General features: G+C 50.2%; 12 protein-coding genes and 1 non-coding gene across 38 annotated transcripts; 7 read left to right on the forward strand and 6 right to left on the reverse strand.

Annotated features, from left to right (window-relative positions):
- Positions 1–1,530: 1,530 nt before the first annotated feature.
- Positions 1,531–11,450, forward strand: LOC145531255 (uncharacterized). Of its 2 annotated transcripts, XM_081553186.1 has the most exons (7): positions 1,531–1,629; positions 1,859–1,894; positions 2,838–2,981; positions 3,233–3,388; positions 8,151–8,560; positions 8,821–8,904; positions 11,298–11,450. In XM_081553186.1, the coding sequence occupies exons 2-5, from the start codon at positions 1,889–1,891 to the stop codon at positions 8,262–8,264; spliced, it is 420 nt and encodes a 139-aa protein (XP_081409312.1). In that variant the 5' UTR covers positions 1,531–1,629; positions 1,859–1,888; the 3' UTR covers positions 8,265–8,560; positions 8,821–8,904; positions 11,298–11,450. The 2 variants fall into 2 exon arrangements, with proteins under 2 accessions (XP_081409312.1, XP_081409313.1); XM_081553187.1 differs by lacking the exons at positions 2,838–2,981; positions 8,821–8,904; positions 11,298–11,450 and having other exon boundaries at positions 8,151–8,532.
- ALDOA (aldolase, fructose-bisphosphate A) lies at positions 8,868–14,765 on the forward strand. 3 transcript variants are annotated; one of them, XM_081553128.1, is made up of 10 exons: positions 8,868–8,904; positions 11,298–11,452; positions 11,651–11,777; positions 11,864–12,075; positions 12,958–13,012; positions 13,143–13,303; positions 13,637–13,720; positions 13,839–14,013; positions 14,177–14,376; positions 14,466–14,765. In XM_081553128.1, exons 2-10 carry the CDS (start codon positions 11,312–11,314, stop codon positions 14,559–14,561), a joined length of 1,251 nt encoding a protein of 416 aa, XP_081409254.1. In that variant the 5' UTR covers positions 8,868–8,904; positions 11,298–11,311; the 3' UTR covers positions 14,562–14,765. The 3 variants fall into 3 exon arrangements, with proteins under 3 accessions (XP_081409254.1, XP_081409257.1, XP_081409256.1); XM_081553131.1 differs by lacking the exons at positions 8,868–8,904; positions 11,298–11,452 and adding an exon at positions 9,148–9,196; XM_081553130.1 differs by lacking the exons at positions 8,868–8,904; positions 11,298–11,452 and adding an exon at positions 10,195–10,300.
- A 2,265-nt stretch (positions 14,766–17,030) lies between these two features.
- PPP4C (protein phosphatase 4 catalytic subunit) lies at positions 17,031–25,195 on the forward strand. Of its 3 annotated transcripts, none has more exons than XM_081553140.1 (9): positions 17,031–17,113; positions 17,344–17,506; positions 21,129–21,387; positions 22,139–22,189; positions 22,408–22,509; positions 23,103–23,276; positions 23,366–23,492; positions 24,468–24,657; positions 24,748–25,195. In XM_081553140.1, exons 5-9 carry the CDS (start codon positions 22,444–22,446, stop codon positions 24,875–24,877), a joined length of 687 nt encoding a protein of 228 aa, XP_081409266.1. In that variant the 5' UTR covers positions 17,031–17,113; positions 17,344–17,506; positions 21,129–21,387; positions 22,139–22,189; positions 22,408–22,443; the 3' UTR covers positions 24,878–25,195. The 3 variants fall into 3 exon arrangements, with proteins under 3 accessions (XP_081409266.1, XP_081409263.1, XP_081409265.1); XM_081553137.1 differs by having other exon boundaries at positions 21,129–21,180; XM_081553139.1 differs by lacking the exon at positions 17,031–17,113 and having other exon boundaries at positions 17,343–17,506; positions 21,129–21,180.
- Positions 25,196–25,618: 423 nt separating this feature from the next.
- TBX6 (T-box transcription factor 6) lies at positions 25,619–30,147 on the reverse strand. Its single transcript, XM_081553127.1, has 9 exons — positions 29,939–30,147; positions 29,562–29,728; positions 29,238–29,475; positions 28,068–28,335; positions 27,839–27,985; positions 27,681–27,751; positions 26,587–26,660; positions 26,321–26,504; positions 25,619–26,230 (listed from the first exon to the last, which is right to left on the reverse strand). The coding sequence occupies exons 2-9, from the start codon at positions 29,677–29,679 to the stop codon at positions 26,017–26,019; spliced, it is 1,314 nt and encodes a 437-aa protein (XP_081409253.1). The 5' UTR covers positions 29,680–29,728; positions 29,939–30,147; the 3' UTR covers positions 25,619–26,016.
- A 672-nt stretch (positions 30,148–30,819) lies between these two features.
- YPEL3 (yippee like 3) lies at positions 30,820–34,188 on the reverse strand. Of its 4 annotated transcripts, XM_081553192.1 has the most exons (6): positions 33,927–34,188; positions 33,628–33,804; positions 33,199–33,381; positions 33,050–33,093; positions 32,727–32,835; positions 30,820–31,310 (listed from the first exon to the last, which is right to left on the reverse strand). In XM_081553192.1, the coding sequence occupies exons 3-6, from the start codon at positions 33,313–33,315 to the stop codon at positions 31,221–31,223; spliced, it is 360 nt and encodes a 119-aa protein (XP_081409318.1). In that variant the 5' UTR covers positions 33,316–33,381; positions 33,628–33,804; positions 33,927–34,188; the 3' UTR covers positions 30,820–31,220. The 4 variants fall into 4 exon arrangements, with proteins under 4 accessions (XP_081409318.1, XP_081409314.1, XP_081409317.1 ...); XM_081553188.1 differs by lacking the exon at positions 33,628–33,804 and having other exon boundaries at positions 34,048–34,188; XM_081553191.1 differs by lacking the exon at positions 33,628–33,804 and having other exon boundaries at positions 33,946–34,188.
- Positions 34,189–35,464: 1,276 nt separating this feature from the next.
- On the reverse strand, positions 35,465–41,893 carry GDPD3 (glycerophosphodiester phosphodiesterase domain containing 3). Of its 2 annotated transcripts, XM_081553135.1 has the most exons (10): positions 40,981–41,893; positions 40,661–40,703; positions 40,291–40,426; positions 40,173–40,218; positions 39,895–40,013; positions 39,723–39,812; positions 39,290–39,423; positions 37,577–37,636; positions 37,419–37,470; positions 35,465–35,660 (listed from the first exon to the last, which is right to left on the reverse strand). In XM_081553135.1, the coding sequence occupies exons 1-10, from the start codon at positions 41,117–41,119 to the stop codon at positions 35,523–35,525; spliced, it is 957 nt and encodes a 318-aa protein (XP_081409261.1). In that variant the 5' UTR covers positions 41,120–41,893; the 3' UTR covers positions 35,465–35,522. The 2 variants fall into 2 exon arrangements, with proteins under 2 accessions (XP_081409261.1, XP_081409262.1); XM_081553136.1 differs by lacking the exon at positions 40,981–41,893 and having other exon boundaries at positions 40,631–40,716.
- MAPK3 (mitogen-activated protein kinase 3) lies at positions 41,893–48,656 on the reverse strand. Of its 2 annotated transcripts, XM_081553132.1 has the most exons (9): positions 48,465–48,656; positions 47,261–47,443; positions 45,246–45,435; positions 44,968–45,084; positions 44,593–44,707; positions 43,846–43,977; positions 43,554–43,663; positions 43,309–43,462; positions 41,893–42,507 (listed from the first exon to the last, which is right to left on the reverse strand). In XM_081553132.1, exons 1-8 carry the CDS (start codon positions 48,638–48,640, stop codon positions 43,340–43,342), a joined length of 1,146 nt encoding a protein of 381 aa, XP_081409258.1. In that variant the 5' UTR covers positions 48,641–48,656; the 3' UTR covers positions 41,893–42,507; positions 43,309–43,339. The 2 variants fall into 2 exon arrangements, with proteins under 2 accessions (XP_081409258.1, XP_081409259.1); XM_081553133.1 differs by lacking the exon at positions 43,846–43,977.
- Positions 48,657–68,799: 20,143 nt separating this feature from the next.
- TRNAG-CCC (transfer RNA glycine (anticodon CCC)) lies at positions 68,800–68,872 on the forward strand. The gene has a single exon. It is a non-coding gene; the product is annotated as a tRNA-Gly (tRNA).
- Positions 68,873–87,064: 18,192 nt separating this feature from the next.
- CORO1A (coronin 1A) lies at positions 87,065–92,566 on the forward strand. Of its 4 annotated transcripts, none has more exons than XM_081553195.1 (11): positions 87,065–87,212; positions 88,760–88,958; positions 90,119–90,241; positions 90,338–90,467; positions 90,554–90,738; positions 90,896–91,015; positions 91,210–91,314; positions 91,428–91,573; positions 91,684–91,741; positions 91,836–92,051; positions 92,353–92,566. In XM_081553195.1, exons 2-11 carry the CDS (start codon positions 88,761–88,763, stop codon positions 92,455–92,457), a joined length of 1,386 nt encoding a protein of 461 aa, XP_081409321.1. In that variant the 5' UTR covers positions 87,065–87,212; position 88,760; the 3' UTR covers positions 92,458–92,566. The 4 variants fall into 4 exon arrangements, with proteins under 4 accessions (XP_081409321.1, XP_081409320.1, XP_081409323.1 ...); XM_081553194.1 differs by lacking the exon at positions 87,065–87,212 and adding an exon at positions 87,733–88,281; XM_081553197.1 differs by lacking the exon at positions 87,065–87,212 and adding an exon at positions 87,733–87,846.
- Positions 92,567–94,827: 2,261 nt separating this feature from the next.
- Positions 94,828–96,862, reverse strand: BOLA2B (bolA family member 2B). 2 transcript variants are annotated; one of them, XM_081553213.1, is made up of 4 exons: positions 96,634–96,862; positions 95,456–96,144; positions 95,269–95,366; positions 94,828–94,970 (listed from the first exon to the last, which is right to left on the reverse strand). In XM_081553213.1, exons 2-4 carry the CDS (start codon positions 95,516–95,518, stop codon positions 94,871–94,873), a joined length of 261 nt encoding a protein of 86 aa, XP_081409339.1. In that variant the 5' UTR covers positions 95,519–96,144; positions 96,634–96,862; the 3' UTR covers positions 94,828–94,870. The 2 variants fall into 2 exon arrangements, with proteins under 2 accessions (XP_081409339.1, XP_081409340.1); XM_081553214.1 differs by lacking the exon at positions 96,634–96,862 and having other exon boundaries at positions 95,269–95,328; positions 95,456–96,122.
- SLX1A (structure-specific endonuclease subunit SLX1A) lies at positions 95,706–99,084 on the forward strand. Of its 5 annotated transcripts, none has more exons than XR_014072298.1 (6): positions 95,706–96,148; positions 96,652–96,703; positions 96,865–97,203; positions 98,473–98,600; positions 98,713–98,872; positions 98,954–99,084. XR_014072298.1 is itself a non-coding variant. In XM_081553209.1 (6 exons), the coding sequence occupies exons 1-6, from the start codon at positions 95,961–95,963 to the stop codon at positions 98,981–98,983; spliced, it is 834 nt and encodes a 277-aa protein (XP_081409335.1). In that variant the 5' UTR covers positions 95,706–95,960; the 3' UTR covers positions 98,984–99,084. The 5 variants fall into 5 exon arrangements, 4 of the variants coding, with proteins under 4 accessions (XP_081409335.1, XP_081409336.1, XP_081409337.1 ...); XM_081553209.1 differs by having other exon boundaries at positions 98,776–98,872; XM_081553210.1 differs by having other exon boundaries at positions 96,871–97,203; positions 98,776–98,872.
- Positions 99,085–99,843: 759 nt separating this feature from the next.
- LOC145531259 (sulfotransferase 1A1) lies at positions 99,844–103,595 on the forward strand. 5 transcript variants are annotated; one of them, XM_081553202.1, is made up of 9 exons: positions 99,844–99,962; positions 100,183–100,414; positions 101,138–101,358; positions 101,466–101,591; positions 101,680–101,777; positions 102,287–102,413; positions 102,515–102,609; positions 103,106–103,286; positions 103,414–103,595. In XM_081553202.1, the coding sequence occupies exons 3-9, from the start codon at positions 101,211–101,213 to the stop codon at positions 103,524–103,526; spliced, it is 888 nt and encodes a 295-aa protein (XP_081409328.1). In that variant the 5' UTR covers positions 99,844–99,962; positions 100,183–100,414; positions 101,138–101,210; the 3' UTR covers positions 103,527–103,595. The 5 variants fall into 5 exon arrangements, with proteins under 5 accessions (XP_081409328.1, XP_081409325.1, XP_081409327.1 ...); XM_081553199.1 differs by having other exon boundaries at positions 101,174–101,358; XM_081553201.1 differs by having other exon boundaries at positions 101,178–101,358.
- A 153-nt stretch (positions 103,596–103,748) lies between these two features.
- SGF29 (SAGA complex associated factor 29) lies at positions 103,749–128,204 on the reverse strand. Of its 4 annotated transcripts, none has more exons than XM_081553206.1 (11): positions 128,090–128,204; positions 122,210–122,365; positions 114,459–114,548; positions 112,312–112,387; positions 112,015–112,087; positions 106,564–106,628; positions 105,455–105,584; positions 105,234–105,380; positions 104,978–105,013; positions 104,722–104,884; positions 103,749–103,954 (listed from the first exon to the last, which is right to left on the reverse strand). In XM_081553206.1, exons 3-11 carry the CDS (start codon positions 114,531–114,533, stop codon positions 103,838–103,840), a joined length of 882 nt encoding a protein of 293 aa, XP_081409332.1. In that variant the 5' UTR covers positions 114,534–114,548; positions 122,210–122,365; positions 128,090–128,204; the 3' UTR covers positions 103,749–103,837. The 4 variants fall into 4 exon arrangements, with proteins under 4 accessions (XP_081409332.1, XP_081409331.1, XP_081409333.1 ...); XM_081553205.1 differs by having other exon boundaries at positions 121,685–122,365; XM_081553207.1 differs by lacking the exon at positions 122,210–122,365 and having other exon boundaries at positions 105,467–105,584.
- Positions 128,205–132,772: the final 4,568 nt, after the last annotated feature.

Genomic DNA, 132,772 nt, shown 5'->3' on the forward strand with positions numbered 1-132,772 from the left:
TCATAGAATCAGTAAGTACTCAATGGAGGCCCCCCAAAACCAAACTAAACGCTAGGGCTTGGGATATGAAGATGAATCAGACCCAGGCAATTGCAGTCTTAACTAAGGAGCCAGGCAGTAAAATGAAGAATTTCATACCTTGTGATAAGTGCTAGAACAGCTGTCTGTATATGGTACCCAAAGCAGTCACCTTTGCCTAAGGCAGGCAGGAAGACCACCCTGAGGCAAAACTGAGCAGTGGTTCAAAGGATGAGGGTGTTAGTTGGTGGTGGGGGAATGGGGTGAGGGAGACAAGGGAAGGGTGTTCTATGCAGAGGGAATAGCAGCTATGAAACCCTATACACTGGTTCAGGAACCTTGAGCAGATCCTTTGATGGAAACATGAATAAGTTGATGGGACACAAAACAATTTTGTTTACAAATGATCTGATCAGTGGAAATAAGCAACACCAGGGCTGGAAATTTGTCTGCCTTAGTCTCTGCTAGGGTCCCAAAGCCTAGAGGAGTACTTGGGACCCTGTTGGATACATCATGAATGAATAAACCAAGGTGGCTCAGTGGTAAAGAATCTGCCTGCCAAGCAGGAGATGCTGGTTAGATCCCTGAGTCAGGAAGATCCCCTGGAGAAGGAAACAGCAACCCACTCCAGTATTCTTGTCTGGAAAATCCCATGAACAGAGGAGCCTGGTGAGCTACGGTCCATGGGGTGGCAAAAGAGTTGGATACAACTTAGGGACTAAACAATAATGACAACAGGGGACTTCTCTGGTGGTCTGCTGGCTAAGACTCCCGTGCTCCCAATACAGGGGGCCCAGGTTCCATCCCTGGTCAGGAAACTAGATCTCACGTGCAGCTGTCCAACTAAGACCTCGTGGAGCCAAATAAATTAATTATAATTAAGTAAATAAACCAAAGATAGATGGTACCCAGAGTGGATGGTGTGGATAGTCGGCTAAAGCATTTGGGCTTTACCCTGGAGTCAGTGGGGAGCCCTTTAGGGGGTTAAAAACTGAAAAGGCACAAGATCTGACCTGGATAGAAGGAAATCACTCTGATAGTGATATGAAGGATGAAGAGATCAGATGATGAATCTTAAATCTGGGCACTGTCAATTAAGATCGGGGGTCAGGTTGAAAAAATATTGAGGATAATTCTATGCCATTAAGAAGTAGCTCTGATTTTAACAATATCCCTGGGAGGCAGGCGTTTCCTAATTATACAGAGAAGAAAGTGGACTCAGCGAGGCGCGGTGACTCGGCCAAGTCACACAGCCAGTTGGCGGCATAGCCTGGGGGTTCAGTCTGGACTTTGTGGCGCCGCAGGACCCAGCACACGATGTGGATCTGAGCCAGGCGGGTAGCGGCGGGAACTCGCCCCTTTTACTCAGTAAGAGCGGGAAAGTCCAGCGGATCGCTACTAAAAAGAACAGCGGGTGTCCACAGACAGGAAGAGGGAAGCGAGGCGCGGAGAAGGAATGTTGAGTCTGGGCGGCCGCCGTACTAGCGGTGCTCTCATCTCCATGGCAACAGCGAGAAGCGGCGGGAGGCCTCTGGGCGGTGCAGCCGCCGCGGCGGATTGGAGCGGGAAAGGCGCGGAATCCGCGAACTGCCCGTGGCCCAGAGAGCGCAGGTGATGGGGTTAGGTCGGTGGAAGGAGCCCGGGGTTTAGGGAAAAACGGAGGGTCGGGCTGGGGCCTTCGAAGAAGGCGCTGCCCTGTACCCCTGATCCTCACTGCTCGGACTAGGGACCATCGTTGGGCCTCAGTTTCCCCAAACGGGAAATGGGAGGAGGAGAACGGGCACCCGAGCCCAATGGCCCCTCTTAGTCACTGAGGCCCAGGACTTTCTCTCCTCTGCAGCTCCTGGACTGACCGGCGGTGTCCTGCTCCATGGATGTGAGTCTTAGGCCCCGTACCCCTCTCTGGCACGGCCCCCTCGGCACCCCCAACTTACCCTGACTTTGCCTTTCTTGGCGCCTGGACTGGAGCTCTTTACCCAACATAGACCCTTTCAGCTCAGGACAAGAGCTGTGAGACAGAAAGAGAGTGCAGGGGTGGCTTTGCCAAGGCTGGGCACGCTGCACTCTGGCAAGATGAGGAGTTAGTCAGGAAATCAAGGAGGACAAGCATCCCAGGAAGAAGGAACAGCGTGGGCAGAGACGTGGATGTGAAAGAGAGGCCAGGGAACTGCCAGGACTTCAGTATGGCTGGAGTATAATGGGGGACAGAGGGAGAGGCAGGCAGGGCTAGACTAGAGCCTTTGTTGCTGAGATAAGAAGTTTGGACCGAGTCAGTGGGAGCCACTGATGGACTGTCAGGGAGGGAGGGATACTCAAGGACAGCTGGTATGGAAAGGGGCACAACTGCAGACTGCAAGACAGAGGCCAATACTGTGGGCTGAGGAGTGGTAGAGTAGTGCAGTGGAAACAGAGACAAGAGGTCTGTTTGGAGAGGCATTCTGAAAGGAAGAGCGATAAGTCTTGAAAAAGTCTAGAATGACCAACAGGTCTCTGATGGCGCTGAAATGGGGATGACGAGAGAAAAGGCAGGTTTGGGGAGAAGACGAAGATGATGTTAGTTGCTATCGCGTCCGACCCTTTGCGACCCTGTGAACTGTAGCCCGCCAGGCTCCTCTGTCCGTGGGATTTCCCAGGCAAGAATACTGGAGTGGGTATAGGCCTTCTCCAGGGGATCTTCCCAACCCAGACAGTGTAGCCCTATTACTCTCTCCCCACCACATGGTAGCTTTCCCAGCTACTTCCTGTGTCCCTCCTGGTGTTTCTGTGTCCCTGCAGCCCCTCCACATCTCCACATCACCCTTTCTTCCTGTGCTGTCCAGGCCTCCTCTAGCCCGTGGAATCCAACCCCAGCTCCCGTCAGTGGCCCCTCCCTGCTGCTCCCCATCCCAGCCATCGTCGTGCTCTCCGTGGGCATCTATCTGTTGCTGTTGGGCCTTGTGCTGCTAACCAGGCACTGCCTGCTGGTGAGGGGCCTGGTGGGGGCTGGAGGGTGGGCCCTGACAGGGGAAGAGGTCAGCCTGTCCCCGCATTTGCAGGCCCTTACCCTGAGATACGTTTGCCGTTTGTTTCCACATCGGCCCCTCACGTGGGGCCAGGAGACCCTCTTCTCCTCTCCCCTGCTGAACCTTCTCCAGCCCCTCTCCCCAAAACTGAGACTCAGCTGTCCCTCCCAACCTGCCACCCAGCCCGGATCCTGAGCGCTGCCCTCTCCTAGGCCCAGGGCTGCTGCACAGACTGCAGCTCCCCCTGCAGGAAGCAAGGCATCTCCAGGCCCCAAGACTGTTGCCAGACCTGTGCCGAAGCCTGTGACTTCCCCCTGCCCAGCCCAGCCCACTACTTGGATGCCTGCTGCCCCCAGCCTGCCGAAGCTGTGAGTTCTCGTCCTGGCTCCTGGCCCCTGGCCCCTGGTCCCTGAGTCCTGATCCTGGTATTCTCAGTGCATTCATTTTTTTTTCGGTTCAACAACATTTATTACGGAGCACCTATTCTAGGCCAGGCCTAGTTCCAGGTACTGGGTCAAGTGGAGACAGGCGAAAACAACATAAACAACATATCAGATATTTTCTGGTAATGAAAGCTACTTGGAGAAAGAAGAACAGGGCAGTGGCTGGAGACCTATGTAACATGCAGGGCATACTTCTACCTCTGAAAATGGTAAAGAAGACAGAGCTCCTTGTGTTCTTGGAGTGAGTACAATGTTCTAGATACTGTGCAACTTCATTAACAACCTCCAGAGCTGGGTATTTTTAAAACCCTATGTACATATATATTTTTTGATTACAAAGTATACATGTAGAAATACATAGAAAGTACAAGTCACTTCATAAGCCAGCCCACTAACCAAGGTTACTATGTTTGGTGTATGTCCCTTACATACTAATACACATACAGTGTTAGCACTGTTGTATTTCACTGTTGGTAAAAATGTATGCCACAGGGACTTCCTTGGTGGTCCAGTGGCTAAGACTGCACTCCCAATGCAGGGTGCCTGGGTTCAATCCCTGGTCAGAGAACTAGATCTCACATGTCACAACTAAGACCTGGTGCAACCAAATAAATATTTTTTACAAAATGTATACCACACCTACTATTTCCTCCCAACTGCCACTTTCCCTTTTTAACTTGACATCACACCTTGGCTACCCGTCCATGCTTTTATCCTTCTTTTGCAAGGGGCATAACTTGGCTCAGGGACATTTAGTTGCTTCTCCAGTGTTCCACAGGACAGTCTTGCAAAGCAAATTGCTCCATCGTGTGTTGAAACAGAACCTTCAGGGAGAAGCCTGGCTCACAGAGGACAGGCTGTTTTTGCATTTGTGGCTTTAAAGATGTTAAGTGTCATTGACCACCTTCCTAGGCCATGCTTATTTTGGGCTCAGAGATTTAGACAGCAAAGCTCCTGCCCTTGAAATGGGGACCTTCCCTAGGGGGGGAAGAGTGAGGGGAAAAGACCAAGCAAATGCAGAACTTGGGCAGACTGCAGTTGCAAATCCCTGCAAGATGTTTTGAGTTTCAAAATCAATTGCAGGGCAAGGAGTTCTCCTCTTTAAGATATAACCTGCTTCTGATTTCTCAGGAGTAGCGCAGAGATGAGGCCCAGGGTTGGGGCTCCAGGGATCAAGGGGGAAAAGGAGAAGACCCTGGGTCCTCCAACCTCCTATTTTACAGGAAATATTTACTTACAAAATGATTTCTTGTCCCCTACCCTGGGGATCCTACTGCCTCCGCCTTCTGTCTGCAGGAAGAGATTGGTCAGGGGCTTCTCCTCCCTGAGAATGAGGTGTGCTGTCTGGAGGGACTGACTCCTCCCACTGCCCCCTCCAGGGCTACGGGGCATCCAAGCCAGGAGACCTGCAGAGCCTGATCCTACCCAGCTTCTGCCAGAACCAGGACGGGTTCTAGAATGATGAATGGTGGGGCGGGGTCATTCCATCCTTGGGCTGTCTTTCCACAAAGCACAGTAAGGCCTCTGTATTCTTCACTTATAGTAACAAAAGCAACCGCAAATATTCCAAAGCCCTTGCCCCTTTCACAGCTGTAGAAACTGGGGCACACAGAGGCCTCAAGCCTGGGCCGAGACACAAACCCAGGTTTCTCTTTCTCTCTATGGGAGAAACTCACCTGAGCTACATCTTTCACAGGTGTGTCATGAGGACCTAATTGATTCATTCATTTATTTATCCACTTACCAAAGAGTTGAGACTTCTCTAGTGGCTCAGACAATAAAGAATCCACCTGTAATGTAGGAGACCTAGGTTCAATCCCTGGGTCAGGAAGATCCCCTGGAGAAGGGAATAGCTACCCACTTCAGTATTCTTGCCTGGAGAATCCCATAGGCAGAGGAGCCTGGCAGGCTACAGTCCACCGGGCCTCAAAGAGTCGGACATAACTGAGAGACTAACACTTCACACTACCAAAGACTTATGAAGTTACTGTTGAGGAACTGTGCTGGGCCCTGGGGGTGCAGTAGAAACAAGGTAGATGTGGCCCCAACCCTCATGGGGCTTACATTCCTGCAAAGGACAGAGAGAAATAAGTAGGCAGTGACATTCGAATGTGAGAAATGATACAACCCAGGACAGTTCTGGTTCTTAAGCGCCGGGTGTGATCAGAAGCAGGGATGAGGCTTACACAGAAAGCCAGGCATCCAGGCCCCATGCCCAGTAGATTTGGAATGAGATTGGAATTTGCAGATCATTAGCGAGTTCTTACACGGCAGACGTATATATCAGGGTTAGAGCTACTGCTCAGGGGTAAGAGCTGTGACCAGAAGAGCTCCCCTTGGTGAGAACTCACTATGTACCAGGCACCATGCTTCATGCCTTCCACTGATTCCCCAAGTGACCCTGTGAAGGAGGTGTTCTACTTCCTAAATCCATTTCAGAGATGGGAAAAGTGTGTGTGTGTTAACTGCTCAGTTGTGTCCGACTCTTTGCGACCCCATGGACTGTAGCAGGCCAGATTCCTCTGTCCATGGGATTCTCCAGACAAGAGTACTGGAGTGGGTTGCCATTCCCTTCTCCAAGAGATGAGAAAACTGAGGCTCAAATCACGAATCGGCCAAACCTGGGCCTGAATTAGATTCAAACCCCGAGCTCCAAACAGTAATGATGGCTGGCCTTTACCACCTCAGAGTGAAAGAAATCAGAGTGAAAAACTCCAGGGCCTAGAGAAATACGAGGGTTAACGGTCACACGGAGCCCTTGTTTAATGTACTTAAAAAGCAGGTTCCTTCCAGAAGCCACAGGGCTGCCGGCGAGAGTCGAGATATCCATTAGCTAGATCTTAATGACCAGACCCAAACTCTGCCAGGGGGACAGAGCCAAGAAATGCTTTTAATACCCTCTTAGCTGAGGTGAGGGCAGTGTGGCCTCTCTCAGCCCCCAGTTCTGCACACAGAATGACAGTGCAGTCCTCCAAAAACCCACAGAGCTGACTTCAGCCCAGACCAGACTCCCCAGAGACGCCCCCAAACCACACCCCTATCACAAACAAGGAAGTCGCCTCGCTTCTCCCCTCCGCCATGATATACTTCTGCCTCCTCCTAGAGAGACAATTCTTTTGGCAGGGGCCAGTGCACCCTCCTCTCACCAGAGCCCCTAGTGATATCTGATCTCACCAGTCATCTGACACCGCACCCCGAAACCTCAGCTCTTCTAAAGGTCATTCCCCTATTCCTGGCTTGGCCCGGAGTCTGACTGAGCTGTGCAACTGTGACTGTCACTAGCTCTGCCTCAGGCCTCAAGGAGCCAATCTTCTGTCACCCATCCTGGGTGTGACCCACTCCAGCCACTTGGCCTGACTTCAGTCCATGCCTGGAGCAGTGGCAGATCATCCGTGTCCCACGGCAGGAGAGGAGTGGATTGGAGTGGACCGGTTCTCCCTTCCTGTCTCTAAGGACATGCGGTTCCTATTCCATGAGAGGCAGACCTTCTGCCTCCCCTCTTCTTCTTTGCCTGAAAAAGGAAAAATGATGTGCTTTGATTGATTCACTCATTCAACGTTCATTTGTATCTCAGGCACCTGCTGAGCCTGAGTCCCCTGGTAGCTCAGTGGGGACAGGAGGTAAACTGTCCCTGCCTTACCAGAGCTTGAAAGAAGTTGGTGTTCACAGCCCTGGGAAGCAGTGGAATCAAAGGGGGATCTCAGGGCTGGAAGCAGGCAGGCCCAGCCCCATCCCAGCCCCCTTCCCTACTTGTATTTCTTTGCATGATCACTCCCTCTCTGAACCTTCATTTCCTCTTTTGTAAGGAGGCCCTCTACTCAAGGTTCTGATAAAGAAATGTGACACTCTTTGAACAGTAAAAAAATTAAATATGAAAATTATCATTTTTAAAGAAAACTAAAAAGACTTTTTAAAATCATTCATGAACACAGCCTGTGCCTGGCACAGAGTAGGTGCTCAGAAATGGAGGGTGAATGAGATCCAGCTTGGTCTCAGGCCAAGGAAGAAATCCACAAAACCAGCAGGTTGTTTTCATAGTGTGTGTGTGCTTTCCCTGTCTTAATGACTTACAACTGTATGAGGTTGTAAGGATATAGTAGAACCATCTCTGAGCTGAACATTGGCACATAAGTGTGGGGCCAGGGCTAACTGATCTCTGGCCCTCAGTCTCCTCATCTATAAGATGGGAAGAAAGAAAGGATGTGCATGCATGCTAAGTTGTTTTAGTCGTGTCTGACTCTTTGCTACCCCATGGACTATAGCCTGCCAGGCTCCTCTGTCCATGGGATTCTCCAGGCAAGAATACTGGAGTGGGTGGCCATGCCCCCTTCTAGGGTCTCTTCCCAACCCAGGGATCGAACTCAAGTCTCCAGAGTCTCCTGAGTCTCCTGCACTGGCAGGCGGATTCTTTACCACTAGTGCCAACTGGGAAGCCTGGAAGAAATGACCCCCCCAAATGACTTCTTCCAGCTCCTTCCAGTTGTTAGGAACATTGCCTCCTGGCTGATTTCTTAACATCACAAGGAGTTGATTTGTTCCCATGAGTGGTGGATGGTACCCTCTGATCCACTGGGCAAGTGGGACTTTCCAGGCCTCTCTGTTCCCTTCTCCCTTGAAAAGGAAACAGCTTCAACCTCTGGTCCCCTTCCCTCGCTCACCTCCCTTACCCCATCCTCCTCTCCCGCAGGACTGGGCCCCTCGCTGCCTTCGCTGCTGCCCGCTCTGCGACTGTGCCTGTGCGTGCCAACTTCCTGACTGCCAGAGCCTCAACTGCCTCTGCTTTGAGATCAAGCTCCGATGACGATCCAGGGTCCCTGCTCTTTGGGGAGCGGCCAGCCCCCGGGGCCCACAGGCCCTGTTCCCTGAGGGGACTCAGGACACCTTTCTCCAGGCCATTGGAACCACAAATGGCCTGCCCAGCTCACTGGCCTGGGAACCAGCAGTGGAGAGCCTGGCTCCCTGCAGAGCAGGACTCACAGAGCCCTCAGCCAGCAGGACAGCAGCCCCTTTGCAGGGCCAGAAGAGAGAGGGGCTGGTGCTCCAGCAGGTCCCCCTGCCCTTGTCTCCCCCTCCCCAAGTAACTGATCATATTTGAAGGTGAGGTTGGGGGACACTGCTCACCATCCAGAGCATGGGACAAACTTGAGCCTTGACTGTCAGGATGTAGGGTTACCCCAGGCACACCCTGTCCATGGACTCTTGGTTATTTTGAAGCGTGAGTGTAGTGCCTGCCTGTGCTCTGCCTCTGAAGAATCAGGACAGCCTGTGTTAGGCCCAGAGTCAGGGGAGGGGAGATCTGAGGAGAAGGCAGGGAAGGCCACAGGTCTGAGTCCTTACCCCTCCTTCCTTCCTCACAGATCGCTGTCCAGAGATTTATTTCTCTGGACAGCCTGTTGAGGGCCTCAGTCTGGATTTCCAAGGAAGAAATCTCTGAAGTACTGGTGAGTGGGCAGGGGGCCCTCCCCCCACCCCCAAAATAGGCAGGCCCACAAGCTTCTTCCCCATCCTTCACTTTAGGCCCCACGCTGGCGTGAATGTCAGGGGCTTCAGGTTTCCCTAAATATAGGTCCTTGCCAGGGGATCTGTGGCGAGCAAAGGGCAGGGGTCACCGGAGAAGGTCGGGAACATCGGCTGGAGGGAGGGCGGGGAGCTGCCTTATAACCCAGCCCGGGCGGAACCTGGCTCACTCGCTGCTGACCAGGCTCGCCCGCGCCTTTGGCTTCCTCCTCATAGGTGGGCGCCTGTCGGACGGAGCGGGGTTGGGGTTGGGCTGAAGGCTCTGCGATTTAGGAGGGGAGACCCGGCCGGTAGGATGGGGAGGCTCGGAAAGGATCTGGGAGGCCAACAGCCGGGGGACGGATTTGATTTTGGAGAGGGAAGTCGGCGCCAGGGAGAAGTTTTGCAAGGACTCTGGCCCCACATCCCCATACTTGCTTGGGCCGAGTGGCGGCCCGAGCGGGTTCCCGCCGGGTCAGGCTTCCGCGGGCGGGAGGCGGGCGCGTGCGCACTCGCGGGCCACGTTGGCTTTCCCGGTCCCGGGAGCCGGACCTGCCGGGATGGAGCGCGGACGCGGCGGGAATACCCGCCTGGCGGGACACCCGGAACCGCTGCCGGCTCGCGCTCCGGGAGCCTGCCCGCGCCGCCCTCTCCTGCGCCCGGGCGGGCAGTCGCCGGGACCCTGGATTCGGTTACAACGTGACATTCGCTGCCTCAGCGCCGCCGGAAGCTGGGGCTGTCCCAGGCCGCCCGATGGGCCTGCGGGAGGGAAGCTGAGCCTCGCTGTTTTCGGGCTCTGCCACCTGCTTTTCCCCCGACCCCACCCCATTCCCATCTCCTCCGGGGTCCAAAAATCGGCTGAGTCATGGCGCCCCGAAGCACGCCAGGCCGAGGGGAGGGGGGTCGGGGGAGGAGAGGAGAGGAGGGAGGGGAGGGCCCCGGCGACCCGCGGGATGTGGCCCGAGTCACGTCCGAGGGGGAACGAGGGGGAAGGGCTCGGGTTCTAGGCGCACAGTCCCCGCCCAAGCGCCGCCTCCCGGCTTCGCCTTTCGGGGGCGGCCTCTCGCACATTTCCTTGCCTACCATTGGACGCCGGGGCGCCTCCGGCCCCCTGCAAAGGGAAAAACCCGGCGGAGGGCGGAGCGGTGCCTTTATAAGGCCGGGTACCACCTCCTGCCTGCCCGCCCCCGCGCCCCGCCTCGGCAGTAGAATAGGCTGCGTTCCTCTTCGAACGCGCCGCCGAACCAGAGTCCTGGTGACGATTGCCGCGTTCGCTCCCTCAGTCCACTCCGCTAGCCCTCCACCGCTGCGCCCCGCCAGCCCGCCCCTCTCCTGTGCCAGGTGAGCGCCCCTTGCCACGTGCGAAGGTCAGAGAGGGGGTCGTGGAGAAGGATCCCGGGGGCAGAGGCGGGTCCGGCCTCCACACGGAGCCCCCCCACCCGGCCCCAGCATCCTCCTCCTCCGCCACCACCCACACGTTTGCTCCCAGCCCGGACTCCCCACTCTTCCAGCCTGAGCTCCCTGGGTTTGCTGCGCAACGCAGCGACCGCTCCGCGCGCTGAGTCACAGCGAGGAGGAAGGAAGCTGGGCGAGTTGAAGGGCTGTTCCCCGCTCCCCTTTTCTTGTTAGGACTCCAGGTGCAGAGATGATGGCCCCTTTGCCTCTGCAGGGATCCTAGGAGGCATCGAGGGGTGGGAGCCAGCTCATTTACTGCCTCAGGGTTCCCGAAAGCGGGTGGTTGGTCCCTGTCCTCGGAGACAGGTGCCCCTGGCCAGAAGGAGAAACCCCTTGGCAGCGCATGATGCCCCATTAACACTTTCCCTATCTTTCTTTATCGGGTGACCTTGATTCTGAGCCTGGAACAGCTGCAGCCGTGGAGCAGACAGGAGCATTTTCAGGGGAAGGGGTGGGGCGCTTGCCTCTCCTCCACGTTCTCTTACCCTGTATGAGCAGTGAGGACAAACCTCACTCCTTTCCTCCACCCCGGGCTAGGCCTCCGCCGCCGCCCTTTTCTGGGCTTCTGAGGACCCCCCACACCTTTTTCCTAACACCTTCCTCCTACCACCCTCCCCCCACCTTTGGGGGAGCAGCCTGACCTTGGGGTGTCCTTGAGGCAGTGGAGCCTGGGCAAGCCCTGGGATCTCGGGTGGATTGGAAGGAACACTGGTATCGCAGCTAGAGATCTGAGTTCTAATCTCAGATCAGGCCCTTGGGTTGCTGTGTGGCTTGAAACACAGCTTTTTTCCCTTCTCTGGCTTCTTTCAGATGAGGAGGGTGGGCCTTCTGCCTTCTGCACAACTTCTAATTCCAAAATACTCCGGTTTGGTTTTGCTTCTAGGCAAGGTGACCCCCATGGCACAGCGCAAGCCAGAAGGGTCCAGCTTCCACATGACCTGCCTGTCCATGGCTCTGGCCTATTCCTTTAGGCCAGATGCTAATATACAGCCCCACCCACAGCTGGGTAACACCCAGAAACAAACAGAGTTAGGAAAGGTACAGGAGGCAGGCCTAGTATAGGGAAGTTGGGTGTAAGGGAGAGCCTGGGGCAGGAAGTGCCCTGAGACCTGTTGGGAGTGGGGCAGGGGAGGTAGGGAGCCTTTCCCCTGACCTCCAGGCAAGGGGCCCTGCCGGTTGGGAGACCAGGGGAAGACTCCACTAACTAGCCCTCCCCCATGTGTCTCCTCCGCTCAGGAACTGACAGGCACCATGCCCCACCAATACCCAGCACTCACCCCGGAGCAGAAGAAGGAGCTCTGTGACATCGCTCACCGGATTGTGGCTCCGGGCAAGGGCATCCTGGCTGCGGATGAGTCCACCGGTGCGGGCAGGGCACAGGGGGAGGAGGGTCCAGGGGTGGGGTTGAGGGGCTGACCCCCTTAATTCCCATGTGGTGCTTTCCTCCAGGGAGCATTGCCAAACGACTGCAGTCCATTGGCACCGAGAACACCGAGGAGAACCGGCGCTTCTACCGCCAACTGCTGCTGACTGCTGATGACCGCGTGAACCCCTGCATCGGGGGCGTTATCCTCTTCCACGAGACACTCTACCAGAAGGCCGATGATGGGCGTCCCTTCCCCCAAGTTATCAAAGCCAAGGGTGGCGTCGTGGGCATCAAGGTGAGGGGGCTAGGCCTTGGGGTGGGAGATGTGAGAAGGATGTGTGTGTGCTAATTTGCTTCAGTGATGTCCGACTCTTTGCATTCCTGTGGACCATAGCCTACCAGCCTCCTCTGTCCATGGGATTCTCCAGGTGAGAATACTGGAGTGGGTTATCATGTCCTCCTCCAGGCGATCTTTCCGACCCAGGGATCAAACCTGCTGCGTCTCTTATGTCTCCTGCATTGGCAGGCGGGTTCTTTACCACTAGCACCACCTGGGAAGCCCAGTGAGATGGATGAGGGGCAAGGAAATCAAGGATAACAGGCAGGGGTCGGGATGGGGATCAACTGGATGGGGAGACTTGGGTGGAGTCTGCCCCAATCACCTCCAAATTGTGTGTAAGAAGCCAGTAACTTATGGGACTTGCTTGGCATTTTTAATCCTTGTGATTTTAAAAGCCACATGTTATGTTTATACCATTGAAAAACCAGAAGCTCAAGGCCATGAAGTGTTTTGCTCACACTTAGTAAATGGTAGAGTTCAAGCTCTCTGTGTGTATATTGCCTCTTGGGACCAGATACCATGGCTAAGTGAAACACTGGCAAACCAGGAAGGATACTTGAGAGATGAAGTAAAGCTGGGACAGGGTGGGGCTACAGAGGAGAAAAGCTCTAGAGCAAGAGTTTTTGTTGTTGTTTTTTAAATACTATTTATCTGGCTACGCTGGGTCTTAGTTGTGACACACGGAATCTTCGATGCTCGTTGTGGAACATGGGTTCTTTAGTTGCGGCAAGTGAACTCTCAGTTGCAGCATGTGAGATCTAGTTCCCTGATCAAAGATTGAAAGAAGGGCACCAGAGACCACTTCCCATCCTATCTTGTTGCCCCCCACTCCCGCAGGTAGACAAAGGTGTGGTACCCCTGGCAGGAACAAATGGCGAGACGACCACCCAAGGTGAGAACCGCTTAGCTCCTGGCCCTACTGACCAGCCCACCCTGATCGGTACCCCTCTGGGTGCCCAGGCCGTGTGGGAGCCACCTGCCCCCTCCGCTGGCAGGCTTTGACCCCTCCGTCCCCTCTTCAGGGCTGGATGGGCTGTCGGAGCGCTGTGCCCAGTATAAGAAGGACGGAGCTGACTTTGCCAAGTGGCGTTGTGTGCTGAAGATTGGAGAACACACCCCTTCTTCCCTCGCCATCATGGAAAACGCCAACGTCCTGGCCCGTTATGCCAGCATCTGCCAGCAGGTGGGCCTGTAGGTCCCCAGCAGGCCATGTCCCACCTAATTCCATTCCAGTGTCAGCTGGCCTGCCACCCATCTTCCAGCTTTACCCCAAGGCTCCGAATCCTCACCAAGCTCCAGGCTTGGGTCCATGAAGGGCTCTGGGAGCAGAAGGGCAGAATAGGGATTATGTGGGTGGATCTGTGGAGATGGCTAATCTCCTCCAATCTGTTTTGAAGTGGGGAGGGCTGTGTAGCCAGGAGTCATAGAGATAAGATCTTGGCGAATAGCTGTGGAGGGCTGGAGGTGGGGCTGTGGGTTAGGAGGCCTCACTGCCACCCTGTCCCTCACCCCACAGAATGGCATTGTGCCCATCGTGGAGCCCGAGATCCTCCCTGATGGGGACCATGACTTGAAACGCTGTCAGTATGTAACCGAGAAGGTAAGTGGCCCGCCTGCCTGGGCAGTGAGGTGGGCTAAGGAGCAGGGCTGGGGCCCCTGGGGGTGACCCTCGTCCCCCCAACTCCACCTCACCCCACTTTGGTCCCGCCCTGCTGTAGGTGCTGGCTGCTGTCTACAAGGCTCTCAGTGACCACCACATCTACCTGGAAGGCACCTTGCTGAAGCCCAATATGGTAACCCCAGGCCATGCCTGCACCCAGAAATATTCTCATGAGGAGATTGCCATGGCAACTGTCACGGCGCTGCGCCGCACGGTGCCCCCCGCTGTCCCTGGTGAGACCCATTCCTCATCTTGACAGCTGGGAGGTAGATGAACTTACCCGTGATCCTTGTGCCCATGTGGTCTTGATTTCCAGGTCACCTTCTAGGGCCTCCTCCAATCCCCTGGGTTGCTTGACTACAACCCCTCTCCCCATGTCACCCCCTCGTTCTGCAGGGATCACCTTCCTATCTGGAGGCCAGAGTGAGGAGGAGGCATCCATCAACCTCAACGCCATCAACAAGTGCCCCCTGCTGAAGCCGTGGGCCCTGACCTTCTCTTATGGCCGAGCCCTGCAGGCCTCTGCCCTGAAGGCCTGGGGCGGAAAGAAGGAGAACCTGAAGGCTGCCCAGGAAGAATACGTCAAGCGAGCACTGGTAAGGATGGGGCAGGAGGTGGGCAGGGTGCTGGGGTGGACGGGATTCGGAGAAGGGACCTTCTCACTCTGGCTCCTCTCCCCTCTTAGGCCAACAGCCTTGCCTGCCAAGGAAAGTACACCCCAAGTGGTAAGGCAGGGGCTGCAGCCAGCGAGTCCCTCTTCATCTCTAACCACGCCTACTAAGCCGACGTGTTCTAAGGTTGCCCCCTCAACACTCCAGGCCCCGTCCCCTCCCACACTCACTCTTGAAGAGAGGGGGCTTCATCTGGGGCTCCAGGCTGCTCTTTCCCGTCACTCTTGCCTCCTTGTGACATTGGTGCCTGGTGTCTGTGTACGCTAACTCCACCGTTTCCAGCCTACTGCCAATAAACAGCTATTTAAGGGGGAGTCTGGTGTCCGTGTCTGTGGTCTCTAGGGCAGGGGAGGCCTGGGGGAGGTGGCAGAGCCCAGAGAAGAAAGAGCCCTTGCTTTATGTTCTTTCTAGAGCAAAAAAGTAGGTGAAGGAGATGGATTCCTTTAGGACTCTGTCTGATGTTTATGCGGGGCTTCATGAGAAAAGCTTGTGGATTTTCTTCCAACCACCCAATGCTCTGCTCCTTCTACCAGCAGCATCTGATAAGGCCTTTATAGTTAGGAAGTGTGTGTGTAACTGCCAGTCTTAGGAGGCTGTAGCCTCAGCCTCAGTTTTAGGCCCAGAACTCACAGGTATAGAAGGCCTCTGACATACACACAAAAAAACAGCCACTGACAAAAAGTAATCTGTCCTGAATCTGTAAACTGGGCAACATGATTAAGTATTCTATAGGAGTAGGCTATTATTCCCAATTCGTCCTTACAACATCTTGCTGGGAAATTTACTGATTGAAACAAGATTATGAATGCATATCCTTAATCTACACTTGAGCTCATCAGTCTTCCCATCTTTAAAAGGAGAAGGGGTTAGGCTGACTTCTGAGCTGTGGAACCCCTTGAAGAACCTGGGATCCCAACACACACATAAACAACACACACACACAAATGTGTACGAAGAGAACTGGGGAGCTCAGGTTCCAGGTTAAGAACTGAACCTCTGTGGCTTCTGCATTCAATGCAGCCAGAATGAGGGTCCTGCACTTACCCTATGTCATGCCTGGAACCCTTCCCCATTCACCCAGGCTGTGGAGTACAGTAATGACACCAGATCTTTTCAGGTATTAAAGATTATAGTCATAGCCAGGGACTGCATTAGTCCTGCCACTGCCCAAATTTCCTGATGTGAACCCTTTCCTGTCTGAGCTCCACTCTAGAGGAGGAAAAAAAGTTTGCATCTTTCTGATCTCTGGACCTACTGAATCCCTATAGTCATCTGCATAGAAACCTAGCACCTCCTGGGAGTTAAGAACTCTGTCCTTTCCCTTTCTTTGCACATTTGCATCTGTTGCCTACATACAAAACCGAACTGTACCTAGTGTCCCTTCAAATTGGCATGCCTCACTACTGTACCTAGCCTCACTCAGCTCTCTATGAAACAGTCTGAAGTAAAGCAAGTAAAAATTGAGGGTCCATAGAAGATAGCAAAAAGGACATTCCAAAAGGCCTCTGGCACCAACAAGTTTGTTTAAAGACCAGTCACTTCCTCTGCCTGCAGCAAGAAACTAGGGAAGGAGAGGACTTCAAATGCCAGTTTTGGGTGTTTTTATAAAGTTTATATAACGACAACGTGAACGCCAGAAAGAGTAAGTGGCAGAAGGAGAAGAAATTAGAACTCAGGACACAGCTTCCTGGGTTCAAATCAACTTGGATTCAAAGCCAAAGTTCTTAGCTATGCAACTGTGAACAAGTTACTTAACCTCTTTTAGCCAGTTTCCCTCTCAAAAAAACAACACAACTGCAGACAATAAGCAGCTGAGTTCAAGGGACCATTCTGGAATCAGGGAGGTCATGTTGACTGAGGTATATGCTTGGTGTGGGGAAGGTGGAGTCATTCTGGCTTCTAATTTCAGAGGTCCCCAGGGCAGAGATTTTTCTGAGACCCTGGAAAGAGACTGGAATTCCTTCACCTACTGAGAAAACACTTCTGTATGCCAACTGGCTCCAGCCTTGTTCAAAGTAAGCACTGGGCTGGAAGTGTGAACAGGACCAAGTTCCATCTCTCACGGATTGTAATGGGGGAAAGTGAAAGTGTTAGTAGCTCAGTCATGTCCGACTCTGCGACCCCATGCACTGTAGCCCACCAGTCTCCTCCATGAGATTTCCCAGACAAGAATACTGGTGTGGGTTGCCATTCCCTTCCCCAGGGGATCTTCCCAACCCAGGGATCGAACCAGGGTCTCCTGCGTTGCAAGCAGATTCTTTACCACTTAGCCACTAGGGATCAGTACTGGGGGAAGTCCATTAAAACAGGTAAACAAAAACTTGTAACCTAAAGCTACAAGGAGGTGCCCCGGCTCACTGAGTTTGAGGTCCCTACCAGCCTTCCCAGTGCCAATCGGCTTAGCCTACAATCATTTCCGCCCGCTCGTTGCCGACATCCGGTTCCTTGGGCTCATGTCCCTTCTTAGGCTTGAGGGGGTGGGGTAAGGGCGCGGCGCGGGAAGGGGAGTGCGTGTATGACGCCACATCCGGCTCGGGGCGGAACTGGTCTCCCGCTGCTTCCGCGGCGGGGCCGGAAGTAGAAGCGGTGGTGGCGGCGGCCCAAAGCGAAGGGAAGGAGGAAGAGAGGGAGCCCGAGAGCCAGAGCCGGAGTCGCCGCGGCGGTAATCGTCGGAGAACCCTCTAGGCCACCGTCCCCAGCGCGGGCCCTCGGAGTTCGACGGGAGTTAGCGGGGGGCGGCCTGGGCTGCGGGACGCTGGGGGCCCCGGGGCCGATGTGAGGGGAGGCGGGAGTTGGGGGGGGGCCGGGCCAGCTCCAGAATCGAGTTGCCCCCGCTGACCCGGCGCCCCCTAGGGACACTCTGATCCGCGGGTTCATCTTCGTCTTTCCCAGGAGACCCCTGTGCGGTGCGGAGGGGGCGGCGGCCCCGGCTCTGACCCGCGCCGGGGGGGTGGGCCATGGCGGAGATCAGCGACCTGGACCGGCAGATCGAGCAGCTACGGCGCTGCGAGCTCATCAAGGAGAGCGAAGTCAAAGCCCTGTGCGCTAAAGCCAGGTGAGCGCGGTGGCTCCGGGGAAGAGAGACTTGGGGTTTCGGCCTGGGGTAAACCCAGCTGAAAACTTCGGGCCTGGCTCATCCTGGAAGCTTTCCAAAGAGGAGCAGAATAGGGCCTCTTCCCTCGAGGAGCTACCTGCCGGCCTGTTGGGTGAAGACAGACTTGGATAAAGACACTTGAAGTATTAGATGATGTGCTTTCAGTGGAGTTAAGTATAGAAAATACTTAGGAAGCTCAGGGGAACAACCCTGTCTGGGGGGCAATAGAGAATGGCTCTTGGAGAAACTGAACTTTGGGATAGACCTCGAAGAGTAAGATGATAAAAGGAGGTGTCAGCAAGAATAGGAGTTCAAGGCAGGAAAGCTAAAACCTCTGTGGTTTGTAGTATTCTTTTAATTCCAGTAACAACCCTAAAAGGTGGGTGGAATTGATCCCATCTTACTGGTGAGGACTCTCATATTCAACAGTTAAAGGATGGATCCTAAAGCCAGTTTTCCCTGCCCTGTCCCTTTTCAGGCCACAATGCAAGAAGGTGGAATTGGATCACTCATATTGATTGTGGGAGCCTAAGAAATAGGAATAAATAAACCAGAGAAGAAATAAGCGAGGTGTGAAGGGAGGCCCAACTAAGGGTTCTGTGGGAAGTAGGATGAGGTAGTGGTTAAGAGCCAGGCTTTGGAATGTGACGGCACTGGGTTGGAATCAGCTTTACCACTTCCTAGCCATGTTGATGATTTTGAGGTCTCTGAGATTGTTTCTTCCTCTGGAGATAATAAGGCAGGATAATAGTACTTACTAAGATGATTGTAAAGAGTAAGTTGGTGCTTGGAATGTGCTTAGGCTTTGGTTAAATGTGAGTGCTAGACAAGCATTAGGTGTTATTGTTCCTACTTTGTGGGAAAAGGGCAGTGGTGATAAGGACAGAAGTTACTAGAAAAGGTGGCCTTGAAAGCTGAAAATAATTTGAAGGGCTGATGGGGGCAGGCCCACTGAGGAAGGGCATTCACAGCAGGAGAACAGGGATAGAGCTCTGAGGGTTGTGGGCAGCTGTGAGGAGACCAGTTACCTGCCTCCTGAGGAACTGTCTGTGGCTTCTGCACACTGGAGAACTGTGTGGAAAGGGTCAGCAGAATTACGTCACATTTTTTTTTTTGAACAACAGACCCACTGTTCACCTGGCCTTATACTGGCAAAAACCTTATGTCCATTTCCTTCCCATAGCAGTCCTACAAAGTTGGAATAATTTTCCCCATTTACAGAATAGGAAGCTGTGACTCCTTGAAGCCTAGTGACTTGACCGAGGCCACCGATAAAGTGGCCATTGGGCTCTTTGGTTTTGCCCCACAAAGACCTGTCATGGCCAGGCAGGGCCTGTGTGGGTTTGGTGAACACACAGGGCCCCCTCTTAAAAGCTCATCTGTGATCCTTCATGTTTTGCCAGCTCAAGATTTCCCTGATCAGACCAGCCCCAAGATGTTTTCAGATATCCCTGCTCCCTCAGTCTTCATTGGCATTTTTTTAGGAACTTAAACCCATTGCTGCCTGGCACTATTCTTCTTACTGTAAGTTTTATGCCCCTCACAAGGCCTGGATCAGCGTAGCAGTGATGATAGCTAATGCTTGGATAGTGTGGGATTTTCAGAACAACAGAAGTTATGTGTTCAGTCTTCATTGCTCTTTGCAGCCCTGTGCAGTGGGCAGGGCAGAGGTGAGTATTTCACAAAAGAGGAAACTGAGCCTCTTACCCCTGGTCTCACAGCTGATCAGAGGGAAAGCTAATTTTGGATCCAGAGGTCTTTGACTGTCCTCCATGCTCACTGACAGCCCGGCAGACATTTAGGCTCTGTGAGTGGCAGCAGGGGGCTACTGAGGAGTGGGAGGGCCTGTGCAGTTCATGAGATGGAGCTTGGAGGAACTTGGTTCAGGCCTGAGGTGGCCACTGTTATCCCAGGCCCAGTCTGGAAGAGGCCCAACTCAAGCATCTGGCTGTGGCCTCCTGGAGACCCACCAGGGCCCCAGGCTGAGGCTGGTGGTGTCAAGAACTTTCGCTTGCCCAGTGGATACTGAGACTCGAGACCTTGAAACTGTAAAGGCCTGGGAGCTGCATTTGCTCCTATTAAAAACATCAGCAGTTGAGAACAGCAGAGAGTTTTGAATGAGGTGGTCTTCAGGATGAAGTATAGCTTTGTCACCTGTAAATGGTGTGACCCTGGTCCAGTCACTCTTAGGTTTCCAAGTCCTTGAAATTCTTGCAGAGCTCAGATGAGATTCTGCATATTCAGAGACAGCATCTCATTCTTTGGTCGGTGGTCAGCAGTGAAGGTGAGCAAGTGTGAGCCCTGAGTGGGGCCTGGTTCCCACATTGCGCTGAGGCCTTGCTGGCACTGAAGCAGGTTTTGACCGAGTCTGTGGAAGGGGCTGGTGTAAAGGCTCGGGAGATGGGTTCTCTGAGTTCCAGCCACCCTCCAGCTTTGTGACCTGGATCCTGCCCCTTTCTCTCTAAACCTCGGTTTCTTTGTCAGATGAGGATGGAAAGAACCTCTCAAGTCAGTTGGGAAAGTATTGTAAGCAGTGGTGTGAGGATGTTCGGTACAAATGCAGGACGGGTGGGAGAGCCCGGCTGCTCTCTGGCCCCTTGGATCACCACCAGTGGCTCTTCCTATTCCTGGAAACCAGGGCACACCTCCCTGGAGCCGCCTTAGTTAGGCAGCACACCCTGAGCCCAGGGAGCTCCTGCTCTGGTGGGAAGGGACTGGCCGAGAGAGAGAGGGTTGAGCTGGTGCCTCCCACATCAGACTTGATTGATAAGAGCCAGACCCCAGAGCAGGCTGCCGTGGTTCAGTTCCTGTCTGTGTGACCGCAGCCGGTTTCTTCATCTGAGCCGTGGGAATCATCATAGCACCTGCCTTTGAGGGTGGTGGTTGGAGTGCCCACATCATCCATGCAGAACTCTTTAACCACTGACCTGGCACATGGTCCGAACTGAAATGTCCTTGGCTCCTGTGATCGTCAGGGACGAAATCTAGAAGCACAACGCTAGTTAACGTTGGGTGTCCGTAACGGACAGTGATTTCCACGTCAAGCTCGCTCAGGTAGAAGTAGATCACACTGCAAGGAGAGAGGGAACACAGAGCCCTCGCTTCCTCTGAATGACAGAAGAGTGGCAACAGCATGTCGCCTGGAAGGTGGATCTGATGGTGGCCTGCCCAGGGCACCACCCTTGTGCCTGAGAACATTCCAGGGGAAGGAGGCCCCTGGGTGGGGAGAGAGGGGCTATGAGAGCCCAACCAAGGCACTGTATGGACAGGAGGAGGAGCTCTGTCTTCTGGGAGTAAGTGCTGGATGCTTGAAAGGGAGCAGCCAGGAGGGTCAAGGCTGGGAAAGTCCCAGACTCCTTGGAAAGGCCTTGGATGCTGAACAAGAGCTGGGGCTTTGGCCTGTCGACTGCGGGGAACCACAGAAGGGTCTCAAAATGGGCTGTGGTCAGCCTCGCCTGGGGGAATTGTACACCTCTGACCTGCCCCGTGGAGGTTCAAGCCTCATCCTCTCTTCCCCTGCAGAAAAGGTCAGAAATTGGGTTGGGCTGGCCCGGCTCTGGTAACTTTGATCTTCTCTCTCCAGAGAGATCTTGGTGGAGGAGAGCAACGTGCAGAGGGTGGACTCTCCAGTCACAGTGAGTACCCACCGTCCCTCCACAGCCTAGCTTGGTCTTTTAGGCTCGTGGACACTCTCGTTAGTCTTGTGGGCTCCAGGGTCTACCCCTCATTCCTGGGAGCCCCATCTTCAAGAGAGCCTTGCTAGAAGAAATGGCGGTTATGGGCATGGTCTTTGGAGTCACTGGAGGGATGCTCTTGACGTGGGCAGAAGGACTTTTAATTTGGTGAGTGAGTGAACTCCACGTGTTCCTGTGTGTTACTAGTGACTTTATTCTGGGTGCCTGGAGGGGAGTAGGGAAAGGAGGGGGCCAGGTCCTCTGGGAACTACGGGTCTAGCTGGAAAGAATTTGCTCTAGCTCTTGCCCACAGAATAGTTGGCACTTAGAGTGGGATGGGGGGATTGAGGTGGGAGAGTAGATTTTCGCCTCTGGGAAGTAGAGGCTTTCAATCCAGGGAACATCCCCTAGAAGAGGAAATGGCAACCAGCTCCAGTATTCTTACCTGGAAAATTCCACAGACAGAGGAGCCTGGTGGGCTACAGTCCATGGGGTTGCAAAGAGTCGGGCATGACTGAGCACGTGCGCACACACGCATGCACGTGCGCACACACACTTTCTCTCTTGGCTTAGCCGAGACGGATAAGGATCTTCTAAAGCAGGGACTTCCAGGCGGCTCTTGCCCTCTAAGATGGCCCACATTCTGTGTGTGGAGTGTGTTTCTCTAAGTAATCCATTTCTTACCTATAAATAAATGAAGCCAAGACTTCCCTGGTGGTCCAGTAGTTAAGACTCTGTGTTTCCACTGCAGGAGTTGTGGGCTTGTGAGTTTAATCCCTGGTGGGAACCAAGATCCCATGTGCCATGCAGTGAGGCCAAAATTTAAAAAAAAAGTAAAGCAATAGGGTGTTTTTGAAGGATAGCCCCTGGCAGCACAGGCTTTCAGACTGTGAGTTCTGACCTGCCTTTTCACTTCCAGGTATGTGGTGACATCCATGGACAATTCTATGACCTCAAGGAGCTGTTCAGAGTGAGTGTAGGGAAATGCCAGGAAAGGTGGTGACCCAGGGGATGACTGCAAGACTCCTTTAGTTGAGAGTGGAAACTTTGGTGAGTGGGTTGGGGGTCAGAGGCCTCTAGTTAGGTAGGCCCATTGTGAAAGAAGCGCCTCGACTTACTGGAAATGGGCCACTACCGTGGGTTGGGGAGCATTTAGGACCAAGCTGAACTTTCTTCCTCCCTCTCCAGGTGGGTGGTGATGTCCCTGAGACTAACTACCTCTTCATGGGGGACTTTGTGGATCGTGGTTTCTACAGCGTCGAAACGTTTCTCCTGCTGCTGGCACTTAAGGTGGGACCCCCTGGCTTCTGGAGCCAAGACCTGGGTCACCTCTGGCCTGACCTGCCTGCATCCTTTCTGCCCTCATCTCCTGCCCCATCCGCCCCCAAATCTTGAGCTGTGCTGCTGGTGATGGGCCATTTCTGCTTGGGTGGTCAGAGCAGCTTTCCTTGACTTGGGGACATCTGATGAGGTCGAGGTGGGGGAGTCATCGTAGGGAGAGGGAAGAGAGGCTCACGCTGTTCAGAAAGTGGCACGGAGTGGAGTTCAGCTGGATACAGTATCCGTTGGTGGGAGAGAGGTTGTAAGGAGCCAGATGACAAGGTGCTGTAAATGTCTTGCTAAGGGCTTGGTCCATACCTGGTGTATGAAGGAGGGACCCTTAGGTTTGTAGTTGGAAGTGGGGGGATGGGAGGGAGTGTGAGAGGATTCAGTTTTGCATCCTCTGGAGGAGGATCCGGGAGTCTGTGAGGTGAGTGTGACACGATTCGGGCAGAGATGACCGGAATCTGGAGCAGGGTAGTGGTGGTGAGGGTGGAGCGGGGCTGGCAGACATGAGGACATTGAGGAGGGAGGGACAGGCCCTGCATGGTGACTGCCTCCAGGTTCGCTATCCTGACCGCATCACCCTGATCCGGGGCAACCATGAGAGCCGTCAGATCACCCAGGTCTATGGCTTCTATGATGAGTGTCTGCGCAAGTACGGCTCGGTGACCGTGTGGCGCTACTGCACTGAGATCTTTGACTACCTCAGCCTATCGGCCATCATTGATGGCAAGGTAAGCCCGCCGCACAACTCCCTGGGGACGGGAGGGACGGGAGAGCTGGGAGAGGCGCCGGGCCTCAGCCGGTCTTGCTCTCCCCGTAGATCTTCTGTGTGCACGGGGGGCTCTCCCCGTCCATCCAGACGCTGGACCAGATCCGGACAATTGACCGAAAGCAAGAGGTGCCCCACGACGGGCCCATGTGTGACTTGCTCTGGTCTGACCCTGAAGGTGAGGGCAAGAGCTCTGCTCTTAGTTTGGTGAGTGACTGAGGGGGTCTTGTGGTTAGAGCAGGTGCCTGGAAGGGATGGCCCCTGGCAGGTGAGTTTGGGGCAGAGCGGGGCTGGTCTTCACTGGCACTGGTGCTTGATGGCCGGTGGGCTGGCATCCTCTATGAGGAGCGGGAATGGGGGTAGCTGGGTGCTTTGACCTAGCGGGTGGGGGGGCATGTACGTCATACCTCAGGGGCTTGTTGAATGTGAATCATCGGCTTCCTGAATGAAGGGGTTGCTGCAAAGATCAGGCTCCCAGAATGATAGCCCCCAGAACTCGCCTGCCAGTGCAGGAAATGTAAGAGATGCGGGTTCGATCCCTGGGTCGGGAAGATCCCCAGGAGGAGGGCATGGCAACCCACTCCAGTATTCCTGCCTGGAGAATCCCAAGGACAGAGGAGCCTGGTGGACTCAAGTCCATAGGGTCACAAAGTCAGACATAACTGAAGTGACTTAGCATGTACACACAAGGATCCCTCATGTTGTGGGCATCAGCTAGTATGGAGCATCGCCAAAATGAGAGCCAAGCCACCCAGTACCAGTCTGGGGCTCTTGTGCTGTGACACCAGCCTCTGCTCCCTCTCTGCCCTGACCCTACCTCCCCACCGGCTGGGCTGCCCTGAGTCACAGGTGCTGTCCCAGCGTGCTTACTGTCAGCACCTCCTTTCACTCTTGCGTGTACCTGTTTGGACAGCAAATTACATGGTTACTCTGATAATCAGGTGGCTCCAACTATCAGGAAATTCTTTCTTCTTTGGAGCGTATCTGATTCAGCATTTGCTGTCCTGTCCCGAGGCTCCCTCAGAACACCTTTGGCCCCTGTGCTTTTGCCGCACAGGCCTCACCGGGGGAGGGAGGCAGGCTATTCTCCCGCGAAGGGCAGTGGGCAGCCCTGAGGACACCCTCTCACCATCCCTTCCCTTGTTTGCCTCAGACACAACAGGCTGGGGCGTGAGCCCCCGTGGGGCTGGCTACCTGTTTGGCAGTGATGTAGTGGCCCAGTTCAATGCAGCCAATGACATTGACATGATCTGCCGTGCCCACCAACTGGTGATGGAAGGTTACAAGTGGCACTTCAACGAGACTGTACTCACTGTGTGGTCGGCACCCAACTACTGCTACCGGTGAGCTGCCTGGGCTGGGGAAGTTAATGCAGGGATCCAGGCTCAGCCACTCTGTTAACACTGCTGTCCCTGCCTTCCCCCCGCCTTCAGCTGTGGGAATGTGGCAGCCATCTTGGAGCTGGACGAGCATCTCCAGAAAGATTTCATCATCTTCGAGGCCGCTCCCCAAGAGACACGGGGCATCCCCTCCAAAAAGCCCGTGGCTGACTACTTCCTGTGACCCCTTCAGCCCTGCCCCCCTCCGGCCCCCGGACCACTGTGACTCTGCCCTCTTCAGACGGAGGCTGGGCATGGGGGGGGCTGTCCCCGGCTTTGCTCTCCGAGTAAAAGAGGGCACTTCGAGGGTGAGGACTTTTCTGGAGAGGCTGGGAGCCTCAGTTCCATGCTCCGCCTCCCGTCTCCCCACTTGAACCACGAAGTTTCCAATAATTTTGGTTTTCTTTTTTTCCTTTTTTTTTTTTTTGGTTTGTTTTTAGATAAAAATTTTGAGAAAAAGCGAAAAAAAGAAAAAAATTCTAATAAAAGAAGAAAAATGGTCTTTGGGTTTGTGTCAGAACTGACTGGGGATGAGCAGTGGTACCAGCCTAGGACCTGGGATTCATGTCAGGACTTTGAGGCCCCAGAACCCTAGTCCTGCCAGCAAGGTGAGGCTCAGGCCAGTCAGCTTGCCCAGAGCCTCCTGGTCCCCATCCAGTGACAGTGATCACTCCTGGGGGCTTCCTGAGTGCCACGGAGAGGGCTGGGTTCTCAGGCAGCCCCGTTTGATTCTCAGAATGGCATGTCAAGACAGATTCCTCCATCTTCCTGAAGAGGAAGAGGCCCCAAGCATTGACTTAGATGCACAAGGTCAAGCAGCTGGAAATGACAAAGTCTCTACTGGGGCCTGCATCTCCTCACAAAACCTCTGCTCACCCAGCCCCACTCAGGGCCAAAGACCATTAGCCCAATGTTTCCAGAGCACTGATGTTCTTTCAAGTTTTATTAACAAAAATACTCTGGACCTAAGAACAGACCCGTGTGGCTCGCCTTGGGGAGAGGAGTTAGGACTTGCAGAGCCCAAGGGTGAGGCTGGGGGTGGGAGTGCTGGTCCCAGGCCCCATTTGGCCAGGCAGAGGCCCCTCCATTCACACCGAGGTGAGAGCCTGGAAGGGGAAGCTGGCCCCAGCTGGACTCCCAGCAGCTTAGCCAGAGCTTTGAAGCCAGAGGGGGGTGGGAGCGAAATCAAAGTGTGAAGTGGGGTGGGGGAGGACCAAGGCAGCCATTTGGTGTGGGGGAGGGGGTGGTGGAAGTGAGGGGGCAACAGGCCTGGGGGAAGGGAACTGGAAGATGGGGAGAGAGGCAGAGGAGCTTAGCAAAGGCTCAGTACATTGGTTTGGAGCCCACATCCAGGTAAGCCCCAGGCCCAGGGTAGGGCAGGGGGAAGGGCCCCCCTTGGAGGAAGTGCGAGGCAAAGGATGCTGGGGGTGCCGCCGCTGGGTATCCTGAGCCTGCTGGTCCAGGCTGCAGCTCCAAGAAGGCAGCTGAGTAGGGGGCTGGGCGCCCAGAGTCTGGAGCCTCCGGGAAGCTGGGATTCCTGAAGAGCGGAGAGGTATCAGAACAGGGGAGAGGGGACCACCCCCCACCCAGCCTGGAACAGCCCAGCCCGTGCCCTTGACCCACTCACCTGGTTGGAAGGTGACTGGGGGCCCCGTGGAAAGCGGCAGGGTGCAGCAGGTAGGCCTCAGCACTGGTGCCACCGCAGGGAGGAGCTGGGGCAGGGGCAGCTTCCCCAGGCACTGGGGCCTGCTCTGGATCTGACTCCCGAACATCCCCACCCAGTGTGGAATCACAGGGGCCACCTGGAGCATCTGGGGAGACGGAAGGGCCAGGGCGGGTTAAGAAGGGTCAGCATCGCAGGCCTGGTCCCATCACCTCTGGAACAACACTCACCTCCACTCCCATAGGCCGCTGTGGCTGCCGGCTCTGGGCCCCGCAGTTTCCTCTTCACACGGGCGTCTCGCTCCCTGGGGGACAGTGATGATGATGGTGATGATGATAATGGTGATGATGATGGTAATAATAGCACTTACCAGGTGCCAGGCACTTCACCCAGGGACCCTGTCAGGTAGATGCCATTATACCCATTTTACAGAAGAAGGAATGGAAGACCAGAGAATTAAATGACTAGAAAACAGCAGTTGTTTAGTTGCTAAGTCGTGTCAGACTGTTTTGCGACCCCATGGATTGTAGCCCGCCAGGCTCCTCTGTCCATGGGATTGCCCAGGCAAGAATACTGAAGTGTGTTGCCATGTCCTTCTCCAGGGGATCTTCCCGATCCAGGGATCAAATTCACGTCTCCTGCATTGGCAGGCAGGTTCTTTCCACTGGGCTACCCTGATAACTTGTCAAGAGCGATACCGTTATATTCATCATGGTGATCCTTGAGTTAATATCTATCTCTTCGGCCTGATTCTAAGTGTCTTGAGGGCAAGGGCCAGCTCTGAGGGGTTAGGGTTAGTTAGAAGAAGTTAATGTCCTAACCAAACCTTTACAGCCCACCATAACCTGGCTCCCTATTACCTCTCTCACTCTACACCAGCCATACTGTATCATGCTCCTACCCCAGGCCCCTGGCATGTTCCCAGATGTCCACATGGTTCCCTTCCATACTTCCTCCAAGTCTTCTCAAATGTCCTCTTAGTGAGGCCTTTCCAGGACTCATCTCTCCAGTCCTGATCTTCTTTGCTTTCTTTTCTCTATAGAACTTATCCCTAACATATTTATTTCTCTTGTTTACTTGTCTGCTCTGCCCACTAGAGTAACAGTTCCACGAGGGCAGGGGCTTTGGTTTGTTCTGTTCACTGCTGCATCTTCACTGCCTAGAACTGTGCCCGGCACATAAGCAGGTGCTAAATAAGTATTTGTCAGATAAGTGAGGGACAACACTTGTTTACTTACATTGAGTTCCAGGAGTCCAGCACAGTGCCCGGCACATAATCAGTAAACATTTGATGACAACGACTGAATGAATGAATGATGCCCACCTCTTACAGTTTCGGCCGTTCTCCCGGAAGCCCTTGGCAAAGGGGTTGGCTGCAATCTTCAGTTGCGTGATCTGGGTGGGGGGGACGCCGCACACCCAGAGTCAAGACTCCTGCAGCCAGGGCAGGGTGATGCCACCCGCTCCAGCAGGGTCACTCACCCGTGGGTTCTGGTAGGCTGTCACGGAGATGAATGTGGTCTCCGGGAAGCGGAAGGAGGCAACGCCTCCCCAGTGTTGGCTGCAGAGCTGGGCGGCCCGCACCAAGTGTATCCGGGGCTGATACTTATGCATGGAGTGCAAGATCAGCTGGGAGGGAAGAAAGAGGAGTGACTCCCTACCCTGGTCCCACCTCAACCCTCATCGGGGGGGTTCCCAGCCTGGGCCTCACGTGGCCATGGGGGTCCAGTGTGCTGTTGGTGAGCTTGACACGGTGGAAAGACACAGGCTGCCGCATCCAGTGGGCTCCAGTGGCAGGGGAGTCCGGGTGAATGTAAACTCGGTCAGGCAGGCGGGGCTCTGCCTTGCCACTGGGCTCCCAGCGCCGGCCCTGCCAGCGGTAGCGAGCCCCATCCACCGGAACCACGTCCAGAAGAAACAGGTAGCGGGCCTCGGGGTCCAGGCCAGTGACTGATACTCGGCAAGCAGGAAACATGCGCCTGCATGGGGGAAGGGACCAGAGAGTCCTGGAGCTACCCACTAGTCGGGGGTGAGCACAGCACCAGCAAGGTGGCATAGCCACTGGCTCATCCAGTTCTGTCACAGAGACTCAAGGAACATGGAATTAGAACTCAGAAGGCAGGATCTTAGAGCTGTAAGCCTGTCTCATCCCATTTTACAGATGAGAAACAGGACAGACAGGTCAGGTGATGTGACCAGAGTCACACAGCAGGGTAGGAGCAGAGTCTGGACCCCTAACCCCTCAAACTCCACTTGCAGAAGCAGGAGTGACACACTTTCTCCCCAGAAATCTGGCCAGGAGCCTTCTGCTCCCCACCCTGGTCTCCTTGCTTCATCTTCAGCACCAGAATCTACAGCTGCTGGACAAACTTGCTTCAGAGAAAATAAAAAGAGAACTCACGTGCTAGTGCCTGAGCCCCTGGGCTAGAGAAAGACCCACTGACCATACTGATCATATCCCTGCCTCCAAGGTGACCCCAGAACTAGTCACATACTGACCCCTGATCCTGGCCAGATTTCCCTGATTCTGGTCAGTGGCTGACCCTTGACCCCTGTTATAGTCTGAATCCTGAATCTAGGTGCAGACTGACCCCTCATCTAGGCCACATACTGACGTATAGCCCAGCCGGACTTTCTGTCCCTAGCCCACAAAGATCTAGGACCCTTGCCATAGGTTAGTCCCTAAACCAGCCAGACTCCACAGACTGACCCTTGACACTTGCCACAGAATGACCCCTGACCCAGGCCACAGTCACAGTCTGAACTCAGGCAGAGCTCTAGCCCCCTGAAAAATCCCCACACCAGCCCCATCACCAGGAACTCTGCCCTTCCCACACCAGGAACACACTAGGTTTTCTGACCCTGGCTCAGCCCCCCTCACCTCCCAGCTTTGGTGATGATCATCTCTGTTCCCACGGAGTTGAACTCTTTCCACAGCTCCCGATTCTCCAGGCTCAGGCTGACTCCAGGGAGTGAATGAAGGCCCTCTGGGGCTGAAGAGGGCGGCAGCTCAGTGCCCAGGGCTGGGGGCAGCGGGGGTAGAGGTGGGGGAGCAGCCAGAGTTCGGGGAGCAGCCTCAATCCCAGAGAGGAAGCAATCCAGTTTGGGAGTGTCCAGATCTGGAGATGGGAGGAGAATGAGGGGCCAGCTGAGGGCCACAGCCCCCACCCCAATTCCTACACCGAGCTCAATTCTCTCTGCTCACCAGGGTAGCGGTAGCCCTCTGCCAGGGCAGGCGGGAAGCTGGAATCTGCCCCGGGCTGGGGGGGCCCAAGGCGGTAGCCAGTCCCCAGGGAGGGGTACAACTCTCGTGGGTGGTACATGGAGTAATCCTGTCTGGCCTCGGGACACGCTGCCTACAGTGCCCCAGTGCTGAGAGATGCCCCCTTTATAGCTCACAGCTCAGCCCCTTCCAGACCCAGGATCACAGCCCCTCCCCTCTTTGGGGCCCTGGAGTTAGGCTGGGGTGGAGACCCCTGGGGCCTGGAAAGGGTCCAAGAGGGGGCCGGATACCTGGGTACCCTCCCCTCTTCCCCTCCCCCCCCAGGCTTCATTAGCCCCGACCCCCTGCCCCCTCATTACATAATTAACTCCTCGGCCTGATTGATCCCCGGGGCTCGACAGGGACGCAGTTTGGCGCTTCCGGCCAGCTGGTCCCCGTTCCCACGGGGGGAGCCCCGGCTAGGCATAAGCTCCTGAGGGGTGGGGCCCGGACCCTGGGATGGAGCCTGGAGTCCTGGGGAAGACTTTGGTGCCCCAGACTTTTCTGGCAGGTGACCCCCCCTTCACTTGAAGGACGAGACTTGGAGGGAGGAAGCATGACTGGAGGGAAGGAGCAGGGCTGGAGGGACGCGCCCTGAGCTTATTGTTACGCGGAACACTGGGGACCCCCAGGAGTCCGCAGCCGAGGCCTGAACGCTGGAGTCCTTTCCGGCTCCCATTCTCTAAAACCTCCAGCCTCGGCCAAGTCTCAAAAGTTTAGAGACGCTCACAGCTGGACGGTCTCTGACAGCGGACGCGCGGGTTTCCCAGGAGGTCCCGCGTTGGGGAACCCTCGGAACTACACTTCCCAGCAGGCCTAGCGCCGACGTTCGGCGCGAAGGGGACAGGCGGATGCCGCTGGGGCCGCTGGAAGCTGTAGTTGAGACGAGGTGGGCGGTGAAACCCGCGGCGCGGTTGCCTCCCAGGAGAGCTGCCCCTAGGCGGCGTCAAAACGCTGAGGCTGAGAAGATGCCGATCAGCTGAGGTCAAGGCCTAACGAGCTAGAAAGCGTTCGGGAATCTCTGCAGGCAGTGAAATCCGCCGCGGGTGCTATAGAAGACAGCTGAGTCCCAAGAGCGAAGGCTCCCAGCTTTGACTGCCGTGCCTACCCCATGCCTCCGGGACTCAAAAGGGAACAGGTCTATAGAGGCAGGAATCCGCATCTGAGTACCCCCTTCCCGGATTCCACATGAGCCTGGGGCTGTCTCCACTCCATTGTTTTATTATGTACAAACGCTACAGAACAAGGGGAGCAGACACGCGTGGGGTAAGAGGGGCCCGGTGGGAGGAGAACGTCACAGGGCAGATGGTGCACTGGGGCCAAGAGAGCAGCACACAGGCCATATCTAGAGGGCAGGCGGGGTAGGAAGGGGTTTAAAAACGAGATCCAAGCCAGCCAGATCGCAGGGAGGTGCGGGGGTGTCGTCCACTTTGTCCACCTTCTGATCTCCCCCCAAGGTCACAGTGCATGCAATAAAATATATGTACAGGAGCTGGATCCTTCCTCTGACTGAGGGTCCAGAGCGCCGTTCGGGTGAAGGGAAGCCAGTGGCGCCCCCTGGCGGCCAGGCCGGGCTGGCGCCACATGCGTCAGGAGCAGGGGTCAGTCCCAGCCGTTGTCTTTGATCATGTGGTTGAGTTCAATGATGTACTTCCCCTCTTTGTACTTCTGGCTGCTCTCGAAGGCCTGTTCCTGAAAGGAGGGAAGAGGCTGTTATGCTTGGAGGTAGGGCAGGGCCTAACCAAAAGGGCAGGGGTTGGGGAGTGGATATGATGGGCCCCATTTTACATGTGAGGAACCTATCACCCAAGAAACCAAGCCATCTGCCCACAGACACAGAGCTGGTAAATGGCAGGGCCAGGTAGCTCACTAATAGGGGATAGACAGAACTCTCTGAGTGACAAGTACTTTTCAAGTATTAATACTAATGTTGGCTCCAATAGAGAGGATATGGAAGCTTCTCAAAAGATCCAGGGAATACAAACTGGTAGCCTCAGGACCAGTTTTGGCCTATGCATACGTTTTGTTCAGCCAACAGAGAGTTTAATAAAAATAACTTTCAAATACTAAAACATGGGGAAGGCCGTGCCTATTCCATTTGGCCAGAATGTTCCCCTCTGGAGATCTACGTTGCTCCTTTTGCAGATCCACAGAATCTGCTTGGCCCTGCAAGCACTTGAATTTTTGACCTCTGGATTAGGCCACTTCTTTATTTTACAGAGGTCCAGAGGGGGCAAACCACCTGTCCAGGAACACAGAGCAAATCTGTGGCAGGTCCAGGGACTAACTCAGGGCAGGATTCTGTCTCTGCCTGGGGCATTCACTTCCCAGAGGCACTACAGCTCCAAGAGATGCCCAAGGATTCCTGTCCCTTGCAATTTCCCAAGAGCATCTCCTTCTGCTCCATCTAATCTGATCCCCATAACAACCCTGGGTGCCAAGTGGTCCCTTTATCCTCCACTACCAATAAGGAAATGAGAGGATAGTGAAATCAGACCCTGAACAACAGCAGTGGCAATGAGGGTAGTGGAAAAGGAGGCTCATGGACCCAAACTCTATGTTGCTGTGGGGTCTTGGGCAACTTCTCTGATCCTCTGAATGGCAATAGGAAGCTGGGGGTCAAGGGTTTGGAGTTTAAAAAAATAAGAGAGAAAAAATGAGGATTCTGGTCCCTGTTCTGTTACTTACCAGCTGTGTGACCTTGGGGAAGTTACCTAACATCTCTGGGCCTTCCTTTCTTCCTCTGTAAAGTGGAGATAATAACAGACTACCTACAGGACTGCTGTAATGAGTGAATGAGATAAAATATGCCAAGCACATAACAGTGTCTGGCACATAAGTATTCAATAAACAGTCATTCTGATGATATCCTCATCTCGAAAATGGGAATGCTTGTGCCTGCGAGGAGAAGGATGAGTTAAGAGAAAAACCTTAAAAGTCCCTGTAGGATGTGAGAGAAGAGAACATGGTGAAGGGATGAAAAGATAAGTTTGACTTGGGTGACTTGGGCCTGTACACCCTGAAAGATTACCAGATGACTGCTTGTGAGGAGGAGGTGATGTGAGGTCAGGTGAAAGGCTAGCCTGAGGTCAGAGGTCACTGACTCACATATTTCCAGCCCAAAGTGGTCTTGCAGTTTTCGCAATGGATGTCAGCGACAGCATGGAGGCCTGTCAGCAGCACCCGCTCCTCGGCTGGCCCGCAGCCCACGTTCACCCTGTGGGGACATGGGAGCAGTCCCAGGGAGGGTCCTGCCATCACAAAGCCCCCCTCTAGCTTGGATCCAACTTTATCTGTCCTTAGCATTCAAGAGAAGGGGGAGCACAGCTTCCTACCCAAACCAGGGGGCTCTTGAGAGTCTCAGTATGATGGCAGGGGTCACAACTCACAACAGAGGTCAGAGAAAGGAAGACAGGAGAGTGGATACTCACACAGAGTTGAAGAGGTAGGCTCGCCCCTGACTGCCTTGGAAGGACTAAAGGGTGGGAGGGAGAGAGGAAGGGGTGTCAGGGCTACTGGTGGCGAGCTGCCAGGCAGCCCCTCTAGTCTCCCATTCCAGCCCCAGCTGTGACCTGGTTACCTTGGAGATGAGGTCGTCGTGGTTGGCCAGGTGAGCGCGGCAGTGGGCACAGCTATACCTCCGGTGACAATCATCCAGGTAGGCCTGAAACGTCTTGGGCTTTGAAATCCGCACCATGGCGGGGGCCGGGGGCAGTGGCCCCACGCGGGGAGCGGCCCACGGGGAGCAGAGGGAGCCCAGTGCCTGCAGGGGAGGGAATGGGCTGTCAGGACCCCAACCACACACATGCAGGCACGCCCTGGGCCATGGGGACTCTCTCTGTCACACTTGGCTGCCGCCTTCTCTCCCCAGAGCCAGCAGCCTCTCCAGGGGCCAGAGCTCTCAGTTTTGACTCACGGAGGAGGCCTCAAGTTGCATCAACGGGGAAACTGAGGCTAGGAGGAGCCCCAAATGAGTCACCCACCTGCTTTCGGCCTCACCCCTGCTGACCTGGCAATTGAAGCTGGAGGAAGGGGCTCCAGAATAGATGACTGTCAGTTTTCCGTTTAGGGGGAGGTTGCAAGGGGTTGGGGATTGTATGGTCCTTACGACCTCATCTGAACTGCAGGGGGTGGGGGCGACTTCTCCTGAGGTCCAGAGAGTTCACCTGGGGAGAGGATCCCTCACCTGGAGAAGGCAGGAGGCCTCACTGAGGGTGGAGGGTCATCTAGGAGAGGAGGGGCTCTTACCCGGGGGCGCTGAGGCCTTGCCTATGCCGAGGGGATCTTACCTGCATCGCGGAGCCTTACCTGAGACCCCGGGGCTCACCTGGGGAGCGGGGGTGGGGGGCGGGCGCCGAGGGAAGGGGCAGTCCTCGCCGCCGGGGCGGGGGCGCAGGGCGACGCGCAGCCCTGACGATGCGGTCCTCACCTCGCCTGGGCGCGCGGGGTTCCGGTCCGCCGGGGTGGCCTGGCCTGGGAGAGGGGGGCGCTCCTGGTGGGCGCCGTCCCCCCCGGCCCGGGTTCGCAGCCGCCGCGACTTGTTTACACCGAGACCAGCTGCTGCCGCCGCTGCGGCGGGAGGGGGAGGGGGCCGGCCTCTGGTCCCGGCGGTTGCCCGGACCAATCGGCGTGCAGTATGCAAATGAGGGGGCGCGTCACACAGCGGCCAGCGCAGGCCTGGGCTGCCCTTCCCCCTGCTCCCGGCCCAGGCCGGCCCGGAAATGCGGCTGCAGCCCGAAACCCAGCCGGCCTGCCCCACGGCCCGGGCCTGGTCGCCCACCTGGCCTCCCGCGGTCCTCGAAGGGGCGAGGATCTGAGATACCTGACCTGACCTAGGGTTAGGCGGAAGATGGTGTCTGGACTGGACGCACGGCCCCGGGAAACAATAGTCATAATTATCTGCGTTTACCCACCGCTCGTGCCCATTCGCTTAAACCGCACAGCAATCGGAAGAGGTAGCTTCTGCTATTGTTTCCATTTTCCCGGGGAGCTGAGGTCCACAGAGGTCCAGCAGCTCCCCAAAACTAAACCAGCTGATAAAGAGGTGAAGTTGAGATTCTCACTTTGGTCCATGGTTCTTGCCATAGCACTAGGGCCAGACTCTCAGATGGGAAAAGCTAAAGGTATCCATCCGTGTTAGAACCCTGGGAGCCAGAGCCTTAGAACAAGCCCATTCCTACTGTGGTGCATCCCCTCTTCCAGGCAGCCTCCTTGGATGCCCTGCAGGGTTATCAGGCTGGGTTAGCTGTCTTCCCCTTTTTCACCTCTGAACTGGGTTTAAAACAAAAATGTTTAAAAATGTGTCTGCCATATTAGACTTGTCTTGTTTCTTGCATTGGTCCCAGTATCCAGCCTGGCCTATAGTTGATAAACTTTGTGAAATATGTGATTCATTAAATGAATAGGGTAGTAGGGCTCCAGAGGGTGGAGGAATTGGAGAAGCTTCTGGAGTGGGAGACCTGGGAATGGAACACTGGAATGGCTAAGGTAGCAGATGGGCAGCCATGCCCATCCTCTGAAACCAGGTGAGGTGGCTCACTGGGGCAAGTCAAGTCCTTTGCTGTGTGCTTGGGATTCTTAATGTTCTCAGGAGAATGGACCCCATTGTCTGTGGCTCTGAAGGTGCAGGGGGCCTTGCAAGGGACATTCCTGAGTACAGTGGAGGCCAGGTTGGCACAGGGTGTGGCATTACTCTCACACTGGAATGTAGTGGAACCAGTGGCTCAGGGTAGTTGAGGGCCTTAGATTGTGGCCCTTGGCTGGTCTCTTCCGTCACAAGCTGCCATCTTTGTAGTCTTCTAGAATCTACTCCCCCAACCCCGTCCCCCCAAGCACAAAGACATGACTGAGAAGAATGTATTTATTGGGGAAGAGAAACAGAGGAGAGGGTGAGGAACCTCTAGGTTAGGAGGCCAGGGCAGGTGGTCCATGGCTGTCCAGGTAGCACCTCAGGGCTGTTGGGTAATCAGTTATGACACCAGTGGCCCCCAGGTTGAAGGCTGCTTCAAAGTCTGACTCTTCATTAAGGCACCAAAATACCACCTGGGGGAGGGAGGAGCTTGAAGTTTCCCAACAACTTTACCGGGCACTCCCCCTTGTATCCAGATACTGGAGCTGATCCTTACATTTTCAGGAATTTTGCAAACTGGTTATTAAACACAGCCTGGTTTTTTTTTGTGGGGGGTGGGGGCATCTCCAGTTCCTCAACCAGGGATTGAACCCATACCCCCTGCAGTGGAAGTGCCGAGTCTTAACCACTGGACCACCAGGGAAGTCCAAACACAGTCGTTATTAAGTATTATATAAACTTACAATTGAATAAATTATATTCAAAACAAATGTAATAAACACCCAAAACTCATCACTTCCTGATTACTACATTTGATTCCATGTTCTGGAAGTCATCTACCTCTATCAAATGTGTAAGATGGAAATGCTATATAATGTATCATGCTACCACATGATATACCTCTCCCCAACTCCGTTCAGTGAACTCATGTTGGTAGCCTGAAATCCGCCAAGGTGGGAGTGTATACAGCAAGGAAATTACCTAGTGTTCAAATCAAGGCTTCCCTCCCTCCACCCGCCCAAGTTGGTGGTGGAACATTTACCAGCCTGCCCATATCTCCCAACCTGCCCCTATCTGCTGCTGCTCAGATTGCATCTTCCCTGCCTCCTGAGTCCTCTCCTGTGGGCACTGAAGCAGGTGGAGATGGTATTTGTAGCCTGGGCTAAGTCACTGGCTGGACCTCTCAGTTTCTTATTTTGACAAATCAGAGTGACAGTCCAACCGTCCGGAGTTACGGTGAAGATGGCAGAGCAGGCGGCCTAATCTGAAAGAGCTATGTCATCCCCAGGCCTCACTCACCCCCATATCCAATCAGTGGCCAGAGTCTGGGCCTGTCTGTGACTTAACCCTTCCATCCATCCTCGCTGCTGCCACCTAAGCCCCGGTCCCATCAGTGGCAGCATCAGCTACCTAGTGACTGCCTCCACACTGGCCCCCACAATCCCTCCTCCACGTGGTGGCCAGAGTGACCCTCACTCGACAAGGCTCCATTGAATCAGGTCTCTCCCCTGCTTAAGGCCCTCAAAAACGTCCCTTCCCTTTGGGCTGAAGTCTGGGTTCCTCACTGAGGTTCCTGGGCTACCTTCTCCAAGTCCCCTGGTGCCACCTTCTCCAGACTGAAGGCTGATGGGACCCCTCAGCTTCTCTGCTGGCCTCTTGCTTCTCCTGACCTTCCCACACACTGAGCCTCCTGCCAAGACACTCTCCCTTTCCCCTCCCTGCAAGCCGGCTCCTCACTTCTTCCAGAAGGCCTTCTCTGGCCCCACAGACGACAGCACTCTGTTCCCTTTCTGTCCACTAGCTGCCCCTGTAAATGCCTGCTTTTCCTCCCCTGCCCCTGATGGTATGCTCTCTGCTCCTTCCCCGGGACCACAGTGCCAGTGGTCTCAATACAGTCAATTCTCAACCAAGGTTTGCTACTTAAATGACCTGGTCAGAGCTGATGCTCGGGGACAGGAGGGGGTGGGCTGATCTGATCTTTCCCTGGACCCCCTGGTCTCTTCCCAGGCCCCCTCATCAGGGATCGGGACAGTTCCATACACCATGATCACAATGACTGGCCTTTATCAAGCACTTACTAAGTATCGCCTACATACCCACAGGAGTTTAAAACATCATTGTCCCCATTTTACATATGAAGAAACGGAGACTCAGACAGTGACCTGCCAAGTGACCCAGCTAGTCGAGGCAGGGCCATGCTGGGCCCACGCTGTGAACAACCACTTGCTCACCTGCACCCCTCGCTGCTGCAGATGTCGGATCAGACTCTTCCTCATGATGAGCCTGGAGGGGAGCAGGGTCACAAAGGTCATGATGAGAGGGAACTAAGAGGATGGGTGGTGACGGGTCTCTGTGGGGACACCCCACCCAGCCTTCTCGCCCACCTCACCATTTGGCAACTACAGCCGCCAGTTGATTCAGCCCTGAGCAGGAAAACGGGAAGTAGGTCCTGTGGAGAGGAGGTGGGGTGGTCAGCCCCTGGGGTCTCTCTCTGTCACAGGGGTGGGATGGGGTGGGGTGGGGTGGTAGTGACCCCTTGAGCAGTCTCACCCCACTCATTCTGGAAGAACCTCTGGGGTTGCCCAGATGAACAAGTCACCCACCACTCAGTGACCCTGACTCCATGCCTTGAGGGTATGCCTCTCCCCTCACTGTTTTACAGAAGAACAGAGACTTAGAGAACAAAAGTGACTTGCCCAACGGCAGTGTCGATCCATGGTGGGGCTGGGGCCATGACCCAGCAAGATTCCCAAACTGGATAGGCAGTCTGGAGTTCCTCATGGTTAGGCCTGACCAATTTCGAAGCCAGACAGCACTTCTCGGGTCAGCTGTTGGTCCCTAACTGCCCCACTCCAGGGGTGACTTTAGAGGCTGTTACAGTGCTCTGGAGCAGGCTCTGTGTGCTGTGTGACCTTGGGCAAATTACAGAACCTCTCTGAGCCTCAGATTCTCCATGGATCCTGGGGGGGGTCATGATTCCTCTGTCTCCTGGGGGTGGTACGAAGTAAGGCTCAAATAAATAAAGGATGTGAAAACACCTTGCAAACCCTGGATAAAACGTGATATACACCAAGTGCTGCAGTAAAATAATCTCTTTGTGGGATGGGGGCCGGGGGGGTGGGTGGCGGCGATGGCTGGGAGTTTCCCTCATGACAACAGAGGAGAGCAGAAAGCACTGGGACAGCTACAGAGAGGGGCTCAGAAGGCAAAGGAAGGGTCCCAGCCGAGAGCTGGCAAAGTATCCAAATTCCTGCTACTTTGCTCATCTGTTACTTTGTTAATCCTTGTCTCCAGGCAGGAAAATGCCTCTGTTTGAGAATCAGAGAGGGACGCTACAATTAATAACTATCTCCCCAAGCAGACTGTTGGAGAAGGCAATGGCAGCCCACTCCAGTACTCTTGCCTGAAAAATCCCATGGACGGAGGAGCCTGGTAGGCTGCAGTCCATGGGGTCGCGAAGAGTCAGACATGATTGAACGACTTCACTTTCACTTTTCACTTTCATGCATTGGAGAAGGAAATGGCAACCCACTCCAGTGTTCTTGCCTGGAGAATCCCAGGGACAGCGGAGCCTGGCGGGCTGCCGTCTATAGGACCACACAGAGTCGGACACGACTGGAGCGACTTAGCAGCAGCAGCAGCAAGCAGACTGTAAGCTCGTGGAGGGCCCTACCCCACTCACATTGGTCTTATTTACTAGTGCAAGTGCATGTGAAACAGAGTAGGCATTCAAGATATATTTGTTAAATGACTGGATGAATAAATGCACCCTTGTCCTAAAACTCCATCCACATTATCAAACATTCACATAGATAGAAGGTTTTTTGGGGGGGTTGGTATTCATGAATGCTTCGTGAGAACCATCATCTTCAAAAGCCCCTGTGGGTGATGCTTGAGTGTAGTCTGGGAGCTGGGGGCATTGGGATCTCTTGCTCTACATGGGACCCTGCATAATCGGGCTTGAGGTGGGGGGTATTTCTCTTTTTATAAAACTTTTTATTTTATATTGCAGTAGAGCTGATTAGCAATGTGTTAATTTCAGGTTTCTGGGGCCAGAAGCCTGGGGGAGGATTTGGAAGATAGATGGGGACCTAGTAGGTACCTGTTGATGATGGTCGGCAGGAAGCAGATGAGGAACTTCTCGGGGATGGAGATGAACGGCAGTAGCCCCAGGTAATAGAACAGCAGCACCCAGAACCCTCGGCTCAGTGTGAAGGAGGTGGGCATCTCAGGGTTCTAGGAGGCAAGGGAAAGTAAGAAAGGGGATCAATCTGCTCCGAGTGGAGTGGAGAGGAAGCCTGGGCTGCAGGGGAAACAATTTTTGACATTCAGGAGACCCCACCACCTGCAGGAGCAAAGCCACATCTGGGCCCAGCGTTTCCCTGTCCCTCTGGCACGCCTCTGCTCACACACTTCCCCTGCTTCCTCCAGCCCTACCCCTGGAGACCCTGCTCAGGGTTCCTCCAGCACCCCCAGATCCCCCGGCCTAGGCTGCCTGGGGAGGCGCAGAGGTGCAGAGAGGGATGGGGACTCACAGCAGCCTTGCATTTTTTCATGATGGAGCTCTTCTCCGAGGCCCAGATGGTGATTTCGTTGCGGTCATAGTGCCTCACCAGGCCTGCTATCTGGGAGGAGGAGGGGAAGGGGAGGGGGAGTCAGGCCTCCATCCAGCCCTGGACCCTCGCCCACCCCTGCCTGCGGCACCACCTTGTGAATGAGCTCTTCATTTCGCTCTTTGACTTCCACACTCATGGGCGTCCGTGGGAACCTCCGGAACAAGTCCTCCAGACGTACTATGTGCCGGTCAGCCCCGCGTGCAAAGTGGCCTGGAGGTGGTGGGAAGAAGGATGGGAGAAGGATTGCTGGGGTGGGGGCGAGAGCCCAGAGAGAGGCAGTGGGTCCCAGAGGAGAAGAGGGGGCAGGAGGTTGAGGCCATGACCCCACTCCAGTAGGCTCAGCCCAGCACTCGCAGCCCACGCTCTTACCTGGTGAGAAGTAAACCTCTAGCTCTTCCTTTAAGAGGGGCAGATCCTAGGGAGAGCAGGGAGCATGTCATGGGGGGGTGGTTCTCTGGGCACAGTGGGCGGCTGGGGCAAGGCCCACCTCAAAGTTCAAGCTGTCCACGTCCCTGTTCACACCTGTCTGGCGGGACAGGTTTTTGTCGTGTGACACCACCACCACGCCGTCCCGAGTCAGCTGGCAGTCGAGCTCCAGGAGGTCCGCTCGCTGCGCCATGGAGCTATGAGAGCAAAGGTCAGTAAGTGGCTGGGGGCCAGGGATGGGCCAGATGGCAGGGTGGTGGGGAGGTTGAGGGGAATGTCAGGTAGTTCTGGCCGGATGTACAGGGAGTGCACTGCACAATTCCCGGGGGCTCCAGTCACCCAAATCAGGAAGTGGATGGCACCCTTTAGCATCATGCCTCACACAGCTGGCACAACCTTACCCGGCAGCATGGCCAGGCAGGTGAACTCACTTCTCCATGGCCTCCATGGTGCTCTCCAGGCGTTCTCCAGATCCTGTATAGGGCAGCTAGCGTGGGTTCCTGGGGACTGGCCTCCTTCCCCCAACACCCTCTGCCCCTTGCCTCATCACTTCCAGTCAGGACAGGTTGAATGGCTTCTTTTTCCCTATTCCATCTCTTGCCCTGCTATCCTTATCTCCGCCTACCTTGAACTCTGCCCTCCATTTAACATCCTGCCCTTGGGACCTACCCCTCTCTGCTGTCCACCTGCCTTGCAGTCCTCACTCCATCCTCAGGAGTGGCCACCCCATGCCTACGCCAGCCCAGCTCACCTCCGCGGTGGGCCCCCAGGCGGGGACGGAAGGCTGAAACCCACGGTGTGTGCAGCAGGCGAGGTCGGCGCAGGAAGAAGAAGGACAGCATGACATAGCTGCCCAGGGCGGGCAGGGCGTAGTAGAGCAGAGGGCTCATGGCCACACTGCCTCTCCAGGCTCCGGCAGCCACGGAGCTCAGCTTTTCCCGGTGGACTGTGCTGTTTCACTGACTGCCTGGCTGATGTAGGCTGGCTCCACCACCAGCCGCCACCACACCCCTCGGGACCTGCTGAGCCTGCTGCTGGCCAGAGGCCAGACTGCAGGGCTGAGCTGGGGATGGGATAGAGGCAGGGGAAGAGACCAGGCAGCTCTGGGCCTCGTACCCCAGGCCCTTCGCACGGCCAGGCCTCCCTGTCTCCGTGGCCACACTGGGGAAATCAAGTCACCCTCCCCCTAGCAGGTCCATTACCACACACCTCCTTCCCACTGGTGCCTGTCACCAGAGTATATATACACCCCTTGCCGTTTCCAGAGAATCTGGGGGTGTGCAGGGTGACCCTGAGTCATTCTAGGATCACCTCCAGCCAGTTAGACAGGAAGACATTAGAGAGGGGACAGGACAATGACTAAGGGGGAAACTGACCCCGACTCAACAGACATGAATTTGAGCAAACTCCGCGAGAGAGTGGAAGACAGAGGAGCCTGGCAGGCTGCAGTCCATGAGGTCGCAAGGAGCTGGACATGAATTAGCGACCAAACAACAAGACCCCACTCTGTCCAGGAGTCTAGATCCCACTCCCATCCTCAACCCTGGCCAGCAGGGGAGCCGAAGGCCACCATGCCAGGTAAAGCATCGGGCTGGAGAGTCAGCACCCAGGGCAGCAAGGGTGAGGGTCAGGGCGTCGGCGAACACAGACAGAGCCAGGGCCATCCATAGACACATCTCTATATTTATATATTAGATACAGGCACAGGGGTGGGCGGGGGCCCTGGGCACTCCACATGCCCCCACCTCCACTTCTGTTCACCCACACACGGAAGCAGCAGGGATGTTAGATGTGGCAGCTTTGTAGGGGAGGGGTTGAGACCTGGGACCCCGCTCCTCAGGGGTACTAGCCCTTGAGCCTTAGGAATGTTCCTTCAGGGAAAACAGGGTGGGGTTTTAATGAGGCGAGAGGGGCAGGGCTGACCCTGAGTCCCAACTCCTGTCCTCCTCGCCCCTCCCCCACCGCCCCTCAGTCAGTCCGGGGCAACCAGAGCCCTTGGATTCCAGAACTACCAGAGACTGGGAGAGCAGGGCAGACAGAGGCAGAGCAGCTGAGGGGGATTTGCTCTGGGGCCACCTGAGCCCCTCAGGTCCTGGAGGAGGGCAGGAGGAGGAAAGGAAGGGCGTGTTGGCCTGCCTGAGGCAGGACGCCTGAGCGAAGCGAAGGGAGGTGGCCAGGCCCGCCCTCCACCCCGACCTGGGCTGTCAGGGGGTCTGGGCTGGGCACACGGTCCATTTTCTAACAGTCCAGCAGGGGAGGGGCAGGCAGGAGGCAGGGCCTAGACAAAAAGGCAGGCAGGAAAGGAACCATTAGCACCAGCAGGTCGACTTGCCAGAGCCCCGACCCTCACTTCCCTCCTACCACCTTGTGGCTGAGTGGGATGCAGCTGGCTTTCCTTATCTGTCAGTGCGGGTGATATTAATACCCATTTCAAGGTAGTGCTATCGGGACTAAGTGAGTTGATACAGGCAAACATCTTACAGGAGTTTGCTCTCATTATCAGGCTGTCTCCAGGAGACTGAGGCGCAGCAAGGTGAGGTGTCTTGCACAATATCACACAGCCCTTATTAAGTAGCAGAGCTGGGCTTTGAACCTGGGTGTGTCTGCCTTGCTGTTATCAGGCTACAGCTGGCCAAAGACAGACAGGAAACAAGAGGAGGGCCGGACAGCAGTGTGGGTGTAGCCCCAGCCAGGTTCCCACAGGTATGTGAACTGCTGACCTGGACACCAGGTGTGAAAAAGCCTGGCATGTGGGTCAGGCTGGGTGCTGCTGGCTCCTCCCAAAGCAATTACTGCTCCCCCTGCCTCTCTGCCTGCCCTGGGGGAGCCAAACCCTGGCTCCATCCCTCAGGTGGGTGAGGGGGGCCCTTCATGACCTGGGGCTGGAGTCTGCAAGGTGTTGACATGGGGGAGACATGTGGGGCTGGGGACCGCAGGTCTCTGGCCAAGGCAAGCTCTAGCCCTTCTGTTGCCACCAAACATGTGGCTCGTGGATGTGAGCAGGCTTGTGACCACATGGAGGCGTGTTGGGCACTCGGGTCTCAGGGTAAATCTGTGCGGGGGTGGGGAAGGCACTCACCAGGCCCCAGGAGCAGAGGCAGCCAGCCAGGTTAGGAGGCCTCCAGCACCCCAGGCTGGAAGCGGGCTGTCTCCTGGAAGATGAGCTCCTTCAGTCGTTCCTTGGGTAGATCATCCAGCTCCATGTCGAAGGTGAAAGGTTCCTCAGCCACTGGCTAGGGTGGCAAAGAAGTGGGGTAGCTCAGGGCAGGGACTGAGGGAAGACCCCCGTCCACCTGTCAGCCCTGCCACTAGTGGCTGGCCCACCTCATCCGTTGGGTCATAGTACTGCTCCAGGTAGGGGTGAGCCAGTGCTTCTTCCACTGTGATCCGTTTATTGGGGTTAAAGGTCAACATCCGGTCCAGCAGGTCAAGAGCTAGGAAGTGCAGGGGTCAGAGGTCAAAGGGAAGGTCAGAGAAGCTCTTGGAAGCACCGCTTAGCTTCTCTGTGTTCAGAGGCCTGTTGGTCCAGAGGCCTCTGTGTCCCAGACAGCTGCTGGGCTCTTGTACCTTCCTCTATACCAAGGTTTTATCACACAAGTCCCCAAGTCTCTCTCACCTTTGGGGTCTGACTTGGGAAAAAGCTTGGCCCAGGCCACCTTGGTCTTGGAGGGCAGAGACTGTAGGTAGTTTCGGGCCTTCATGTTGATGATACAATTCAGGTCCTCCTGGGATGGGGAGCCCAGAATACCTGTGGGTAAGGCAGGTGACTTGGTGAGCACTCTCTCCCTTCTGAAAACAGAAGGAACCGAGAATAAGAGCCCTCCATCAACCTGCTCCAGGCCAACCATTATCTCCTAGCCAATACCATGGGAGTGAAGAGCAAGGGGTCTGGATCGGGCAGCCCCAGGTACAAATCCTGGCCCGAGCACTTCCTAAGTGTGGGGTGTATGGAGCCTTGCTTTTCCCATCTATCAAATGGGGACAGTATCTGTAACTGAGTGAAACACTGTGAATGCTGTAGGGGCTCCTAGACCACACATGGTGGTCCCCCTGACCTGACTTCCGCAGACTCACTGACCCTGAAATGAAGTGAAGTTGCTCAGTTGTGTCCAACTCTTTGCAACCCTATGGACTATATATAGCCTGCCAGGCTCCTCCGTCATGGGATTTTCCAGGCAAGAATACTAGAGTGGGTTGCCATTTCCTTCTCCAGAGGACCTTCCTGATCCAGGGATGGATCCCGGGTCTCCTGCACTGCAGGCAGACTCTTTACTGTCTGAGCCACCTGGGAACTTTGACCCTAAAGAAATCTCATCTCCTGTAAGCGAGTTTCCCTCCCATTCAGCTGGCCAATCCCCCCTACCCAGAATGTGGTTGAGCTGGTCCAGGTAGTGCTTGCCAGGGAAGATGGGCCGGTTGGAGAGCATCTCAGCCAGAATGCAGCCCACAGACCAGATGTCGATGGACTTGGTGTAGCCCTGGGGAGGAGGAGAAAGTGGTAGGCTCCTGGGCCAAGCCAGCACCCCTGACCCTAGGGTTAACACCAGCCACGGAGGCAGAGGGCAGACGCCTGGGGAGAGAATCCTCAGTTTCTTTCCAGAGCCCAAGGACCAGAATAACGTGACAAGGCCCAGAGGGGAGACTTCCTGCATCATGAAGGTTAGTGCTGGGTTCAGAGGTGGCTCCAGGGCTTTCTGGGATCCGGTCTCTTCCCTTCAGGGGTGGTTGGGCCCCCTACCTTGGAGTTAAGCATGATCTCTGGGGCCCGGTACCAGCGTGTGGCCACGTATTCCGTCAGAAAGCCAGTGTGGTCGTGCTCGGGATCAGCAATCCGGGCAAGACCGAAATCACAGATCTAGAATGCAAACCAGGCTGCTGAGCTCGGTGCTCAAGGCCTCCTGGGCCCAACTAATCATATCGCCATGTCTCTCCTACCCATGGCGGGGAGGGGACTACTGGTCACCCTGAAGGCTGAGACCCCAAGGGCAGAAGGAGACAGGCACACAACCCTCGGACCTTAAGGTCGCAGGTGGTGTTGATGAGCAGGTTGGAGGGCTTTAAATCCCGGTGGAGCACGTTGGCAGAGTGGATATACTTCAGGCCCCTCAGGATCTGGTACAGGAAGTAGCAGACATGGTCGTTGCTCAGCTGCTGGCTTTTGAGCAATTTGTACAGGTCTGTCTCCATCAGGTCCTGCACGATGTAGCTGAGGTAGGTGCCAGAGGCCCCCCAGGTGGGGGCAGTGGGAGGCACTTGGTTAAGAAGAACAGACTCTGTTGACCAGGTTTCACATCCCTCCAACTGATGCCCCTGGGACTCAACAGATCTGCCAGCTCATATCATGAGCTGGGCAAGGCCCACACTTAGCAGGTGAGCTCAAGGTCTCTGCTGGATCTCAGCTGGTGATCCTGAGCAAAGCATTTCAGTTCTGTGGCCTCAGTCTCCCTATTGAGAAAATGGGGATAATAAACTGTGGGAAGCAGGAGAGCATCCCAGCTAAGAGTAGTAACTCTAGAGTTCACCTGCCAGTGTCAATCACCCCTGCACTGCTCATTCATTCGCTTTAGGAACTCAAGCCCTGTCTGTGCCTCTCTTCCTCATCTGTAAAGTAAGGGGGAAAAAAACCCGTTCTTTAGAGAGTGGTGGTAAAGATTAGTTGAGAGATGACCCATGCAGTGCAGCCAGCCTGGTGCCTGGTATGTTGTAAATGCTCGGCAAACGTGAACTAGTACTGCTGTTATAAAAGCCTGAGCCACATGGCTGTTGAGAAGGTTAAATGAGATTATGTATGAACACCATCTGGCAGGCAATAAATGTTTGCTTAAAAATAAATGCCTGCCTTATGGGGATGGTTTGTGCAAGACGAATGAGGAGAAACTTCCCAGCGGCACACTCCTACTCCGGGGGCTTGGCCCTACACCCGAAGACAGAGGAGTAAATGTCCTTTTATACTGAGATAAAAAAAGAATTAAACATAAATAAACAAATAAACGTCATGTGGCTTGTTTCTGGAAGACTCAGTTATGGCTGTCTTTCAGAGTCAGCCTCAAAAGGGCCTTCTGAGAACACCTGGACCAACCCTGCTATTTTAAAGATGAAGAGGCCCAGCATGCTGCAGTGACTTGGTTAAGGTCACACGACAAGCTGGGGGTGAGTGTGGAAGTTTCCTGCCCACAGTTTGTGGTGGGGGCTGTAGACAGTGCAGTACATACAGATCACCACTCTTGGGTGGAGGACTGAGATGGGCTGGGGGTGGGTGGGGCAGGGGAGAGGTGATGGGTGTTATAAGCTCCTAACAGAGCCAGGCAGGAAGTGGACCACAAGCTAGGAAAGCAACAGGGGGGGAGGGCCACAAAGGCAGTTCTGTTCCTCCCTGGGCAAGGTGCGAGTCCACAGGTGACTGGGGTGGGACTCTGAGCAGGAAGTCCCAGAGAAGGGACAGGTTCTCATCTGGGGGAGGGGAAGAGGCAGCTACAAAAGCACTTGATTTTATTTCAGCTTTCTGAGCCTCAGTTTCCTCATCTTTGAAATGGAGCTGTTGAGGCATCTTAGGAGATGGGAGTTAGAATAGGAAATGTCAAAGCACTCGGCTTGTTAAAGACTCATAGTAGGCCCTCAAAACAGGGCAGTGTTCTTCCCGCCTGCCTTCCTGACAGTGTGAGGACCCAGAGAAACAAGAATTACCATCTGTTAAACAAAAGAGCTGACTGTGGGCAGAGGCTGGATCTCCTCACAGAATTGCCGATGTCAGAGGACAAAGCTTCCACAGAGCCCATCTTGCCCAGCCCCCTACGAAGCCAGCATTGAGAACAGACTTGCCCAAGGCCACACTGCCTGGCCGCAGCAGGCCAGGATTCATCTGAGGCCTCCCTGCCCTCTTACATTGTGGCCTCTTGACTGCTGGAAAGTTTCCTTTACTGGGTTTGTTTTGGAGGGAGGTTGGGAAGAAGGGAAGAGAAAACAAGCCCCCATTCTCCCAGCCCGGCTCTGAGGCTGGGCCTGGCCAGCAGTCTGGCCCAGGTGAAGGATACACATCCCTCATGGCTTCCAGGGTGGGTGCCCGCAGAATGTCTCGGATGCCGATGACGTTCTCATGGCGGAAGCGCAGCAGAATTTGAATCTCTCGCAACGTGCGCTGGCAGTAGGTCTGATGCTCAAAGGGGCTGATTTTCTTGATGGCCACTCGAGTCTTGCGCACGTGGTCGTAAGCTGAGCTGAGAGGGCCAGAGAGATGTTGGTGTCCAGGCCCGGCGGCCCCACCCAGGCCTTGGCAGGGGGGGAGGGAGCAGGAGAGGGCTCTGGCCAGTCATAAACAATGCTGGTTCCTTCCTGCTGTGAAGGCCTGGGATCTCCAGGGAGAAAGCTGGGGACCAGCCAGGCAGCCCTTCGGTGACTTCACAAACAGAGGAAGAGACTGACCGCTCACTGACTTCCCCTCTCCTCAACCCTTTCCATTCGAGCTGCCCTGACCCCTCATCCTCCCCTTCCCACGATGGGCTCCCTCAAGCCAAGACAGGTCCAGGGGGCGGGAGATGTGGAGGACTGGACAATGAGGCAAATACAGTGAGAAGGAGGGAGTCGGAGGAGGGACTGGAGAGAAGGGAGAGGCAGGGCCGGGGCGGGTGTCAGGGGGAGGTTCCTGGGCAGCAGAGCTATGTCCAGATGAACAAAGGCCCAGGGCACCCAGTGTGGATAGGAGAACTTGGAGACCCCTCCTAAAAGTTGCAGGAAGGTGTTCTTGGACCCCTCATGGCTCACTGGGTCCCTGGCCCCGGGCCCAAAGCCCCACCCCACCCCGCCCAGCCCTGAGCTTTGCTCTTTTATCCTAAACTCCTTGGCAAGCCTCACTGAGGGGTGATCCAGGGCATCCTCTCCCCAGTGAAGGGACCCTCTCTCTTTACTAAGGATATCACCTCCCCAAGAAGACTAATTCTCTTCTCCTCACCCCGTGTCTATGGGGTCCCCAAGGTCCCCAGAGCTCCCCCACATATACTCTGATGCCCTACCCTTCATTACTGAATAGTCGGTTCAAAGCTCCCAAACCTCCTCTCCTGAGACCTTACGCAGTGACCCCCTCCCCCAGAAAGCACTCAAAGGCCCTCTGCCCGGGACGCTCCCCAGCCTCCTGAAGCCCCAGCTTCTTCAGGATGCTCAGAGTCCGCAAGGCCCAGAGAGCTCTCAGCACCCCTCCCGCCCCCTCCCCAAAGACGCCCCCTCCCCCAGAACGCCCCTCACCTGACCATGCCGTACGCGCCCTCGCCGATGTACTGCAGCTGCGTGTAGCGCGGGCCCACGTCGAACGGCTGCCCCTTTACTATCTCCACTTCCCCCGGGACCCCCGGGCCGACCCCATCAGTTCCCCGGGGCTCCCCGCCCCCGCCCCCCTGAGCCGCCGCCGCCGCCGCCGCCATCTCCACTCCTCCCCTCCCGCCCGCCCGCCTCCCCCCGGCGGCCCCGCCCGAGGCCCCGCCCCTTCCCGCCCGCCCTCTCACCCGCGGAGCCGCGCGCGCCAGGCCCCGCCTCCGCCCGCCCCCGCGGCGTCACGTGACCCTTTCCGCCGCGCGCGCGCGCGCGCCGCTGTCCCGCCGCTGGGGCCGTGGACCCTGGCACCTGTCGGCCTCGTCTGCTCCAGTCAACGTGGAAGCTCACCAGGGCCGTCTCGAGACTGTCCAGACCCTGCTCCCCCCCCCACCGAATGCTGACCTGGTAGGGCGGCCCGGTGACCTCACCCAGAGCCACCTAGCAAATGAGTGCTGGAGCCGGGACCCAGACCGGGCCACGTGGCCTCGCTGCCCCCACTCAGCCCGAGGAGTGGCCCGGGGCTCGAGGTGGGACCTCCTGGAGCCAGGCCCAATGCCGAGTGATACGGTGCTTATTTCATAGTAGCCATGGGAGATGGCTTCCCCACACATGTGGCGTCTTTCACAGATGTGGAAACTTAAGGTGACTGGGCAAGGTGACTTGATTGCTGGAAAGCCCAGGCATCTTGACTCCCTGCCTAATGGTTTTCGGATGGAGACCTGTCAAAGTGGGCTAGGGACAGGGCCTCAGCAACCTGGCAGTGCCTGTATCCTGAGGACAGATAATCCCAGCCTACCTTTGCATGGAGGCGTAGGGAAGAGGTGAGGGCTGCGAGGATTGGGTTTGGTGAAAATACACTCTCAGGCTTTACTCAAAAACAGCAGGATAGCTAACATTTTTGTTGTCCTTGGGTTTGGCAACAATTGGAACCCTGTCGAGATCACCATCTTTTGCTCCTGCGCTAGACTTTATAGTTTAGACAGCATTTGGTCCACTTCAGTTTCTTCATTAGAACAACTACACAGTATAGGTGTCATCTGCTTTTCTGAGCTGGATGAGCAGGGGGCCATGTCTGTCTTGTTCATTGCTGTAGCCCCCACCCATCCCCATCCCTACAGTCAAATGAAGACACTCAAAAATTTTGGAATAGATGAATCAAGTTTTACAGAATGGGAAATCTGCGAGTTGGGAAGCTGAGACTCAACATGTATCTTCTGACACACAGGCAGAGGTTCTTTTTAATTGCATTCTGTCTCCCATATGTTAAAACTGAAGAGAGGGCCCTCAGAGACCACCCAGTCCATCTCCCTCACTTCACAGTGAAGATGTGAGCTGGGAGCTTCACAAAACACGTCTCCTAGGCTTCAGTAAGTAATCACGTTGTTTTTGTCTTCCTTAGAAGCTAGGAGTAGGTTGCGTTGTTTTTGTCATCCTTAGAAGCTGGGAGTAGGTCCTTGTATGCATTAAAAATCAAGAAACAGAATGGAACAGTAATTATGATTCTGAAATTGCTCATAATTAGATCTACAGCCAGGTATTCTAATTCAGATTAATGACACTGACAGTTGCTAGTTCCCAATAACCCACAAGTTGGTGAAGGTTCAAGACGTGCTAATTAGATCATTGGTTTTTTTGTTGGTGGTGTTATTCATTTGATAAGCTATTGAATGGCACTGTGTGCAAAGCTCTGAGTTAGGAACTAGGGCTGATAAAAGATTACTGGATAGTGTGAATTAGTGGTTAAGAGCAAGAGCTCTCTGAAGTCAGGTTGCCTGGATTAGAATCCCATTTAGGCCACTTGTTGTGTTATCCTGGGCACATTACCCCACTGGCCTTTCTACTTATGAAGTTTCTCTTCCACTGAAGATGCACAAACAGAAATCACTGTAATCCAGAATGAATGGATGTAATATGTAGGGTAAGCTCAGGGTTGGGTGAGATCACTCTAGGGATCTCGCCCAACCCCCAGGGATTTTCTGTTAGGAATCAGATCGCACAGCAGGAGTGATTGGCAGGCTAGCGAGGAGCAAAGCTTCATCTGTATTTACAGCCACTCCCCATCGCTCACGTTACTGCCTGAGCTCCACCTCCTGTCACACCAGCGGTAACGCTGGATTCTCATAGGAGCGTGAACCCTACTGTGACCTACCTATGCGAGGGATGTAGGTTGCACCTTCCTTATGAGAATTATCATGAAACCATTCCCTACCGTTGGTCCGTGGAAGAACTGTCTTCCATGGAACTGGTCCCTGGTCCCAAAGAAGCTGGGGACTGCTACTCTAGAGAAGTGAGGAGGGGATAATGGAGCAGGCAGCATTGCATTGCTGAAAAAGATGCAGAGTTTCAGAAGGTCAGGATAGAGCAAAGGCTTCAAGAAGAAGGAGCAGGGTGAACCATGGCACGGAGGCAGGAGCACGAGTTGTCAGTGTGTCTGCAGTGTGAAGAGTTAAGGGGAGTTTAGGCTTGAGAGGTAGGTTGGGGCCACATTGAGGAAGGCCTTTGATTCCATCAAGGAGTTTGGATGTTACTCAGTAAGCAGTAAAAAGCCTTTCAGGGACTTTTGCCAGATCATTTTGCAACTACAGGAGAATATAGTGACTCAGAGAAAACACCATGGAGTTCAGCGTGGAGCCAGGTTTCCTGAGTAGGAGTGAGTTTCCCGGCATGGGAAAGGCTGGTGTATCCGGAGGGGTGCCTGCCACCTCAGCGGTATCTGAGTCTCATTTAGAGACGTGTGACTGAGATTGCCCTCTAGTGGCTGAGGTTGGTACTTCCTTGGAGATTGGATTGGGATTTCTCAGTCTATTCCATAGATTGGTACTCAACTAATGGAGACTGAACAGCTATCCTGTGCCAGACACTTTTTTTTTTATAGTTGGAGACGTCAGTATTGCACTTTTTTTCATTTTTTTTTGGCTGTGCTCTGCAGCTTGCGGGGTGTTAGTGCCCTGACTAGGGGTCAAACCTGGGCTCCTGCAGTGAAAGCACTGAGTCCTAACCATTGGACCATCAGGCAATCCCTGTGCCAGGCAGTTGTTTTTTAATTAATTTTTTTGGCTGTGCTGGGTCTTTGCTGCTACATGAGGGCTTTTCTCTAGTTGTGGTACATGGACTTCTCATTGCAGTGGCTTGTCCTGTTGCAGAGCACAGGCTCTAGAGCATGCGAGCCCAGTACTTGTGTGGCACACAAGCTTAGTTGCTCCACAGCGTGTAGGATCTTCCAGGACCAGGGATTGAACTCCTCTCCCCTGCATTGCAAGGCTATTCTTAACCATTGGACCACCAGGGATGCCTGTGCCAGGCACTTTAATGTACTTTATCTCTGATCATCCTTCTAGAAGTAGATACTATAAACGTTTAACAGGAAAAAAAAGCAGCAGCTCACGGAACCATGGAGTTGGAAGGAACTTTAGAATCATTTCCTCCAGCTCACTGCATTGTTAAAGTTTTTCTAATGGCTGCTCTAGCTCTGGATCTACCCAGACTAAGTCTTATTTTATTTTTTGGTAGCGAGGCACGTGGGATCTTAGTTCCCCAACCAGGGATCAAACCTGTGCCCCTGCATTGGAAGCACGGAGTCTTAACCAATGGACCACCAGTAAAGTCCCTAGACTAAATCTTAAACTGGCTCTTATCTCTTTGTGATGTGAAGGTCACAAGAGAGGCCAGTGGGTAATTTGCCCAGAGTAACACAAGGGAGTAACATTTGAAGAACACAAATGAACAGTCCGATTTCAACTAACTCAGCTCTGCAGCACTAACTGAGAAGGGAGGAAGTGTTCAGAAATAGGCGTCAGAACACAATGAATGAGTTATTAAGATTTAAGTACTGATCTCTTTTTTAAATCCAAAAAACCTCATACTAATTTTCTTGTGACACTTCTTCATGTGTTAGAGATTGCATGCGTGCATGAAGTCACTTCAGTTGTGTCCGACTCTTTGAGACCCTGTGGACTGTAATCTAGCCAAAAAAAAAAAAAAGGTAAAAAAAGGACTACTTTCCATTTCCAGGATTAGTTCAAATACCACCCTTTTATGAAGTGTTTCTTGGTATCCTCCCGCTATACATGCTACATTTGCAGCTCTTATGTCTTAGAGCAAATGTGTATGATATTTGTTTATGGGCTCATCTTGGTCTTCCTACTGGATGGTAAAACTTCTTGAAAGCTGTAAATGCTAGTGTCTTTACTTTTCAACGCTCTCCAGTACCAAGAGGTGTTTTGCATTCAATAAATATTAAAAGAGAGAGTTGAGTATTTCTGGAATGGCCTCCACACCCTTTGTCAGCTGGGATGTGCTTTTCTGTATGATCTCAGGGTTGACTGTGTTCCTGTTAAAAACGCAGCACCCAAAATAGAATACCATTTTCTCTATGTAGCCTCACCAGTGGGAGTACAAAGGAGTATTGCTTCCTTTGTATTGGTCCAATATTTTATTCTCTTCCACACAGAGAGCCTCTCCCTGAACCTCTAACCTAAAATATATGCTGTTCCTATGCCTCCGTCATGCTGTCCTTTTTCTTTCATGAGACTTATCACAGTTTGTCAGAGATTCATTTGTGAAGTGATGGAACACTGTAATTAGAAGTGTGGAGGCTGCAAGTTCCCTTCTCTTTCTGCCTCTGTGCATTCACTTTCCAGAACCGCGGAGAGATGAGATATACTCCTATGAACTGCAGAAGCTTAGGTTATATTATTTCAACACATGTTGAGTATGTTAGGGCCAGGCTTCTTGTTGTTGTTCAGTCGCTAAGTTGTGTCCAGCTCTTTGCCTGCCAGGCTTCTCTGTCCTCCACTGTCTCCCAGAGTTTGCTTAGATTCATTTCCATTGAGTTGGGGTAACCATCTCATCCTCTGTTGCCCCCTTCTCCTCCGGTCCTCAATCGTGCCCAGCATCAGGGTCTTTTCCAATGAATCAGCTCTTTGCATCAGGTGGCCAAAGTAAGTTTTAGCTTCAGCATCGGTCCTTCCAATGAATATTCAGGACTGATTTCCTTTAAGTTTGACTGGTTTGATTTCCTTGCTGCCCAGGGGACTCTCAAAAGTATTCTCCAGCACCACAGTTCAAAAGCATCAGTTCTTCATTTCTCAGCCTTCTTTGTAGTCCAACTCTCACATCCATACGTGACTACTGGAAAAACCATCAGTTCCGCTCAGTTCGGTCGCTCAGTCGTGTCCAACTCTTTGTGACCCCATGGACTGCAGCATGCCAGGCCTCCCTGTCCATCACCAACTCCCGGAGTTTACTCAAACTCATATCCATTGAGTCGGTGATGCCATCCAACCATCTCATCCTCTGTCGTCCCCTGCTCCTCCCACCTTCAATCTTTCCCAGCGTCAGGGTCTTTTCCAGTGAGTCAGCTCTTTGCCTCAGGTGGCCAGAGTATTGGAGTTTCAGCTTCAGCATCAGTCCTTCCAATGAGTATTCAGGACTGATTTCCTTTAGGATGGACTGGTTGGATCTCCTTGCTGTCCAAGGGACTCTCAAGAGTCTTCTCCAACACCACAGTTCAAAAGCATCAATTCTTTGGCATTCAGCTTTCTTTATAGTCCAACTCTCAGATCCATACATGCCCACTGGAAAAACCATAGCTTTGACTAGACGGACCTTTGTCAGCAAAGTGGTGTCTCTGCTTTTTAATACACTGTCTGGGTAGGCAATGGCTAAATTGAAGGGGGAAACTGAGTGCCTCCCAAGTGCTAGATTTTGGAGGCTGGGTGATCTTTTCCAATTTTGACACAAGCCTTGTGAAACCAGTGTCACCAATATCATCTTTTCACACCTGGGAAGCTGGGGCGGAAAGCGTGGGTGAAACCCTTGAGACAACATGTGTGATAAGTGTCAGGCCTAGGACGCCCCTGTCTATCTGATTCTTCACTGGAGGCTGAAAACAGGTGGTCCAAGGTCATATTCAGCCTGCAGATGTATATTACTAGACCTGTGTCATTTTGCTTTCCTTTAATTAAAGAATAAAAGCAGAACAAAAATTCAGGTTGTGGAATCAAACTACTGGAGAGTGAATCCTGTTGTCACTTATCAGTTGCCTAACTTCTTCCTCAGTTTTCTCATCTGCAGAAGAGGGTGTAGTACTTACCATGTAGGGATGTTGAGATTTAAGTGTTTTTTTTATGTGAACTTGGGTGGGTGGCATAACTTTTCTAAACTTTAGTTTCATCAAATGCAAATTTGGGATCATAAATGGATTCTGTTTACTTCACAAAGTGACATATAATAAAGTCTGGAAGGTTTTTTAATCTGCAGGCTTTAAACTGAAGAAAATATATATATGTTACGTCCACACTAAGTTGCTTCAGCTGTACCTGAATCTTTGTGACCCTAGGGACGGTAGGACCCACCAGGCTCCTCTGTCCATGGGCTTCTCCAGGCAGTAATACTGGAGTGGGTTGCTGTTTGCTCCTCTAATACAGATGTTAGATGTCTTTTATTATAAGAGGTAACTCCCTAATCTGACATCAATTTTTTGTTGTTTTAAAATTAATATTACAATTAATATATATTAATACATTATAATTATAAAATTAATTATAATTACATTCAATAAAATCCACCCGTTTTAAGTATACAGAGACTTCCCTGGTGGTTTAGTGGCTAAGATTCCAAGTTCCCAATACAGGGGACCCGGGTTCAATCCCTGTTTGGGGAACTAGATCCCACAGGCTACAACTAAGACCTGGCGCAACCAAATAAATAAGTATTTTAAAAACTTAAAATATATGGCCTTGATGGAGTCTAGTAATTGAATACAATTATGTAGCAGTCACCTCAGTCAAGATATATAACAATTTCTTCAACCTAAAGAGCCCCCTTCTAGTGAGTCTCTCCTCCAGGCAATGTTCTATCTACTTTCTGTCACTATAGTTTGGCTTTTCCTCGGATTTCATATAAATGGAATCACAAAGTAGTGTTTATGTTTGACTTCTTATGCTTAATATATTTTTAGATTAAATTACATTCTTATGCATATTAACACTCAACTTTTTAATTGCGATATAACATCTACCATAAAATTCATCATTTTAAAGTGTACAATTCAGTGATTTTCAGTATATTTACAAGGTTGTGTCACTGCCCGTCCCCCCATCCCTACAGCCCCTGGCAACACTGATATTGTCTGTTTCTATGGATTTGCCTCTTCTGAACATTTCACATGCACAGAACCATATAATATGTGGCCTTTATGCAGCTGGCTTCTTTTCCTTAGCATGTTCTCAAGAGTCACCCAGGCTTTAGCCTATGTCAGACTTCATTCTTGTTTTATGACTTAATGATATATCATTGCATGGGGATATCACATTTACATAACTATAACTGATAGTTGTATAACTGGTTATATATTCATCAGTCAGTGGACATTTGAATTGTTTCCTCTTTAATTTTAAAAATATTTATTTATTTATTTTTGGCTGTGCTGGGTCTTTGTTGCTTTGCATGGGCTTTCTCTAGTTGTGGCAAGCGGGGGCTACTGTGTTGCAGCGCATGGGCTTCTCATTGCAGTGGCTTCTCTTGTTGTGGAGCACAGGCTCAGTAGTTGTGACATGTGGGCTTAGTTGCTTCATGGCATGTGGAATCCTCCTGGACCAGGAATTGAACTCGTGTCCCTGGCATGACAGATGGACTCCTATCCACTGCACCACCAGGGAAGTCCTGTTCCCACTTTAGGTTATTATGCATAATGCTGCTGTGAACTTTTGTGTGCAAGTTTTTATGTGAATGTCTGTCTTCTATTCTCTTGGGTATATACCTGGGTATAGAATTGCTGCATCATATGGTGCCGGTGTGCGTACGTGCTAAGTCGCTTAGTTGTAGCCGACTCTTTGCAACCCCATGGACTGTAGCCCACCAGGCTCCTCTGTCCATGGGATTCCCCAAGCAAGAATACTGGAGTGGGTTGCCATGTCCTCCTCCAAGGGATCTTTCCGACTCAGGGATTGAACTTGCGTCTCCTGAATAGGCAGGAGTTCTTTACCACTAGCACCACCTGGGAAGCCTGCATCATACGGTAACTCTGTTTAACTTTTTGAGGAACTGCCAAGCTCCTTTCCATGGTAGCTGCACCATTTAACATTACCACCAGCTGTGCATGGGGGATTCAGTTTCTTTGCATCCTTGTCAACATTTGTTATTGTCTTTTTTTATTATTATTATACTCTTATACTCATCCTAGTAGGTATGAAATGATATCTCGTAGTTTTTATTTGCATTTTTCTGATGGCTTTGGGCTTACTGTCCATTTGTATATCTTTTTCTGGAGAAATGTCTATTCAAGTCCTTTGTGCATTTTAAATTTGGATGTCTGTCTTCCTGTTGTTGAGTTGTAAAAGTTCTTTATGTCTTCTGAATATTAGACCCTTATCAGAGAAATGATTCACTAATATTTTCTGCCATTCAGTGAATTCTTTTCATTTTCTATAAGCACAAAATGTTTTAATTTTTATGAACTCCAATTTATGTAGTTTTTCTCTTATTGCTTGTACTTAGGTTTCTTATCTAAGAAACTGTTGTATAGTCTAAGGTCATGAAGATTTATGCCCATGTTTTCCTCTAAGGGTTTCATCATTTTAGTTCTTACAATTAGATCTAGCTGTTTATCATATTGTAAACCTCTTGCATGTGATAAATCTTTTTTTTTTCTTTCTTGCTGTTTCCAAGATTTTCTCATTATCTTTCAGCACTTTAACTGTGATATGTCTGGGTATAGATCTCTTTGTGTTTATCCTACTTGGGATTTCTTGAGTTTCGTGGAGATACAGATTTACATTTTCCAGCAAGTTGGGTAAGCCTTTAAGTTTTCCTCAGATGGTTTTTCTTTCTTTTCTCTCTCTCCTCCCCTCTGGTACCCCTATTACATGTATGTGGTGTGTTTAAAAATGTCCCTGTTTCTCTGAGGCTGTGTTCACTTTTCTTCATTTCATTGTCTCTCTGTTCTTTTGATTCCATAAGCTCTATACATTTATCTTCAAGTTTGCTAATTCTTTTTTTCTGCCAGTTCAAATCAACTTTTGAGCCCTTATAATGAACTTTTCCTTTTGGTTAATGTATATTTCAACTCCAGAATTTCAACTGGTTATTTAAAAATTTTTTCCATCCTTTTTTAAAAAATTTTTTAAAATATTTTACCATCCCTTTTTTGATAGTCTCTTTTTGATGAGACATCATTATACCTTCTTGATTTATTTAAGCATACTTCGTTTACTTCTTTGAACATATTTATAATAGCTACCTTGAAGCCTGTTAAATCTGATATTTAGTCCCTCTCACAAGCAGGTTCTGTTGCCTGCTCCTTTTTTTTCTTTTTTTCCTATGTGTAGGTCACACTTTTTCTTTACATGTCTCACAATTTTTGTTGAAAACTGGACATTTTAGGTACTATAGCAATTCTGAATACTGATTCCTTTCCCCCCCCCCTCCATGGGTTGTTTTTGTTGTTGTTTGCTATTTGTTTTGTGACTGGACTTGGCTATTTTAGTTAGTTTTCCCTCAGCGTGAAAGCTTTGGTCCTGCTCCTTGGACGGCATAACCCTGGACTCTGCCTATCTATTTCAACTCTTGTCACCTTGGGATGACAAGGGTTATAGCAAGTTCTCCTTGTCACTTTCTTTATTTCTCTGGTAAGCTATCTGATTCATTTGATAATACACACTGCCAGTTAGCCTCCACTGATTACTGGCTGATTGTTCTATTGTTTTTTGACAATGCCCAGGGCATATCTTGGGCTTCCCTTGTGGCTCAGCTGGTAAAGAATCCACCTGCTATGCGAGAGACCTGGGTTTGATCCCTGGGTTGGGAAGATCCCCTGGAGAAGGGAACGGCTACCCACTCCAGTATTCTGGCCTGGAGAATGGACTGTATAGTCCATGCAGTTGCAAAGAGTCGGACACGACTGAGCAACTTTCACTTCACTTCAGGGCATATATTGCTCAGCAGTCTGATTCTGTTAAATTTGGGCAGGGATAGGTTTTAAGACTGGCCTTTGTGGTCTGTCCTGACCCCAGGAGGGCTCTTTTTAGCTGTCTCTTTCCCTGGTTCTCTCTTGTGAATTAAGTGGCCTTGTGGTTCTTAAGAAGCTTTTTTTTTTTTTTGATAGTGCACTTAGGCTTGAGCTTTCCTGTACTAAGTTTCAAATAAAGTCAGTTCCTTTGGGGAGAATCTCACGTCTCTTTTTTTTCTATGGGCTGTCTCTCCCTGGGCAAAGTCTCTCAGCTACTGCTTTGAGTACTAGCTGCTGTAGCTTCTGGTCTTCTTGGCTTGTTCGTCCCAGCACTGGATCTCTGCCCTGCAGGCAAGTTGGAATAAGGGCAACTCGGGCCCCGGCATCCTTGGACCATCACACCAGGGACAGAGCCTCCATCCTATGAGTAGGGGTTGCATGGGGGAAGGAAACCCCCTACTTCTCTGCCACACTCACCAGAAATTTAGCCTCTTCAACTTGGAGCTGGAGGGGATAAAAAATGCTGGCAGCCTGTCCCTCATGGTGAGATACTGTAAGGTTTGATAAGGAGCTGAAGGGAAAGGGAGCCCTGTCTTCTTGGCCACACCAACCTGGGTCAGAATTTCCTTTAAAATGAGCTGGGGGAAGGTGGGAGGGAGGGAATTCAGTTCAGTTCAGTCTCTCAGTCGTGTCCAACTCTTTGTGACCCCTTGGACTGCAGCACGCCAGGCTTCCCTGTCCATCACCAACTCTTGGAGCTTACTCAAACTCATGTCCGTTGGGTCGGTGATGCCATCCAACCATCTCATCATCCTCTGTTGTCCCCTTCTGCTCCCACCTTCAGTCTTGCCCAGCATCAGGGTCTTTTCCATTGAGTCAGCTCTTCGCATCAGGTGGCCAAAGTACTGGAGTTTCAGCTTCAGCATCAGTCCTTCCAATGAATACTCAGGACTGATTTCCTTTAGGATGGACTGGTTGGATCTCCTTGCTGTCCAAGGGACTCTCAAGAGTCTTCTCCAACACCACAGTTCAAAAGCATCATTCTTCGGTGCTCAGCTTTCTTTATAGTCCAACTCTCACATCCATACGTGACTACTGGAAAAACCATAGCCTTGACTAGACAGACCTTTGTTGGTAAAGTAATGTCTCTGCTTTTTAATATGCTGTCTAGGTTGGTCTTAACTTTTCTCCCAAGGAGCAAGCATCTTTGAATTTCATGACTGCAGTCACCATCTGCTGTGATTTTGGAAAGTGAAAGTGAAAGTGAAGTCGCTCAGTCGTGACCGACTCTTCGACCCCATGAACTGTAGCCTATCAGGCTTCTCCGTCCATGGGATTTTCCAGGCAAGAGTACTGGAGTGGGTTGCCATTTCCTTCTCCAGGGGATCTTCCCAACCCAGGGATCGAACCTGGGTCTCCTGTATTCCAGGCAGATGCTTTTACCCTCTGAGCCACCAGGGAAGCCCTGCCTCCCCCAAAATAGTCTGTCACTGTTTCCATTGTTTCATCTATTTGCCATGAAGGGATGGGACCAGATGCCATGATCTTGGTTTTCTGAATGTTGAGTTTTAAGCCAACTTTTTCACTCTCTTTCACTTTCATCAAGAGGCTCTTTAGTTCTTCTTTGCTTTCTGCCATAAGGGTGGTGTCATCTGCATATCTGAGGTTATTGATATTTCTCCTGGAAATCTTGATTCCAGCTTGTGCTTCATCCAGTGCAACATTTCTCATGGTGTACTCTGCATATAAGTTAAGTAAGCAGGGTGACAGTATACAGCCTTGATATACTCCTTTCCTGATTTGGAACCAGTCTGTTGTTTCATGTCCAGTTCTAACTGTTGCTTTTTGACCTACATACAGATTTCTCAGGAGACAGGTCAGGTGGTCTGATATTCCCATCTCTTTAAGAATTTTCCACGATTTGTAGTGATCCACACAGTCAAAGGCTTTGGCGTAGTCAATAAAGCAGAAGTAGATGTTTTTCTGGAACTCTCCCACTTTTTCGATGATCCAGTGGATGTTGGCAATTTGATCTGTGGTTTCTCTGCCTTTTCTAAATCCACCTTGAACATCTGGAAGTTCATGGTTCATGTACTGTTGAAGCCTGGCTTGGAGAATTTTGAGCATTACTTTGCTAACGTGTGAGATGAGTGTAATTGTGCAATAGTTTGAGGGAATTAGTTAGGCCCAAATGCCGCAGACTCTTCCTAGTTTTATCAACTTTTAGTGGATTTTCTTGAATAAATGTTTCTTCATTGTCTGTGTGCCATTAGGACAATTTCCAGAAAGTAAGTTTTTTAAAAAATAATTTTCATCAATTTTGCTTGTTATTCTGGGGAATGGGCATATAAGAGCTCCTCACAACATCATCTCAGAGGGTTTGATCGCCCCTAGCATTTCCTCTAAAGCTTTTTGGTTAGTCTGTTGTTTGCCCTAACAGCTACCTACTACCTTAGGTGGCTGCAAAGTTAAAACACTTGCCTTTAAGTGTTTTTGACAAATGTCCTCTGAGAAGAGGATTTTTTACACTGAGCAAACTCCGAGTGAGGTCGAATACAGATAGCCGTGTAAGTTGAGTCTCCCAAGGAACCACAAGACGATGCCAATGATGACAATTCTTTGGAAATAAAACTTGGAAAGAACTTTGATAAATCAAATGGAAAAGAATATTAAAAAGAATACATATATATATATATATATATATATAAAACGGAGTCACTCTGCTGTATAGCAGTAAACGACATTGTAATTCAACTGTTACTTCAATTAAAATAAATTAAAAACTTGGCAAGACCTCCAGCTCCATTCTGTTCCTTCCAGTGTCTGCCAGGTTGCACTGGAAATGTGAGTTACTTTACAAGGTAGCAACAGAGCTGGAGGATAGGGGACAGAACTTGAGCGAATTAAAATGTCACAGAGCTCACTGTTTCCACCAAGATTCTGCCATTTTTCTTGAATCAGCATTCTTCAAGTTGCTGTTAACCTTCGGTTCATTTACAGAGTTTTTAAAAAGTTGATTCTGACAATTCTTGCTGGGTTCTTTATTGCTTTTATGTAGGAGTGAATTTTCATAGGTCCTTTTTCTGACATCACCAAAATAAACATTTAATTAGATTAACATTCAAACTACTACAGAGCCACCAAATTCCTGAACTTGTGCCCAGGTTCCTTTCTGTGATCTGCAGGGGTGTCCTGAAACACTGTGCTTCTTCCTTGAAATCAAAGTAGAAAGCAATTCAATTGCTAAAGGGTCCCCCTGTCTCACAGTGTGGTAACCCTATCATAACCCTATGAAAAAGGGAAATGAGCTTTGTTTAACATGAGTAGTTCTCACTATCCCCACTACTTGGTGCTCACAAATTCGCTGAAGAATATAGAATCTAGAACCTGGTCCAGGAGATTAGTACCAAAGTCACTGGTGAATAATTTTGAAAATCACTTTTTAAAACTTCTTGAAAGTGTTTGCCTATCTCCAGTACTTTTCTTATTTCCTAAAATTTTTCAAGGTTTGTCTACAGTGGTTCACAAACCATATCTCCAGTATCTTTAAGCATCCTGAGGATGGCCTGCATGCAAATCTGGGGTCTTGAACATTTTAATTGAGTTAGTGTTCTCTTATCATTATTCTTTACTTTGGGGGCTTCAGTTTCCTCTGAACCACCACCTTAAACCATTTAAAAATCTTAAGCACCATTTTCTTTATAGAAGGCATACCGAATGAAAGTTGAGAGGTTCTGCTTTCTCTTGGTCATCTGTTAATATTACAGCATCTACCCTAGCCAGTGGGCCCATCTCTTCCTTCTTCTTATTCCAGATAAAGCTTTCAAAGCCCTTTTTGTTGTCTGTAGCATGCTTCACAATCTCAGCCATTCTGACAATAATCTTAAAGGTTTATACCAGTCTTGTGTATTTATCCCTGAGTAGGTAGCTCTTCTATCTTCTCTGGTAGAATTTTCTTTACAATTTAGTTCCTTTCAATGTTCTTCCATTGCATCATCATCAGAATCCAAAAGAGATGAAGGAATGACTTTTTTTTTGTTTTTGGTTGGATATTCTTGATAGTTAAAATTATACATATTAGTTTTGTATTGGAAAGTAAAGAGAAAATTATTTAGTACATTCAATGAAATAAGTATTCATTAATTTAGCACTCAATGATTAATGTATGCATCAATTTAGCACCCAATGATTAATTTAGCATTGTAATGGTTGTAGGCAGTCTTCTTCATGTTGAGTATATTAATACATAATTATATGCTGCTATGGTCACTAGCTTTTATTTCATTTATCTATTACTCTGTAACAAACCCATCCAATATTTAGTGGTATAAAACATTTTTTCAAAAAATGCTCATTGATTCTGTGGGTCAGTAATTTGGAAAAGCCATATACTATACTCTGTTTCCGGAGAAGGCAATGGCACCCCACTCCAGTACTCTTGCCTGGGAAACCCCATGGACGGAGGAGCCTGGTAGGCTACAGCCCATGGGGTCGCGAAGAGTCAGACACTACTGAGCGACTTCACTTTCACTTTTCACTTTCATGCACTGGAGAAGGAAATGGCAACCCACTCCAATATTCTTGCCTGGAGAATCCCAGGGACGAAGGAGCCTGGTGGGCTGCCGTCTATGGGGTCGCACAGAGTCGGACACAACTAAAGCGACTTAGCAGCAGCAGCAGCATACTCTGTTTCATGATGTCTGAGTCTCAGCTTGGATGACCTGAATAGCTGGGGATGACTATAATGACTGGGATTGGAACAGCTGGGACTGGGGGATCCACTTCTGTGATGGCTTCTTTTCTTTCTTTCTTTCTTTTTTTTAAAATTTTTTGTCTCACTTCAAGACGTGTGGGGTCTTGATGTCCTGACCAGAGGTGGAACCCACGCTCCCTGAACTGGAAGTTCATTCTTAATGACTGGACTGCTAGGAAGTCCCCAAGATGGCTTCTTTACTCACATGACTGTGGCCTGGGCTGGGCTGGCTGAAGGACAGGCTCTACCACAGTGCCTATGGGTGTCCTTACCAGCATGACTGAAGCAGGGTAACTGGACTTCTTATCTGGAAGCTCCAAACTCCAGAAACAAGTATTCCACTGAGCAAAGTGAAAACTGCGTGACCTTCAATGGCCCATCTTTGGAAGTCACCTAGCATCACTTTCACCACACTATTTGTTGAAGCAGTCACAGCCAGCTCTGATTAAGGAAAGAGAACAAGACCTCCACCTTTTTTTTTTTTTGCCTCGTTGCATGACTTGTGGGATCTCAGTTCCCTGACCAGGGATTGAACCTGGGCCATGGCAGTGAAAGCCTGGAATCCTAACCACCAGGCCACAGGGAACTTCCCTCAAACCCACCTCTTGATGGGAGGAAAGTCAGAGAGTTTATGGCTCAGAAGAACTGTTCCACCACCCACAGAATTGTAAGCTCAAGAGAACAGATATTGCTTTAAGCCATTAAAAAAGCACTTGGGGGCCATATTTTAAAACTGCCTAGGTTTTACAAATAATTATTTATAAAGGTGAAATGTATGTCCCTGGATGGAAGGTTAGCCAATAAGTGACCAGAAATATTTTTCAACTAATTTCTTCTTTTGATTACTTAAAACATCTTTTGGTAAAAAAAAAAAAAAAAAAATATATATATATATATATACACACACACATACACACACACGCATCTTATAAAAATGCAGGCATACAGAAAGTGGGAGAATTCTCTTCCATCTCAATTAGGTTTGTTTGTGTGTTTTCCAAAGTTACATATGCACATGTTTAGGAATTCTATGAGGCTTATTATGAAAAATGGGTTCCCTTGTCGAACATATTATGTTCCCCAGAGGCGCTAGACTCAACCCCTTTAGCTGGTTCTTTTCTCCGTGTATCTAAATAGAATAAATCTAAGTAGCCCCTGTTACTGATGCTTGAGTTTTTGCTTTTAGGCATTATCTACTATTATTTTGGAAGTTGGGGTTTTAATTCTTTCATCTTTCGTATACTTCCCGCCTTCATTCCCCCCATGTTACTGTATCACACACAATTTAGTTACATCAATATTCAGAGTTTACATCACTGTAACTATGTAAGTGCTAGCCACAGTTGAACCCTGTAGTTACTATGACTACTTTGCTTTTCCTGTACTTCTTGCTCCTCCCTCTCCCCCGCAACTGAGTTAATAATTGTGTCCTCTTTTTGTTGTTTTATTTCTGTTATATGTGTGTGCTCAGTCACTTCAGTCGTGTCCGACTCTGTGCGACCGCATGCACTGTAGCCTGCCAGGCTCCTCTGTCCATGGGGATTCTCCAGGCAAGAATACTGGAGTGGATTGCCATGTCCTCCTCCAGAGGATCTTTCCCACCCAGGGATCGAACCCGTGTCTCTTATGTCTCCTGCTTTAACTCTACCTTGAGGTGTAAATATCTCATTACATTCAAACACATTAGCTTTTTTATTTTTTCTTTCTTTTCTGTTAGAAATATATTTGGCCATGCTGGGTCTTAGTTGCGGCATGAAGGATCTTTAGTTGCAGCACTTAAACCCTTAGTTGCAGCATGTGGGATCCAGTTCCCTACCCAGGGATCAAACCTGGGCCCCCTGAATTGGGAGCAGAGAGTCCCTAGCCACTCGACCACCAGGGAAGTCTCTGGTTTTGTTTTCTAAAAGAAAGGCTCTCTATAGCCTTCTGACTGGTTTCAATCTGGAATGGTTGGTTCTTCATGTCTCTCTTGTTTGGGATTCCTAGTGTCCTGGATTCCATATCTCCCTCTTTCTTGCTTTATCTGTTATTTTGGTGGGTATGTTCTCTAGTACCTTGATAACAGAAGGATACATTTTTGAGACTTTGTATGCCTAAAAATGTCTCTATTCTACTTTCATACTCAATAGCATAGGTAGAGAATTCAAGATTGGAAATGATTTGTTCTTAGTATTTTGAACACAGAAGTCCGTCTTCTGGCTTCTATTGTCAGCATTGAGAAATCCAATTCCATCTGGTTCATGATTGTTCATGATTGTTAGAAAACCTATGAAGATTATCCCTGGCTCCAGTGTTCCAAAATTCCTGGTCTGGATCTGTTTCCATTAACTGTGCCGGGCCCTATTAATTCATTCGCTAAGTATTTTCTCCTTTTATTGTAGAAATGTATATATTTTTTAAAATATATCACCTGAGTCAAGAAATAAAAGATTGACACTATTCCCAGAAGTACAATCCAAGGCTGGTCCCTCCTCTGGAATTATAATGACCACTGTGAGTGCTATGAAACCATCTTCTTGCTTGCCTTTATAGTTTTTCCTCCAATGTACAAATCTCTAAGGAATAACGATCCCATACAAAAACCACTAGAACTGATAAATGAATTCAGCAAGGTTAGCAGGATACAAAATTAACATACAGAAATCTGTTGCATTCCTTTACACTAACAATGAAATATTATGCGAATTCCCTTATCATCCAGTGGTTAGAACTCTGTGCTTCCACTGCAGGGTACCCAGGTTTGATCCTTGGTAAGGAAACTAAGACCCCACAAGGTGTGCAATACAGTCAATCAATCAATTTTAAGTTAAAAAAATGAAATATCAGAAAGGCAAAGCAAAAAACAGTCCCTTTTAAAACACATCCAAGGGCTTCCCTGGTGGTCCAGTGGTTAAGAATCCACCTTGCAATGCAGGGACACCAGTTCAGTCCCTGGCATGGGGAGATCCCACCTGCCACGGGGCAGCTAAGCCCGTGCACCGTAACTACTGAAGCCCGAATACCTAGAGCCTGCACTCCACAACAAGAGAAGCCAATGAAATGAGAAGCCTGTGAACTGCAACTAGAGAGTAACCTCCACTCTCTGCAACTAGAGAAAGCCTGCTTGCAGCAACAAAGACTCAGCACAGCCAAAAATAAATGTTAAAAAAAATAAAATGCATCCAAAAACTATAAAGTACTCAGGAATAAACCGGACCAAGAAGGTGAAAGGCTGAGAACTATAAAACACTGAGGGGCTTCCCTGGCAGCTCAGTGGTAAAGAATCTGCCTGCCAGTGCAGGGGACACGGGTTCGATCCCTGATCCAGAAAGATCCCACATGATGTGGGACAGCTGAGCCCGGGTGCCATAACTACTGAGCCAGCACTCGAGAATCCAGGAGGCACAACTACTAAAGCCCACGGGCCTAGAGCCTGCACTCCACAAGAGAAACCACTGCAATGAGAAGCCCGCACAGCGAAACTAGAGAGTAGCCCCGACTCTCTGCAACAGGAGGAAGCCTGCAAGCAGCAATCAAGACCCAGCGCAGCCATAAATTATTTGATTAAATTTTAAAAACATGGATAAAAGAAACTGAAGATGAGTCAAAGAAATGGAAAGACATGCCACGCTTTCGGATTAGAAGAATTAATATTATTAAAATGGCCGTACTACCCAAAGCAATCTACAGATTTAAGGCAGCCCGTATCAAATCACCCATGACATTTTTCACAGCACTAGAACAAATAATCCTAAAATTTATATTGAACCATAAAAGACTCAGAATTGCCAAGGCAATCCTGAGGAAAAGAACAAACCTGCAGGTATAACCCTCCCAAACTTCAGACAATACTACAAACCTACAGTAATCAAAACAGCATTTGATATTGGCACAAAAACAGACATGTGGATCAATGGAACAGAATAGACAGCCAAGAAGTAAACCCATGTGTCTATGATCGATTAATCTTCAACAGAGGAGGCAAGAACATACAATGGAAAAATGACAGTCTCTTTAGCAAGTGGTGTTGGGAAAGCTGGACACCCTCAGCCACATGTGAATCAATGAAATTAGGAAACTGTCAACACACCCTCACACCAGACACAAAAATAAACTCAAAATGGCTTATAGACTTAAATATAAGACATGACATTCTGAGAAGTAAGATAATAAGATTGGATTTTCTGCCAGAAGAAAGCATTTTATCATGTCACTCAGCTTCAGAGTGTTGCAAGAAAACATTTACACATTCAATATTGATGAAGACATTTACAGATATAGATAAAATGTGATAGTTTGTACTGTTTGCTGGGTTGGTGTTAGTGATGTCATTGGATTGCAGCATCAGTGAAAAAATAGAGGTTCAGGATGTCAGGATTATACCTGAAGTTTGAGCATCGTAAGTGGATTTTAAAGAAAAGGAAGATGTCAAGGGCTCAGCAGTGCTGGAAAATTGAATATGAAGCTCATTTACCAACACATGCAGTCATTTTTAGGTTATGTGGTAGATTTAAGACAGAACTCATTTATGAAAGGAGGGGACCAGTGAGAGAAAGTGTAGAAAACTCAATACTTGTCAGTTCAGGGGTCATCATTCTCAACAGTCTGTGGAAATGAATGGTGAACATTTTGAGCATTTGCCTCTGAATATGTGCTGCGATATTACAACATAATTTTAATTTCAAGTCAAAGCACATAATTTTCTCTACTTATTCAACTCATAAACCTTTATAGGAAAAGCCAAGCTGTAACCAAGAAAAAGCACATGCCAACTCCGCCTGAACCAACAGATAGAATTAGTGATCATGTGCACTCATTTTAGCATTACTCAGCATCAGCATTATCTCTTAATCTTTGGTGTGTTCCTGGGTTTGTGCTTGGTTTTGAGGTGTTTTACAAACATTGCTAACCCTGCTATGCCTCATCAGTGTTCAAAGTCCAAGTTAGAAAGTGTGGTTTTCTAAACAGGTCATAAAAAAATGGTGAATGGTCTTGCAAATATGGGATGAATTTTTCCCCAAGAGAAATAAGATTGGATAAATAAATTGGAATTTGGAATAAATAAATAAATAATTTGGAATAAATTATTCCAAAATAATTTCTTTAAAGAACAAAGATCCAATTATGCAACCTGCAAAAATGTGTCATTGACATTAATTATCAAGAGAAGAGGGAGACTGCCCTGGTGGCACAGTGGGTGAGAATCTGCCTGCCAAAGTAGGGGGCACAGGTTCGATCCCTGGTCTGGAAGATTCCACATGCTGCAGAGTAACTAAGCCTGTGTACCATGACTACTGAGTCCGTCCATGCTCTAGAGCCCTCAAGCCGCAACTGCTGAGCCCATATGCTGCAACTGCTGAAGCCCACGTGCCTAGAGCCCATGCCCCACAAGAGAAGCTGCTGCAATAAGTCCATGCACTGCAATGAAGAGTAGGCCCTTCACCCATTTGCTGCAACTAGAGATCATCTGTGCAAAGCAACAAAGACCCAGAACAGCCCTAAATAAATAAATACCATTATTTTTTAAAAAGCGACCCAAGGCAGAGACCATTTTTTAAAAAAGGGAGAGTAAAGGAAAAGTGGGGACTTCCCTGGTGGTCCAGTGGCTAAGACTCTGCACTCCCAAGGCAGAGGGCCTGGGTTCGATTCCTGGTCAGGGAACTAGATCCCACATACCATAACTAAAGATCCAGCACACCACAACTAAAGAGTGAAGATACCATGTGCTGCAACTAAGACCCAGCACAGCCAAATAAATAAAATAGATATTTTTTAAAAAGAGAGGAGGAAAACTGATTGGCAGGTGCCTCTGATACCTATTAGTTTGATATTCACTAGTAAAACTTGGGCAAAGCTTAGTGAAGGTACTGTGTGGAAACTTTAGTCACCTGACTCCGGGTGTTTCATATATCAAGGCCCTTCCAACATAGCCACCATCCAAGTGAGTAACCAGGTGGTTATGGGTAGCTGTGAGGTTTTCCCACTGACACCAAGGTATTTAGGAAGGAGATTTTCTTCTGCTGAGAATGTCAACAGTAGTGCCTATAAAATGTTACCTGCAAGGAAGATTGAGGAGCTTGTTCTAAAGTTTGAGGACTGATACAGTACTGTTTCATAGAAATAATCTAATCTAGGATACACAGCCTAACTCCCACTTGCTTCCTTACAGATGATTGAACATATGAACAGCCCTCATCATCTAACCTACTTGTTGATTAATAAACTTCTTTATTAGTTGCCAAAACTTTTTCTTCCAAATGGGACATGTAAACCGTATTTATGGGGCATCCACTGTGTAGAGGGTACTGGGGAAACAGAGATAAATAAGATTTGATCCTTCCTTTAAAGAAGTTTTAACATTAATGGGGATCCATGAACATAAATGTTTCATTGTAATACTTATAAGTGGAATTATATGCTATATTATTATTATTATGGACTTCCTTGGTGATCCCCCCCTGGAGGGGGATCATGGCAAGGACATGGCAACCCACTCCAGTATTCTTGCCTGGAGAATCCCATGGACAGAGGAGCCTGGCAGGGTGCAGTCCATAGGGTCGCAAAGAGTCGGACACGACTGAAGCGACTTAGCATGCACACATTATTATTATATTGTATTATAATGAAGAAACCATTCAGCAGGTGCTATGGAACCCAGACCAGAGAGTCTTCCTGGAACAGAAATCCATTAAACTAAATCCTCAGTTCAGTCCAAAAGAATGAGAAAGTCATACTAAGGAGAGGAAGGGAGGTGAGAAGTATCAGGGTACCTGTAGATGGGTGAAGAGCCTACAGCCAATGAGCGAGTCCAGGGTCAGGTCATGCGGGCCACATGTGCTACATTAAGGAGTTTAGACTCTATTTAGTTCTAGGCAACAAAAAGTCACTAAAAGGTCTGAAGAGGGCTCTGACATCTGATTTATAATTTTAGTATTGTATTCGTTTTCTATTGCTACTCTAACAAATGACTACAAACATAGAGACTTAAGACAACACATCTATGGTCTCTCAGTTCTGTGGTACACAAGTCCACGTTGGCCCAGTTGGTTTCTCCATTCTGGAATTTTCTGAGCAGAAGTCAGGGTGTTGGCTGGTTACCTGGCTGCTTTACCTGGGGGATGTCCTGCGCTCCTAGAGGCCTCACTCCTGCGCTTGCGCACAGCTGGGTCATCCCAAAGCTAGTACGGGCTGGGAATTTCTGTGTTCTGCCATATCGCTCTTGCTTCCAGATGGAGAAAGTTCTTTGCTTTTAAAGAATCAAGTGATTCGATTGGGCTCACCTGCATAATCCAGGCTAATCTCCCTGTTTTAAGGTCTGTAACCTTAATTATGGATTTCCCCAATGACTCAGCGATAAACAATCCACTTGCAATGCTGGAGACACAGGAGATGCAAGTTCTTTCCTTGGGTTTGAAGATACCCTGGAGGAAGAAATGGCAACACGGTCCAGTATTCTTGCCTGGAAAATCCCATGGACAGAGGAGCCTGGCGGCTACTGTCCAAAAGGGTGTCAAAGGGTCTGAGGTGACTAAGCACAGCACAAACTTAATTACACTAATAAAATCCTTTTATCTGGGTCAGGGAGCATAGATTCCAGGAATTAGGTGTGGACATCCTCAAAGGGCCGTTCTTCTGCCTGTCTGGTTGTCTAGGTAGCTGCTAAGGGCACAGAGCTCTGCTCACAGCCATGCTGTGTCCCCATCTGGTGATTTTCCTCCCATCTTCCTGGCTGCTTAAAACACAAAACAGCAACAAAATGAAAACACACAAATCACCCCAACTATATTGAGGTATAATTTACATTCACCCATTTTATGTGCACAATTGAATGACTTTCGTAAATTTCCAGAATTGTGCAACCATTACCACAATCTGGTTTTAGAATCACCCCCAAAAGCTTTCTCAGGTCCGTTTGCCGCCCATTGGCTGTTTCATCTTATTTTTTTTTTTTCTAGACTCATCTGTCTTTGAATGCTTATGTTGCCCAGGATTTTCTTTGGCTCGCTGAGAAATAGCCACATTTAAGATATTCTTTACCAGGTGTGAAAATTACATTTCCCATTCAACATTTCTCTTTTGAAAACATATCAAATTGTTGACCTTGTTTACCTCAGGGCAATGGGAATGGAGGGTTCGTGGTGAAATGACTTTTTTTTTAATGTATCTTTTGGAATTTAATATACAATTAGCGTGTATTACTCTTGAGATTAAAATTCTGGTGGCTCAGATGGTAAAGAACGTGCAATACAGGAGACCCAGGTTCTATCCCTGGGTCAGGAAGATGCCCTGGAGAAGGGAATGGCAACCCACTCTAGTATTCTTGCCTGGAGAATTCCATGGTCAAAGGAGCCTGGCGGGCCCCTATAGTCCATGGGGTCTGAAAGAGTCAGACACAACTGAGTGACTAACACACTCTTGAGATTAAAATTCTCAATGGTGAAAACATTAAAAATGTAATTATTTACTATTCTGTGGCTGAAGCTTAAAAGAGATGCTTCAAATGCCAACGAGCAGGAGTACCATCTGGATATTTTGTGAAAGACCCTTCAGACTCAGATGCCAAGGCCCTTCTCAGACTCTTTCAGTCATCATCCTGACCCTGAGAGGGAGTTGAACTGATGTTAGCCCACACCTAAGTCATCAGAGGGTCGAGCCCACATCCAAGTCATCAGAGGGTCGAGTCTAGACTCAGGGAACATACTCTGTTTTCTTAGTTGAGTCTTTGAAATAGACACTTCAAGAGAAAACCAGTTTGAGGAATGTTGACAAGGCCAATACAAAATATTGCTATGTAGTATTAATAGTTGTATTAAAAAAGTTCCAAGATATGTTTATGTCTAGAAACTGTCGTACTGTCTTTGTTGTTTTAATTTAAGCTCATGTTTTTACTTCTGCAGAAGGAAGATAGAAAAATGTAGTGATGATCTCAAAAAAAAAAATTCTCTCCCTGATGGCTCAGAGGGTAAGAGTCTGCCTGCAATATGGGAGACTCGAGTTCAATCCCTGGGTCGGGACGATCCCCTGGAGAAGGAAATGGCAACCTTCTCCAGTATTCTTGCCTGGAGAATCCCATGGATGGAGGAGCCTGGTAGGCTATAGTCCATGGGGTCGCAAAGAGTCGGACACAACTGAGTGACTTCACTTTCTTTCACTTTTCTCAAAAATTAAAAGCTGTACCAGCTTTTTACAGTTTGAAGGAATAAAAGAGAAACTTTGGGAAATCTCACAATTTTCATTGTAAATCAGGTTCACCTGGAGTGATGAAGGAGTTAAAATTAATGAAATATTAAACTCCTACACTGATTGCTAATTTCTCATAATTATTAAAATATATTTAATAATTCTGATTTAGAAACTTTTATTTTATTTATTGGCCATGCTCTGTGGCTTCTGGAACCTTAGTTCCCCAACCAGGGATCACACCCAGGGCCTTGGCTGTGAAAGTGCAGAGTCCTAACCACTGGGGTACCAGGGAATTCCCAAAAAAAAGGTTTATATTTTAGATGCATAATAAGATAAGTTGATAGCAAGAGAGCTCTTATCTCTTTTCATTGAATGGTAGAAAAATACGGCATTTAATACCTTAAAATTAGAGTATGGCCACATGTAATCTTTTTTTAAAAAACAGCATATTGAAATATAATATATATTATATAAAGTTTACCTGAGTATACAGTTCACTGGTTTTGGTCCTTAGCATAGTCACAAATTTGTGTATCAGTCATCACTTATCTAATACCAGAATGTTTTCATCTAAAAGAAAAAACCCCGAACTCATTAGCAGCCACTTGCTATCCTCTGCTCCTGACAAACACTAATCCAATTTTTGTCTCTCTGGATTTGCCTTTTCTGGACAGGCCACAGGTTAGGTTTTTGCTTAACCTGATTAGTTAACTTCTGGATTCTGGTTTGATTTTTATATAGATAGCTTTTCTTATCAGCAAAATGAAAGAGATTTAAAACATAGGACCTGACTCTCCAGAAGTTATTTTTGTTGATTTATGTTAGCGTCCATTTAATTAAGAGATTTCCGATTTCTTATGAGATACCTTGGGGACATCAGTACTAACTACATAAATAAAAAGGATTATAAAGGAAAACTGTGAACAATTATATACCAATAAATTAGATAATGTAGATGGAATGGACAAAGTCCTAGAAAGACAAAAGCTACCATCAAGAAAGTGAAAAACAACTCAGAATAAAATATTTGTAGATCATACATCTTACATGGGAATCATATCCAAAATATGTAAAGAACTCTTACAATTCTGTATTAAAAATACAACTCAACCGAAAGTAGATAAAAGATCTGAATGGACATTCCTCCAAGGAAAATATATAAATGGCCAATGAGCATGTGGAAAGATAAAAAATTCGTCATCAGGAAAATGCAAATAAAAAGAACAATGAGATTCCATTTTGCATCCGGTAGGGTGGCTATAATAAAACAGATAATCATCAGAAGTTTTGGAAGGAAGTAATCACAGGTGTGTCTTTTTTTTATGAGCAAGGAAGTCTTTACTTGACACACTCGCTAATGACTTCTGGTCTCATTGGCCAGTTTATGGCAAATCTCCATCTTTGAACCAGTTACTGGCACAGGAATAGCATTTCCCTGATTGAGTTAGGCTAGTCATTTGGAGTCAAATGGAGGTTAGGTAGGCAACAATCATATCATCACTACAGACTTCCAAAGGAAATTCTAGTTCCTATTATAGAGCAGAGAGGATAGACAACAATCAGGCAGAAACAATAGGTATCTCCTGTACCATCAGAAACAGCTGGAATATAGTGAGAAAAATCACCAGCTTGGATACTGGACTCTGTCACTACCTTATTGGGTGATTCTAGAGACTATTTCACTCTTAGGTCCTCAGTTTCTTCAAATAAAATGGTTCCTTCCAGCTTTGAAATACTGTGATTAGTATATATACTGCCTTCTAGCAATGGAAAATGGCTCAAATGCTTTTCAGCAACTCAGAGAAGAACATAAAAACCTTGGTAACTACCATTCAAAATCTTACTACCCTAATATATACTTACCATACGGCTCCTATATCATCAGAAACATAGGTGATTTGGTGAGTATCATTGCAGTTTAGTCTGTATGTTTGTCTGCTAGACACTAGTCTTTCTTCCTCCCTGATTTTACTTGGGAAACTGTAGCGGTCATGATATTTGTCTTCCAATAATCGTTTCTATTTTATTTTTTAAAATATTTATTTATTTTTCTGTGTCAGGTCTTAGCTACAGAATGTAAAATCTTCATTACATCATGCAAGTTCTTCATTACATCATGCAAGATCTTCATTATATCGTGCAAGGTCTTCATTACATCAGGTAAGAACTTCATTACATCATGCAAGATCTTCGTTACATCATGCAAGATCTTCATTACATCACGTGGGATCTTGGTCTTTGTTATGCCATGTGGGAATCTGTTGATCTTTCATTGCAGTAGGCTTAGTTGTCTTACAGCATGTGGGATCTTAGTTCCCCAACTGGGAATCTTGCATTGCAAGGAGGATTCTTAACACCAGACTGCCAAGGAAGTCCCCCCATTCTATTTTAAATGATTGGTCTAAGCCTGTATTTTCAGTCCCAGTGGTTTGGCCTTGATTGACTCCACCCTCCCAGCCTGAAGAGTGGGCACTTGACAGAAGCTTGGCCACTCAGTCTATCCCATCCCTCTGGCCACAGAGATTGGTGCAAAGATGGGCAAGAGACCCAAGTTGGTCCAATGAGAGTCTGTTCATGAGGTTTGCTGGGAGAGATAATCTCTTCTTTTTCTGGGGTTGCTCATCTGGTAGGTTTTAAACCTGAAGATCTGGTGGTCATCTTTGCTGTCAGTGGAGAGAACCTGCCCAAGAATTAAACACACAAGAAAGAAGAAAGAGAATCCTGATCTTTTTTTTTTAAATCCTGATAATTTCGATAGCATCGTTTGATCAGTTGTGTGAACCTAAGTTCCTTTTTTTTTTTGCTTACATTGATTTAAGCTGGGTTTCTGTAACTTATAACCCAAAAGACCTGGATAATAAAGACAGATTATTTGCTTATAGTTTCAATTAGATGTTCTGATGTGATATGAATTTGAGAGTAAAATCTGGACATAGATGAAAGAAAATGGGTTCATAAATAGCCACAGATGAAGTGAAAAAAATTTTTACCCACTAACTAGTGCAGCCCCTTTTCTTTCCCTGTTTGATTTTCTTTACCATAAGAAAGGAAGCAGGATACCTTATGGGTCTTTGAAAATGTCTAAAGACTGAATGATGATTTGTTTTGTGTCTAAGCTGCGACACAAAAAGAGTATGAAAAAGAGACAAGGATCTTGTCTCAAACATGGTATCGTTGTACTGTGGAAATCCATACCCAGGATTTTGTTCAGACTCTATCTAAATTAATGGTGGTCTCTGGATCTTGGTTTCTTTACCCATAAAAAGGAGCAGCTGGACAAAGATCTCTTCTAGTATTAATATCCCAAGATGCAATTGCAGAGCTCGAAAGGTAAGCTATAGGAAGGACTTGTATCACGTGGAGAGATCCTACCTGGGATTGACCAGGCTTTGGGATAAAATTCTCCCTATAGGTCATGTGTGATGAGCTTGGTTTGCCAATTCCAAAATGGAAGTGGATCAGCAGTGGGTGTGGTTCCCTGAGAATGCAGCATGGTTGGAATACTTGGAATATATTGTGTGATACTTCTTTGATGAATCTCCTTGTTTTATGTGCGGATCAATTCTGCTTTTCAGACCAGTCAAACCAGGCCCCCACGTCTTAACTAGAGGGCTTGACTCTCAGAACTGGGAAAGCCTGGGATGTACATAAGGCACAACTAGATCGAGGGGGCTCAACAAGGTCATTCTCTCTCTCCCTGTGTATCTCTCTCTATCTCTCTCTCCCGCACTCCTCATTCCCACATGGTTTCAGCCTGTTGGCTTCATTCGCAGGAAGGCTTGCCCCACTTAGTGACAGAAATGGCAACCAGAGAAAGCCAAGGCAGACCTTAAATGGCCCTGCTTCCACCCCTGAACCAGTTGGGCTAAACAGGCACAAAATCTCCATCCATTAACCCAGTCCATGGAGTTTGGCTTTTATTCAGAAGAATAAAGGAGGAATCTTAAAGCATTCGAGTAGGGGATTGACATGGTCAGATCTGTGCATTAGGGAGGAGTCTGGGTGAAGGGAGGGATTGGGGGCAACAGAGGAGATGGAGTTGGGGAGACTTGTTAGAGACTCTTGGAATCATTCTGGGCAGAAGTGAGAAGGGTTTGAACTGGAGTACAATAAATCCCCTACATACGAATGAATTCCATTCCGAGAGCATGTTCATAAGTCCAGTTTGGTTCATAAGTACCACAAAGTTAACCTAGGTAATTCAGCTATGGGCTTCCCTGGTGGCTCAGTGGTAAAGCATCTGCCTGCCAGTGCAAGAGATGCGGGTCCAGGAAGATCCCCTGGAGAAGGAAATGGCAACCCACTCCAGTATTCTTGCCTGGGAAATCCTAAGAACAGAGGAGCCTGGAGGGCTACAGTCTGTGGGGTTGCAAAGAGTCAACTGATGAGTGAACAACAACAAATAGAGTACTGTACAGTAATAGGTTTATAATACTCTTCACACAAAGCATAAAATACAAACACAAAAAATAAAATATGTCTAATCTTCCAGTGTAGTACCTTGAAAAGTACAGTAGTACAGTACAACAGCTGGCATCCAGGGGGTGGCATTGAGGCAGGAAGAGTTACTGACTGGAGGAGGGGGAGGAGGTGGGAGATGTTAGAGCTGAAGGATCATCAGCAATAGGAGACGGAGGGCAAGCTGCAACTTCATGTGAACTGACTTACGTGACTGGACATGTGACCTCTTGTTTGCATCTTTGAAAGTTTGCAACTTGAAGGTTCATACATAGAGGACTTCCTGTAATGGCAGCTGGGACAGAGGATGAATCAGTCAGAAAGGAAATTGGTGGCAGTGGAGTGGACAAGAGTTGGTGGTTGATTAGCAGTGTTGGCAAAGAAAGAAGGGTTTATGTTTATTGAATGCCCATCACATGTTGGGCCCTGTGCCCAGCAGTCTGATGGAGAAGCTGGACCTATAAATAGTTACTATCTAAAGTACTAATTAACGAGATAGAGGGACTCACCAGGGGCCACTGGCACAGAGGAGAAAAGAGATCATCTGAGGAGTGGCTGTATGGGGGTGGGGAGTGTGAGGGACGGCTCCACAGAGAAGGAAATTTCTTTTTGTTTTTTAAATATGTATATTTTACTGAAGTATAGTTGGCCTATAATGTTTCCATTGCATAGCAAGATGATTCAATTATGCATATACACATGCATTATTTTTCAGATTATTTTCCATTATAGGTTATTACAAGACATTGACTATAGTTCCCACAGAGAAGGAAATTTCAACCTGAGTCTTAAAAGATAAGTAGGGTACAGAAGAATTTGGTAGCAAACAAGGAGTAAGCGATTTCAGGCCTGTGCTGAGGGCAGAGAATAGAGTCCAAAAATATTGTTGGCCAGAAAAAACCACATCCAAACCACAGATATATTTAGTTTTTCTCGTGTAATATTTTTAGAAATTTTTGAATTGGTTGCCAATACTGAGAGATCTGCAGCTTTCACTTAAAAATCCATATTTCTAACAGAAGGTTTGGCTACCCTGGGCATTCCAGGTGACAAAGGGCTAGGGCAGCCACAATTCCTCCATCCATATTAGAAATTACCTGGCCTGCATCAGCGAGGTATGTGACCCCCCCTAGTCTTTGGAGTAGCTTAAAGGTGGCTGAAAATTCTTTGTAACTCTCTGCGTCAAAAGGAGGCATTAATTTTCCCTCCCCTGGGATCTGGGCTGCTTAACTAACAGAATGCAGTGGAAGTAACCCTGTGCCAGTCACAGGCCTATCCTCTCAAGCGGTTTCTCTTGGGACACTGTCTCAAAACTTTAGAATAATGAGAGATAATAAAGCAGTTGTCATTTTAGCATATATTTATTTGGCTGTGCTGGATCTTAGTTGCAGCATGTGGGATCTAGTTCTCTCACCAGGGATTGGACCTGGGCTGCCTGCATTGGGAGCATGGAGTCTTAGCCACTGAGCCACCAGGGAAGTCCTGCAGTTGTCATTTTAAGTCATAAAATTTTGGAATGGTTTCCTCCACAAGAGGTAAACAGAGCACCCACCTCTGCTCCTCCCCTTGTAGATATCTGAGGGCTCAGCCCCTGGACCAGAGGAATGAGGGAGCATGCTGGGATGATGAGCCAGGACTGATGCTGAAGCTGAAACTCCAGTACTTTGGCCACCTGACATGAAGAACCGACTCACTGGAAAAGACCCTGATGCTGGGAAAGATTGAAGGCAGGAGGAAGAGGGGATGACAGAGGATGAGATGGTTGGATGGCATCACTGACATGATGGACATGAGTTTGAATAGGCTCTGGGAGTTGGTGATGGACACGGAAGCCTGGCGTGCTGCAGTCCATGGGATTGCAAGGAGTTGAACACAGCTGAGCAACTGAACTGAACTGAAATGATGAGCCAGAAGCGTGGATGGGGGAAGATCATGAAGGGCTTTGGATGCCATGCTGAAAAGTGAAAGTGTTAGTCGCTCAGTCGTGTATGACTCATTGTGATCCCATGGACTGCAACCCGCCAGGCTCCTCTGTCCGTGGAATTCTTCAGGCAAGAATATTGGAGTGGGTTGCCATTCTCTTCTCCAGGGGATCTTCCTCACCCAAGGATAAGCAGATTCTTTACTGTCTGAGCCACCAAGGAAGTCTGCCATCCTGAAGTAGTCTCAACTTTTTCCAGGAAGCGTTGAAGACCTGGTAAATTTTGTCAGGTTGGCATAGGATGACCAGGGATTGTACTATGACAGTATCATCTGACTCTAGTGATGCTGTGAAAGATGAATCAGAGGAAGGTGACTGGCAGGGAGCTGGCACAATGGTCCAAGCAACACAGCTCAGGAGGCAACGGTGGGCATGGAGAGAAAGGGAGAGATTCGAGGTCAAGACTTCCTCCTCTTGTGAACCTCTCCTTGAGGTTCTAGTGGGACATATTGGTTGAGCCATGGAGTTGGTAGTCAGAACTAGGGAGCACAGGCAACAGGACCAGGCCGCAGAAACAGACTGGGGACTGTCAAAGTGTGAAGTTGCAGGGATTTCCCTGGTGGTGCAGTAGCTAAAACTCCTTGCTCCCGATGCAGGGGGGCCTCGTACCGCAACTAAGACCTGGTGCAGCAAATTAAATAAATATATATATTTTTAAATTTGAAGTTGTGGATGTGAAAGAGACGGTGTACGGAGTTTGGGAGAAGAGGTGGTGTCTTGGGGAGCAGCCTGTAGACAGCGTGTTAAGCAAAGGGAGAGACACCCTGCAGAGCCCTGAGAGAAAGCTGCAGTGCAGAGAATTAGGAGATGTGCATGCATGCGTGGTCGCTAACTCATGTCTGACTCTTTGTGATCCTTTGGACTGTAGCCTAACAGTCTCCTCTGTCCATGGGATTTTTCAGGTAAGAATACTGGAGTAGGTTGCCATTTTTCTCTTCCAGGGGATCTTCCCAACCCAGGGATTGAACCCGAGTCTCCTGTGTCTCCTGCATTGCAGGCAGATTCTTTACCTGCTGAGCCATTGGGGAGTCCAATTAGGAGACAGTGAGGCCCAGACACCAAAGAAAGGAAAGATTCCAGAGGGAGGGAGTGGTCAGTAGCATGCTCCTTTGATGCAATGACCAGGGGATTATTGGTGGTTGTGGCAAGGACACATCTGTGTGGGAAGGTGGGGACAGAAGACAGACCCGTGAGACTAAGTAGGAAATGTGGAAGTGGATTCAACAGATGTAAACAGCTCTTTCAAGTAACTTGATTGTGAAGTAAGACAGCTATGGGGAAGTGGTTTGAGGTCGCCAAGTAGAGAGAGGTTCCCCTAAAGACACAGGGGACCTCAGTTTGTTTTTAGATACTAAAGAGAGAGGGTCTATAGAGAGGAGAACATGGCAGTGCAGGAGAAGGGGGTTAAATGATGGAGTGAGGTCACTGAGGAACTGGGAAGGAATGTGTCCCAAGAGGGAGGAATTAACCTCGGACCCCAGGAGGACACCCCCTCTGTGATGACGGTCTGTGACTGTTTATAGGAGATGAAAATGTGGTCGCTGGTTGGAGCAGAGGGGTTGAAAGAGTTCTCACCTCTTTTCCCCATCAAATTGGAGCAGTAATCATCTCATAAAGCTGAGGAAGGCTGCTTGAGTAGACGGTGGTGAGAAGTGGCCGGCAAGGTTGGCTTAAGCCTGAGCCTGTGCACAAGGCATCTTTAGGTGCCTCCCACTTAAAACCAGGATGGTTCCTGAATGTGGGTCAGGGCAGAGCCTGCGGGTGGGTGAGGACCACAACTGTGAGAAGGGCTGGGGGTGACAGGGGCAGGGTCCAGTAACTTCGTGCAAATGGGACCTGTGCACCTCTTTACTTAAAGACTTATGTGGGAGACTTCCCTGATGGTCCAGTGATTAAGAATATGCCTTCCAGTACAGGGGACACAGGTTCAACCCCTAGTCAGGAAACTATATATATATATGCGTATATATATGCATGTGTATGGGTGCATGCTCAGTCATGTCTGTCTCTTTTTGACCCTATGGACTGTAGCCCACCGGGCTTCTCCGTCCCTGGGATTTCCCAGTCAAGAATACTAGAGTGGGTTGCCATTTCCTTCTCTAGGGGATCTTCCCAACCCAGGAACTGAACCTTGTGTCTCCTGCATTGGCAGGCATGTTCTTTACCAGCTGAGCCACCAGAGAAGTTAGATCTAGAGGCTTGATTAGTTTCTGGCTGGTGGTAATGATGACAATGATGATTTTGACCAGAATACTGCAAAGGTGATGCTACACACTTACTATATTATTTTATAGGAGGTATATAATATCTGGTTGTCCTACTTTTGAGGATGTTAAGATTCACTTTTGCTTTACAGAATTTTGTTGTTTTCTGTGAAACATCAGTAAGAATCAGCCATAGGTATACATATGTCCCCTCCCTCTTGAATCTCTCTCCCGCAATTTTGTTGACAGAAAACAACAAAATTCTGTAAATCAATTATCCTTCAATTAAAAAATATATTTAAAAAACAAACAAAATTCACTTTTGGTTGTGTTTTTTAGACAATCATGGAAATTTGAACATAACTTGGGAATTAGATGATATGAAGAAATTATTGCTAAACTTTTTAGGTATGATTATGTATTACGTAATAGTATTGTGCTTTATTGTTCAGTCACTCAGTTGTGTCCAACTCTTTGCAACTTCATGGACTGCAGCACGCCAGGCCTCCCTGTCCTTCACCAGCTCCCGAAGTTTGCCCAAGTTCATGTCTGTTGCATTGGTGATGCCATCCAGCGATCTCATCCTCTGATGCCCTCTTCTCCTTCTGCCCTCAGTCTTTCCCAGCATCAGGGACTTGTCCAATTAGTCAGCTGTTCACATCAGGTCACCAAAATATCAGAGCTTCACCTTTAGTATCAGTCCTTCCAATGAGTATTCAGGGTTGATTTCCTTTAAGATTGACTGGTTTGATCTCCTTGCTGTCCAAGGGTCTCTCAGGAGTCTTCTCCAGCACCACAGTTCAAAGGCATCAATTCTTTGGGATTCTGCCTTCTTTACAGTCCAGCTGTCACAACCATACGTGACCACTGGGAAGATCATAGCCTTGACTATACGGACCTTTGTCGGCAGAGTAATGTCTCTGCTTTTCAACACATTTTCTAGGTTTGTCATAGCTTTCCTGCCAAGAAGCAATCATTTTCTGATTTCATGGCTGCAGTCACCATCCACAGTGATTTTAGACCCCAAGAAGAGGAAATCTATCACTACTTCCACCTTTTCCCCTTCTATTTGCCATGAAGTAATGGGGCTGGATGCCATGATCTTAGTTTTTTTAATGTTTAGTTTTAAGCTGGATTTTTCATTCTCCTTCATCCTCTTCAAGAGGTTCTTCAGTTGTGCTTTGCTTTCTGCCATTAGGGTGATATCATCTGCATATCTGAGGTTGTTGATGTTTGTTGGGCCTATCTTGATTCCAGCTGTACCTCATCATTTCTCATGATGTTCTCAGCATATAGATTAAACAAACAGGGTGATAGCAGACAGCCCTGTCTTACTCCTTTCTCAATCCTCAATCAATCAGTTCTTCCATTCAGGGTTCTAACTGTTGCTTCTTGATCTGCATACAGGTTTCTCATGAAATGAATGAAAAAAGCCAGACCCATACTGTATGATTTCATTTGTATGGAACATTCTAGAACAGGCAAAGCTAATCTATATGGACAGAAAGTAGATCAATGGTTGCTGGAGTCTGAGAGTGGGAATTGATTGTAGAAGGGTGTGAACTTTTGGGAGTGATGGAAATAATCATATCTCGATTATGGTGGTAATTACATGCATGCACTTGCTAAGTCGTTTCAGTTGTGTCCAACTCCCTGCGACCCAGAGGACTGCAGCCTGCCAGGCTCCTCTGTCCGTGGGATTCTTCAGGCAAGAATACTGGAGTGGGTTGCTATGCCATCTTCCAGGGGATCTTCCTGACCCAAGGATCGAACCTGCATCTCCTGTATTGCAGGCAGATTCTTTACCCCTGAGCAACTGGGGAAGCTTGGTAATTACGTAGGTATATACATTTGTCAAAACTAATTGATCCATGTATTGTACTTAAACTGAGTGTGTTATATTGTATGGAAATAAAGATGCATTTTATTGTATGGAAGTAAAGTTTATTTTATTTTTTATTTTTTAAGTAATGCTCCAGTAGCTAAGACGCTGTACTCCCAGTGCCTGGGTTCCGCCCATGGTCAGGGAACTAGATTCCGCATGCCACAGCTGAAGATTCCATAGGCTGCAACTAAAAGCCAAAATGAAGACTGAAATTCCCATGTGCTGAAACTGTTAGTAAGGCCTGGCACAGCCAAATAAATAAATAAAATAAATACATATTTTTAAAATAAAAGGAGATAAAATAAGGTTACAACTAAAATGAGAAGAATCCTTTCAAAATAGCCACAAAACTATAATACATCTATGAGGGGAAATCTAATGATATACTTTACAGAGAAAATTATAAAATTATATTAAAGGACATAAAAGAAGACATAAATATATGGAAAAATAGACTACATTCGTGGATGGAAGTCTTAATATCCTCAAATCAATCTGTAAAGTTAATGTAATTTTATTAAAAACTCTGAGTTAAAAAGTCTTTATCTGTTAGAAATAAATACAGAAGTACTTAAGTTGAAATGCTACGCTGTCTGGGATTTCTTTTAATAGATTCCAAGAAAATAATGTGGAAGACAGAACGAATCAGAATTGGTTGTGTGTTGGTAACTGTTTCTTTGTTGTTTGTTTCTTTTTAATATTTGTTTATTTTTGGCTGCATTGCATCTTAGTTGCAGCACGTGGGATCTTTCATTGCAGAGCAAAGGCTTCTCTCTACTTGTGGCACATGGGCTCAGTAGTTGTGATACACAGGCTTAGTTGTCCCATGACATGGAATCTTAGTTCCCTGACCAGGAATCTAATCCATGTCTCCTGAATTGGAAGGTGACTTCTTAACCACTGAAACACCAGGAAAGTCCCAATTCAGTTCAGTTCAGGTCAGTCGCTCAGTCGGGTCTGACTCTTTGCAACCCCATGGACTGCAGCACGCCAGGCCTCCCTGTCCATCACCAATTCCCAGAATTTACCCAAACTCATGTCCATTGAGTCGATGATGCCATCCAACCATCTCATCCTCTGTCGTCCCCTTCTCCTCCTGCCTTCAGTCTTTCCCAGCATCAGCGTCTTTTTAAATGATTCAGCTCGCATCAGGTGGCCAAAGTGTTGGAGTTTCAGCTTCAGTATCAGTCCTTCCAGTGAACACTCAGGATTCATCTCCTTTAGGATGGACTGGTTGGATCTCCTTGCAGTCCAAGGGACTTTCAAGAGTCTTCTCCAACACCACAGTTCAAAAGCATCAATTCTTCGGTGCTCAGATTTCTTTATAGTCTAACTTTCACATCCATACATGACTACTGGAATAACCATAACCTTGACTAGATGGACCTTTGTTGGCAAAGTAATGTCTGTGCTTTTTAATATGCTGTCTAGGTTGGTCATAAGTTTCCTTCCAAAGAGTAAGCATCTTTTAATTTCATGGCTACACTCACCATCTGCAGTGATTTTGGAGCCCCCCAAAATAGTCTGCCACTATTTCCACTATTTACTCATCTATTTGCCATGAAGTGATGGGACTGGATGCCATGATCTTAGTTTTCTGAATGTTGAGCTTTAAGCCAACTTTTTCACTCTCCTCTTTCGCTTTCATTAAGAGGCTCTTTAGTTCATCTTCACTTTCTGCCATAAGGATGGTGTCTTCTGCATATCTGCTACTGCTAAGTCACCTCGGTCGTGTCCGACTCTGTGCGACCCCATAGATGGCAGCCCAGCAGGCTCCACCGTCCCTGGGATTCTCCAGGCAAGAACACTGGAGTGGGTTGCCATTTCCTTCTCCAATGCATGAAAGTGAAAAGTGAAAGTGAAGTCGCTCAGTCGTGCCGACTCTTAGCGACCCCATGGACTGCAGCCTACCAGGCTCCTCCGTCCATGGGATTTTCCAGGCAAGAGTACTGGAGTGGGGTGCCATTGCCTTCTCCGCTGCATATCTGAGGTTATTGATATTTCTCCTGGCAATCTTGATTCCAGCTTGTGCTTCTTCCAGCCCAACATTTCTCATGATGTACTCTGTATATAAATTAAACAAGCAAAGTGACAATATACAGCCCTGATGTACTCCTTTCCCGATTTGGAACCAGTGTGTTGTTCCGTGTCCAGTTCTAACTGTTGCTTCCCAGTTGATGGCAATTGAGTAACTGGGGTTTTTGTTTGTTTAAAAAAATTTTAAGACCTTTATTTTTATTTTTTAAAGATTATTTTATTTATTTTTTAATTTTTATTTTTTGGCTGCACCACACAGCATGTGGAATCGAACCCATGCACCCTGCACTGGAAGCAGAGAGTCTTAACCACTGGACCACCAGGGAAGTCTGTTAAATTTTTACTTATTATATGTTTTATTTTTGGCTGTGCTGAGTCTTTGTTGCTGCCCAAAGGCTTTCCCTAGCTGCGGCGAGCTGGGGCTACTTCTAGTTGCAGTGCACGAGCTTCTCATTGCAGTGACTTCTCTTGTTGTGGAGCACAGGCTCTCAGGTGCTCCGACTTCTGTAGTCATGGTGCACGGGCTTAGTTGCCTGAAGCATGTGGAATCTTCCCAGACCAGTGATCAACCAGTGTCCCCTGAATTACAAGGCAGATTCTTAACCACTGGTCCACCAGAGAGTCCTGATTGATGGTAATTGTTGAACCTGGGTGATGGGTACATACTCTAGGGTAAGTGAGCAGTGCTGTGCACCTTTTACAGGTGAGAAAGCATCGCTGAGACATCCCAAGAACCATGGAGTAAAGGTTCTCTGGGCTGACTCCATCATGCTCTACAGACCCTTTAGGGCAGGACAGACCAGAGAAGATCTTTAGGGCCTTGCTAACGAGTTTGGACTTTATTCTGAGTTCAGCACTTCAGTCCCCCTTTACTGTGTGTATCTCGCACCTTGGAAGGGCCTGTGGTCCTGTCTCCTTCCTGGCAGGTGTACCAGTCAGAACTCTTTCAGGTGTAAATGCCAGAAATCCAACTCAAATGCACTGACTTAATTGGGAAAGGGAACGTATAAAAGGTTAAGGGATTCAGGCACAGCTTGATCCAGTTACTCAAATGATGTCTAGAATATGTCTGTTCATATCTTGCATCTGCAGTCCTCTGTGTGGGCTCACTTTTCCTACATGCCAGGTCATATTATTAAGCACTTGCTATACTTTGGATGAGGTACAGAAGGCTTTCTGTTCTCATAATGTCATGAGGTGGGTCAGACGCTGTTTCAGATGGAGAAACTGAGGTTGTTAGGGAAACTGAGGAGGTTAAGGAATCTGTCCAAGGTCACTCAGGAGGTGTGACACCCGGGAGTCAAACCCATAAAACATCTGATTCTGGAGTGGCCTTTCCTGACCTTCACATGGCAACCTCCATGACACAGTCTCTGAACTGTGGGAGGATGGGAATGAACCCCTTCCTCTTGAGTCTCAAGTCCAGGCTCGGGCCTCTCCTTAGCTCTTGGAACTGTTATTTGTGCCTCTCCTTCCAGTGGGCTGAGCTCTTTGGGGCAGGAATTCTGACTCTTTCACCTCTAACGCCAAATTATGTCATTTGCCCCCGGAAGGCAGGCAGGGCGGGGGTGCTCCTACGTGAAGACACACCCAGAGAGGTTAAGTGACTCTCCCAAGGGCACCCATTTGTACATGTAGGGGCCTGGAGAGACCCCAGGTCTCCTGGGTGCAGGTGGACACAAGATTCCTCCTCCTCCTTTCCCCGCCCTCCGCACCCCCCTCCCCCATATACTTGTTCCCTGACCGGAGGTGGGGAGAGAGATGGTAACACAGCCTTCGATGGGGATGGGGGCCTATACTAAGGCCCATTTTGAGGGGACTGATGGGCCATTTTATGAATGCCAGGGAAAGGATGGCGAGTAGGCTGGGGGTGGGCTGGAGAAGGGAAGAAGGAACAGGTTATTTTTGCATTTTTGACATTAAAAAAGTGCAGATTAGATTCTCAGCGACTGGCCAGCAGCATCTGTTTGGGTTTGGAATTGGCAGCTGAGGCGCTGAGCTCCGCGGCGGGAAGGGAGGGGAGGCTGCGGGCTGGTGGGCGAGGCGGCGCCTCGGCGGAGGGAAGGGCTCTCCCCTTTAAGAGCTCCGCCCAAAGGGGCGCTGCCACCCCTCAGGAGGCGGGCGCCGCCGCTTCTCATTCATTGTCTTGACAAGAGCATCCTCCGCGGACGGTCTCAGGCTCCGCCGGCTCCTTCCTCCTCCTCCTCCTCCTCGCCCTTCTCAGTCTGGGGGTCGCTCATCTCTCAGCCGCAGGTAAGGCTGGAGCCCGGCGACCGGGGCTCGGCGTCGCTGCCCTGGGCCACCTGTGGGGCAGGCGAGAGCTTGGCAGAAGCCGGCCGTGGGGGTGGACAGACTGTCAGAGCCGCTGGCTCTGAGGTGGGGACGGGGCCCGTCCACGCCTCGGGTGGAGGGACTCGCCTGAGCGTGTGGGTGCGCGTGGGAGGGTCCACCCGTGTGTCCCAGAGCTCCGTGAGGGGGCGAGGGTGAGGGACCACGCAGCCAAGATGGAGGTGGGGGAGCCCGGGGTCAGGACATGTGCCGGCCGGCCTCTCCCCAGAATGGGAGTCTTTGGGGTGGTAGTGGAGGGCAGGGTGGGGTGAGCCTAGTAGCTGCCCTGAGCTTGGAGACAGGAAGGGGTTGAGAGCAAAACAAGAAAAGGCCAAGTTCCCCTTTCCGTGGTTTCCGGGGCCTGGTACCTGCGGTGGGGGAGGAGGCAGGGTGGGGCGTTGGCTTCCTGTCTCCCAGCCTCCAATTTGGGGCTCCCCTGTTCCCAGACCCAGGCTTCCCTCCTGAACGGGTCCCCTGCCCCCAGACAGCTCCTCCTCTCACAGGCGCCTCATCTGCTTTCTGGACAGGTGGACCCACAAGCCTCCTTCAGAGTCCCAGGGTGGGTGAGGGTGGCGGGAAACCCAAGGGAGAAGGGCTAGGCATGAGGGAGAAGGTGGAGGAGAGGCCGTGGGGCCCCCACACCAAGCTGGAAGGCGATGCTCTGGGGCCCCAGCATGGGGCCTGGAGCCTGGGGAGCCAGAGGCAGGTCCCTCGGCTCTGCTCGCTGTCCGCCCAGCCGTGGGGGAAAACCATTCTCACTGGACCTCCGAGAAGTGAGCACCAGCCGCTCCCTTCCTGTGGATGGCTTTAGTGGGGTGGAGAAGGCGCTGAAGGGCACCTGCTCAAGTGGAGGCGAGAAGCTGAGGTGTGAGGAGGAGGAGATGCTGGGACCCGAGAGCCATCTGCCTGCTTCTGGTGCCCAGAGACCTGCCGGGGAAGCCCTCCGGCCACGGGGGACGTGCCTCCCAGGCAAATCCACATGCCACTTCCCTCCGTATGTCCAGCCTGGGCCTGGAGGCGGGGAGGGCCCCTGCCTTTAGGCGGCTCCTCATGTGGGTATGAGGGTGTGAGGTCTGGACGCTGAGGCTGAGTGCACCCTCCAAGCTGTTGCCCTGAGGCCCCGGAGGGTGGCCTGTCAGAGAGGATGGGCCCTGTGTCTGTCAGCCAGTCCGTGGTCAAGTTGGCACTAGGTGCTACCCCTCACCCCAGGCTCTGCTGTGGAGGCCGAGGGTACAGAAGCCAGGCCTGGGACGGGTTGAGAAGGTGGGCCTTGCAGGTCAGCCAGGGATGAGGAGAGGTGGGCAAGGCGTGTATGAGGGTAGCCGGATGTCAGTGACAGAGGAGAGCGGCAGGGAAGTTAGCTGAGACCATGGCCACCAGACTGAGGGGTGGGTGTCCTGGGAGAGATGGGGGCCACTGGAAGGTCAGAGTTGACCTGAGGGGAGAAAAGTCATTCACCCCTCTTTCACCAGGATGAGCCGGCAGGTGGTCCGTTCCAGCAAGTTCCGCCACGTGTTTGGACAGCCAGCCAAGGCCGACCAGTGCTATGAGGATGTGCGTGTCTCACAGAACACCTGGGATAGTGGCTTCTGTGCTGTCAACCCCAAATTCGTGGCCCTCATCTGTGAGGCCAGCGGTGGAGGGGCCTTTCTGGTGCTGCCCCTGGGCAAGGTGAGCCCCTGGACAGCGGTCCTCCTCCTAAGGGGGCCTCAGGTCATCTAGTGGCCCCCTGGGAGTCCCGATGAGGTGACTGTCACCAAGCCATCCCGGGCCGCAGTGTTGTCCTCTGCAAAACTGGGTTGAGCCACATGAACCTTACACTTCCTCCAGCGCCTACATGCAGTGCTCGGATGGAGGTGAAGCTCAGGGTTGGGGGTGACACGGGAAGTGTCAAATAGCAAGTCCTGCAGACCCGGGGTTGGCCCTCCCAAGTCTCAGCCTGAGGCTTTCTCCTGCACAGAAAGGCCTGGGATGGGGTCTGGGCAGGCTCAGCAGTGCTCTTAGGGTTTGGAGGGACCTCTTTGAGCCCCTGGGAACCCAGCGAGCTCAGTGGCTCCCAGCTCACAGGCAGAGATGAGGTAAGAGACCCTCTCCCCTCCCCTAACCCTAGCCTCCCTCAAATCCTGCCCTCCCTGCTGTCTGTGGACCCCCCCACACACACTCCCGTGCTCTTGAGGGGTGAGACAGGAAGGGGAGATGGGCCCTCAGTTGTTACCTTAAAAGGGCCGATGGAAACATAGAGAAGAGGAAGTGGTTGTCGGAGTAAGAGCTGGGCCTGCTCTTCAAACAGGAAACCCTGCTGTAGCAGCCGTCCCCGGAAGCAGCCATTTCAGACCCGTTATAACAGACTTCCCCATCCTTGTCCTTTCGGGGGGACCTGTCCCCACAGCCCCATCATTCACACGCTTCCCTGGGGAACCCCAGCCCCGATACAACCACCCCCTCAGCCCGTCTCACGCCGGGGGCCCTGGCCTGTCGTGGCATGGAAGCCTCGCTTGGGGAAGCTGGGGTGGGGGTGGGGGTAGGGGTACCAGGCCCCAGGACACGGATGAGAAGCTGAGATGGAGATGGAAGGAACTTGGCCAGGGTCTGATAGAAGGGCAGGACCAAGCCCGCACGTCCATCCTGCGCTACTTGTGGCCAGCCCTCTGAGTTGCCCAGACAGCTCTGAGACTGGGGCAGAGCCCCAAACCCTCCCAACCTAGGCCCCTCTCCGCCTCCCAGGGGCCCCGCAACTTTCCCCTCTGTGCCTCTCTGAAGGGGCGTGGGGAGGTGGGATTGGGTTTGGAGGGCCAGAGCACCTCCCTCAGAGGCGCTGCTGTGTCCTCTAGACTGGCCGTGTAGACAAGAATGTGCCTGTAGTCTGTGGCCACACGGCCCCCGTGCTGGACATTGCCTGGTGCCCACACAATGATAACGTCATTGCCAGTGGCTCCGAGGACTGCTCTGTCATGGTGAGTGTGGGGGGACCCAGGGGCCAGGAGGGGGCTCAGGCACTGGAGCTGATGTTGGACACCCCCAACACTCACTCACTTGCCCGTCCTCTGCAGGTGTGGGAGATCCCCGACGGGGGCCTGACGCTGCCCCTGCGGGAGCCTGTTGTCACCCTGGAAGGCCATACCAAGCGCGTGGGCATCGTGGCCTGGCATCCCACGGCCCAGAACGTGCTGCTCAGTGCAGGTGCCAAGGGGGAGATGCGGGGAGGGCTGGTCGCCTGACAGTGAGGGTGGGAGGCTCCTGGCTTCTGACACTGGGGACATCGCCAGGTTGCGACAATGTGATCCTGGTGTGGGACGTGGGCACGGGTGCGGCTGTGCTGACGCTGGGCTCGGACGTGCACCCGGACACCATCTACAGCGTGGACTGGAGCCGAGATGGCGCCCTCATCTGTACCTCCTGCCGTGACAAGCGAGTCCGCATCATTGAGCCCCGAAAAGGGACCATAGTAGCTGTGAGTTGCCTTGACCTTTGACCCTGGGAGCTTGAACCCCATCCCCCCACCCCCAATGAGGCCCCCTTAGATGCCGCCCTCTCCAGCTCCCAGCTGGGGCCTGGCCCTTAAGAGGGTGTGTGCGGATGCCTGACCAGTCCCCTCCCTTTCCTTCCAGGAGAAAGACCGTCCCCATGAGGGGACCCGGCCCGTGCGTGCCGTGTTTGTATCCAATGGAAAGATCCTGACCACGGGCTTCAGCCGCATGAGCGAGCGGCAGGTGGCACTGTGGGACACGGTGAGTGCCGGGCAGGAACCAGGTTTAGTCCCCCCCTGCCCCACTATGTGCCTGGCTGGAAGGGCAGGGCCTCAGTTTACCCACCATGAGATGGGGGTTTCCGCTGGTTGGTCTCTAAGCCCTGGTCCCCACTCCTCCAGTGATGGAGGCCTGACATGGCCCAGCTCATGGTTATCTCCCGTCCATCTCTACAGAAGCACCTGGAGGAGCCGCTGTCCCTGCAGGAACTGGACACAAGCAGTGGTGTCCTGCTGCCCTTCTTCGATCCTGACACCAACATCGTCTACCTCTGTGGCAAGGTGGCCCCATTGGGCAGGGGGTCGGGGGAGCAAGGTGGGCAGGGGAACTTAGAAAGGACCACAGCTGGAGGCATCTGCTGGTGTTGACCCTCCCTTGCACCTACCACCTGCAGGGGGACAGCTCTATCCGGTACTTCGAGATCACCTCTGAGGCCCCGTTCCTGCACTATCTCTCCATGTTCAGTTCCAAGGAGTCCCAGCGTGGAATGGGCTACATGCCTAAACGTGGTCTGGAGGTGAACAAGTGTGAGATTGCCAGGTGACTGCCCCTGCCCCTGAACTGAGCATGCTCCTTGGGCAGCGCTGACTCCACGCTGACCTTTAGTCCCAGCCACGCTGTGGGCACTGCTCACCTTCCCATTTTCACAGATTCTACAAGCTGCACGAGCGGAGGTGTGAACCCATTGCCATGACGGTGCCTAGAAAGGTGATGCCCCCAGGTCCCTCCTCAGGCTCTCAGAGTAGCCAGGTGGTGGTGTGGCCTGAACACTCTCTTAACCAGTGCTGGCCTTGCCCCACAGTCGGACCTGTTCCAGGAAGACCTGTACCCGCCCACTGCAGGGCCTGACGCTGCCCTCACGGCTGAGGAGTGGCTGGGCGGTCGAGATGCTGGGCCCCTCCTCATCTCCCTCAAGGATGGCTACATGCCCCCCAAGAGCCGGGAGCTGAGAGTCAACCGGGGCCTGGACACTGGGCGCAAGAGAACAGCACCTGAGGCCAGTGGTGCTCCCAGCTCGGTGAGAGGCAGATGGGAGCCCGGGAACCAGGGCAGGAAGGTGGGGTAGGGCAGGGGCTGCTACTGATGTGGTCACTGACCCAGTGGAAAGAGGCTGGCGTTTGGGGGCAGGCCACACACACAATATTGGGGATCCTTTGGTGGCTGGGAGTGGATAATCCTGAGGCTTCAGAAAACAGGTTCCAGACTTATAGGCCTGCAGTACTCTGGATGAGGGACAGGGGCCCAAGCCCTGGGGGCTCGTGGGAGGAGGCCTAGTGGCCCAGGAGGGGCTGGGGCTAATGTTGCCTGGGGTCCCCCAGGATGCCATATCCCGGCTGGAGGAGGAGATGAGGAAGCTTCAGGCCACGGTGCAGGAGCTGCAGAAGCGCTTGGATAGGCTGGAGGAGACAGTCCAGGCCAAGTAGAGGACCACCAGCTGGGGCCAATGGCATCGCCTCCCTCCCTTCCACTCCCACTCCTCAGGCCACAATGGCAGATAAGAAAATAATAATAAAATGGCTTTATTTTCTGGTACCTCGCAGACTCTGATGACTGGTCATGGGGATGCTGGGTCTGCTGAACTGACCTGCCCTTGTGCTTCCCTCTCTGTAGCCTTGATGAGCCTGACCCCCTGGCAGGGGCTGGAGCGATGCCTCTATATAACCCTAGACCCGTGGTTCCTGAACTTTTTGGCACGAGGGACTGGTTTCATGGAAGACAATTTTTCCATGGATCAGGGAGGTGGGGGTGGGCTGGGGGATGGTTCAGGCATGATTCAAGTGCGTTCTATTTAGTGTGCACTTTATTTCTAATATTATTACATCAGCTCCATCCCAGTTCATCAGGCATTAGATCCCGGGGGCTGAGAATCCCCACCCTCTGCAGATAGGAATAGGCCTTTGCGTGGCAGGGGGGAGCTACCCTGTGCTGATAAGGGTGGGGAGCCTGCTCTGTTTTCCAGCTGGTATGTCTGAGCTGCTCAGGGCTCTAGCCTGGATAGAGCCTCAGCCATTCTCATGTTTACTCCCCAGTCTGCCTTTGCTAGTCAGCCACAACATCAGCTGTCCTGACCCTGCTGCTTGTGGGGGAAATGGAACAACCAGTGCTTACACGACAGCTGGTAAGCTGTAGGCCCAAGGGGTCAAAATAGGGGTCCTTTTGTAGGGAGGAAGCTTAGAATCAAAACAGTGGGCCCGACCTTAGTTTACAAGTGAGGAAACTGAGGGGCAGAGCAGGAGACGGCAGATCCTGAGTTATGACGCAGTCTTCCCGTCCAGTTCAGAGCCTTTCCTGCACCGTGCGGCTGCCGCTTGAGCCTTGTCGGTGGCTTCTGCCTGGGCCTGGCCTCTATAAGAGGGACCTGTATTGGCAGGCAGTGCAGAGGGGGTTGGGGGAGGGGGGGTTGGAAGTAGGTTTTCAATGGCCACTTAGCAAGTGACCCCCTGAGCTGGGACACAGGGCTATCGAGGATGGGTGTCCTGGCCACAGCAGGGCTTCGTTCACCTGTGCAGGGACCAGCAAGGAAGAAATGTCCCATGTGAACCCCTACTCCCCTTGGGCTTGCCATACAAATGTCCCTGTCTGCTCACTTGGGCCTCAATCTCTATGTAAGCCATGTGACCCTGGGCAAGTCCCTTCTCTCCAGGCCTCCGTTGCTCATCTATAGAAAGGGGAGGGATTCTGCCACAGCTCTGTGAACACGGGGGGTGGATCCAATCAGGGATGTGGCATAGAGAGAAGCAGACCATCTGGAGCTGGAGCCTGAGCCTAACCCTCCCACCCCCACCCCGCCAACACACACACAATGCGATGTTGGGCCCTCCCAGTGAAGACTTGCAAGCAGTTGCTAGTTCTCCTGGCCCAGAGAAACTGAAAAAAAAAAAAGTTCAGGAAAAGATCGCTGGAACTCAGAAAGGTTAGCCCCTACTCACCATGACTCCTAGCTCCCTCTGACAGAAGAGAGGGAGGTGGGGGGTGGGGGTGTGTGACAGTAATTTAGGGGCCAAGAAACTGGCCTTGAAAACAGAGGAACAGGGTGGGTGGGATGGTTGAAACCCACAATTTCTCTCCCCTAAAGAGCCCTGGCCCCAATTAGGACACTTGCTATTCCTCTTGGGTCTTGGGGACCTTGTCTGTATAAGGCCTAGGCAACCCTGTCACCCGTGTTGACACCAGGGCATCACCAAGCCCAATTGTGTGGCTCTGGTGACCCTATTTTCCTGCTGTAACCCTACCCCTATGCCCAGCCCACCTCTCCATTCCAGAAAAACCTCACCCCGGGGGCAGCTGTGGCCACATCAAGCCCAGGACTAAAGGGTCACTAGACCTTCTCCAGGGGCCAGAAAACACCAGCATTCCAGGTGCTGGGAAGCCCCTGCTGGGAGACCAGGTCCCTGAGGCTGTGGAGGACTTGTAGGGGGCATGTAGAATCCTCTATTATGCTTTGACATTGGGGTGATATACTAGGAAGGAGAGGTTTGCAAGTTGCCCAGGGTCCTGAAACCTTGAGCACTTTCTCATCTGTGCATTTTGAAAGAGGACAGAACAGAACGCCCAGAAATGGTCAAAGAATGGGGAGTTGGGTGAGTATTGGAAGTACCCCAAGGAGTCCACCAAGGCCCACCCCGGAAGGGGCTTTAAAGACAGACGTTTCACTTTATAAGTGGGGACACAGAGGCCTATGTGTGGAGAGGACTTGTCCAAAGTAAAACAATGGAGAGTGGAGGGCTGGGAGAAGCCAGGCCCTAGACCCAGCCTCTGCACACCTCCCATACACAACACACTGACACGGAAGCTGGCCCTGATTCATAATTTAATAGGTGTGCAGGTCCGGGTCCCTTATTTCTGCTGCTCACGGGCCCACTGCTCTGGGGTCAGGGTTTTCTGCTCAAAAGCGTGAATGTGCAGGAGCTCTTCTGCTAGGCAAGTGTTCACAAGCCTGGGAGAGAGATGGGGTTAGAAATGGGTAGGCTGGGGCCTGGGTCGCAGTCCCCCAAGCTAGGGTCTGCCGGGAGACTGGAGGGGTCCCCAGGCTGTAGTCCCCGGGACCTGGGAACAAGAGAGGTAGAGGGCTTAAGTCTCAATAGTTGATGCTGGGGCCACGAAGTCGGGATCCCTGGGGTGGTGGTGTGGCGGGGGCCGCATGGATGGGAGTGAGAGTTAAGGTTTCGGGAAGCGGCCCGGGATGTGGTCCCAGAGCTGGGGCCGCGCTGAAGAAGGTGTTGCCGGAATCTCACCGGTGTCTCTGAAGCAGCGGTTTCCCCTCGAACTTGGCCGACACCACGAGGACTCGGAAGCTGGACGCGCAACGGTTGGGAGTCGTGTCCTCTACTTCCTATGGGGCAGAATGGCGTGGATGATGCCAAGTCCGCCCCCCCGAAGCCCTGTTCCCCTCGTTGGATGAGCCCAGGCCGCTCAACTCACCACATGCTCCGCTTCCAGGTCCCGCTGCAGCTTCTCCCGGAGGTACTCGGCACTGAGTTCCATCGTAGCAGCCCAGCGAGGGCGGCAGCCCACCGGGGATGGAACCCCAGCTATGATCCCAGCCACACTGCTTCCGCCCTTACTGGCGCCACTTCCACTGAAGCATCTACTTCCGCCCTTACTAAGACGTCCGTAAATCCAGCACTTCCGCCCTATCCCAAGCCCAGTTTTGCGACTGCCTTTGGTTTCCGCTCCTGTCAGAGTCTGAATGAGGCTCCAGCGGAGTCTAATCGGTACCTGCCGCTTGCACAGCAACCCGGGTTCTGTGCGCCGGTCTGGACACCTTAGCTCCAACTAGGAGAGGGTGCACGAGTTGGCGTTGCTGTGACTTCTAGGGCACCTCGGGATCGCTCCCAAGCGCTTTTTCTGAGACAAGCATCTTGCGGCCCTGGCAGCCCAGCCCTCCCCGGGTCACAGGCCACAACAATCGACCCCCAAATTGGCGATGGGCCCCGCAGGGGGCGCAGCGAGGTCCGGACGCTTCTTCGGCGTCTACCTGCTCTATTGTCTGAACCCTCGGCACCGGGGCCGCGTCTACGTGGGGTTCACCGTTAATCCTGCTCGTCGGGTGCAGCAGCACAACGGGGGCCGCAAAAAAGGCGGGGCCTGGCGGACCAGTGGGCGCGGGCCTTGGTAAGAGAAGGCGGGTCACGGTCAGGAGGAGGGCCTCCTCGCGGGGGCCGGCGGGGAGAGCCCGGCGGAGAGGGGCGGGGCCAGGCCTGCGGCAGTGGGCGGGGCCCGCGAGGGGGCAGGGCCGGGGCGGGAGTAACGGGGGCGGGCCTATCGCCCGGGAGGAGGAGCCCTGTGTGGGCCTGGGTCTCAGAGGACCGGGTGGGAAAGAGACTGATCCTAGGTTTGGTCAGGGACAGGGAGTTTGGTGAACAAGACTGGGTTGGAATAGAGAAAGGGAGAGGAAGGGAGAGGAACTGAGGAGAGCTGTTAAGCGCCTGTGACTAGAGGCGGGGCCTGAGGTTAGCAGGTGCGAGGGGCTGGCTGTACCTCCACGAAGGGGGCAGGGCCTCTTGGGCTAGGCGTGAAGCCGATGTGACCCCAGTCTCGGGGAGGCCAGGGGATTCGGTTTGACACGGGGTGGGGCGGGGGGCTCACGGATCTCGCACCCTCCTTCTCTTCCCTAGGGAGATGGTGCTCATCGTACACGGCTTCCCCTCTGCAGTGGCCGCCTTTAGGGTAAAAAGGAGTTGGGGGCAGCGGGAGGACCAGGGCTAAGGCTTAGGGCCCTCCCCGGGAAGCCCCCTTCCCCGGAGCGACCCCCTTCCCCAGGCGACTCCCTTCCCCCCGCGGACCCCTTCTTTGGCTGGTCCTGAAGCTCTGTACCCCCTCGCCTGCAGTTCGAGTGGGCCTGGCAGCACCCACAGGCCTCGCGCCGCTTGACGCACGTGGGTCGGCGCCTGCGCGGAGAGGCCACCTTCGCCTTCCACCTGCGCGTCCTGGCGCACATGCTGCGCGCGCCGCCCTGGGTGCGCCTCCCGCTCACCCTGCGCTGGCTGCGTGCTGACTTCCGCCAGGACCTCTGCCCACCGCCTCCACCTCACATGCCACTGGCCTTCGGGCCTCCGCCGCCCCGGGTCCCAGCCCCGAGGAGCCAGGCAGGTCCTTCCGACGACACGGGGTGCGAATCGGAGCAAGACGTCGACGTCCGCTGCACCCTGTGTGCACGCGCGCTCCAGGTAAGATGGGTCAGGGCAGTCTAGGGTTCAGAGGACTTAGGATCAAGGGACTGGGCCGTCCACTGACACCCTTTGGCCACTCTACCCCCATCTCTATCCATTTATTTATTTATTTATTTCCTTTTTGTCTGCGCTCAGTCTTCTTTTCTGACAATGGACTTTCTCTAGTTGCTCAGAGCGAGGGCTACTCTCTACTTGCCGCCCGGGCTTCTCACTGCCATGGCTTCTCTTGTGGAGCACAAGGTCGGGCTCCCCAGGCATGTAGGATTTTCCAGACGAGGGATCGAACCTGTGTCCCCTGCACTAGCAGGCGGGTTCTTAACTACTGGACCACCAGGGAAGTCCTGCTCCCATCTCTACAGTGGGAATAGTGCTTGCGGCTAGGGGCCTCCTCAGGGCCTTTGCCCTTCCCCTTGGACTGGAAGATTCTTCCCTAGACCCTCTATCTTAAGAAAATGCCACCTCTCCTCCGGTCAGCTCTTCTTTGGCTCTCCATCTAAAATTGCCTCTCTTTCTTGTACATCTCCCTGGCTTCCTTGAACGCCTGTTATTGTCTGACATATTGTATATTTTATTTACCTTATTATCAGTCTTTCCCACCCCCACTCGCATATTAAACTCGGCAGGGGCATTTAGTTCCTTTTCACTACGGTAGAACAGGGCCTGGTGCAGAGCAAGTGGCCAATAAATATTTAATAAATTAACTGAGATGGTGTGTTTGGCTTCTACTGACCTCTCAGTAAGTGTAAGTTGAGTTCTTGCCATTCAGGGATTAAGTGACCTGTCTGAGATCTGTCAACCTGTAAGGAACTCTAGGTCTGGCTGCCCTAGCCATGCTGTTACATAATCACTGCTAGCACTCAGAGAAAACTGGTCAGCTTAGTCCCTGTGGACCGGTATTTTAGCCTCTTGGTGCCTCAGTTTCTTTATCTATGTGCTATGTTTAGTCGCTCAGTGTGTCTGACTCTTGCAACTCTATGGACTGTAGCCCGCCAGGCTCCTCCGTCCATGGGGATTCTCCAGGTGAGAATACTGGAGTGGGCTGCCATGCCCTCCTCTGGGGGATCTTCCCAACCCAGAGACCAAACCCAGATCTCCTGCAATGCAGGTGGATTCTTTTCCATAAATGCAAATAATAGTAGCACATGCCTCATAAGGTTGTTTATGTAAAGCCCTTGGAACAGTGTGTGGGCCATAGATACTCTTCACCATTGTTAGCTGCATGATTACTCCCCGTTTTCTCTCTTACCTGCCTGCCACCTCTGACAGGATGAAGAGAGCCCCCTAAGTTGCCCGCACCCTGGCTGCTCCCTAAGGGCCCATGTGATCTGCCTGGCAGAGGAATTCCTGCAGGAGGACCCAGGGCAGCTTCTGCCTCTAGAGGGCGCATGCCCTGGGTGAGTCCCACATCCCTGCTCCAGCTTGGTTTAACTCCAGGAAGGCGGGAAGGGGGTGCCCAGTTGTCCAAGTCCAAGCCTGGGGTAGCCAAGCCCTTCTCTTGGCACCCAGGTCCTGGCCTGGAGGAGGCTTGTGATCCTGACTCTGTTTCCTATCAACCATACCCCCTGGTAGCTGTAAGAACTCACTTCTGTGGGGAGACCTGATCTGGCTGTGCCGGATGGGCACCGAGGAGGATGAGGAGGATGAGGAGGACTCGGAATTAGAAGAGGTGAGAGGTGGCTTGAACCCCAGCCTCTCTACCCCACCCTGTCTCCTGGGCAGCCTTTCACCAACCCTCTTGTCTCCACAGGAGCACTGGACTGACATGCTCGAGACCTGATTCTCAGCATCCTCAACCTCCACCTACTCCCTTTCTTTGCCACCCTCTGTGGCTCTGGCCAGTTTTTACTTGAATACAATAAAAAGTCTGAGTTCAGGGTACCTGCTGGTGTTTGTCGGGGGTGGGGAGCATGGGTAGGAGGCAGAGACCCTGCTGGTAACTGGGGCCTGAAGAGGACAGGGGAGCAGGGAGGGAGGCCGCTGGCCGCAGCATAGACCAGCCTCTGAAGTCACACTGTCCTTTGAGGGCTTAGGAGACTCACACCCTGGATGCAGAGCCCACTCAGCTCCAGTGCCCAGCTTGACTCTGGTGATGCTGGTGGTTTAGTCGCTAAGTCGTGTCTGACTCTTGCAATCCCATGGACTGTAGACCGCCAGGCTCCTCTGTCCATCAGTTTTCCCAGGCAAGAATACAGGAGGGGGTTGCCATTTCCTTCTCCAGAGGATCTTCCTGACCCAGGGGTTGAACCTGGTTCTCCTGCATTGCACGTGGGTTCTTTACTGTCTGAGCCAGCAGGGAAGACTCTGGACTTTAATCCAAATAGTAAGAACAAAGGCTGAGGAGGAGAGGAGGGTGCTCTCCCCCAATGGGGTCCTGTGACTCTCGAAGCCCCAACTCCTTGTCTCTGTCTGCGGAGCCTCGTTCAAACCCAGAGAAAGAAAAGCACCTTCTGGGGGCTGTTGTTTTACCAACCATAAATGAGGCTCCATACTGTCCCCGGAGCGCCCTCCATGGGAGTCGTGGAGCAGGGGCACACTCCCAAGGTTATCTGACGCAAGCATTCTGGCTCTTTCCTATCCTATGCTGCCTCAAAAAGAGCCTGCCTTGCATGGCTCCACCCCAAACCCCATCATCCCTCTGGACTTGCCCTGTGTTCAGAGCCGGAAGTTCCCAGAATTTTCGGGCTGCTGGGGGCCTGTGGGCTGCCTTCCACCTGAACCCTTGGCATCTTCAAACCTGGCCTGGAGCTGGCAGAACGGTGAGTGCCCCCACGTTTCCCCTCCTCTCCCCTGTCCTTTCTAGACCAGGCATGTTAGAAAAAGCTGTCTCTTGGCCCTCTCAACAGAGGTGGAGTCTAGAGGGCAGGGCAGGAGCCAGGATTCCAGCTCAAAACACCAAAAAAAAAAACCCAAAAAACCCTTGTGTCTAGTTTCAGCCTTCTATTTTCTACACACTAAACCCACATCTTGGGTTTTCAGGCCAGGCTAAGCTGGGTTCCAGCTGAGGAGGGTAGCACAGAGGGTCCTCCCACCCCGAACTTCACCCTCTCCTTCCTGGAGGACAGCCAAGTCCCAGTGCTGGCGCCAGGCTCCTCCCACTTGAGAACTACAAAGCTTGCAGCTCAGAGAGCAGTCCTGCACTCACCACACCACGCCTGTTCTAAGCCCCACGCAAACACAGGGTCACAAGGCCAAGATCCAGAGAGATCAGGTGAGAGCGAGGTTGGGGGCGGCAGGGCTGGATCCCCGCTCACCTCTCGCTGCTGCTGGCTCTGGCTCCAATCCTGTCACTTGATCTCACCGCTCCCACTTCTCACATCCCGCCCTTTCCCCAAGAAGTGCTCATCTCAGTCTCCAGCCTGGCTTGAATCCCCCTCCTCCCCTTCCTCCTAGCCCTTCCTCTTCTCTGCTGAGTCATCGGTTTTGCTCATTCACATGGCAAGACTCTGACCCCCTAAACAGTTGCTCAATTGGCCGTGTTTTTCTCCAAGTGGAAGAGGCTGGTTGGGCAAGCTGGATCTCAGGCCCAACTGGCCTTTGGGAGTTTTCCAAATGTGGGGGCCCAGGGGAGCTCAAGGGGGAAACTTGAGGGAGGAGCCCATCAGGATTAGGCCTAGAGCAGAAGGGAGAAGACAAAGCAAGCTGGGGGCTGGCCGGAAGTTCAGACAGGCAGGCCCTAGAGATTTTCTCAAGTGCACATTGAAATCCCCTGGAGAGCTTCCAAAAAACTGCTATCAAGGTCCCATCCCCAGAGAGTGATTGAATTGATTTAAAAGCTCTGCAGGCAAATGAAAATGCAGCCTGAGTTGTAACCCACTTCGGGAACATAGGATCTGGCTTTGAATCCCTGCCCCACCACTCTGTGAGCTAGCTCTGTGAGCGTGGGCAAGTGGCTCAGGCTCCCTCAGCCTTGGGTTCTTTACTTCAAACCAAGAATTCAACAGCTGGCACCATTGACATATTGTTCAAGGAAGGAGGCCACACCCCGGCGCCCCTGAGGAGACAGCATGGAACTGATCCAGGACACCTCCCGCCCTCCAGCAAAGTATGTGAAGGGCATCCCTCTCATCAAGTACTTTGCAGAGGCACTGGGGCCACTGCAGAGCTTCAAAGCCTGGCCTGATGACTTGCTTATCAGCACCTACCCCAAGTCGGGTAAGTGATAGGGATACCCAGGCCTTCTTTGGGCTGCAGTCCCCACCTTGGGCCAGGAGGGGCATGGCCTCAGCCCTGCTCATCCCCCATCCATTCCCACCCACCAGGCACCACCTGGGTGAGTGAGATCCTGGACCTGATCTACCAGGATGGCGACCTGGAGAAGTGTCAGAGAGCCCCCATCTTCATGCGGGTGCCCTTCCTTGAGTTCAAGGTCCCTGGGGTTCCCACAGGTGTGTGACAGGGTGTTGGGGGCAAGCAGAGCGGAGGGAGGTTTGACTGGGGCTCCAGCTCACGGATCTTGCCCTACCTACGGCTTAGGTGTTGAGCTTCTGGAAGATACACCAGCCCCACGGCTGCTCAAGACACACTTGCCCCTGGCCCTGCTTCCGAAGACCCTGCTGGACGAGAAAGTCAAGGTGAATGGCAGAGGGAGCCAGAGAAGGCTACTAGGGCCATCCCAGCTTTGGCCCTGCCTTCTGGGAAGGTCTCACTTCCTCCAGCCTGGTCTCATCTTAAGGACGGGGTGAGGGGCATCTGCCTGATGCTCTAGTGGGGTCAGATATCTTGTGAAAATGAGACTCCTCTGTGCAGAGTCTGGGTGCTCACAGGCCTGTGGAGGGGGGGCTGGTGGGAACCTGGCATGTCTTGTTCCAAATCCAGACAGAGTGGCGTTGAGGGGATTAGGTTAGTATAAAACAGCAGTTTCAGGAACCAGCCCAGAGTTCAGCATCAGAGCAGGGTTCAGGTCCCAGCTGGATCTTGCCTGCACCCCAGGACTGAAGGTGAGTCAGCCTTTAGACCTGTTTCTCCTTTGGCCAAACTGAGAGAACCTCCCCGGCAAGGAGGCCATAAAGGGTGGGACACCTAGTGCCTGGCGTGCCATGTGGTGACGGCGCTGGGGCTGGGGGGTCATCTGCCCCTCCAGGTGATCTACATCGCCCGCAATGCCAAGGATGTGGCCGTCTCCTATTACCACTTCTACCACATGGCCAAGGTGCACCCTGACCCTGGCACCTGGGACAGCTTCCTGGAGAAGTTCATGGCCGGGGACGGTGAGGCTGACTCTGGAGGAGGGAGGGGGTGGGGTGGAGCCAAGGAGAACCCGCTAAAATTTATGCCAACCTGTGTCCCGCCCATCTGCCCTTTTCCCCAGTGTGCTACGGGTCCTGGTACCAGCACGTGCAGGAGTGGTGGGATCTGAGTCACACCCACCCTGTTCTCTACCTCTTCTACGAGGACATAAAGGAGGTGAGACCATCAGCTTGCAGTTCCATGTCACACTTAGGAAGGCAGGAACCTCACAGGGCCCTGCGGAGGCCCACTCAGCACCCTCCCCTACGGCAGCCCACAGACCAGCCCTCCTGGATCCCCTGCCCAAGACTAAAGAGTAGGAGGGTCCCCTCCGTGGCAGTGCCCTGTGCAGCCCTTAATCTCCTAATGCCCGAGTCAGCAACACGTGCAAACATTGATCTGCTCTGTCTTGCCAATGCTTCTCCTGGGACCACCGTTATGAAAGGGGACTGTCCTTCCTCTAAGCCAAAAGGAACCAGACCTCTGTGATAAAGGATCACAGGGTAGAAGGCAGTCACACCTGCCCCTGGGAAAGAGGACCAGAGTCAAGGAACAGGGCCTGAGGTCTCTAGGCAGAAGTGGCCAGATTCCCCCCAAGGGTTAGAAAGGTGCCTCCCTTTTCTGCTCAGTAAGTAATCCAAACCTCCAGTGAAGAACCTCTCCACTGCTCCAGGACCCCAAAAGGGAGATTCAGAAGATCCTGGAGTTTGTGGGGCGCTCCCTGCCGGAGGAGACTGTGGATCACATCGTCCAGCACACGTCTTTCAAAGAGATGAAGAAGAACCCCATGACCAACTACAGCACCATACCTGCTGAAGTCATGGACCACAGCATCTCTGCCTTCATGAGGAAAGGTGAGAGCCACCCCAGGAGGCGGGTGTGGGCATTTGGGGAGGGAGGGGGAGCCGCAAATGGAGCTGCCCTTCAGCCATTCGGGGCCACCTCTGCGGCCGAGACCTCCTTCCTGCCATCTCTCCCCAGGCATCGCTGGCGACTGGAAATCCACCTTCACTGTGGCCCAGAATGAGCGCTTTGAAGCCCATTATGCTGAGAAGATGGCGGGCTGCAAGCTCCGCTTCCGCTGGGAGCTGTGAGTGGTCCTCTGCACGGGTGTGAAACAAGCCCAGCCATGGCTTCAGAAATAAAATCTGATGTGTGTTAAACAGAGAGTCTCTGTTGGAAGCAAAGAACAAACCTGAGCTAGAAAGGTAGATGCCCACTGGGACCCAATGAGGCCATCTCCCCTGGTGGCCTCCAGCTTGCCCTAGTGGGGAGGGAGACAAGGATCTGGAAAAGCAAAACCCAGGAGACATGGACAAGGAGGAAGAATATTTATTTGATCAAAAAATCTTGTGTTGCGTCCCCCTTTGAGGGTATCAGCTGATTGCGAGTCTGCTAGGCCACTTCACTTTTTCTTGGGCTCCTTACAAGCCACCACATACCGCTGGGCTACATTGAGGGGAGGGGAGTAACCATCTGCATAGGAGGTATCTTCAAACAGGACGGAATAGTCATCCTGGGGCTGCAGCAGAGACAGACAGGAGGGACTGGTCAGAGAGCTCCAGGCGAGCCCCCCGCCCCAGACCACCACTAAGCTTAGAGTGACAGGAACCTCTGGCTCGTGGCCCCCAGACGCTCCTGTCCTCATAGTCACTCAAGAAGTGGAGATGTGTGAACCCAGTCCCTGTTACTACAGAACTCTTTCCTCAGCAACAAAAGGCCAAGGGTAAGGGATGAAGAGCAAGGAGACCACCACCTACACGGGTGGACCGTAACTGGAGGGTGTAGTACCAGGGAGCCTAGGTTAAAGGGATCAAGGACAACCTAGAGGGCAACAGCAAGGATCCTGGAGAAAGAGGTGAGAATAGCCTTTAAACTGTCATCAGGTGACCAGGGCATCAGCCATGTGGTTAAGAGCACAAGAGAAAGTGGTTCAGCCAAGGAAAAGGCAGTGGGGCTGGAGTTATGGGCTGCAAGACAGGCCCTGGGCATGGAACTTCCCATCTCAATGCAAAAGTGAGGTTAAACTAGTGTCCGCATCACGTCCATTTGGCTCAGGGCTCGCTAAGGCTCTGAAGCTCAGGAAGAGGAGGGTGGGCCAGCGCTGCCTGAGGGCAGGGCTGGAGGGCAGACTAAGCAGAAGACAGAGGGCAGCTTGCAGGGCCCTCCAAGCTCAGAGAGGCTGTGAGATGAGGACAAGAGGGGAAGGAGGTGGAAGGTGACGCCAGGAGCCGTCTGGCCACCTGGCCCTGATGTTAGGGACGGCCTCTCCTGTGGGGGCTGCCTTACCCGTTGCGGGGGTGTGTGGATCAGGGCGCGGTAGAAGCAGGTGGTCTGGGGATACAGGGCCAGAACAAGCTGCTCCTTCTGGAATAAGGCTTCGGGGTCCGTCTCCGGGTTGGCCTTCCACTGTGGCAGTGGGATGATCCGCCGGCGGCTCAGGGTGTGTCTCCTGGGGGTGGGGCCGAGGTCAGGTGGGGGCCCCATCCCCACAGCTTGGCCGCCCCTAGGGTTCCACGGCCCCCCTCCACACCAGCACACTCACTCTTTGCCTTCTTCATCAATGTCGTCTACCTCATACCTGCAGGCAGATGAAAGGAAAGGGCTGGATGCAGAAAGGGTCACAGTCCAAGTCGAGGAGTCAAGAGGAAGGGGGAAGAGGGCGGGGTGGGGAAGCAGCCCCCTGGTCCCCACAGGCACCTAGGGGTGTAGCTCTTTTCCCAGCCTGCAGACGGATGAGAACGTAGCCCATGCGGCTTTGGTGACGGGAGAGCAGCCCACAGGGCCGGGGGACCACTCACTTGTTGGTGGCGTGGCTGTAACTGACCACCTCAGCCAGGATCCACTGCTCATCCCCGTCCACAGCCTTCACCCGGGCAGCCACCTTGTCTCCAGGTTTGGCCACGTAGTCCCCAGAAGCCGGAATGGCCCCGCAGAGGGGCGGGGGTCTGAGGACAGAATTAAAATGTTCAGTCCCAGCCCCTGCCTTGCCAGCCGCTACCTACCCGGGGCCCGCCCTCACTTGTCACCAGGCTTCCCGATCCACAGGGGCAGGGTCATGGCTGACTGCTGCAGCAGGGTCATGAGCACTCCCCTGCGCATGGTCTTCCGAGGAGGCTCCGAGTCATTGTACAGGCCCGCGATCTTGGCCGCTGTGGGAAAGAGAGAAGTGAGCCCTCAAGACATCAGAGATAGGATGCCCACCCCAGCCCCCCACATTGGGCCGTCAGAGCTCAGCCTGCAGCACCCCGGCCTGAGGGAGCACCAAGGGCCTGCGTGCCATCCTGCCCCTTTCTCAAGATGTCTGCAGTGAGATCGCCCAGACTGACAGGTGGAGAAGCCGCCAGGGGAAAGGAACAGGAAAGGGCAGAAGCTGGGGTTGTGGGGCAGTGGTCATGTTCTAGCTCTTGATCTGAGTGCCAGTAACATTTTGGTCAGTTAGTGGAAAGTTTTAACAAGCTGCATGTTCAGGTCTGGGTACCTTCCTATTAACCTGTTGTAGTTCAACAACAACAAATTTTTAAAAACAAACTCAAATGTGGACAGACCTCTGATCTCCTTGGGCATAGTTCAACACACCCAGCCACCTCATACAAACCCAGCTGGCGGTGTGACAGCATTTTTGATGGATGAGAAGGTGTGGACTGTGGGTTCACTGGGGCAAGAGAGTTGGGAAGGCCCCGGCAGCCTGAGGGATATGGAAGCCAGCGCCTCGTGTAGGTAAGCTCCATGCAGAAGGCTGGTTTCAATTCACCCAGGGTGCAGCTCTCCACACAGCCAGGTTCTCCTCAGAGCAAGAAATGGGATGGGGGAGAATTCCCTGGCAGTCCAGTGGTTAGAACTCTGCACTTTCATGGCTGAGGGTGTGGGTTTAAAAAAGAAAGAAATGGGAGGTGGCAGTAGGAAAGGGGGTGGGGGGGTAAGTGCCCCAGACTGTAGACAGAGCAGGGGAATTGGCGTGGCCCGCAGGGAGCACTGGAGACCATCCCCATTTCCTTCCCAGCCCCAGGCTGCTGTTTCTCTGGACGAAGCCCCCGGACGATCCCACTGGACTGAAGTCACAGGCGCCCCCACAGGGAGACTGACTGTGCTCTCAGGAACCATCACTCCACCGGCTGGTCTCTAACTCACCAATCCGCCTCTCTTCCAACAGAGACTTGATTTCTGCAATCTTATCTAGGGCTTTCCGAAGGATGCTGAGGGCGGGGAGAAGGGAGAGAAGAGGTCTGCGTGAAGCACAAAGCACGGACTTCCTTTTCTCATTACGGCAGGCTGGCCAGCTCGGACCAAGCCTGCTGCCGGAAACCATCAACCCTAAGTGTGTACTTTTCATTCTTAAAAGCACAAAAGAACGGATGAGACGGGAGGAAGTAGTGGGACAAATGACCTAAGAGGGCTGGTAAGCGAAGTGGGGGGCTGCCTTTGCCTGAAGGCATCAGACAAACGCTGTGGAGGGGCTGTGGGGTGCTGGCAGCCTCTAACAATTGGGATTTCGGGGGACAGAACTTAGAATTCGGGGTCTGCCCTAGTGGCACACGTAAGAGGAGACACTCCGGAGGACTGTGGGGAGTTGTCTCGGCACACAGCAGGGCTGGGGGTGGCGGGAACTTGTCCCCAGCCCCTGGAAACCCCTGGAGTTCAATTATGGGGGCTCCAGAGTGGCCGGGACCCAAGAAACCCAGCAGAAGTGCACACAAATCCTTGCTGGAAAAAGGCTTCTTCACCCCAGAGTTTGGGGAACCTCCCCCAGAGAGTAGTTCAACAGCAGTAAGCAGCACTGAATCCACTTCAGATCATTTATTCTCCGGCCCACTCCTCTAGCAAACTTTTAGTAAAAACCCATGTGTTAAGGAAGGCCTTGGCTCAGCATGAGACCCATGAGAACACAGCACAGTAGGGTCACAGAAGGTGTCCCAGAGGGTGTGACTCTTGTGGACTTGTCAGGCAAAGGCCAGAAGACTGGGCAAGGGGCGGCCTTGGCAGAAGGAACTGGGCAAACAGAAGCAGCGAGGGATGAACATCTTGCTACAGGCTCAGAGCATTGAAGCTCAGCGTGGCTGGCGTCAGACACGGGGACCAGAGCCACCTTGGGCTTGTGAGCGAGCACTGGGACACAGGGCAACCAGGCAGAGGAGTAAAAGCCAGGAGGCCAAAGGGGACTTTGAAAGTCTGATCACTGCTTCTGGGCCTGTTGGGAGGACATCCTTTTATGTAGTTACGTCCTAAGTTATACTCTGTCAGGTACTGATGGCATGGTTCTCAGCCTTAGCTGGACAGCAGAATGCGCTGGGGAGCTCTTTAAAAAGAATCCTAATTGTTGTAAGAATCCTCAGCAGATGCCAAAACTAGTGGGGGGGTCTGATGCGAAATGGGCTATGTACATAGTCTCAAAGTATCTAAGATACCTGTCAATTACACAATGGAAAACAGCCTTAACTTGAGGAGAAACCTGGAAGAGCCTACCTTTACCAGTCAGAGTTTTGCCTTCTAATATGATGACGGAGGACATCACTTCCAGAAGCGTAAAACCTGAATCTAATTGCGAGGAAACAGCAGACAAACCCAACTGAGGGAGATTCTACACTGGCTTATCACCTTCAGAATGTCCAAGTCATGAAAAGCAGAGACAGCCCGGGAACCATTCCACATTGAGAGAGACTAAAGAGACAGGAAAACCAACCTGCACTAGAAAACTATTCTGTTCTTTTGCTATCAAGGTCATCTGAATAAGATCTGTAGCTCAGTTAATAGTTTTATATCAGCGTAATAATCAGCATAATGTCATAATTTTGAGAAATGTGTCATGGTTGTTTAAGAATGGCCTTTTGTAAAGCACATGCTGACTGATGTGTTTAGAGGTCAAGAGGCATTAGGTATCGCGTCTGCAACATAAAAGGTTCAGAAAAAATTTTTTTGACTATACAGAGAACAATAAAAGCAAATGTGGTAAAAATATATTTACTTAAGTCTGATCATATAAAAAGTTAATACCAATGCATGAATTCCACCCTGGTTAAAGCAGAACCTCTGGGCACAGCCAGACTTGAGAACCAGTGTGTAAATGTATTCCACTGGCAGGTAAATTTGTGAAATACTGAGTTAAACTGTTGCAGAACTTGGCATAGCCTTTACGACTTTAATTTGCATTGTGAATCTCCAAGGAAAGGAATGTAACATTGCTGCAATCCATGGGGTCTGCAAAGAGTCTGACACAGCTTAGCTGCTGCTGCTGCTGCTAAGTCGCTTCAGTCGTGTCCGACTCTGTGCGACCCCATAGACGGCAGCCCACCAGGCTCCGCCATCCCTGGGATTCTCCAGGCAAGAATACTGGAGTGGGTTGCCATTTCCTTCTCCAGTGCATGAACAGGAAAAGTGAAAGTGAAGTCGCTCAGTCATGTCTGACTCTTAGCGACCCCATGGACTACAGCCTACCAGGCTCCTCCATGAACAACAAAGTTACTGAAGTTCCACTAGTGAGATCTGAGGAAACAATGTTTTAAGATCATTTACTATTTCAAGAGCAGTTTTCTGGAACTGAAATTTCTGCCTCTCCCAACCAGAAAGTCAATCAGGATGACCACCCAGCAAAGCATGGGTCCCTACCTTCTAGCAGGCAGCCTGCCAGCCTGTCAGCACCCCTCAGGGAAGGGCCACCCCAAGAGGCTTGCTTCCCCTGGGATAATGGAGGAAAGGCCTCTTCTGGCTGATCCTTTGAAGGGTCCTCAGCCAAGAACCTTGAGCCCTAACTTCCCTCCCCAACCACTGGTAAGGGCCTAACCAGTGTGGGCTCTTTAAAGTAATCCAGTACTGCTGCATACTAGTTCACAGTAATTATCTGATTAGAGTGAACTGTTAAAAAGAAAATGAGTTAAAATTCCTTGTGGGCTTTCTTCTCTCTTGCTGAGATAGTTGGAACTGTGCTTGCAGAGGCAGACAGAAAGCAGCTAATAAGCCAAGGGGTGCTGCACAGATGGAACCGCCCAGGGAACTGCCTACCCTCTGGCCATCTACTGAAGGAATCTAGCAGCAGCGCTGGCTGCCCGGCCCCCTCAGCCCCAGGCCCAGCAGGCAGATAAACACAATAGACTTCTAGACTCTCAGGTACACGGCTTCTCTGCCACCCTGTAACTGGTCTGTGTCTGTGTGTGACCCTGTCAGGCCTGAGGAGGGACCATACCTTCCTCCGGCTTCCCAGCGGACACATCCTGTGATGGATCCAGATGAGAGCCCTCGCCGCTGGCCAGCACCTCAGGATGGTGTCCACGCCGCATGTGGCCACAGGCAAGCGGCCTGCTGACCAGACCTCAGCGCCTGGCTCAGACAGACAGCCCAGGCGCTAAGGCGTTCATTCTCTGCTCCAGGCACTTAACGTTTGAGGCCAGGGCCTCACAAAGTTAAACTGGACCTCTGCCTGTACTGGCTTAACTACTCATCAAACTACCTCCCTTCAATGGAACTCTGAGCGAGGTTGTTAGTATCTGTAGCCACAGAGTCATGGAGGACACCATCCCTGACACTCTGCCCTCCTGAAGCTGCATCCAGAGAAATGCCTTCTGAATCAGTGTCAGAAAATATCTTGTTCCCACCAGTCTGGGTGTTTGGGGGAGAATGGATACATGTATATGTATGGCTGAGTCACTCTGCTATGCACTTGAGGGAATCTCAACATTGTCAACTGGCTACTCTCCAATACAAAATAGAAAGTTTTAAAAAATACATTTTGAAAAAAGAAAAAGAAAATATCTTGTCCCCCCTGGAATGGCTCCACTGGCACACGAAAAGTGACATCTTTGATCCATCTCCTTTGACTCCTGCCAAAAGAGACGATTGTTAAATGAAGACAGAGGGGCTCCTTTGTGTTTTCTGCAAAAGCAGGAGGAAAACTGGCTCGGAAGAGCTGAGGGCTCAGATGAAGGGAGAGCAGAGTAGCTGATGAAGCGGCGTGGACTCCTGGGGCCTCTGCAGTTTCCCGAGAGGTTTACCACAAATATTTAGGAGAAGAGCTGACAGGCACCGCAGCACCCAGATCAGTGCCACGTGGGCACAAAAACCACCACGATTCCCCCACCCAGATGCAGAGCTCCCTGCGGGCAGGGCTGGCGTCTTATCCGCCTCACTCGCTCTTCTGTTCTCAGCGTGGTATCTGGAAGGGAGGACTCCTTACTTAATATTTAGTGATTGAATGTAAGAAGTTCTGAGAGTCTGAAAAAGTCAAATGGCAGCACAACAGCCAGGGACCTGCACTTCTGAAACAAGCTTTAAGTGTTAAACTCTGGAAAGCTGAGGCCAGAGAGGAGCCCACACCATCTGGCTGCAGAAGCTGTCGCCTCACCCTGCCGGCAGTTAATCTGGGAAGGGAACGTCTGCCTTTTACTGTCAAATGAGTGTGAGTCACTCTGACTTATACAAGCCAAACTCCAGGCCCTCTAGTGGGAAAGGGCCCCACAATGAACCTTCCAATCCTTCCAATGGGAAGAAGATGGGGGTGGGCAAAGGCAGGCCTGAAAGCCAAGAAAGCAACATCTCCGACCAGAATTCATTGTGTCCCCTCCCCGCCAGTCAGCCCCACCCTTTTGTTTCTGCTCCCCATCCTGACATGGGGAGCCCCATCAGACCCCTTTGTCTAAGTTAAAAACCTTGGAAAGCTTCTCCTCTCCCACTTGGGCCCCAATCTGATCTCAGAACCTGCCCCTTGTTTCTCCGGCCCCACTGACACGGCCTCAGCTCAACTCCATCATATCTTATGCCTGGTCTCCAAGCTAGACTTGAATCTCACCCGGTCTATTCTCTGTGTGGCAGCTGGGCATTTCTCTCCTGCTCTGATACCATCTTTGGCTCCCTACTGCCTCCAAGATAAAGTCCGGGTATTGGAGGCCCTCCCCATCGTGCCCTCCCCTCCCCCAGCCACACGGGGCTAGTTCTCACTCCCCAAATGCTCGCGCCCTACAGGCGCTCCTCCACGGCCCTGGCACACTCCGTCTTGTCTGCCTACCCATTCCCAGTTCAAGTTTCTCCTCCTCCCTGAGAGGGTCCCAGATTCTGAGGCCCAGTGAGCACCTCTCTGCCAGCCCACCAACTACACTGTCCTGTAACTTTTTTAGGGCATCTCTCCTTTCTGGATGGCTTGCCCCTGAAGGCAAGCCCCTCACTATCCTTGTGTGTCTCTGTGGAGACTGCCCAGCACCAGACATCGCCATGGGTTATGGTCAAAACAGTTTGAAAAATACAGGTATTAGTGACTTTACATGCATTACCACATTTTACGTTGACAATTCTATAGGGAGTTATTATCCCTAGTTTAAAGATGGAGTAACTGAGTCTCAGCTCAAGAGACCGCCCAAGGTCAAGTGGTAGGAAAACGGCAGCGCTGGGATTTGATCTACGCCCTTCTGCCATTTATACAACAGTGGGGCCAGGGAAGAGGGATGAGAGTGGGCTCTAGAGAAGCTGGGCCCTACAGGAGAGGCTGGGAGTCAGGATCTGCTCACTCCTGGGAAGAAGAGCAGGCTGGGGCCATGGGCTCCTACAGCCCAGCGCCTGGGTGAGGAGGAGGCAACGGCAGAGCAGAGGCACAGTACTCACTTGCACTCAGCCTCCGCATCGGCTTTGGCAGTCGTATAGAGGCCACGCAGCTTTGTCCGGTAATAGGGAGAGACTGCAGAGTAAACACAGGGAGACAGATGCATAGGAGTCTGTCATCTGTCTCCTGGGTCATCTTGGGTCACCTGGCCCGAGTGAAAACTGTCCTTCAGGCCTAGGCAGCAGTTCATTTCAGATCAGGCAGATACACACACAAGTCGCTTTTGAAAATGAGGACAGCCAGTCTTGGCTCGCACCCACCCCTCTCCTCGCCTTTCTCTCCTGAGCTCAGCTACTCACTCTTGTTCTCGGTCTGCATCCGCTCGTGGGTCTTCTGGATGTTCACTAAGTTGTGTTCACTCCTCGAACGCTCTTCCTGCAAGGACGAGGTCGACAGGACATGAGGCGGCCCTTCATGCTGCTGTGGTAGCTACCCTACAGCCCTGGCCAGAGGCCCCATAAACAGGGCCCTCATTTTGTAAATCCAACTTCCAAATCCCTAAGTTCAAAAGGATTCTTTCCCCCACCTAATGCAAAAGCAGCACAAAAGGCATTAAAGTTCAATCACAAGTTATACATTTAATGACGCTCCTTTATCAAAAAAGACAAAGTGATCCACAGATTCAATGCAACCCCCATTGAAATTCCAGCTGACTTCTCTGCAGAAACTGACAAGCTCATCCTCAAATTCATGTGGAAATTCAACTGACCCACAACAGCCAAAACAATCTTGAAAAAGAAAAACAAAAATAACATGGGAGAACTCACATTTCCCAATTTCAGAACTTTCTACAAAGCTGCAGTAGTTGAATGGTGTGACACTGCCATATAAATCAATGGAACAGAATTGAGAGAAATTAACACATGTATCTATGATCAATTCATCCGGGGAAGCGAGGGCAGGGAAGGAAGCTGATACAATTCTTCCCCACATCAGTGATCCTAGGACCAAAGCTGCAAGTGAAGATGCTGGGAGCTAGGATGATTCCTAAGAAAGAAACTGTAACTTTACCTTTTAACCTTTATGTCAGAATTTCTAAAAACCTGAGGGGGTAGCCATCTGGCAAAATGGAGTTAAGAGTGAATGTAGTTATACCCACATAGTTGAAACAGCTCACTAATTCAGAAATAACTGAATTATGGCCAACTGTACTAAAGCCTGTTCATAAATCTGGTAAATGGGCAGGGCCAATTCTATTGCAAAGGCATAAGAAACTGCTCTGTAATTCTTACTGATCTGTTCTATTATGAAACCAATTTTACTATGACCACACTTCATTATGTTACAACACACTGGTACTGTCAGTAAGATTTAACTACGTTTTGTTAAGTAAATCATAGGCTAATACTGATACTGATGACCAAATGTTTTAGGAGATTGAGTCAAAGTCTTCTGAGAATGAAACGCTGGTAAAAGATGACTGGCCTGAGGAGGAACTGGATTTGACTCATCAGCTAATTTTGATGCTAAACAGTTTCACATAAATCTATCATAAGGTATAGAAAGTGGAAGATAAAGGAGGAAATTGGGTAATCAAATTAGGACAAAAATATGAAAGTGCATGTAATGGTTCTAAAGAACAGATTTAGTTGTTTCTTTAAGTCTAGCTTAACCCCACAAGGATTCCTGCAAATGTCAAGCGTATTCATCCTGATACTATTATATCAGGTATACCTTTATCTGCTATATAAATGCTATGCATGCATCCATGCAAAGTCGCTTCAGTTGTGTCCGACTCTGTGCAACCCTATGGACTCTAGCCCGCCAGGCTCCTCTGTCCATGGGGATTCTCCAGGCAAGAATACTGGAGTGGGTTGCCATGCCCTCGTCTATAAATGCTATACTAAATGTAAATGTTCAAATGATTATTTTGCTGTAACAGAGCCTAGGCCAAGGGCTAGAAGGTGGGTGTGCAGTTAAGGATTAATTCAGCAGGCCATGGTTTTCAAACACTGGGCATTCCAAAACAGGGTTGGCCCTTGACCAGCTCTTGGAAAATAACCTCTAACACACCTGGAATATTTTGCCTGATAAGAATGTCTCTGTTTACCTGGAACAAGAAGGTGGAGGCATATGGACAATGACTGTTATTGGGTACGGCGCTGTTTTGAAAATGTTCTGAAATTGATGATGGTGATGGTTGCACAACTGTTTGAATACTGGATTCAAACTGGACTGTACACCTTAAATGGGTGAACTGTATGTGAATATAGCTCAGTATCGCAATATTGCTGTTACTTACCAAAAAGAACCATGAAATCCTGCACATGACAGAAAATCCAACAGACACGGCAGTCATACCCTACATGCTCCTCCTCTCACCTTCACGACATCATCGTGGTTCTGGCATGTCCAATCTCTTTGAACACAACCACCCCTGCCCCCTCCACAGTTCAGTATCACAGCCCACAATCCCCCCTAGGAGTGGAGGGCTGTGGCTTTTTACCTGGGTTTGCTTGATCAGCTGATGGAGCTCTGTGAGCAGTTCTGCAATTCGGGAATCAGCAGACACGAGGGCCATGGTATACAAGGGCGCCTGCAGGGGAGGGGAGGAAAAGAGAACTTATTAGTGGCTGTTGTGGGTTTAACCATTCTTCTGGTTAGGACACTGAAGTCCTAACCTCTGGTACTTGTGAATGTGACCTTATATGGAAACTGGGTCTTTGCAGATGTAATTAAGATGTATGTTAAGATGAGATCATACTGGAAAAGGGTGGGCCTTAATCCAACATGAGGGCTTCCCTGGGGGCTCATGTAGCTTCCCCGGTGACACAGTGGTAAAGAATCTGCTTGCCAAAGCAGGAGACATAAGAGACGTGGGTTCAATTCCTGTGTCGGGAAGATCCCCTGGAGTAGGAAATGGCAATGCACTCCAATTTCCTTGCCTGGAAAATTCCATGGACAGAGAAGCCTGGTGGGCTACAGTCTATGGGGTTGTAAAAAGTCAGACATGTCTGTGTACTCACACACACATAATCCAATCTGTCTTGTGTCTGTGTAAGAGAAGAAACAAAGACACACACAGAGAGAATGCCAGGGGGAGAGAGAGACATATACAGAGGGAAGATGGCCATCTGACAGAGGCAGAGACTGGAGCTAGGCAGCTGCAAGCTAAGGAGTGCCAAGGACTGCTGGTAATCACTAGAAACTGGGAGATAAATATGGAACGTATTCTCCTTCTGAGTTCCCAAGAAGGACCCTACCCTTGATTCTGCAACTAACAGAACTGCTTGAGTTTGGAATTCTAGCCTTCAAATCTGTGAAAGAATACATTTCTTTTGTTTGTAGTCATCCAGTTTATGGTCATTTGTTTACAGCAGCCCTAGGAAACTAATACAGTGGCAAGTGGTCCTGGAATTCTTCCCCAGTCCAATGATGTTTGTATTTGGTATGTTCAAACAAGTCAGGAGTACTTAGTAAGTGCCTTCCAAAAGCAGCGCACCCTACCCCCAGCTCTGTTGCTACTATCCTGACCAATGGATTCAAGTGTTCTGGTTTACCCTCCTCCCGCCTTTGTTTGTTTTAACTTTGCTTCCCTGATAGCTCAGTTGGTAAAGAATCCGCCTGCAATGCAGGAGACCCTGGTTCGATTTTTGGGTTGGGAAGATCCGCTGGAGAAGGGATAGGCTACCCGCTCCAGTATTCTTGGGCTTCCCTTGTGGCTTAAAGAATCAGCCTGCAATGCGGGAGACCTGGGTTCGATCCCTGGGTTGGGAAGATCCCCTGGAGAAGAGAAAGGCTACCCACTCCAGTATTCTGACTTGGAGAATTCCATAGACTGTATACTGCATGGGGTCACAAAGAGTAGGACACAACTGAGTGACTTTCACTTTGCCCTTTTTTTCAATCTGTAAAATGAAGATTTAAATAAGATCTTATATAAAGACACTTTCCAAGTCATAAAGCACTGTTACTTTTTTCTTTTTACTGTAGAGGGAACAGAAATTAACTACTAAAAGTATCTGATTTAAGGTAAGATAAATGTATTCTGATGAAAATAAAATGCAACAGTAGATACTCAGGATAAAAGGCAATAATAGGTGATTTTAAAAGTAAGTTACTATTTTGCAAAGATACAACCTAAATGTCCATCAACAGATGAATGGATAAAGAAGATGTGGTGCATGTATACAATGGAATACTACTCAGCCATAAAAAAGAATGAAATAATACCATTTGTGGCAACACGGATGTAACTGAAGACTATCATACTAAGTGAAGTCAGTCAGAAAGAGAAAGACAAATACCGTATGATATCACTTATATGTGGAATTTAAATATGATTCAAGTGAACCTATCTATGAAACAGAAACAGAATCATGGACACAAAGAACAGACTGGTAGTTGCCAAGGGGAAGGGGACTGGAGAAGGGATGGAGTGGGCAGTTGAGGCTAGTGGATATAAGTTTTTATACATAGAATGGATGAATAACAAGATCATACTCTATAGCACAAGAGCTATATTCAATATCCTATGATAAACCATAACGGAAAAGAATATTTTAAAAAAGAATTTTGGGAATTCCCTAGTGGTCCAGTGGTTGGGACTCTGCACTCTCACTACTGAGAGCCTTAATTCAATCCCTGGTCAGGGGAACTATAAAATCCCACAAGTTGTATGGCGTGGCCAGAGAGTAAAAATAAATAAAAAATGAATTTAAAAATTAAGGAAAAAAGAGTGTGTGTGTGTGTGTGTGTGTGTGTATAACTGAATCTCTCTGTTGTACAGCAGTAATCAACACAACATTGTAAATCAACTACACCTTAAAAAAATTTTTTAAGTAAGTTTTTGTAACTAGGTAAACATGGATACATGCCTAAAGAGAAAAGGAGATGGGAAGAAAAAAAGAAAAATTTTTAGGATGTTGAAATTTGACATGATCCCCCTACCTTCTGGGAAAAGTGGTTCAATTAATACATCACCATATCCACAAAGATTCACACTGAATCTCCCCACCTCTCCTAGTAGTAAACTGAATTCTTTGTATGTAAATGTTCATATCTTCTTAAAATCTCTGCTTTTGTTTATTTAAAAAGTAATATAAAAACCAGCAATACAGGAGAACTGCCTCAACTTGATCAAGGGCATCTATGAAAACCCATAGATAACATCATACTTACTGGTGAAAAACTTAAAGCTTTCCCCGCTAAGATCAGCAGCAAGTCAACACTATTCTGTCTAGCTAGGGCAATAAAATGAAATAAAAGAGCCAAGATTGGAAAGAAAAAAGTAAAACTATCTTCCATCTGCAGATGACATAGCCTTGTACACAGAAAACCCTGGATACATGTTTATGTATGGCTGAGTCCCTTTGCTGTTCACTTGAAACTATTACAACACTGTTAATCAGCTATGCCCCAATACAAAATAAAAGTTAAAGTTGCAACGAACAATCCAAAAATGAAATTAAGAAAAAATTCCATTTACAATAGCATCAAAAAGAATACTTTGGAATAAATTTAATAAGAAAAGTACAGAATTTTTACTCTGAAAACTAGAAAACACTGTTTAAAAAAAATTAAGATGATCTAAATAAACAGACATCCATATTCATGGATCAGAAGACTTAATATTATTAAAATAGCATTACTCCCCAAAATGATCTATAGTTAACAAAAGCCCTATTGAAATCCTAGCTGTCTTCTTTGCAGAAATTAACAAGCTCATCTGAAACCTTACATGAAAATCCAAGAGATCCAGAATAACCAAAATAATCTTGAATTACATAACATACTACAAAGTTATAGTAATCAGGATGGTATGGTACTGGCATAAGGGTAGACATAAAGATCAATGGGACAAAATCAAGAAACCACCAATAAACTTATATCCATGGTCAACTGATTTTCCACAAAGTTGCCAAGACAATTTAATGGGGAAAGAATAGTCTTTTTTGATAAATGGTGCAAGGACAACTGGATGTCCACATGTAAAAGAGTGAATGTGGGTCCTTACCTCAGAACATATACAAAAATGATCTGATTAGACAATCCTCCTAAGATATACAAATGGCCAACAAGCACCTGAAAAGACGCTCAGTATCATTAGCCATCAGGAAATTCAAATCAAAACCACAAGAGATACCAGTTCACACTCACTAGGATGGCTATAACAAAAACAAGACATAATAAACAACTGCTGCTGAGGACATGGAGAAACTGTATGAATTGGTTTGGGTTAAGTAAAATGTGGTATTATTCATACAACAGACTATATTACTACAATAACAAGGGATGAAGTAGTGATACATGCGACAACATGGATGAACCTTGAAAACATCATGCTAAGTGAAAGCAGACAGACACAATAAACCTCATATTATATGATTCCCTTTATATGAAATAGCAAGTTCACAGAAAGCTGGATGGGGGGCAGGGGGAGATAGTTGAAAAAGGAAGGGGAGTGACTGTTAATGAGTATAAGGCTTTTTGGCCAAGTGATCAAAATGTTCTCAAATTGATTGTGGTGATGACTGCACAACACTGAATATACTAAAAACCACTGAATTTTATTTTCTTGGGCTCCAAAATCACTGCAGATGGTGACTGCAGCCATGAAATTAAAAGATGCTTGCTCCTTGGAAGAAAAGCTATGACAAACCTAGATGGCATATTAAAAAGCAGAGACATTACTTTGCCAACAAAGGTCCGTCTAGTCAAAGCTATGGCTTTTCCAGTAGTCATGTATGGATGTGAGAGTTGGACTATAAAGAAAGCTGAGCACCAAAGAACTGATGCTTCTGAACTGTGGTGTTGGAGAAGACTCTTGAGAGTCCCTTGGACGGCAAGGAGATCCAATCAGTCCATCCTAAAGGGAATCAGTCTGAATATTCGCTGGAAGGACTGATGCTGAAGCTGAAACTCCAATACTTCGGCCACCAGATGAGAACTGACTCACTGGAAAAGACCCTGATGCTGGGAAAGATTGAAGGCAGGAGAAGAAGGGGATGACAAAGTATGAGATGGTTGGATGGCATCACCAACTCAATGGACATGCGTTTGAGCAAGCTCCAGGAGATGGTGATGGACAGGGAAGCCGGGTGTGCTGCAGTCCATGGGGTCACAAAGAGTCGGACACGACTGAGTGACTGAACTGAACTGACTGAATTGTACATTTTAAATACATGTACATCTCCATCTCTCCCAGCCCTTGGCAAACACTAATATTTACCTTCTGCCTCTTCCTGAACTATTCTGCACTTCATTTCTTTTTATTGTTCAATACTATTCCATGTTTGCATATACCATGTTTTGTATATCAACTCATCAACTGGTGGACATTTGGGTTGGGTTCACTTTTTGGCCATTATGAACAATGCTGCTATAAATACTTGTGGACATGTTTTCATTTTCTGGGCACATACCAAGGAGTGCAACTGCTGGGTCATATGGTAACTCTATGTTTAAGCTTTTGAGAACTGCTAGACTGTTTCCAATGTGGGTGTGCCATTTACATCTCCATCAGTAACACAGGAGGGTTCTGATATCTCTGCTATCTGCATCAACATGTAATATTATCTGTCTTTTTGATTACAGCCATCTGAGTGGGTATGAAATGCTAACCAGTGGTTTTGCTTTGCATTTCCTTGATGGCTAATGATGTTGAACATCTTTTCATGTGTTTAAATGCCATTTTTTGTATCTTCTTGGGAGAACTGCCCTTTGCCCATTTTTATTGGTTTTATAAAAGTGATTATTGAATTGTGTCCTTTAAAGCACATGTTCTCAGTTTTTATGAAGTTCAACTTAGCTGTGATATATCTTTTTTCCCTCACATGTGCAGTGCTATTTTTACCACTGCAGGCCTTATATAATGCATTTTAATACAAAGAATAACATGTCCCTTAAGAAAAAAAGTCTAGTTGTATTAATCAGAACCACATGAAATCAGGGATCTAGAGTTTAAGAAATTCAAAGTGGATAAATTTGAGGATGATTAGCATAAAGGTCATTGATGAGGCTATGGATGATCTTCTGAGTGAGCAGAGAGGAAGGGGGAAGGAGCCCCCATTGAACCACAACCAAGGTGAGGGTGTGGACCCAGGATGAGTCCCGTGGGAAGATCCTGGGAAAGACCAGATCAGCATGGAAAAGGGTTGCTCTCTCTTGCCACATAAAGCAGAATCCTGGTCGGAACCACCTGCCTTCTACATGCCTACCCTGTGCATATTAAAACAGGGGGAAGTCCCCCAAATGGACAAGTGGGTTTTAGTTCATACAAACATTGACAGCAAGCACTCCCATTCTGTTACCAAAAAAATCAGTTACCTTCTCTGATAATTTGGACACTTCAAACCTCTTCTCTCCTCTTTGCTCCTGCCCTCATATCTGACTTTGGGTCCCCTTTACTGATGTCCAAGGTTCCTACTTTGCTCAGATGACAAGCCAGAGATCACGAGGTCTCTGGGAATGATCCCACCATCAAAACCATGAGCTCAGTGCAGCAGAGCTCCATTCCACCTTCCCCTCAAGACAGACGACTGTCCTTGCACTTACTGAAGACCAAACCCTCCCTCATCTGTGCTGTGAACCTTGTCTCCTCTTGCACCACTTGACATGTTTTTCCTATGCTTTACGAGCAAACAAGCACACTTTGGGGCAGGGACCCACCTTAAAAATAAATAAGAGCTTCTAAACCGAATGCTCACCTCACGGACCCAGCCCTGTTCCACTTCAAAATCAGTTGTCCAAGCATGTGCCTCTCTACTTCTTCACCCCCATTTCACTCTTCAACTCACTTTAAGCTAGCTTCATCCTCACCAGTCCAGCGAAAATGTACTCGAAAAAAATGAATCACTTCCTACAGGTCAAAGCATTGGATCCTTTCCTGCTTTGTCTGACCTGATGTGTCAACATGTGGGCATAGGTGTCCCCTCCCTCCTCCACCTCTGGCTTCAGGGCCTCCCCGCTGTGTGGGTTGCCTACAGCTCATCCCAGCTCTTCCTCAGTCTCCTGGGCTGATCTCCCTTCTGAACATTCTCTAAATGCTGGAGCTGGGCTTCCCTGGTGGCTCAGTGATAAAGAATCTGCCTGCCAATGCGGGAGACATGGGTTCGATCCCTGATCCGGGAAGGTTCCACAGGCCATGGAGCCACAACTAAGCCTGTGAGCCACAAATGCTGAGCCCACGTGCCGCAACGACTGAAGCCTGCGTGTCCTAAAGCCTGTGCTCTGCAAAGAGAGAAGCCCACACACCTCAACTACAGAGCAGCCTCTGCTCACTGCAACTAGAGAGAAGTCCGCACAGCAACAAAGACCCAGCACGGCCAAATACATAAATAATTAGAATTATAAATGCTGGCGCTCCTCAGGGCTCAAGCCCGGCTGTTGTCCCCACCCACTCCTAGGTAACCTCCTCCCTCTGCCCTGTCTCTGCAAGGACATTTCCAAACAGTAATCTCCCTCAAAGTTTATGTGAGAAGGTGACTGATAAGGCTATAGTCCATGGGATCATAAAGACTCAGACATGACTGAGCAACTTCATGGTTCAGTTCAATTCAGCTCAGTCGCTCAGTCGTGTCTGACTCTTTGCGACCCCGTGAATTGCAGCACGCCAGGCCTCCCTGTCCATCACCAACTCCCGGAGTCTACCCAAACCCATGTCCATAGAGTCGGTGATGCCATCCAGCCATCTCATCCTCTGTCATCCCCTTCTCCTCCTGCCCCCAATACTTTCCAGCATCAAGGTCTTTTCCAATGAGTCAACTCTTCGCATGAGGTGGCCAAAGTATTGGAGTTTCAGCTTCAACATCAGTCCTTCCAATGAACACCCAGGACTGATCTCCTTTAGGATGGACTGGTTGGATCTTCTTGCAGTCCAAGGGACTCTCAAGAGTCTTCTCCAACACCACAGTTCAAAAGCATCAATTCTGCAGCGCTCAGCTTTCTTCTCCACCCAACTCTCACATCCATACATGACCACTGGAAAAACCATAGCCTTGACTAGACGGACCTTTGTTGGCAGAGTAATGTCTCTGCTTTTAAATATGCTATCTAGGTTGGTCATAACCTTCCTTCCAAGGAGTAAGTGTCTTTTAATTTCATGGCTGCAATCACCATCAGCAGTGATTTTGGAGCCCCCAAAAATAAAGTCTGACACTGTTTCCACTGTTTCCCCATCTATTTCCCATGAAGTAATGGGACCAGATGCCATGATCTTAGTTTTCTGAACGTTGAGCTTTAAGCCAACTTTTTCACTCTCCTCTTTCACTTTCATCAAGAGGCTCTTTAGTTCTTCTTCGATTTCTGCCATAATGGTGGTGTCATCCGCATATCTGAGGTTACTGATATTTCTCCCGGCAATCTTGATTCCAGCTTGTATTTCTTCCAGCCCAGCGTTTCTCATGATGTACTCTGCATATAAGTTAAATAAGCAGGGTGACAATATACAGCCTTGAGGTATTCGTTTTCCTATTTGGAACCAAGCCCATTCCATAAGAAAACAGCAGTGAACAATACAAAGCTTACCTGTGGGAAGTTAGGGAATATGACAAAACAAAATGAACGAGATAAAAGGAACAGCAAGTTCAAATGCTCTGGGGCAAGGGTGTGCTTGGAGCATTAGAGCAACATTGTGTGTTGGGGGCAGGGCCGAGAGGAACTACCCTGCACCTGAGGCCGGGGGGCAGCGGCTGAGAGGAGTTACCCCACATCCAAGGAGAAGAGTTACTCCACATTCAAGGTCAGGAGGGGCCGCTGTGAGTAGATACCCCTTGTCCAAGGTAAGGAGCAGCGGCTGCACTTTGCTGGAGCAGCCGTGAAGATATACCTACCCCACATCCAAGGTAAGAGAAACCCAAGTAAGATGGTAGGTGTTGCGAGAGGGCATCAGAGGGCAGACACACTGAAACTATAATCACAGAAAACTAGCCAATCTGATCACAGGGACCACAGCCTTGTCTCTCTCAATGAAACTAAGTCATGCCGTGTGGGGCCACCCAAGACGGACGAGTCATGGTGGAGAGGTCTGACAGAATGGGGTCCACTGGAGAAGAGCATGGCAAACCACTTCAGTATTCTTGCCTTGAGAACCCCATGAACAGTATGAAAAGGCAAAAAGATAGGACACTGAAAGGTGAACTCCCCAGGTCGGTAGGTGCCCAATATGCTACTGGAGATCAGTGGAGAAATAACTCCAGAAAGAATGATGGGATGGAGCCAAAGCAAAAACAACACCCAGCTGTGGATATGACTAGTGATAGAAGCAAAGTCCAATGCTGAAAGAGCAATATTGCATAGGAACCTGGAATGTTAGGTCCATGAATCAAGGCAAATTGGAAGTGGTCAAACAGGAGATGGCAAGAGTAAATGTCGACATTCTAGGAATCAGCAAACTGAAATGGACTGGAATGGGTGAATTTAACTCAGATGACCATTATATCTACTGCTGTGAGCAGGAATGCCTTAGAAGAAATGGAGTAGCCATCATGGTCAACAAAAGAGTCCGGAATGCAGTACTTGGATGCAATCTCAAAAACTTCATGGTTCACTTACTGATAATACCACACGCCACAGAAAAGGACTGTCTCCAGAATGGAATAGGGTGTTACTGATGACCTGGGGTGGGGGACACTGTCAGTGGGAGGGACCACGCAGGAGGGGTGTGGTAGCAATGAAGACAGCAATTCCCCGCTAGCAGGGCTGTGACCCAGAGACAGGGGTGGAGGAAATGGATGCATGTTGACTGAGGGGCAGGAGCACACCAGAACAAGTCCCAGGATAAGAGAACAGGATTGATAAGGGACAGGAGGGTGAAGGATGGGATCCAGCCCTGAGGCCTATCTAGTGTCATCATCTGCTGACATTCCTTCCAGTGTGTCTTATCTATAGACACTCAAACACAGATGTCCTGTCCCATTCCACCCTGCCCTCCAAAGAGCCTGAAAGGCACATTCTTTCCCTCTTTTTTTACTTATTTGTTTTTGACTGTGCTGGGTCTTCCCTGCTGTGCGGCCTTTTCTCTAGCTGTGGCGAGCAGGGGCTACTCTCTCATTGTGGAGCACAGGATCTGGGGCACATGGGCTTCAGTAATTGCAGTTCCTGGGGTCTAGAGCACAGGCTCAGTAGTTCTGGCACATGGGCTTAGTCGCTCTGCAGCATGTGGGATCCTCCTGGATCAGAGATCGAATCCATGTTTCCTGTGTCTCCTGTACTGGCAGGTGGATTCTTTACCACTGAGCCACCAGGGAAGACTCAGCCTTTCCCTCTTCGTCAGGGTACATTTTCCTCAACAACCAGCTCAAAACTGGTCTTGTCTGACTAACTCTAAAGAAGCCTAACTTAACTCTTATTTGACTTTTCCTGGAACCTATCTAGACCTATGGGCTCCCCTAGTGGCTCAGAAGATAAAGAATCTGCCTGCAATGCAGGAGACCTGCATTCAGTCCCTGGGTTGAGAAGACCCCTGGAGGACAGCATGGCAACCCACTCCAGTATCCTTGCCTGGTCACAAAGAGCTGGGCACGACTGAGTGACTAACGCTTTCACCTAGATCTGTAACAGCTTTCCAGCCAGTACATGTAGGTAGATCTTTTCTTCTCCAAACAGCCTAGAAAGCTCCATAGGCAAGAATAGTCATCTCTGCTGTCATCAACAAGCCCCTTTCATCAATAATCCCACTGATAAGTAGTGTCAGGAAATCACCCACTCCTTGAAGCAAACACTGTTGTTTCTTGGGTATTTCTCCACAAAGATCCCACGTATATTTAAGAAAAAAAAAAAAAGTGCTGTCTCATAAAACCTTTTGCAATGAGTAGATGGAGAAACAGACACACGAAACTGCGGTTGAAACTGTCAGCAAACAATTGAAAAAGTTGACCCACGTGGTCTGGAGGAGGGGTAGGTCAAATACCAAGCCAGGGAGGGCCTCATCCTGCAACCAGAAGGCAGCGGTGGGAAGGGCCCCGAATTTGACGAGAGGCCCATCTTAAGGCAGAGGAAGTCCCTACACCAACTGTCAGGACGCACTCACACACACAAAAAAACGCTGACTTGTGACTTTTTAAATGCTCTCATCTCACTTCATTTCTATTTGATGTGAAGTAATTCTGAAGTGTAGACAAGGCAGTGTCAGGAAAAGACAGGGGACTGTATTATTAAGTTGAGCAAAGCAGTCAAAGGCACAAGCAACAGAAAACGCTGACACATCCCAAGCATGGGGGAGTGATCACGGCCGCCACCATTTAAAGGCCCTCCCCTGCTTGAGCTCTGCCCACTAGGTAGCACCCTGCCTGGGAGAAGTACCTCATTTTATGATTTTACAATAAACTACTGCTATCTCTGGGCTTCCCAGGTGGCTCAGTGGTAAAGAATCCGCCTGCCAATGCAGGAGACGCATGAGAGATGTGGTTTGATCCCTGGGTCAGGAAGATCCCCTGGAGGAAGAAATGGCAACCCACTCCAGGCAAGTGCCCGGAGAATGCCATAGCCAGAGGAGCCTGGCCGGCAATAGTCCATAGGGTCCCAAAGAGTCAGACACAACACTGTGCCTGAGCATGCACACACTGCTATCTCCAGATCCAGTCAGCTGTGAACTTGAATTTCCCCAGAAAATACACTCTCAGTAAAGGTTCCTGTAGCTCTCCACTCTGAGAACACTAAGCTTGCTGGTGCAAAACAAGTGGGAACACAGACGTGGAACCAGAGCTAACTGAAAGGCCAGGGAGCTCCCAGCTGGGAGGAAACTGAATGTTCAGGCCAAACTGCCTATTATCCAAGCTCAAGGTCCCAGCTGATCTCAGCATTAGTCTCAAACCAAGGAGCAGTTATGTAATCCCCATAAGGGTTTCAGAATTCTTATGAATTTTGAGGCAAGGCCCAGTAACCCTAAACCTTCTGAGTCCTAGAACCCTTTTCTTTCCAGATTTTCTACTTCTACCCACAAGGGGAACCACTGTTCTGCTATGTTCTACTAGAGACTAGTTACGCCTTTTCCAGAACTTCACAGAAATATAATCATGCCATCCGTAGACTTCAGTGATTTCTTTTACTTAATGTGTTTTGAGATTCATCTGTGTTGCTGTGTATATTACGAGTTTGTTCCTTTCTATCGCTGAGTTGCATCAATTGTATGAACAAACCAGTTTATTTAACCTATTTTCTCTGAGTAGCGTCTATGTCCATTTTTGGCCATTATGAATAAAACTGCTAAGAGCAATCATATGCGAATCTTTTTAAAGACACCTGTTCCTTTTTCCTAAGTAAACATTTAGGTCTTGTAATAGTACTCTAATTTCCCTTTGGGAAACCATCCCTCATCTTGGCTCCAAGGCTGGGTACACCACCTGGGTCCACGAAAGATCCAGCACGACTGGATCTTGAAGAGATATGTGACCCAAATCTGGCCAACATCAATTTCAAATCTCTTGCTGAAGTGATCTACCCAAAAAAAAAAAAAAAATGACCTCTTTCTGTTGGCTAAGAGAGTAGCATAGAAGCTTGGAACTGATGGAGATTTTTGCCTGCCTGAGGGAGAAATCAACATGGAGGAAAGCAGAGCTGAAAAGACACAGAAAATACTGGTGACATAACCAAGGCTTCTGGATACAGCCATACCTGAAGCTGGTACACCTGGGACTCTTTAGTTAGAGTCAACAGATACTCCTTTTCTGCTCAGGCTAGTTTGGGCTACCTTTTTGTTACCTGCAACTGAGAAGTCTGACTAAAAAGAGGTAATTCATAAGGTCCACGGCTGCAAGGAAAAGTACATAGTAACTGCTAAATAACCAGTCTAAAACTGCTGTCTGACCCTCTCAAACAAACAAATGAGAACAGTCTATACTTAAACCACTCTAAAAATAATCCCATAGGACTTAGGACAATAAAAGCTTTGTTATGAGTCAAAGGGAAGCAAGGCATCCAAGACTACATTCAGATCCTATACCCTCAATTTAGCCACCAACAGTAAGAATCTACATTAGTTTGTTTTGTTAGAAAATATTTATTCATTCATTCATTTAGCTGCATTGGGTCTTAGCTGCAGCACATGGGATCTTTGTTGCACCATGTGGGACCCATGGACTCTCTGGTTGTGGCTGTGGGCTCAGTAGTTTTGGTGCTTGGGCCTAATGCCCCATGTGGGATCACAGTTCCCTGACCAGGGATCAAACACTGAGTCCCCTGCATTGCAAGGCAGATTCTTAACCACTGGACCACCAGGGAAGTCCCTCAATGAGCTTCCTTTTTAAAATTAAGAAGACCTGATGATTTCCACCCATCCCACCCTGCACCCCTACCCAATACCTACCAGGCTTTGGTACTGAAGCTTACACAAGTGACTCTCATTTAAGCCTACATCAATGCTACAAGCACACTTTCTTTACAGTTGGGGAAGCGGCAGTTCAGCTGGGTGAAGTTATGCTGGGTAACTCAGAAAATACAAGTAGTCGAGCTGCCACTGCAAGCCTGCAAACTATAAAATCTATATACTCTTCCTTCCAAGTTTTGTCACACTTCAGCACATTCCATAGCAAAAAGAGATCAACTGCATCAAATACTGCTACAGGTCTGAGAACTAAACACTGAATTTGGCGACCTAGAGATGACTGGTGGCTTTGACAAGGCTCTATTCAGTGGAAGGGTTGGGGGCCCAGGCCCGACTGGAGTGAGTTTGGAGAAGAAAAAGTGCTAGCGAGTACAGGCCGAAATTTTGGCTGCAAACAAGGGCAGAGAAACGAGGCGCCAGGAGAAATATGAATGAAGAATGAGGTTGTTTGGTTAAGATGGGCACATCGTGAGCAAACAACAAATGCTACCAAGGTTTAGGGCCCATCCTCTTCCCTCGTCTTCTCGCACCTGGCCTGGGTACCCCACCTCCCCTGGCCACCTCGCCAAGCTCCACGTGCGACTGCTTCCCACCCGCGCAGGGCGGGCGGGCGCACGCGCAGACGGTACAGACAGGCGACACCAGCCCTCCTTCCCGGCGCCCCGCCTTTCTCCTCCAAGGCGCGTGCGCGCCGCCCCTCAAGCGCCGCCTCAGCGAGGCCGGGGCATGGAGACCCTCGTCCCTCCACTCCTGCCATCCTGCGGGCGGGGGTGTGCGGCGGATGGGGGGTGTCCAAGACCGCGACCCATACCTACCTACAGAGCCACGGGTGGGACAAGCACGTCGCGCTGGAAACTGCGACGGCGGGAGCAGGCGCGCGGTCCCTCGAATGCTCTTCAGGGTCTGCAGATGACAACGCCCTTTACGTTCGAAGATTCGCGGCAGGACGACACCCACACAATCTTTTTCCCTTTTATGAGCTTAGCCGCAGCGCGGAGGACCCCTCTACGCATGCGCCGTCATCCTCTGTGACGTGCCGCGCTGCCCTTTGGGAAATGTAGTTTTCACTTTGACACACTGCTCCCGGCTTTTCGGCCGAACCTTATTTTACCAAATCAGGGTCTTTGTGTGTTTTCTGTATCCTTTCCCATTCCCCGAAGCCTCTATAAGACAATAATACTTTTTTTTTTAAAGCGATAAGATTGTTGATTGAAGGGAGAGCAGTGGGTGTATGAGAATTCTCTGGACTTTCGGCCTCAATTTTTCTGGAAACATAAAACTGCTAGAAAAATAGTTTATTTTTTAATTTTAAAAAATAAGTAGACGCAAGCATGCCTGTAGACGCAGAAATCATGCTTTTAGGGGATCTTTCCAGGAATGTACTACAGTTCTGGGAACAAGTATTTAACTATGATGGTTTACATCCTAGTATCTTTTAATTTCTTACATGCACGTGCGTGCTAAGTTGCTTCAGTCGTGTCTGACTCTTTGCCACCCTACGGACTGTAGCCTGTCAGGCTCCTCTGTCCATGGGATGCTCCAGGCAAGAATACTGGAGTGGGTTGCCATGCCCTCCTTCAGGGGATCTTCCCACCCAGGGATTGAACCCGCGGGCACTTGCATTGGCAGGCAGATTGTTTACCACTGAACTACCTGGGAAGCCCTTCTGAGAAAGCTACAATGTGGCAAAGAAATCTGGGGCTTCCTTGTCTATCCTTCTTCATCTAACACATCTGAAATGCTTTCCCAAAGAGCCTTGAAAAGCCATAGCAATCTTCACTGAAGGGTGCTTGAGGGCACTTGGAGAGAGTTACACAGAGTTCTTTCCTTTTACTAATCCTTTTACTAATTCCTCCCTAGACAGAGTTGCACTGCTGAAGGCCATGCTCTCATCTGTCTCACCTCTTTGCTTTCTCCTGCTTGAAGACTGGCTTTTTACATGAGGGCTTCAGGCGCTTTCTATGTAAAAAAACCCTACAGTCACTCAGCTTGACCCTATTCACACCCACTCCTCACCCATTTGAGCCAAACAAAAAGTTTTCTCTTCACCTTGACCTCCTTGGCCTGCAGGTGGGAGATACTGTAACCATTATATTCACTTTTAATGGTGATTTTTCTCGACACAGACAAAAAGCCATATCTTGACCAGAAGGTGGCATAGTATGCGTGGAATTGAATAAAGGAAAGGGATGAAATAAACTGACCCTTAAAATTTTCCTTTTCTCCCCTCCTTCTAAAACGGGTAACTTTGCGACCTTATGGACTGTTGCCCACCAGGCTCCTCATACACTGTGGAAAAAGTCGAATGTTGACGAGATCTAGCATCTGTAATGGAGGAAGTAAAAGTTCTCCAGAATCCCAGTTGAGTATATAACCTCTATGGAGAGTTTGGTACACAACCCCATTGCACACTCCCCTTTTTTTCAATAATTAAAATAATTTTTATTATAGAAATAGGATTATAGACATGCTTGGGCAGCAGTCCCTTGGACCCAAGCTTGCCCTGGGGTGAGGGAGTGGGAGGTAGGGACAGAGAGGAGGGTCTCCCTCGGGTATCTAGCCCTGGGCTGGCACCCAGTGGTGGGAGGGGCAGTTCAGTGTCCGACTCTTTGCGACACCGTGGACTGCAGCACGCCAGGCTTCCCTGTCCATTACCATCTCTTAGAGCTTGCTCAAACTCATGTCCATGGAGTTAGTGATGCCATCCAACCATCTCATCCTCTGTTGTCCCCTTCTCCTCCTGCCCTCAATCTTTCCCAGCATCAAGGTCTTTTCCAGTGAGTCAGTTCTTCTCATCAGGTGGCCAAAGTATTGGAGCTTCAGCTTCAGCATCAGTCCTTCCAATGAACACTCAGGACTGATTTCCTTTAGGATGGACTGGTTGGATCTCCTTGCAGTCCAAGAGACTCTCAAGAGTCTTCTCTGGTCAAAGGGGCATTAGGTTGCAAATATTTTCTCCCATTCTGAGAGTTGTCTTTACATTTTGTTTATGGTTTTCTTTGCTGTGTTTAAGCTTTTAAGTTTAATTAGGTCCCATTTGTTTTTATTTTCACTACTCTAGGAGGTGGATCGAAAAAGATCTCACTGTCATTTACATCATAGAGTGTCCTATCTTTTCCTCTAAGAATTCTATGTTATCTTGTCTTCCACTTTGCTCTTTAATCTATTTTGAGCTTATTTTTATGTATGGTATTAGGGAGTGTTCTGATTTCATTTGTTTACATGTAGCTATCCAGTTTAAAAAGACACTTTAAGCAACAGGGTTTGGAAAATATTTTTTTTAATTATTTATTTACTTATTTTGCCTGCACAGGGTCTTCCTTGCTATGTGTGGCCTTTCTCTAGTTGTGGTACACAGGCTTCACACGGGCTTAGCTGTGCCCCTTAGCATGTGGGATCTTCCCGAACCAGGCATTGAACCCATGTCCCCTGCATTGTCAGGCAGATTCTTAACAACTGGACCACCAGGAAAGTTCCTAGAAAATCTTAATGTCTACACCTGAGTAAGCATGAGTCATGTATGTTTTCTTTTCTTTATGTCAGAAAATTGTAGACATGCTGAATCACCTTGTACTTGTCAATAGACTTAGAGAGCCAGGCAGTATTAAAAAAATAACCCTGAACTGGAAGACAGTAGACTATTGTTTCCTAAATCCAGGAGTAGAATTTCCTTGTACTCCAATTCCTTTGGTTAACTAAATGCACTACACTTTCTCCCCTTTCACCTTCCTGGGACCCTGTTTCACAGCCTCCTGGTCTGACTTCTGCTCATCCTTTCCAGGTCAGCTAACACATGACCTTCTCTGGGAATTACTAGTCGGGATGAAGTCCACCTTGCAGTTTGAATTTGTTTTTCTCACATTACTTACCACACTGTCTGGTAACAGTAGCTAGTCTACAAATGCACTGAATGTGGGTACCATGTTCCACTTACGTTTATATCCCAGCACCAAGCAAGTAACTTGCATACAGTTTGTGTTTTTAATATTTATTTCTTTGGCTGTGCTGAGTCTTAAATGTGGCACTCAGGATCTTCAATCTTCATTGCCATATTCAAGATCTTTAGTTGCAGCATATGGACTCTTAGTTGCAGCATGTGGCATCTATATCTAGTTCCCTGACCAGGGATCAAACCTCAGGCCCCCTGCACTGGCAGCGTGAAGTCTTAGCCACTAGACCACCAGGGAGGTCCCTGGCTTATGGTTAATGCCCTAACATCTGTAGAGTAGAGAATCTTAGTCACTTTGGTCCATACTTCCTCGTTTGCTAAATGGGGTTGGGTTTGCTGATCTCTAGGGAGACTTCCGGTAATAGAACTTCTTATTCTAGAGTTTTCTACTGTTGTTTTATCTGGTCATGTATCTTCTTTACTTACCAAGAGAAATGTCACACCTGTATTATGCTGAAATGAAATACTCATTATCTAGAGTATTTCAATAGATGTAATGCAAAAATTTGAATTATAGTATACATGATATTCTGTTAACCTAATGTTTTCATTTAACAATGATTTATGGATAGCTTTCTCATCAAGGCTAGCAATGTAGCTTATTCTTTTTAATGGCTACAGAATATTTCACAGAAGGATGTTGATCAATCACCTACTGATGATCACTTAAGTTGTTTCCAGTTTTTCACAACTACAAACAAGGCTGGGGGTATTTCTGTAGGAGATTTCTCAGGGAGTATGTATATTTAACGGTTTTATCAATACTGCATCCATTGGCACTTCCCTGGCAGTCCAGTGGTTGGGACTCTGCGCTTCCAATGCAGGGGGCTCAGGTTCAAACCCTGATTGGGGAGCTAAGGTCCTGCATGTTGGAAGCCAAAATATATATTTATTGAACACTTACTATGTTCTTTACCTTGGAAGAAAAGCTATGACCAACCTAGACAGCATATTAAAAAGCAGAGACATTACTTTACCAGCAAATGTCCGTCTAGTCAAAGCTATGGTTTTTCCAGTAGTCATGTGTGGATGTGAGAGTTGGACCATAAAGAAAGCTGAGTGCCGAAGAATTGATGCTTTTGAATTGCAGTGTTGGAGAAGACTCTTGAGAGTCCCTTGGACTGCAAGGAGATCCAACCAGTCAATCCTAAAGGAAATCAGTCCTGAATATTCATTGGGATGACTGATGCTGAAGTTGAAACTCCAATACTTGACCACCTGATACGAAGAACTGACTCACTGGAAAAGACCCTGATGCTGGGAAAGATTGAAGGCGGGAGGGGAAGGGGACAACAGAGGATGAGATGGTTGGCTAGCATCACCGACTCGATAGACATGAGTTTGAGCAAGCTCCAGGAGTTGGTGAGGGACAGGGAAGCCTGGTGTGCTGCAGTCCAAGGGGTCTCAAAGAGTTGGACACGATTGAGCGACTGAACTGAACTGAACTGAATGTTCTTTACCATCTGAGCCACTTGGGTATTGTACTAAGTTTTTATAAAAATTGGTCCTTTAATCCTCCCAACAATTGTCCCTGGTAGGTATTGTACTA

The sequence above is a fragment of the Giraffa tippelskirchi genome, chromosome 13 (assembly GCF_054371585.1).
Source record: "Giraffa tippelskirchi isolate mGirTip1 chromosome 13, T2T-mGirTip1v1.2.pri, whole genome shotgun sequence".
NCBI classification, from domain to species: Eukaryota; Metazoa; Chordata; class Mammalia; order Artiodactyla; family Giraffidae; genus Giraffa; species Giraffa tippelskirchi.

What these genes read in the sequence shown, in the direction of transcription:
- BOLA2B (XM_081553213.1), bottom strand. Translation starts at nt 95,518, where the DNA reads ATGGAACTCAGTGCCGAGTACCTCCGGGAGAAGCTGCAGCGGGACCTG. An exon ending in ACCTGGAAGCGGAGCATGTG is followed by an intron (nt 95,367 to 95,455) that starts GTGAGTTGAGCG and finishes TCTGCCCCATAG; the next exon opens with GAAGTAGAGGACACGACTCC. An exon ending in CCGCTGCTTCAGAGACACCG is followed by an intron (nt 94,971 to 95,268) that starts GTGAGATTCCGG and finishes TCTCTCTCCCAG; the next exon opens with GCTTGTGAACACTTGCCTAG.
- SGF29 (XM_081553204.1), bottom strand. Translation starts at nt 114,533, where the DNA reads ATGGCCCTCGTGTCTGCTGATTCCCGAATTGCAGAACTGCTCACAGAG. An exon ending in GATGCAGACCGAGAACAAGA is followed by an intron (nt 112,088 to 112,311) that starts GTGAGTAGCTGA and finishes TTTACTCTGCAG; the next exon opens with TCTCTCCCTATTACCGGACA. An exon ending in TACAGCCACGCCACCAACAA is followed by an intron (nt 105,014 to 105,233) that starts GTGAGTGGTCCC and finishes ATCTGCCTGCAG; the next exon opens with GTATGAGGTAGACGACATTG.
- LOC145531259 (XM_081553202.1), top strand. Translation starts at nt 101,211, where the DNA reads ATGGAACTGATCCAGGACACCTCCCGCCCTCCAGCAAAGTATGTGAAG. An exon ending in CAGCACCTACCCCAAGTCGG is followed by an intron (nt 101,359 to 101,465) that starts GTAAGTGATAGG and finishes CCCACCCACCAG; the next exon opens with GCACCACCTGGGTGAGTGAG. An exon ending in GGTCCCTGGGGTTCCCACAG is followed by an intron (nt 101,592 to 101,679) that starts GTGTGTGACAGG and finishes CCTACGGCTTAG; the next exon opens with GTGTTGAGCTTCTGGAAGAT.
- ALDOA (XM_081553128.1), top strand. Translation starts at nt 11,312, where the DNA reads ATGGCACAGCGCAAGCCAGAAGGGTCCAGCTTCCACATGACCTGCCTG. An exon ending in GTCAGTATGTAACCGAGAAG is followed by an intron (nt 13,721 to 13,838) that starts GTAAGTGGCCCG and finishes GCCCTGCTGTAG; the next exon opens with GTGCTGGCTGCTGTCTACAA. An exon ending in GGTGCCCCCCGCTGTCCCTG is followed by an intron (nt 14,014 to 14,176) that starts GTGAGACCCATT and finishes CTCGTTCTGCAG; the next exon opens with GGATCACCTTCCTATCTGGA.
- TBX6 (XM_081553127.1), bottom strand. Translation starts at nt 29,679, where the DNA reads ATGTACCACCCACGAGAGTTGTACCCCTCCCTGGGGACTGGCTACCGC. An exon ending in AGAGGGCTACCGCTACCCTG is followed by an intron (nt 29,476 to 29,561) that starts GTGAGCAGAGAG and finishes TCCCATCTCCAG; the next exon opens with ATCTGGACACTCCCAAACTG. An exon ending in CACTGGACCCCCATGGCCAC is followed by an intron (nt 27,986 to 28,067) that starts GTGAGGCCCAGG and finishes CTTCCCTCCCAG; the next exon opens with CTGATCTTGCACTCCATGCA.
- SLX1A (XM_081553209.1), top strand. Translation starts at nt 95,961, where the DNA reads ATGGGCCCCGCAGGGGGCGCAGCGAGGTCCGGACGCTTCTTCGGCGTC. An exon ending in CTGCAGTGGCCGCCTTTAGG is followed by an intron (nt 96,704 to 96,864) that starts GTAAAAAGGAGT and finishes CCTCGCCTGCAG; the next exon opens with TTCGAGTGGGCCTGGCAGCA. An exon ending in AGGACTCGGAATTAGAAGAG is followed by an intron (nt 98,873 to 98,953) that starts GTGAGAGGTGGC and finishes TTGTCTCCACAG; the next exon opens with GAGCACTGGACTGACATGCT.
- PPP4C (XM_081553137.1), top strand. Translation starts at nt 17,409, where the DNA reads ATGGCGGAGATCAGCGACCTGGACCGGCAGATCGAGCAGCTACGGCGC. An exon ending in CGGCCATCATTGATGGCAAG is followed by an intron (nt 23,277 to 23,365) that starts GTAAGCCCGCCG and finishes CTCTCCCCGTAG; the next exon opens with ATCTTCTGTGTGCACGGGGG. An exon ending in GCTCTGGTCTGACCCTGAAG is followed by an intron (nt 23,493 to 24,467) that starts GTGAGGGCAAGA and finishes TGTTTGCCTCAG; the next exon opens with ACACAACAGGCTGGGGCGTG.
- LOC145531255 (XM_081553186.1), top strand. An exon ending in TAACCAGGCACTGCCTGCTG is followed by an intron (nt 2,982 to 3,232) that starts GTGAGGGGCCTG and finishes GCCCTCTCCTAG; the next exon opens with GCCCAGGGCTGCTGCACAGA. An exon ending in GCCCCCAGCCTGCCGAAGCT is followed by an intron (nt 3,389 to 8,150) that starts GTGAGTTCTCGT and finishes CCTCTCCCGCAG; the next exon opens with GACTGGGCCCCTCGCTGCCT.
- GDPD3 (XM_081553135.1), bottom strand. Translation starts at nt 41,119, where the DNA reads ATGAGCCCTCTGCTCTACTACGCCCTGCCCGCCCTGGGCAGCTATGTC. An exon ending in ACCATGGAGGCCATGGAGAA is followed by an intron (nt 40,427 to 40,660) that starts GTGAGTTCACCT and finishes TTGCTCTCATAG; the next exon opens with CTCCATGGCGCAGCGAGCGG. An exon ending in TGGACAGCTTGAACTTTGAG is followed by an intron (nt 40,219 to 40,290) that starts GTGGGCCTTGCC and finishes TGCTCTCCCTAG; the next exon opens with GATCTGCCCCTCTTAAAGGA.
- MAPK3 (XM_081553132.1), bottom strand. Translation starts at nt 48,640, where the DNA reads ATGGCGGCGGCGGCGGCGGCGGCTCAGGGGGGCGGGGGCGGGGAGCCC. An exon ending in ACACCACCTGCGACCTTAAG is followed by an intron (nt 45,085 to 45,245) that starts GTCCGAGGGTTG and finishes TTTGCATTCTAG; the next exon opens with ATCTGTGATTTCGGTCTTGC. An exon ending in ACTATGACCCAACGGATGAG is followed by an intron (nt 43,463 to 43,553) that starts GTGGGCCAGCCA and finishes TTGCCACCCTAG; the next exon opens with CCAGTGGCTGAGGAACCTTT.
- CORO1A (XM_081553194.1), top strand. Translation starts at nt 87,944, where the DNA reads ATGCTCTGGGGCCCCAGCATGGGGCCTGGAGCCTGGGGAGCCAGAGGC. An exon ending in CCATGACGGTGCCTAGAAAG is followed by an intron (nt 91,742 to 91,835) that starts GTGATGCCCCCA and finishes CTTGCCCCACAG; the next exon opens with TCGGACCTGTTCCAGGAAGA. An exon ending in CCAGTGGTGCTCCCAGCTCG is followed by an intron (nt 92,052 to 92,352) that starts GTGAGAGGCAGA and finishes GGGGTCCCCCAG; the next exon opens with GATGCCATATCCCGGCTGGA.
- YPEL3 (XM_081553188.1), bottom strand. Translation starts at nt 33,315, where the DNA reads ATGGTGCGGATTTCAAAGCCCAAGACGTTTCAGGCCTACCTGGATGAT. An exon ending in GCCTACCTCTTCAACTCTGT is followed by an intron (nt 32,836 to 33,049) that starts GTGAGTATCCAC and finishes ATGTCCCCACAG; the next exon opens with GGTGAACGTGGGCTGCGGGC. An exon ending in CCACTTTGGGCTGGAAATAT is followed by an intron (nt 31,311 to 32,726) that starts GTGAGTCAGTGA and finishes CCCTCCTTTCAG; the next exon opens with GAACAGGCCTTCGAGAGCAG.